Raw genomic sequence first — 103,826 nt, 5'->3', positions numbered from 1 at the left:
GTCATACCCATCTCTGTGCTCAGGGTCACTCCTGCCTCTGTGCTCAGGGCTCCCTCCTAATTCTGCGGTCAGGCTCACTCCTGTCTCTGTGCTCAAGATCACTCCTGCCTCTGTGCTCGGGGTCACTCCTGGCTCTGTGCTCAGGCTCTGGTGGGGCTTGGAGAACTCCAGCCAGGGACCCCAGGCTGGTGCATGCAAGGCAAGTGCCTTAGCTTCTGTGCTCTCTCTCTGGCCCAGGAGTGGCGTCTTTAAATAAAGTTCATGAGAAAGATGATGTGTGTGCCCCAGGCCATCATCCAAAATGTGTCCTTAGATTTGAAGTGAGTAAGCCAGATGGGGCACACATGTTCCCCAGGAACCAGAGGCAAGTCACGGGAGAACTGCTCCTCTTGGCCCCTAAACAGTGAAGTCATGTGTGGCAGCCCCCACATGCCCAGAGAGAGGCCCCACTGGAAAGGACCCTGGCATCCTGGAACACAGACACAGGGCGTGCTGGGGCTGGACTGTGCTCGGGTGCGGTCTGGCGCCGTGGCGGGCCTCCTCACACACGTGTGAGCAAATGCATCCGGTGGGGGTCAGCAGGAACAGGAACCTCCTGGGCCTCGCACCCCCCAACATCCGACTCTGGGCGGAGGGCTCTCACTCCTGCTTTCCGACACTAGCCTGGAGGAAGTCCTGACTTGAAGCCCTGACCTTGACAGGTTCAAGGCAGCCTTGCCCCACGTAGACACACCCAGACTCACACCTGCTCATTGGCGACTGTCTGTACTCTCTGGCTTCTCAGCGGCGGGTCTCAGGTGCGGGTGTTGGGGTTCTCTGGCGCCTCTCTGCCGGACTGGCAAACGGCCTCACAGGCTGCCTCTCCGAGCAGACTGGGCGACGGCACCTCTGCGAACACCCATCTCTCAGGGACCCTTCTGTGAGCCCAGGTAAACCGAATTCCTCCTGAAGGGTCTATCTCCCGTTTTGTCAGGTTCTGAGGGGTTGGGCTTAGTGTGTGGGCTCAGGGGGGCACCATCCACCCACTCAGCCTTGGGTGTGCACACCAAGCTGAGCCTGGCTGCCAGCGAGGGCAGGCGTGCCAGACTGGGTGCCAACTCCAGTCTGCCCCTGCCTGTCCCACAGTGCTCCCCTCTCTCACCGTCCGCCGACCCACAGCAAGGATGCTGGACACGGCTGTTGTCTTGGAGACCAAAGCATTTCGTTCTGTCTCTGGCACCGGGGAGTCTGTCTCTGGGCTTTCTGGGGGCCAGTTCAGTGGGGGGGCTCTGAGGCCCCCTTCCTTATCTCCCGTTCCTTTCAGAGTCCTTCCTTGGACCCTGGGGACTAAGTAGCTCCAGCCTGGAACCTTCACATAGGTCCCTTCTCGTTCTGTGGCCCTACCCCTCTCTGGGAGCCCCCTGCCTTGGACAGACAGGCCCACCCACACTTGCCTGCTGGACCTGGTGCTTCCGCAACATCAGAGCACAACAAGAAAGCAAGAACCTTGCTGAAGGTCTGACTGGCTTCCCGTCCCCTGTCCTGCCTCCTTAGAGTCGCAGCAAGCACAGCACAAACAGGAATGACGTCAAGAGTTTCAGCCTCGCAGGCACCCCGAGTGGTGGTGGGGAGCAGCCCCAGGGGTGGGTCTGACCCTGCTAGAGCAGGAGGGCAGGAGGGAGACGCAGGCTCTGCCGTGGGGTGGGGTGTCTCTGGATACTGGAAACACGAACCACAGCACTGTAGGTCTAACTGGGTCCATCTGGCCCACAGACACACAACAAATTAGGTTTTAACCAGGGAGGGGCTCCCTGGGGCTTGTTCCTAGTGGCAATTACACAAACATTCCACCTGCCCGCACCACCTTCGGCACAAGGCTCCAGCGAGCCATTTCCTCCCCGGGGGCTCCCGCCTCAGCCAGCCTGAGCACAGCTCCCCCGACCCAGATCACTCAAAGCAGGTGTAACCTTGAAGTTTCCTCCCTGCCCCGTCCCCCGCGACTCTCCATTGCGGGTCTTGTCAACTCTAACTTCAGAGAGGGCTGGGAAGGGCATGGACAGCCAGAATGTCCGCCCTAGTGCCTGGCAGCCACTCTCGCAGGAGAGCACCTACCCCTGCACCAAGGCTGGAGCACAGCTGCTCTGACCTGCTCCATGAGTCAAAAGCCACTTTTTTCTGAGCCCCTACCCACCCCCCCCCCCCCCGTGCAGCTCCCACCTTCATACCCAGTTCCCGAAGGCTCAGAGCTAGCCCCTGCATCAAAACTGAGTGAGAGGGGCCGAAGCGATAGCACAGCGGGTAGGGCATTTGCCTTGCATGCGGCCAACCTGGGTTCGATCCCCGGCATCCCATATGGTCCCCTGAGCACCACCAGGAGTAATTCCTGAGTGCAGAGCCAGGAATAACCCCTGAGCATTGCTGAGTGTGACCCAAAAAATTAAAAAAAAAACTGAGTGAGAAACTCTCCCCACCCAATATTGCATCTGAGTTCCTGCTTCCAGCAGACATTCCCTAGTCCATCTGCAAGGCCCACAGCAAGACGCTGGGTGGGCACGTCCGAGGGAGTGACGCATTAGGAAGGGCTGTCCGGAGCCCCCGCCCCCCGTGCCTTACTGAGTGCCGACTGGGGGGCGGCTTCAGCAAGAACACCATCTACGGAGTGAGACGAGGACACTGTCTACACAGCCACTGGAATAAGGGTGCTGTCTGCACAGCCAGGCAGGGATGGACAGGCAAGGCATGCATGGACTTTAGATGACGTTGCCTAACACGAGATCCTGTTCCGGCTGCTGAGGACCGCAATGATGTGGCCTTTCGTTGACCCATTTCAGCATCCTGTGCGCACACTCAGTACTTGGCAGGCACCAACACACGCAGCCTCAGAAAGGCTTTGCAGGGACCACACAGTCCCCACATTTCACAAACACAGAGAGCAAGCACTCTGCCCGGGGCGAGTGGCATGAGACACCAAAGGCCCAGACCTGGTTCTCCGGTGGGAAGGCTCTTCTCAGAGAAACAGATGAAGGCAGAACACAGGGAGAACAGCACAGGCAGATGCAGAGGGCAGTTGGCCTGTGAGACCCCTCCTTGCTCTGCCCTCACCTGTCCCACACTGGCCATCTTGGAGGAAAGAATTTGGTTTGCAGGGACCCCGGCGCCTGTCCCCACAGCAGCCTCAACAGATCATGCGGGCATAGAATTACTCTCTGAGGGCAGGGTCAGCACCTCATCTCCCAGCGCTGACCAACCCTGCAGCTGCCTCCTGACCTCCCCCTCATCCTGGGGTTAGTATCCGACCTGCTTCCAGGCCCAGAGCAGACAGGTGGCGGGTCGCCCCTCTCCTTCCCTGCAGCGCTGACAGTGGGAAGGTCACACAGTGGGAAGGTTCTCACACTCGAGGTCAGAACCCACCATCAGGGCTGGGACTCATGATGAGGGCAGGGCAAGGCTGACACGCTCACTGCTATAGGGCCCCTCCCTCCTTTGCCCTGTACATCTGCTCCCAGTCATTCGACTCCTCAGAGGTGGTGGGTTTTTGAAGGTTAGGGGACACTCAGTCTTGTCCTTCCCCAGGCTCAGTTCTGCCCCCAAGCCAGCCTACAGCTGCTAGCTCCTTCCGGCTCCCAGCAGCAAAGAGCAGAGGAGGTCAGGGAGAGGGCCCCTCTCACAGGGCGTAAGAGAGGGACCCCGTTTCGTTCCCCAGTTGGGGGGCTCAGAACGGCTTGTCCTCCCAGCAGGAAAGACTTGGCAAGGGGGCTGGCCGGAAAATGAGCCCCCACACAGTTCCAGGCACATGCATGCACACACTGCACACACGGACACACAAATGCACACCCACAACATGTGCAGGCCACGCGTGCACACCGCAAGCACACACGCAAACACATATACACAACACAAGCAGCACAAGTATTGGCTTCACATGCAGCGTACCTATGCCCATACCATGCATACCCCACATACATGTTCACCACAATTAGCATACATGTGAATATGCACACATACAACACATGTACGTATACACCGTATGTACACACAAACTACACACATGTACCAACACATACATATACACATATGCATGCATATACCACCGACCACACATAAGCCCACACGCACCCCACATAGGCACCCATGCTCACCCATACACGCATGAGAACACACACACGCCATGGCCCCTGCTAGCGACCCCCAAGGACATGGCGACCATGAGCCCCCGTGGGCAGGTGGCACAGCCTGCAGACGAAGAAGGCCAGCAGTGTCTCCCCGAGTGCTGAAATGTCCTCAAGAAACTTTACCAAACATTCTCAACCCTGGGCAGAGAGCTAAGACAGCAGGGAGTGCACTGGCCTTGCCCACAGCCAGCCCAGGTTCCGTCTTCAGCATCCCAAACGGTCCCCTGAGCCCCATCAAGAGTGATCCCTGAGTGCAGGGTCAGGCGTTAAGTCTGAACACCAGTAGGCGTGACCCCAGACTTGGAGCCACACCCGGAGATGCCCACGTGTTACTCCTGGCTTTGTTCAGAGAACCACATGGGATGCTGGGATCGAACATGGGTCCACCGGGTGCAAGGCCAGCACCCTTCCTGCTGTGCTATCGCCCTGGACCCACACTTTGCTCCACTTAAACTGTCTTCAAAGCATAAATGATTTGCAGTGAGCTGCTGGCAACCAGGCAGCCTTGAGAAGTCCCAGAGTAGGGTGGGAGGGAGCGACCCCTCCAGACAATTTCCTTCCTCTTGGCCCAGGTCCCTGTTCTGAGCGGGAGAGAAGACAGAAGATCCACTGTGGCCTCTGAAGTGTCCCTGAAGGAGGGCTCCTGCTCACAGGTCATATGTGCTGAGTTAGGGTGTGGTCAGGGAGCTCCCACAGACCTCTCGGACTAGAGAGCAAAGTCACCAGCATGAGAGCTGCTGGCCTGCTCCCACCTCTCCTCTGGCCCTTGGCCGAAACATGATTCAGTAAGTCACTGCAGCTAAACTTTGGACTTTAATGCCACGTACAAACTGGTCACTAATGCAGCATGTCTCCGAAAATCCCCAAAGCTAGAGGTCGCCATCAGAGGCCCACCAGGGGGCTTTCGGGGTCTGTCAGAGCCACTGGCCAAACCAGGTGGACTCGGAAAACTCCGTTTCCCAGAAGGCACAGACAAGTGCAGTGGACGGGGCAATCCTGGAGGCTCAGTGTCAGCCATTCTCCCAAGGCCAGGACTGGGGCACCAGCGAGTCAGAAGAACAAGCCTTGGGTCGTATTTCCAGGAAACACCAATTTCCAGGTGTAAAGAACTGACTCAAGAATGGATGCAAAGGCTAATGGGGTGCCCAGAATGCAAAGAGGCCAGCACCAGTGCCTCGAGGGATCACGGCAGGAGAAGTTGCCTCTGCTTGAACCGTCTGAGCAAGCCTTAGCTTTAAGAGTCAACAGTTGGTGTCTGGACTCGGTCCCTGGCCTGCCTCCCACTGCCCCACACCCCTGCGGTGACCCCTAAACCATAATAAAGGTCTATAAGAAAACTGGTGCCTCCACCTCTCCTTAAATCACCTCAGATTCCCCAAACGCCTCCAGGGCCTCCACCCACCTCCAGTGGAAAGTTCCAGCGGTTACCAGAAGTGGCGTTCCTGGGTCATACTGGAAGAACAGCTCCCAACCGCATTTCCTAGTAACGTGGCTGTCCTCTTCAGCTGTCTCCGGACTGGAGCTGGCCAGCAAAGCCAGCTTGCACTCACACCCTCGGGTCACACCCTGTGCCCTCTGGGGCAGCCTCTCCGCAGCAGAAGCAGCAAACCCGGGAGAGAACTTGCTGCTTCCCCACTTTTGAAATACCGAGGAAGCGACTCCGTGGCCTTTATAAGTGGAAGTATGTGCAATGCTGTGTTAAGTGTTCATGTAGCGCAGGGGAAATGCCTCAAAAGAGCCAAAGAGCAAGCGAGGTTGCAGGAAGCCAGTCGGCCCCAGAACGACTTGGTCGCCCAAACACCATCAGGAACAACCCCTGAGCATTTAGCCACGAGAAGCACCTTTCCCAGTACCACCGATAGTGTGGCCCTAAAATCAAAAGCAAAACAAAACCCCTAGAGATAGCGGCTTGGTGGCCGGACGGCTGGAGTCTGAAGCTGGCCGTGTGCATTGTTCAGCTTTCAGCTTTGTCCTTCTCCACTTGTCTTTGCTCTGGTCTCCAACAAACCCGCTGGTACTTCTGAGCTTTTTTCTGGCTTTGTTTTTGTTTTGTAACCTGCAATATCCACAAACGCATTTTTTCTTTTCCAAGAACACTTGTTTGAACATTCTTGGATTTTATGCTACTGTTCCTAGTTCTATGATCCTCTGGCAATGTTTAGGCATCTTAACTGAAGTGAATCATTCTGAAAGCACTAAACATAGTGCTCACAAAATCATTTTAAACCCTGTGTGACCATGACCAGGAGTGAGTGGGGAGATCTGGTCATAGGCCTCTGGCAGGCTCATTTTTCTGCTCTCTATTTTATTTAAAATAATTAAAAAAAAAAAAAACTTTCCGGGGGCTGGAGCCATAGCACAGCGGGTAGGGCGTTTGCCTTGCACGCGGCCAACCCAGGTTCGATTCCCAGCATCACATATGGTCCCCTGAGCACCGCCAGGAGTAATTCCTGAGTGCAGAGCCAGGAGTAACCCCCTGTGCATCGCTGGGTGTGACCCAAAAAAGCAAAAAAAAAAAAAACTTTCCGGTGACACGCAGCAGTACTCAGGGGTCCTTTCTGGCTCAGGAACCACTCCTGGGAGCCTGAGCCTGAGGCCCATTGCGTGCAGAGCAGCCAGCCCTGTGCTGTCTCTCCAGCCCTTCTCTACATTTTAAGGCAGCAAAACACGGGGCCTCTATCTTCGTCGACAAGCGATTCAGCCACGAAAGCTGAAAGTATCCCAACATAGAGGAGCTCCGGGGAAGCAGGCACCAGCCACCACCCCCAGGGACGCCGGGGGCCTTCAGAAGGCTCCCATCAGGGGTCTGCCCTGGGTCCATCTCAAGTTCCCTTTCAAACACCACAGACTCCCAGGCCACTCCCATCACACCCCACAAACCTCCCCTCTGTCTACGGAGCCCGGGTCTCACTGAGGTGTCCTTCACCCCCAGACAGTCACTCAGATGTGCTTTGGCTCTGTAGAGAATGTTCATTCCTACTTCTGAGACCCGAAGGAGTCACAGGAGGCTTCTCCCAGGGGATGCAGGAAGAAAAGAGGGTGAGGGCAAGAGAGGAAGCGCAATGGGTCGAGCAGCTGGCCTGAGACGCAGCCGACCCAGGTTCGATCTCCGGCACCCCAGATGGTCCCGTGAACCCCACCAGGAGTCATTCCTGAGAGCAGGACCAGGAGTAAGTCCTGAGCATCACCAGGTGTGCCCCTGCCCCACTCCCAGAAGGGAAGGAAAAAGGGTTCGAGGAGGCCTCGGCCAGAGAAAGGCTGAGAACTGCTGGGGCGCCCACCAGAGCACAGATGCGGCACGCCAGCACCTGCTCCCGGCTGCCGTGGACAGGTCAGTGGCTCCCAGCACAGCAGCAAGAAACGCCAGTCCGTCCATCCACACCTTTCCCGCCTCTGCGAGCCCTCCTGCCCTCAGTCAGCCCTGGGACTGCCCCTGCTGACTTTTCACACCTTCGTGACTGGTCTTTGTGACTAAGTTTTCTCACTTCTGGGATTGGCCAGACTGACCCTCTGTGCAGGGCCATGGGGCTCCAGTGCTTGCGGCCAGCAGGTGAGCTGGGCAGAGGGCGTGGGAAAGAACGCTCGTCAGCTGAGAGGAGGCAGGGCTGCTTCTGCCTCGGGGTCACGGGAGACAAAGGCAGGTTTTGTGGGTGCCTCTGACTCTGATTCTCTTGCCCACATACCTGGGAATAGGGTTGCTGGGCCCAGAGGGTGCCTCTGTTTACCTTTTGGGACAAGTGCCAGGCCATCTTCCAACACGGGTTCCCACTCTGTCCCCCACTCCAGACGCATTCCACCCACGCCGCAGTTTCTGCGCCTCAAGAGGCTGCTGAGCTCATCTTCCCTCTTTCAGCCTGAGTGGGTGCATGTGTGTGTCGCTCTGGTCTGAAGCACCTTTTCCTGGTGGTTAATGGTACTAGCTTCTCATCTACTTATTGACTACCTGTGTGTTTCCTCTAGCGGGGGAGATGATGGAGTTACGCTCTCTTTAAGATTTTTTTTAATTTTTTTTTAGCGATAGCACAGCCGTAGGGCGTTTGCCTTGCGCGCAACCAGCTCTGCCGAGCCGGGTTCGATTCCTCCACCCTTCTTGGAGAGCCCGGCAAGCTACGAGAGTATCTCACCCACACGGCAAAGCCTGGCAAGCTCCCCGTGACGTATTCGATATGCCAAACACAGTAACAACAAGACTCATCATGGAGACGTTACTGGGCCCGCTCAAGCAAATCGATGAACAATGGGAGGACAGTGTTTGTTTTGTTTGTTTGAGCCACACCCAGTGGTGCTCAGGGTTTACTCCTGAGTCTGTGCTCAGGGAGCACTCCTGGGAGGCTTGGGGGAATCATATGGGGTGCCAGGGATTGAACCCAGGTTGGCTACATGCAAGGCAAGTGCCCTACCAACTGTACTATCTCTCTGGCTCCATGCACCTCTTTTATAATTGGAAAAAAGTGTAAAAATGGGGCTGGAGAGATAGCACAGTGGGTAGGGCGTTTGCCTTGCACGCGGCCGACCTGGGTTCGATTCCCAGCATCCCATATGGTCCCCTGAGCACTGCCAGGAATAACTCCTGAATACAGAGCCAGGAGTAACCCCTGTGCATCGCTGGGTGTGACTCAAAAAGAAAAAAATGTAAAAATAATTTTGTATGTATTTTCAGATATTTTTCATATCTAAACATAAATTCTTTTCCAGAAAGATGATTTGTAAAGAACCTCCACTTTCAGTGGGTTTTTTTCCCCTTGCTTGATGGTAAAGCCGAAGAACTTTCTCTTTGGGGCCAGAGAGACAGAAGAAAGGCTAAAGTGCTTACCTTGCACCTGACTGACCCCAGTACAGAGCCAGGAGTAGGTCCTGAGTACCACTGGGTGTGAACCCCAAACCAAAAGAAACAAAAGAATTTCTCATTTTGATGTTGTCCATTCATATCATTTTTGGGGGTTATTGCTTGTGCCTTGGCGGTCTGAGTTCAAAGTCATTGCTTCATCCAAGATCTCAAAGATTCCCACCCATGTTTTCTTTGACAACTCTAAGGTCTGAGCACCTTCATTGAGTTAATTTTTGTCTGTGGTGTGAGGCAAGAGTCCACTGTCATTCCACTTGTCCCAGAGCATTTCCTGGGAGCCTGGGATTGGCATTCTTGCCAGAACCAACAGACCTTAACGATCTCTATTTCTGGGCTCACAGTCCCTCCGGTGGATAGGCAGACTATGGAGGTTACCATCACACCGTCCTAATTTTGCAGCTTTGTGGTGGTCCTAAAATTGGGCCAATCTTCCCATTTTGCCTGTCTTTTTCAAGATTGTTTAGCTATTCTGATAGCTAATAAACCCTTGGATTTTCTTCCTGAATTTCAGGAGCAGCCTATTGGTTTCTGAAAAGAGGCCAGCTGGGACCTGTTTGTTCAGAGCCACACTGGACAGTGGTCAGGGGCCTCTTCTGGCAGCTCCTGTGAACCATGAAGTGCAGGGGATCAAGTCTGGGCCCCCCTTGTGCAAAACATTTGTTCACCAACTCCCCCAACCACCCCATCTGGGATTTTGATAAGGATTTGGGTCACATCCAAATGCCCTGGGGAACATTTCCAAGTTGACAAGATTTAGTCTCTTTTGTTTGGGGTTTTCATTTCTCTGAACAATGTTTTATTGTTTTCAGAGTTGGACTGAAATTTCATTCTTTTATTAAATTTATTTCTGATTATTACAAAATAATAGGAGTTAGGAAAATCTCCTGATTTCCAGTTTCAGAGTTTTCAGAGTGAGAATAAGGAAATGGTTTTTGTATTCTAATCTTATTCTCCGAGGCCCTGTTGTGTTCAATTTCTTGTGATAAAGTTTCTGGTTTTTTTTCTTTTTTGGTTTGGGTCACATCCAGCAGTGCTTCAGGCTTATTCCTGGCTCTGTGCTCAGGCGTTGCCAGGGATCAAATTAGGGTTGGCTGCATGTGAGTTCAGCGCTTTAACCTCTGTCTTATTTCTCTGGATCATGGTACATTTTGAAAGTGGCCCCCGGGCTGGAGAGAAAGCCCAAATGACTGTGTGCTCTGCACCACATGGGGCTGGGAGACATGGCCAGAAAACTAAAACCCAAAATGAATGAAGTGGGTTCCCCAGATTCCCTATCTGCATGACAGGGCACCTGCACTGGGCCGGAGCCCGCCACGCTGCCTGTGCTCGCTGGGGCCGCAGCCCTGGCAGGCCCCTCCGTCCCCTCAGAGCAGCGAGAGGGTGTGGGCTGAAAGCCAGCCCTGTCCTGGGGCTTGGAGACTGAGCCCACTGACTTGTCGCTCAGTGAGAGGCAGCCCAGACCAGCGTGGGTCTCACCTCCAGAGCGGCACATGCCAACCCATGGCCCTGAGAACACAGCAAGGCCAGGCCCGACACGCCCAGCAGCTGCGCTGTCTCATGGTGAGACCTGGCCGTGGGACGGGCCACCTGCCCATCTCTGTCCACATCAGTAGAGAGTCCTGCCTCACTCCAGCCTCTTCTCCATATCTGGGGACACTTCCTCCTCAGTGAAATTCCCACCGGGTATCTCGGGTCTTTCCCAACTGCAGACAATACTGGCACAGTGCCCGACAGGGCTGTAGATGCACCTCCTGAACTTTGGAGGGTTCAGACACAGCTGGCCTGGCTCAGTGGGAAGAACCCAGATGCTGTGGCCAGATCTGAAGTCACGGGGCCACGGGGTTAAGGCTGGGCCCCTGACAAGTGGAAGCCCACAGCCCCTCCCCACTTTGTGGCTTCAGATACCCAGCACTTCCTTCCCGGGGACCCTGGTGACTCAAGCCTAACATCCTCAACTGTGGTCCCCACCTAGGGTCCACGCTGAGTGGTGGCAGACTCAGTCCGGGGCAGCTCAGCCCCAGCTGTGTCTCCCGTGCCGCGAGGTCTCTGTGCCCCCACTCCCTCAGGTGGGAAAAGAGTACCTAGTACCTGACGGCGTTCCTGAGTCCCTCCCCCAGCTAGGAGGAGGAGGAGGAGGGGTGTTCAAGGCATTTCCTTGATTGAGAACATCCATCAGTCCCCCACCCCACCCCAGCGTTTCCAGGAAAAGTCCCAGGCCCTACCCCCAGAATTTCTGTCTCCCTAATCTGTGACTATGCATCTTTGTCAAGTGTCAACCCCGGTATTTGGGTTCTGGTGTCCACAGGCACTTTTCAGAATCAAGGCAGGGGAGCCCTGGTGGTGCTCTGTGGGGGGCAGCTGTGGTGATGGGTGTTGAACTGGGGTCTGCTGCATGCAAGCCGAGCACCTTCTCCCTGTGCTGTTTCTCTGGCCTTCAATTTCTATTTTGGGGTAATTTCAAATTTACAGAAGAATTGCAAAAAATAGGGCAAATAACTCATATTTACTTTAAGGGAGCTATTTTTAATCATTTGTTACTTTATTGGCCTCTTCTTTCTATTTGTCTCTAATTTTTTTCTAAATCATGTGACACTAGATCACATATTATCTTTTTCCTTAGCATCAGTGTGTGGCTGGAGAGAGCTCACCCATCTGGTAAACTTGCCCAGCGTGGGACAGCATGACTGGATCCGTGGCTGACTGTGGTCCCCTGAGCACCACCAGAGTGATCCTGAGCATTGAGTAAGGAGTGACCCCGAGCATCAGCAAGTATGGCCCACAAAACAACAATAAAAGTAAACAAGTAAAACTTTGCATATGCATTTTCTTTCTTTCTTTCTTTCTTTTTTTTTTTTGCTTTTGGGTCACACCCAGCGATGCACAGGGGTTACTCCTGGCTCTGCACTCAGGAGTTACTCCTGGCGGTGCTCAGGGGACCATATGGGATGCTGGGAATAGAACTCAGGTTGGCCACGTGCAATGCAAACACCCTACCCGCTGTGCTATCTCTCCAGCCCCTGCATATGCATTTTCTAAAAACAAGAATGTTCTCTCTTTTCTCTAATCAACTATTCTATTACTAGATAGGAAATTTCACATTGATAAAATATTTTATCTGATTTGCAATTTACATTCCAATGCTATCAATTGCCTCAATTATGTTGTGGTGTTCCCCAGTCCCGCAGACCCAGTCAGGGTCCGTGTGTCTGTCACCGTAATGTCCCCGATATCCCTTTGTCAGAAGCCGCCCAGACTCTCGTGGCTTCTCCTTTTTACAATATTGACATTTGTGGAATGTGTCAGCACCTTCGTGGACTCTCCCTTCCTTTGGGTCTGGCCCGTGTCTGCAGGAGATTCAGTGCTGAGCGTTATAAATTGTTGGTCAGAGTCACACACCTGCTGTGTCCTTTCAGAGACATGACGTCCCTCCAGAGACATGATGCCATTCAATTTCTGCTGGTGGGATACGCCACATGCTGAGAAATTTCCAACCTGCCATGTTCTTGGCCCTGAAAGGACTCAGTGTCACCCCTGGCTTTGCTAACTGATGTGGATGCATTAAGAGGCGGGTCTGTGGGCTTCTCTGTGCCCAGCAGAGCCCGTAGCCACAGCTGCTCCTGCCTGCAGACTCTCCAAGCCCGGCCTTGCCGCTGCCCCCCACCGCCCCAGGAGCTCCGCATCCCAGTCTGTTTGTGGTCCCTGTAGACGACCCAAGTGTCAAAGCCTCTGACCGAGCCAGATCCCTCCTGACATGTGACAGAATGTGGGGTCAGCAGAGACAACTCGATTCATTGAGTCACACATTTAACGTGATAGATCAACTTCCACTCCAATGTCACGATGTTGACAGCACCTGCTCACACGTCCCCGTGTCTGAACACACTTGCCATGAGGTAACGGCACTAACTCACACGTCCCCGTGTCTGTACACACTTAGTCTAGCCGGCGCTTCACATCACTATGTGCATGTGCATGGAAGATCCACCAGTTGGTGCGATGAGTGCACTTCATGGTTAACACAATTTATTGACACTTATTCATTCATTTGCTCATTTGCTCACTCATCTATCATTTCTTTCAGCCATCCTTACATCTGTTCATCTATCCAGCCATCATCTATGCATTTACCCACTATCCATCCACCCCCACCATCCATCCACCATCCATACATTCACTCACCATTCATGCATCCACCCACCATCCATCCATCCTCCCACTATCCATCCATCCACCCACTATCCATCCCTCCATCCACCATCCATTCATCCATCCATCCACCCACCCATCCACCATCTATCCACCTACCCATCCAACCATCCATCCATCCATCCATTCACCATCCATCCATCCAACCATCTATCCACCTACCCATCCAACCATCCATCCATCCATCCATTCACCATCCATCCATCCATCCATCCACCCACCCACCCATCCAACCATCCATCCACCTACCCATTCAACCATCCACCCACCATCCATCCTTCCTCCCACTATCCATCCATCCACCCACTATCCATCTATCCATCCACCATCCATCCATTCATCCATCCACCCACCCATCCAACCATCTATCCACCTACCCATCCAACCATCCATCCATCCATCCATTCACCATCCATCCATCCATCCATCCATCCTACACACAGCTCAGGCATGAGACAGAGTCTGGTAGAACTCTCACAGAAGCTAGGGTTTTCTGGACACCAAGGGTTTAGACCACCCCTCTTCCATATATACCCCGCAATGACCAGAGTGAATGTCATCACCATTTTTCAGATAAGGAAACAACTCAATAACCTATTTGACACCCAGTCTCTGATATGTGACAGAACTGGGATTTAATCTCAGATCTAATGAGCTCTAAATAGACATTATACAGTGTGTGTGTGTAATAAATTCATACATATCAGATTAAAAATCTTTTTAGAAGTAGGTGCACCTCTCAAAACAGAAACAACAGCTCAAAGGCCACTGAAAACCTTACAGATCGATCGCCAGGAAGCAGGAGGCATGTTGACCCCTCCCTTCCTTCTCTGGAGAAACAGCAGTTTCGTAAGATCCTTGAGGAAACTTCAAGGATGAAATGAAAACCATGTATTCTCCCTTTGGCCCACTCACCCTCCTTCCTTATTCCACGGTCTGGTTCTTTGCCAAAATAATGGGTTTTTCATATATATATATATATATATGCAAAAATACTCTCTGTTATTGTCTCTGTCCAATGGCCTGGACCTATAAATTGACCCTGAAGTATCTTCACAGCCCTCATGTCCATAACTTTTGTCTTAGGACCCAACGTCCACAGACACAATCCTAACACCGAGTGAGTGGCTTAGGCATGACTGGTGTCACATGAACTCTCACAAGCACATGTTAACTATTCAGAAAATGAATTTTTTGAGTATATTTAGACTCAGGGAAATCGGGCAGCTGCTCTGCTGCCCCACCCCACCCCATCCTGTCAGGGCACCTGCTTGCAGAGGGGTGAGCAATGTGGATGCCATCCCCACCCCTTGGCGTCCCCCATATATTGCATGGTGACATCCCCCAGAGTGTGCTAGTCCTTCACTCCTCTGCCCTCCCAGGCAACTACAAATCAGAGCTTCGTCTTGTCCAGACGGCCGTAGCGGGGCTGGTGGCACGTGGCCTTTCCTCATTGGCTCCTTGCATTTGCTTTCATGTTTTCTCATTCTTTGTCATGATGAGAGGCCTTTTCAGAGCTGAAGAAGATTCTACTGTCAAGGGAACCATAGTTCATTTGCCCCCTCACCAGAGGAAGGACACTGGTGACATCTGCTGCAGACTCAAACACCCACGTTGAACACCTCTGCGTGGTCCCTCAGGAGCATGCATGTTAGAGTGTGTGGTGGGAGCAGGCACAACCAATCATCTTCCGCGGTGCTTGCCCACACTATTTTCCACTCTCACAGGTGAGGAGTGAGCGAGCGAGCGAGTGAGCATCCCGTATCCCTGCCAGCCTGGTGCTGGCACTGCTCTGACCCGAGGCGTGTGCCCTGCTATCTCCTCGCTGTTTCCCTCTGTGAGTTCCTGCTGGAACAGGCTGTCAAACATCTCTCCCACACCTACTTGCACTCTCCGTGGTGATGTGTCTATTTGGGGTTTGTCCACCTTTAATGGGGCTGTTTATTTTGTTCCTATTGACTTCTGAGAGAGTCCTTTGTTCGTTTTGGACAACAGTCTTTTTATCAGCTGTGTCTTTTGCAAATACCTTCTCCCAGCTGTGTCTACGCCTCATTCTCTTGCCTTTGTCTTTCCCAGAGTGAATTCTCAACCCTAACATGACGAGCACGGCACAGCCAGCCTCAGCCATTTACTTCTAGGACTTTCATCGTTTTGTTACATTGAGGGCTATGAACAGTGGAAACGGCAGACTTGATTTTTCAGTCAGTGCATTCTAAAAAATTAACATTTCCTTTAGCTGCAGGACAACTATCTTTACCTACAAATATTAACCGCCAGGCTTAAGGCTCCTCCCTCCCCTTGATATCTTCCAAGGGAGGGTTGTTTTGTACACTCCCACTCTTTTTGATTGTTTTGTTTGGGGGCTACACTGGTGACACTCAGGGCTTACGCCTAGATCTGCACTCAGGGATTATTCTGGAAGGCTTGTGGAACCATTTGGGGTGCTTGGGATCAAACCTGGGTTGGCCGCATGCAAGGACCTTCCTTACCTGCTGGGCTCTCTCAGGCTGGGTACTCACCCAAGTACTATCTCTTTGGCCCTCTGATGCCCATTTAAAGTCTCTCTCTTCTAAGTCACATTCAGATATTCAGGAGGAAGAGTGTGTGTGTGTGTGTGTGTGTGTGTGTGTGTGTGTGTGTGTGTCCTGGTCAATTATCACCACAACCATGTTGACAACCAGGGGATGGGAAGAGACCAGATCCAGAGAGGAGGAGGAAGAAGGAAGCCAGTGGGACCCTTCTGGTCTTTCCAAGGGGCAGCAAGTGTGCCCTGGCAAGGAAGTGGCCGCATTGGCGTGCTCAGGGGCACACCCACAGGCCCAGAAACTGTGGGTTCCTTCACCCTCGCTGCATGGTGAGCTGGAACACGGGCTCCTGGTCCCCACGGGAACCCCATCCTATCCTGCTGTGACCTTCAATCTCATGCTCAAGGTCACAGCCTTCTGCTGACCTGGCCCAAAAACTGGGGCGTGTTTGTGCCGAACTCAGTCTCGGTGACAATGATTACTATTTACTCCATGTCCCCGATGTGTCGGGCACTTTAGGGCTCCTGTGCTGCCCTTTGAGGTAGATTTAAATAATATCTAGGGATTAATAAGGTGCCTTGGCTCCTGAAATATTAATGGTAGCCTTACAGCAGTCCTTGAGGTAGCTATTACGGCTATTTATAGGAGATCGCTTTTTTAATTATTCATAATCTCACGATGAAGAGTTACATTCAAAAGTATGAAAAGTTGATATTGAATTCCCTCAAAAGCAAAGCCCTTTCAGCCCATTGCTCCTGCCACCACCTCTCCTCTTCTTCCTCTTGCCCCCTCCTGTTGTCCCCTAGGGAAGATGTCAACTAAGACCTCCCAAGGACCCAGCTTCCCTGCCAAGTGCTGGGAGGAAGCGCAGGAGGGACACTTCGAGAATTCCTGTCTTCTAAGAAAGACGCCAAGCTTGTTCCCTTCAGAGAATAAACCCCGCAGAGGCCCATGGGAAACATGGGTAGGACAGGGAAGACGGTTGTCGGAGGAGAGAGTCACCCTGTAGAGGCTTCACATGCCTCTGCCCCGAGGTGGAAAAGCTCCAGAAGCCGCTTCCCTCTCTGCTGCCAGCAGGCCCAAGACAGAGAGAGAGAGAGAGAGAGGAATTAGAGTTCCAGGAGGTCATCTCCAGCCCTGGACGTGGGCTGAGTTCTGTGACTCACACCTGGTGGGCAGCAGCTCTCCTGGGACCACGGGCCTCATGAGCGGGGCTCGTCAGACCAGCAAATCCACACAATACCTCAGCCGCCTCTTCCCTAGGCTGTCTGCCTGAGAAAGGATGAGTCTGGCCACAGTGAAACGAGGGGAGTCATCCGACCCGTGATGCCAGTGGTCAGGGCTGGGCACCCCGCAGCACACTCGAAACCAGCTCCCACACCCCCCTGCTCTGCCCCCAGGGAGTTCTGAACCAAAATGAATCTGCACCTTAGGGACAGGCAACGGCTTCAGGCCTGAGCACCCCCGGGCCTGGCCCCCAAACCAAACAGAAACCGAAAATATCTGTGATGGTCTCAGTCCACTGACTGAGTCTGGTGAACCCAGGCCACTGCCCTGCGGCCACTCCAGGGTCACCATCTAACCTCAAGGCGCAGTCTGGCCAAGGGCCCTTGGCACCAGCGGATTTTGATGGGTCCGAACCCCATGGTCCTGGGCCAGCAGAGTGAGAGAACCAGGGCAAGTCGGGGGAGGTCTAGGAACTGAACTCAGGTCCCCGTACCTGCCAGGCAGGGTCTCACCCCACTTCTCACTAATGAGGCGTAGAGGTGGCATGAGATCAACTCTTGAGTCCAAGAGTCTGAAAAGCCAGATTCTGGTTCTCCTCCTTGTCCTGGCTGTGCCGTGCTGAAGACATCTTGGTGTGGCGATGAGTGGGGTGGGGACCCCGCGGCACTTCCCAGCTCCAGGTTCAAGTATGTCGGGAGCTGAAGAGGGGTCAGCCCATGGCCCTCCCCTCCACCTGGCAGGACCCAGCCCTGCTACGCTTCACCCCTGCAGGCGGTGCCCCCTCTGCCTGGGGGGCGGGGGGTTCAGGGAGCCCTGCTCCCCTACACTCTGAAGGGACAGGGCAGAGGTCAGTGTGCAGGTGGATGGGAGAAAGGAGGGAGCCAGCATGGCTCCCACCTTCGAAGCCTGTGCCAGCCACACAGCCTCCCCAGGGCACCCCGGACCAGCTCCGGACCAGCTCCCGGGAGCTCGTCAGCCTCCACTGCCCCCAAAGTGATGCTTCGCAGCGGGTAGGGCGTTTGCCTTGCATGCGGCCGACCCAGGTTTGATTCCCAGCATCCCATATGGTCCCCTGAGCACCGCCAAGAGTAATTCCTGAGTGCAGAGCCAGAAGTAACCCCTGGGCATCGCCAGGTGTGACCCAAAAAGCAAAAAAAAAAAATAAAAAGCGATGCTTCAGCAGAGTGGTCACCCACCCACTTCCTGTCTCCGAGTGGTTCAGCATTGACCAGCCCAGCTGCTCTCCCCAACACCCACTGGAGACTGGAGCCGCCTCCTGGCTGCACCCCGAGGGGTCTGCCTCACCACCTTTTTTGGGTTCTCAGAGCCCCAGGCCATGTTCCCAAGGCGCTTACCCCATCACTGTCCCGCCTCTGTCACCCCAGTTCTGAGTCTCAACCCACTCCTGTGGAGACAGCCTGAGCAGACGTGGGGGTCCTGCACCCCCAGCTTCTCCAGGATGCTCCCCTGCCCCCCCGCCATGCCCACGCCCAGCTCTGGCCCTGGCCACCCTTCCAGTCCCTCCTGCTCTGCTCCCCGCCGGCCCCAAAACTCGGCTGTGCCAAGTTCCCTGCAGCTGTGATGAAGGTAACAGAGCCCACAGGCCTGCTGCCAGCTCCGGCCAGCTGGGCGTCGTCCAGGGCTGTGTTCCAGCAAGGGTGGACCCAGAGGCCTCCCCTCGAGGCACAGGGTGCTGTGTCCAATGGGGAGAGAAGCCAGGCCAGAGTCAGGAAGAACCAGGGCCCCAGAGACCTGGAATCGAACGGACACTTCCAACCCCTGCGAGGGCCTGGTTTCTCCCCGTCCCCAGATCCAGACGGAAGTCCATTTCCACAGCTAATTTTGTCATGGGCACAGCTCTCCTCCAAGGGGAGAATGTTGCTATCCCCCATTTTGTAAGTGTCAGGTCCCACGGAGCCTGGCTCTGCCCGAAGGAGGTTCCCATGCTTGTTGTTTTGTGCACGGGGGGAACGTAGATCCTGCTCTGGGCTGGACAGCAATGTCCGAGGCACTGAGAGTGGAGGGAACGGTGGTTCCAGCTGGGAAGATGCGGCCCGGCTCCCCCCTCAGCACGGCCACCCCCAGCCCCACATCTGCGCGGCCCTCAGAGGAGGGCTGAGGTGCCCTAGAACCTGAAAGCATGGGGGCACTGTGTCTTGGGGCAGCACCACTGCCCGGGTCTGTCCAGAGTAACTCAGGGACTGGGAGGCACCCTGGGCGCTGTGCGGGGCAATTGTGCCTCCCAGAAGAGAAACTGGCGCTCACTGCATTTGGGGTTCAGTTCAACACTCGCGGCTCTGGGTCCGATGCTGCTGCACAACCCACCCCGCCCCCGAACCCCGAGTGCTGGGTCCTGTGGGTCTGAGCAGCACTGCAGTGCCAGGCCAAGCTCTCAGCAATGGGATCATCGCCCGCTGGGGACCCCTGGGTCTCTGAGCAAGGGGGCACTCAAGGCATAAATGAGCAAAACTGTTCTAAAAGGTTCCTTGCTGCTAAGGCACTAGCGTAGCACACAAGGCAGAGTGGGCGTCGTACACGGGTCCACCCCCCAGTACCGCACGGGGTCCCTCAAGCCCTGGCAGGAGCGATCCTTGAGACAGAGCCCAAAGCCAGCCCTGAGCACCACCGGCTGTGTGGCCCAGCAACTAAAGAGAAGTCTCTTGTGGAAGAGAAAGGCCCCTTGGCTGTGAGAGTGTCAGTGGGCAGCAGTGACTGTTACTGATGCCTGCTGACCTAGGGGGTGGCCTCCCCCTGGGAGGGGTGGGGCAGAGAGGAAGTGAGGACAGGTCCGCAGCTCTGGCCGTGAGATTGCGTGGACGGGGGAGCCCTCGCGGGGACGATTCCAGATACAGAATGAACTGCACCAGCCGCTGTGAGGGCGTGGTTCCTTCCAAGGCTCGAACCTCTCGGCCTCATGCAGGCTGGTCTGACATGCTGGGGTGTTGGCATGCGAGCCCAAGGCCAAAGGGTGACCAGGGAGGACTGCAGGGAGGACTGCAGGAGAAGGCGTGCAGGACCCCTGGACGAGGGAGCACTGGCTGGGAAGGCGGACTCTGGGCCAGTCTCTGGGTGAGTGCAGGCACCAGCCCCCAGGCAGCCTTTGGGAACCAGAGCAGTGCTGAGGCATAACACCGATGAGCAAGCCTGAGCCAGGAGAGGCTCCAGGCAGAACCTGAGCCAGGAGCCCCACAGCTGGGCCTGGCAGGGGGTGGAGAGGAGGCTGGCCCTGCCCTCAGTCGCCACCCTGAGGCAGAGAGAGCAGGTGAGAAGACTTGCCAGCCTGCACCTGTGCACGCTGGCTGCACTGGTCGGTGGGGGCGGGACGGAGCACAGATCCCCGCTCAGAGGAATCCGAGCAGTGGGCGGGGGTGGCGGGCTGGAGGGGTGGGGGTGTGGAGGGAGGGTTGGACAGAGCGGGAAGGAGCCTCAGCAGGCTGGATCTGCCCTCTCACTGAGGTCAGAGGGCAGCTTGGAGCCAGTTGGACTCCTTCGCCGGAGCTGGGACATACAAGCTTCCAGGCAGAGGCTGCTGGGGGCCACCCTGCCATGTGCCCGCATTGATTTTCTGAGTAGGGCACTCAGGTCATGGCAGAGACCTGAGAGCACTGCTGGGTCAGTGCATTGGTTTACTCCCCAGCCCTCAGCCTCATCCCTGTTTAGGGGGCCCAGATGTGCCCCGTAAGACAGAGCAGGGGTGCTGGGCTGGACCAACTGACCAACAAGGAGAGGAGAGAACAGCAGAGAGCTGGGGCCTAAGAGGGGCTTCCGGGGTATGTGAGCAGACCAGGTGTGCCCTGACTGCGGCTCACCCAACCGCAGCTGTGCCCTCCCTGCAGCTCATCCTCTCAGAATTGTGTCACCCTCTAGTTTCCCACCCCTGCCCACGTGTGCTGTACATGGTACGGGTTGTACATGCATGTGCTGCTCTATGGGTGTGCTCCGTATGTTGCAGACAGGCTGGGCCGGAGACTCTCCTCACTCTTGGCCCTCAGGATGCAGCGGGGTGGGATGTAGCCAAGCGTAGAGCACACTGGTGTCATCTGGGAACCGCTGTCCAAGTCACCTGGGAGTGCTTCCTGCTCACTCTGGGACCCCAGCTCTGGGATCCGCCTCTGCGGTTTCATCCCATCAAGGACCCCAGGAGACTGGAATCTCCGTGTGCGGTTTAGCTGACAGGGCCTTTAACCCTCCCTCTAACAGTTGGGGCGACCCCTAGCCTGACAAGCCAGCCAAGACCCCACCATGCCCAGTGTTCAGGTGAGAACTAAAGGAGCATCTCTGATGCCTCAAGCCTGTAGCACTCTGCTTGGCTTCTTCATTGCAGTCCATTTTTCGTTCTAGACCCCTGAGGCTGTCCTCACTGTGCCCTTAGCCCCCCAAAAGTGCAGTGGGCAGGCTTCCCTCTGCAGATTTAATATATCAAGTGCAGGGGGTACAGCCCAGGCTACCATATCTCCCCAGCTGTGCCTTTTGTGATTAACTTTTCTAGTTATATTGATGGGCTGGAGTGATAGCACAGCAGGTAGGGCATTTGCCTTGCATGCAGCCAACATGGCCAACCCGAGTTCGATTCCTCCGCCCCTCTCGGAGAGCCCGGCAAGCTACCAAGAGTATCTTGCCCGCACGGCAAAGCCTGGCAAGCTACCCGTGATGTATTCAATATGCCAAAAACAGTAACAACAAGTCTCACAATTTGTTGTAAGATGTTACTGGTGCCCGCTCGAGCAAATAGATGAACAACAGGAGGATAGTCCTACAGTGCTACAGTTATATTGAGATTTAGTTGTGATGTGAGTTTAAGGTGCAGAATGAATTAATTTGTCCCATTTATACAGGTGACCCTTGAGCAATTGGTCGAGGGGCTGATCGTGACTGTTGACTCCTCACAATGCAGAATTGATTACCACATAGTCTGTATTTTATTGTGTGTTGTTTGTTATATGTATTACATGATATATGAATCAGGTGGGCTGGAGCGATAGCACAGCGGGTAGGGCATTTGCCTTGCACGCAGCCAACATGGCCAACCCGAGTTCAATTCCTCCGCCCCCTCGGAGAGCCTGGCAAGCTACTGAGAGTATCTCGCCTGAACGGCAGAGCCTGGCAAGCTACCTGTGATGTATTCGATATGCCAAACAAAGTAACAAGTCTCACGATGGAGACGTTACTGGGCCCGCTCGAGAAAATCGATAAACAACGGGAGGACTGTGACGTGATGAATCAGGAAATTTGTGGTGTTTACTCTATGTGCTGTGGAATGTATTTTTACAATAAGGAAATGTTTTCAAGAAAATTATGAGGACTGGAAAGTTAGCTCAAGGGACCGAGCGCTGAGCACTGGCACCTCCTGGGCCCCCAGCACTGCTGGGAACAACCCCCACGATGCACCTAGTTAGGTGTGTCCCCTGAGCACGGCTGGGTGTGGCCCACAAAACAAATGAAAGAAAATTATTGCCAGCAGAAAATGTCAGTTGTCATCACTGGAAAGGAAATTGCACAGAAAGGGCCAGAGAGATAGCACAGTGGGTAGGGCACTTGCCTTGCCTGCAGTCAGCCAGGGTTCTTTGCTGGTACCCCAAAGTCTGGGGTACCACCAGGAGTGATGTCTGAACACAGAACCAGGAACTAGCCTGAAGCACCTCTGGGGGTTGCCCCAAACTCAACAATAAAAGCACACAGAAGTGTCCCAGTGTCCTCGGTGAGCTGTGTGTGGATCACGAGGATGGGTGTACGTGTGTGTGCAGGGGCAGGGCTGGTGCACTTAATAGCCAGGCTTGGTGGGGAGGACTGCGGGAGTGGTCAGGCTCCGGCTCGCTTCCTGGACACGGGAAGGGCATCCTGGGGCCCACAGCATGGAGAACCAGACAGGGAAGCAGAAAGTGGCCACCAGAGGTCCCTGCGGTGGGTCCAAAAGACTGAGGGACAATAGCCCGATGCCCGCAAGAGGGGCGGTATGGACAGCGCCCAGCTGCCCTGTCCACACCGAAGCCCATGTGCTAGTGTCACTTAACTCACGATGCACTTTTCCATCTAATAAAGCTCAGTTTGGTCCGGTTCTCAGGGCCACTCCTGAGGCTCTGCCCACTAGTCTGGGGGTCAACAGGGCCTCCTTGATACGGAGAAGAGCTGAACTCAGGCCCACACTGCAAGAACTGGCCCTCCGACCCCACGTGATTCCTCATTCTGTGAGGATGGAGAAAGCAGGTCCCCTGGGGAGGCCGCTGCTCCTGATTCCCGACCCACTTTATAAAGCCAGGGCCACCTGGGTTGGGACAGACACACAGGGACAAGGGGACATGGGGACACAGGACAGTAGACACAGGAGTGGCTCCCAGACTGAGGTTGGGGCAGCTCTGTCCCTGCTCTGCTCGAGGCTGGGAAGTGACTATCCTGTCTCGCCATGGCAGCTGCCTTCTCCGGGGTGGGGGCACCCCCGTGAGGAGCTCCCGGAAGGCAGGGCAGGCCTTGGGCCTAGGGTCTCACCCGCCACCTCTCAAGAGCCCCACATTTCCATTTCTCAACCCAACAGCAGGCACCACTTGAACCCCAAGGTACTCCCAAGGGTGCTGCAGGCTCCTTTCCAGGACAAACCAGAGCGTCGGGTAGGAAGGTGAGGCCCCAGGAGATCAGGGCATGGGGAAGAGTGAGACCAGGCTCTGGAGAGCAGAGTGAGGGGAGCGGCTGTTTGGGAGGAGGCCGCCCGGTCAGGGGGAAACGCCTGGGCCAGGCCCTGGATGGCCATGGCCCCACGCCCCACGCCAGCCTCCTTTGCTTCCTTCTCTCCAGCAACAAGGACAGATCCGAGGGCCAGAGGCATAGGACAGGGGTGAGGTGCTATGTCACACGCTGACCCGGGTTCATTTCCCAGCCCTCAGGCGTCCCCCCAACCCTGGCAGGAGTCAGGCCTGAGCGCCGCCAGGTGTGGCCTCCCCAGCACACCGACATGAAATGAAGCCAAGTTGCCCGACTGCTCAGTTCCTGTGTGAGTCACGGCACCCGCCCTCTGTCGCACTGTCGTCCCGTTGTTCATGGAGTCGCTCGAGCGGCCCAGGAACATCTCCATGGTGAGACTTGTTGTTACTGTGTTTGGCATATTGGAAAAGGTCACGGGAAGCTTGCCAGGCTTTGCCGTGCGGGCGAGATACTCCCGGTAGCTTGCCGGGCTCTCCGAGAGGGGCGGAGGAATTGAACCCGGCTCGGCCGAGCCAGCCGGGAGCAAAGCAAACGCCCTACGGCTGTGCTATCGAACAGTGCTACAGCAATGAGCAATGAAAACTCATTGCTCTGCAGCTCATACAAATAAACCAGAACTGAGGCCTTAGTACCTCACACCAGGACCCCTCGGGGGCAACTGCTCCTTCCAGAACCTTCCCATGGGGTCCTCAGGGCTGACCCCAGACCCACCCCACGGGGAACCCCCATGGGTCCTGCTGGGAGAATAACTCCGAATCCTGCCCATCCCTACACATCTGAGCTGCCTTCCTGACTGCAAGCACCAGGAGGGACCATGAACCTCAGCCCGTGGCTCTGGAATTTCAGGGGAGATGATTCAGGCGCCCGGAGGGACAGTTTGGGCCAGCCCGCCACCTCACCCAGAGTGGCATCAGACACTCCCCCGTCACCCAGGACTCAACAGTGAGATCGCGAACCGTCAAGCAAGCAAGTAAGCACCACAGGCACTGACCGGGCTCCGCGATCGTCCTACGGCCCAGGCTCAGGGCTCCACGCTGTGCGCATGGCATTGAAGGCCCGTTCCACCCAACACGGCCCCTCGTCCCTCAAGAAGCCCAAGGTGTATTTCTAGGCCCTTAGGAAGGATGGGGCGTAGCGAGGCCCAGGGCAATTTAGTAGAGATGAAGGGAAGATAAGCAGAAAACCAGAAAGGGCTGGAACCTGCTTGATCTCCAGAGTAAACAACCGGCCAGCCTCTGGCTCTGCAAAGGCCCTACAGAGGCCGGCAGATGGCGGGGAGGGTCAGGCACTCACCTGCTCCAGGCCTCTGCAGGCTCCAGCCCAGCATGAAGTAGTGGGGTCAGGAGCAGTGGCAGAGACTGCCTTAGAAAGGCAGGGCGGGGCTCTGGGGGCAAAGGTTTCCAGCCTCTGTGAGCGAAAGGGCACAAGCAGCCCAGCTGGCTGGCCGGGCTCTCTGGCAGTGGCCAGGGTGCGGTGCCCATCAGGGTTCAGTGCTGCCTGCAGAGCCCCAAGCCCCTAAGGGCTTTCCTGGGCTGTCCCGGTGCTCAGCGACACCCCCAGAGCTGGCCTGGGCCGCCGGGCTCCATGGAGCTCAGAGCCCCTGCCAGCATCTCTGCCTTGTTCTCTCAGCCTGGTGCTGCCATAAAGGCCCGTTTCTGCCCAGTGTTTGCTTCCTGGGGCAGGTCAAGGTTTACGACCTGGGGGGTAGGGCAGCCTGGCCCAGGGCCCGAAGCAGGGCTGCGTGTGGAAACGGAGCAGCTCTGAACAACCTTCCGACTGCTGAGCCCAGACAACCTCCTGCCACAGTCAGGAGGATGGAGAAGGCAGCTCAGACACTGTGCTCAGGACAGAAGTCCAGCTCAGACCTCCGCCCAGATTACAGGCACTGAGCACTGAGGGACGCGGGGTTTAGAATGCACGAGCACACCCAGAGCTGCCCTCTCCCCTCCTCTCTTCCTCCTTCCTTCTCTCTCTTTCTCTCTCTTTCCCTGTCTCTCCCTCAAAAAATGGGTAGGTGGATGGACAGAAGGAGGGAGGGAAGGAAGGAGGGAGGGAGGAAGAAAGGAAGGAAGGGAGGGAGGGAGGGAGGGAGGGAGGGAGGGAGGGAGGAAAGAAGGAAGGAAGGAAGGAAGGAAGGAAGGAAGGAAGGAGGAGGGAGGAGGAGGAAGGAGGGAGGGGGAGGAAGGAAGGACACACAGAGCTATCTCAATCTCTCCACACATGCACTCGCTTTGCTTTGTCCGCCCTCCTGCTCTCCTGCTGCAAACACACTTTTCCACAGGAGTGATGACAGTGCTGGAAATAGCTCCTGCTTCACTTCTGCTTAGCAACCTGAGGTCCTGGGCAAGCAAGGATCTCTGCACCTCTGCACCGTGGGCTCTAGTTTGCATATTGCCCTAGTGGGGGGAAGGGTTCCAGAGCAGCCGGGACCCTCTCCGATGGATGAAAGGGGGCGTGTCTGTGTGCCCAGCACGGACTAGGCAGACAAAACAGCAGGTGTGGTTTCGAGGAACCAGACACAGCCCCTCCCTCCCTGCCTGTGCCCACATCCTGCCCACCCCTGTGATGGTCCTGAGGGGTTGTGGAGCTGGAAGGGCCTCCAGGGGGTTCTTGCTCTGGGATGAGGGGGCTCACAAGGACAGAGACAGCCCAGAGTGGCCAGTTGGGGCACTGCTGAGGGTGCCCCTGGCCATGCAGATACATCACTTCTCTGCTGGTCGGCCCATGGCCCTTCCTGGCAGGGGCTCGGCACAGCTGTGCCGCCGTCTCCTCTGAGCTGTGGGAGGAGGAACAGGGAGGGACCCCAGGCTGGCAGGAGGGCCGGGGGGATGGAAGGACACAGCTCAGCGGCCACTGCTCTTTGGGGGGTCATTGCTGATGTCCCAACTACAGAGGGACCCTTCGCAGCCGAGGCAGCTGTGTGACTCCCTGCGCAGAGCCACTGGCCCTAGGATGCAACAGTCGGACCCCAGAAGGCCTGGTGCTGAGACCACACATGCCCGCCGGTTCCTGAGGATGGGGGGAGAGGAGGGAGGGAGCAGCCGTTGGCGGGCACCAGAGGCACTGGGGATGGTCATGGGGGCGGGTGGTGCCCGCTGTGTGGCCCTAGGCAAGCCCGCTGCCCGGTTTCCCTGTCTGAGAGGGTCCACCTGGATGCTCAGGGGTGGGCTTCGGGGGGTCCAGGCTGGAGAGAGAGGACAGTGGATACTCGGGCCCGCCCCGCCAGGAGTGATCCCTGAATGAGGGTCAGGAGGAAGCCTTGAGCACTGCCATGGTGACCCCCAAACGAAGAGAGGTGCAGTCTCACTGGAGCAGACCCCAAAGTGGACTCGGGCCTGGCCGTACTCTGTAGGCCTAGAGGCCAGATGTGGGTGTGGCCCGACAGCAGGTGGGCAGGGTGCGCTGGCCAGGGAGGCTCCTGGGACTCAGGACTGGGTGGAGCAGAACCGCCCACCGCCTCAACCTTCAGCTCGGGTACAAGGCGGCCACAGGCAGAGGTTCTCGTAGGCCCGCAGGACAGCACTGCGGGCGCGCGGCGTCCAGGGTTGCCAGGAGACCACTTGTTAAGTCTGAGTGCCTGGGCCTGCGCCGCTGCCCAGGGCCAGCAGGGCCCTCCCCGGCCACTTGGGGCCTCGTTAGCTGTATGAGCACTTGGGACAGTGCAGGCTGTTGAGGGGACCAGCCCCTCCCCTCCAGTCAGGACTAACCAATCCCGCCTACGCTCCAGCTGGGGCTCCCACCACAGATCATGCCCCGAGACCCCAGACTGTTGAATTGAGCCTGGCCTGGGGCTCACGGGCCTTGCTCAGCCAGAGGAACCGTGTTCCAGCTCAGCTGCTGAGACCCTCTGGTACGGGGTGGGTGGGTGCTGTTTTCTGGCGACCTGTGAGCCCTGGGCACTGGATATGCCTGGGGATGGCAGGACCATGGCTCAGCGGAGGCCTTAGGGGCCCCCCGCACATGCCAGGGAGGAGCCGGGAACAGGAGAGGCACCCCCAGACCTCTCCTGAAAGCACTCTCACTGTGCCACGCTGCTTGGCCCCCACCTGGGGCCGTCACTCTGGCCCCGGTTCCCTCAGCACCAGAGCCCCAGCTGAGGCCCAGGAAGTGGATTTGTGCGGCCACATCTCCACACATCTCACATGACCCCTCTGTCCCTGCACACAGGCTCCGGGCCATCTGCTTCTCCCTGTCTCTGGTTGGGGATCCCAGGTGGTGTCCAGGGGCCTGGACTCAACCCCACCACACTCAGCCTGACTCCTTAGGCCTGGTGGTCCAGTGGGGTCCAGCCTACAGGATGCAGGGCTACTAGCCACCTGATGGTGCTTGGGGTGGCGTGTGGTTCTGGGGGGCGGGCGTCAAACCCAGAACCGCAGCCTTGCTTCAACCCCGGTCCACCTCCACCCCCACTTCTCCAGTTCTGAGAGCCAAGACTGAGCCATTCTTGGCTTTGGGGTGAGGCTGGCACACTCTCTGCCCTGCAACAGCAGCGCGGGAGGGCTGGGAAGGCCGGCCGGGCACTTCTTAGCCTGACCCCCGGGTAGCCTTTGCCTGTCCCCTTCCGGGGCACAGAACGTCCTGCCTCAGACCCTCCTTCTAGCTCCTGAGCAAAGTGCTGGCCTGTCCCTCGGGCCCTGCAGCAGCCACGACACCATTAGAGCCTCCAGTGCACTTGCCAGTCGGTCTGGGCCTCTATTGGGGACCCCCCTTTCCACTTAAACAAAATAATAAAGTGGGTGGAGGAAACCAGCTTGCCTTTCTGGGCCCAGGCAACGTCAATGAGACAGCGAGAGCCGGGGAGGCTCGGGGGCAAGCATGAGGTCACGAGCTCGCGTGCCCAGCAGGCCCCTGCAGACGGGCAGTGCCTTCCCCACCAGCTGGGGGTTTTTTGGGGGGTCACGCCTGGCGGTGCTCGGGGACCGTGTGGTGTTGGGTGCTTCCAGCTCATTCCCCACAAGCCCAGGATCCTGCTCAACCCTGGGCCTCGGGGTCCTGACGGGTCCTTACTGGGCTGCCCGCTTTCCGCCCACACCCTGGGGCAGCTGGGCCAGACCCCCCACACGGGCACAGGATGGTGCAGCCAGGCCCTGCCGGGCGTCTGCTCCTCTGCTGACCTCTGCCTGATTCACTCTCCACGTTCCAGTCACAAGACCGTGTGTGGCAGGCAGCCCTGACAGCACCCCGCGGAGCCCGCCGCCTTGCCGGCCACTTAGGAAATGTCACTGGAGGGCAGAGACGGCCCTCCTGGTGGCCTGCAGTGGGGCTCGAGTGTGTTTGGAGATGAATGAACAGTGGAAGCAATCGGAGCTGAAAAGAGCTGCCAGCGGCCCTCTGCTGCAGCCTCCGGGGCCAGGGCCAGGGCCCTCCCAGCCAGGACGGCTCAAAGACCAGAGCAGAGCCTCGCCCGGGTGGCTTGGCCGCCTGCCTTGGGCGCTCCTCCCTGCCGGACCGGCCCGACTCCCTCCTCCTCCTGTGGGGCCCTGGGGGGGGCTGGGCACTGCCTGTGCAGGGCAGGGACCCCCCCAGGCCCCTCCGCCTTCTCCAGCAGCCGCATTAGGGCCTAGGCTCTTCGGAGCCCCGGTCCCGCGCGTTCATACCAAGACTGCCTCCCCCAGAGGCAGGTCACAGGAACCTGGACAAGTGTCCTCGCTCCTGCCCCACGCCTGAGCTGTTAACTCCCTGCCTCTTACTCTGGCTGCCCACGGCTGGCACGGGGCTCACCCTGTGTAGCCTCCACACCTGCTGTCCCCTGCCACCGCACTGTGGCTGCCGCAGCCCCTTCCAGAGGGGCGTCTCAGGTCCTGACCAGGAGCTGGGGCCACCACCAGGGGAGCTCAGGGCTGTGCTTGGGCCCTGGGGGCCGCCCCCGGAGGTGCTGGGGCAAGTGGGGTAAAGCCGAGGGGGGAGCTTGACTCAGTTGGCAGAAAGGGCAGGCCTGCTCGGGGAAAGAATGGCACTCAGAAAATGGAAAACTCCAGAGTGAGGACAGGCACATCGACATAGGCCACCGGGTACAGGAAGCAGCGCCATAGCTTTTACTGGAAGAATGAATCGTTTCCTCGACATACCAAGGAGTTTTGTTTTGGGCTTTGGGGTTACACCTGGTGGTGCACCTGGGGTCCAAGGTGGTGCCAGGGGTAAACCCTTGGCTACGTGCAAGGCGAGTGACCTCTGCACCTACCCCCCACCACCCTCGGGCTCCAGCCTGTCTGAGCTGCTGACTGTTGTCCCGCTGGTCCTGCCCCTGGGACCCTGTGGGAGCCCTGGGTCACGGCAGAGGGACTTTCCAGCAGCGGCCCGGCATGCCAACTTCCAGGCTGCGACAGCTCGCCAGCCCTGCTCCGACGCTCCGAGGCCCTTGTGGTTCGATCGATGTGTGTCTGGGAATAAGCCTCCCCAACCGTCGCCACACCGCCTGCAGCTCGTCCCCACGGCCGCCTCGTGGGCCTTCCAGGAACGGCCACTCCAACCTGCCGCCCTGGCCTGGGTCAGGGCCTGCCCAGCTGTCCCTCCCTGCGCTGCAGACTGCGGTGTGGGCAGGCCATGGGGCCAGTGACAGACACAAGGCACTGACATCTCCGGGCAGAGCTGTGGGCTGGCAAGGCAGGGGTCTCTGGGGAGTTGAAACTACAGCTGGACCCCGAGATAGTCTGTGCACTCAGCGAAGCAGCTGGGCCAAGCTGGGAGGCATAACGCCGGTCTCTGCCAGGAGCGTGGGCTCCATCCTAGTGCCCTCCGGATGCCCAGGGATGAGTGGGTGAGCTATAGGAGAGGCTGGTCAGGGTCAGGAGTCAGGCAAGCCAGTCGACGGTCACTCCTGGCCATGGGTGGCTCCTGGCCAGGACCTTTGATGTAATGTGTGAGGCCCTGGGGCCAGGAGAGGAGTGTTGGAACCGGGTTCAAGCTCCATTATGCCTGGGGCCCAAGCAGCACCTCAATCTTGGACCTGGCACTGACCTGGCAACCCAGCTACCAGGAAGTGCCCCGGGAACACGCCCTGGGCCCCCATGCTACTGGGGGCTCTGGCTATTCCCCTTGGCTTTGGTGCCTGTGGATGGTTGGGGCCCTGACCCCAGCCTCCCCCATGCCCGCCACTGGGGTGTGCCAGAGACATGGGGACCCCTGCCTACAGGCAATGAGCAGCACCAGGGGCTCAGACAGGCTGTGTCGAGGGTGGCAGGGGGAGGGCGGACAGCCGTCTCCTAGCCGAGACACAGGGCGCCAGCTGAGTGGACACCCCTCTGCCTGGCCTTTCTCACCCCACCTCCAGCCCCAGGGGTGCTCAGGCATGGGGGCACCTGCCTGCTTGAGGACCTGAAGTGGGCGCCAGCCAAACCTCCACAGCGGGGCCTGGACTCCGGCCAGCGGCCCCCATAGCTCAGGCAAGCCCGTCCATGGTCACCCCTGGTCATGGGCTGTGACCCACTAGCAGAGTCCCGGGCTCTCGGGGCTCCAGGCCCACGCGCAGCAGGCAGGCAGGCGCAGAGCCGCACTCTCGGGAGGCAGCCAGGCCAGGGCTGAGGCCCCTGGGGACCAAGAGGTGCTTGTCCCCCCAGTAGATGCGTGACCTAAATGTCCCCATCTGCCAGGGGCCACCCCCACCTGGCACCCGAGCTGCCCACGTGCAGCGTGACTCAGGGAGGACCTGTCCCTGCGGGCCCCCACGGGGTCAGAGAAGGGACAGCAGGGGCTGAGACTGGGGGACCCAGGGTGGGCAGTGGAGGACCCCAGGAGCATCTGTGCCCCTCTGGACAGAACCAAGGCCTGCTAGAGACCCGCCAGTCAAGTGGCCGCCTCCAGTGCTCCGCTGGGACCCCCCACGCCTGCACCCCGTTCTTGGAAGCCCACCTCCCTGTCAACCTCCCGAGACTGCAGCAGCCCCATGAACAGACGTGGCCTCTGGGACCCGGTGGGGATACAGGGGCAGCCCCTTCCTCCAAATGTCCTCTCCAGTGGGGAGGCAAGGACGCGGTCCTGGCCCTCCTGGCCTCAGAAGGTCACGAGGGCTATTTATAGCCACAGCGGGCAGCGGCCTCCGGGATAGGGGTGGGGCGCGTGAGCTTCCCCCCAGCTCCTGCAGGGAGCAGTGCTGGGCGGGACCCAAAGGCAGGGTGCAGGGGCCTCACCTCTACGGCCCTGTCCATGAGGCATGCCTTGATGGTGGGCACTGGGACCCCCATGCCCTGCCCAAACCCAGACTGCGATGGAGGGGAGCCTGGCGGGTGGCAACAGCCCCCAGAAAACTGGATCCCGGCTCTTAGGATCCATCCGGGTCCGAACACCTGGCTGTCGTTCCCCAAGCCTCCGCTGTGGGCCGGATGCTGCCCCTAGCCTCTGTCCACTCCCAGAATGAAGCTGAGGCTGCAGGGGTGACCTGAGGACACTGCCACCATGGGGGCTGGGCGGGAACTGTGGAAGCCCCAAGTCCACGTGTCACAGACTATTACCTGCAATGTCACCACCAGGGAGGCAAAGTACCAGGGTCAGGGCCGGCCCAGGGAAGGGCTAGGATGGGGGGGTGGTGCAGCTGGGGGCAGAAGCCACTTACTCATGGACTGGGTTCGGGGCTTTTCCAGGAAACCACTGGGGCGGGACCTGGTGGGGGACACAGGGCCAGGGGACACTGGGTTGAGGGACACGGGGCCAGGGGACACTGGGTTGGGGGACACGGGGCCAGGGGACACTGGGTTGGGGGACACGGGGCCAGGGGACACTGGGTTGGGGGACACGGGGCCAGGGGACACTGGGTTGGGGGACATGGGGCCGGGGACACTGGGTTGGGGGGCCAGTGGGGGACCCTACGCCAGGGGACCTGTTGTGGCAGGTCGAGGGGTCCCTGGGGGCAGCAGTAATGCCGCTCCTGGCCATGTCACCCAGCATGCCCAGCACTGGGCAGGTCCTGCAGATATTGGGGTTCGGGGGGTGCTGGGGCCCGTGTCCTTCTGACCCCCACCCGGGGACCCTCTTGCTCTGTCCCATGTACTTGTCAGCAGGGGGCTCTGAGCAAGGCGCGAGGAGCTGCGGGCAGGGGGGACCTAGAGTCAGCTCTAGGCCTGGGGCCAGCGGCCAGCGGCCACCACACAGGCCCTGAGGGGCCCCACTCCCAAGGCGAGGGGGAGCAGGCGCAGGGCGTGTGTGTGACTGCGCCCCAAGCCCATCCGAGCTGCTCTCTGCCCCGCTGGCCTCCTGCCTTCGCCCAGCGGGCCCCACTGACTCATACCTTCTGGTGGCTCATGGGCTGTGACTCAGGTCAACCTCGTCTGCTGGCCCCTCCCACCCCTGATCATCTGCGACCACCCAGGGGTGTCTGGGAGAGAGGCAGCCGTTCAGTAGTGGACAGCAGCTGCCACCCAGGGCGCGGGCCGGCTCCACGGAGCAGGAGGGCAGAGCTCCCGGTGACCTGTGGGACCCAAAGGTTCCTGAGGACAGGTGGGTGCTCGGCCATCTTTGGGCCCTGCAGACCCACCACCACCCAAACCCTCCTCCGCCAGCCCTGTGTCCGGGTAAGTGCTGCCCGAGGTACCCACTGCGGTGCCATTCAGGGGAACAGCATGATCTCACAGGTGTGGTCCCCGAGGGCCGGGACCCTGCTCACCGGCTGTCCTGCCCACCCTGTTTCACGCTAGAGTGCCTGGGGCTGGGTCACAAGGGCCCGACCCGCGGGGACACGGCTCACTTTCGTTCCTTCTGAGGGGCCAAGTGCAGTTTCACCATGGGCGGTGCCTATGTTGTTCTGTGGGCCCGCCTGGCCAGCAGCCACTGGTCACTGCGTCAATGCACTTCGCCCTCACTGGGAAAGACTGTCAGGAAATGGACAGCCCCATGATGGCCTCCACACCTCTGCTCTCTTATCTGGAGGACGCGGGAGAGCTGCACACAGCTTGCAACGCTCTCTCGGGCTGGATGCAGGGCAGCCTTATCTGGGGAGGCCCAGGTCCACTCCCCAGCACAGCAAACAGCACCAGCACCACCGGGGGTGACACCAAGCATGATACCAGCACCAGCACAACCTATCCTGAACAGGAAACCGGCACAAGGGCTACGTGTCTTCCACGATCTGCCCCCTTCTGGAGAATTCTGCCCTGATGAGGAGCAGAAACCTGCTGTCACACCTAGAAAGTTGAGTCAGGAAACGGCGGCTGGGTTCCAGGGCCCGAGAAGCCATGGCCAGTGTGGCTGCGGCAGGAAAAGCCCTGGAACCTGTTTCGAACAAGGGCGCAGGCCCCCGAGAGGCAGGAGGCAGCTGCGGGTCCAGGCTGATGCTCTGGAGCTGGTGGAGGAGAGGGGCGCAGAGGGGTCCCCGGGGCTGGCTGCGAGTTCGGGGCCGATGGCGTGCAGCTGAGCCAACGCACACACCGCAAGGCGGCAGTCCAGCCCTGGAGACCACCCACCAGGACAGGACAGACCCGGCCTACCCTGGGCTGGGCCCAGCACCACGAGAGCCAGGGCCGAAGCACGGGCACAGCGAGCAGAGGTTTATTCTGGAGGCGTGTGCGGGCGGCATGTCCCCACGCCTGCTCCCAGAGGCCCGGGCAGTGCCGGCAACGAGGCCAGTGCTGGGCACACACGGCTGCTCCAGCCCGGGCGGAGCGGAGACGGAGGTGGCCATGCCCAAGACTCCCCTCTCCCAGCCGTGGGCCCTGGAGCCCCTGCTCTGCAGAGGGAAGCGCGGCGTCCCTTGGGGTCACCATCCCAGGCAGCGCTGGCCAGGGAGCCCGCGTCGGGGAGCCCGGCCCGGGGCGGGCGTGACGGCGGCTCCTGCCCTGTCAGAAGCGCGTGTAGGCAGCGCGCTGGGGCTGCTGCGGGGGCTGGTTCTGCTGCTGCAGGCGCAGCTGCTGTGAGTAGGGGTCCTCCAGGGCCTTGACGAAGATGGTGGTCCGGGGGCCCGTCTTCCACACGATGCCGTCGGCATCCTTCACCGACGACTCCACGGTGATGTGGTGGGTGCCGAGGATGGAGAAGTTGAGCAGAAACTGGGTGCTGAAGTAGTCGTTGTGGGGCTCCACCTGCTGCTCCATCTCGTTGGTCACGTGGTCGAGGGGGACCTGCAGGGGCAGCAGTCAGGCCACCGGGGACCCAGCCGGCCCCCCTTCCCTGGCGCTGCCTCACTTCCTCACAGACACAGCATCCTCTAAAAGGTTCACCCCCGAGGTGCCAGGGGTCGCCAGTGCTTGGCCCAAGGCCACGAGACCCGCTCATGGAGCCCGCAGCACCCGGGCTGGAGGGCTGGCACCCACAGGCTCAGTGGCGCCACCAAACACTGACACCCTTGTCCCTCTCTAGGAACAGGATGCTGCGTGTGGCGATGGCAGGAAGCTGTTCAGAGGGAAAGCAGAGACAGGCGGAGGCAGGACTGGCCTCAGATGCGTGGAGCTCAGCCCAAGGGGCTGCTGCAGGCACAGGGTCACACCCAGGCCCTCCATGGGTCTCGTGGGGGTGTCAGGGCTCAACTCCACGATGTGCCCCTCTAGGCCCCAGGGGGACGGTCAGCTCAGCCAGCACTGAGCCAGTCCCTGCAATATCAACCCGCGGTGCCCAGCAGCAGGTGTCTGAGGCGGGAGAGTCCCCAGCACCAAAGGGCCGGACTGTTCCCTGAAGACCCGTCTGGTCCCCACAGGGCCACACGCTTCACGACACAGGCACAGCAGCTGGGCCCACGTGCTGGCCACAGGGAAACCCCATGGGCAGGAGAGGTGACGGCAGCTGTGGGCGTGGCCTCAGTGCCAGGCTGTGTGCGAGTGGGCGTGGCCTCAGTGCTGTGGGGAAGAGCCGGCCTCCCCGAGTGGACCACAGCGCCTGGAAAGGCCGCCAGACCAAAGGCAGGAAGGACAACTTCAGCCTGCCCCTGGACACACCCACGGCGCCCTTCATCTACCCCAACACCTGCTCATCCCACCCCAAATGTGCCACTGGCCCTGGGGGTGCGGACTTGGGCATTGGCCAATGGGGCGAGCATGGATGGTCCAACCCTCGCCATGGCCGAGCAGCACCCTGGTGACTCCCGTCGATGGCACATCACTGAGGGGCCTGGGCTGCCCTTCCCCCTGCCCCGTCCCACGGCCCAGGGCTGGAGCCACCCAAGTGTCAGGGCCTGGATGCCACATGGGCCCCCAATCGTGACCTCTCGTCTGTGGGTGGGACCTGCAGCCACTGGAGCCACCACCACTGGGTTGGACCACACCCCCGCAGTCACCTTGTAATCCTGTCCCGACTTGCTCTGCAGCGTGGAGGAGACATTGAGGCAGACGGACTGAATCTTCCGGAAGAGCCCGGGCTTGGCGCCATGCTGGACCACCCCCTCCACCTTCAGGGCCAGCTGCTGGTTACTCTGCACAGCGATGGGCTCGGCGGGGTTCCGGGGTGACGGCGACAGGGCAAGCTGGAACAGGTGCCAGGGCTGAGAAGGGGCGTTCCCCCAACCAACATGGCTGGGCAGAGCACTGCACACAGAGCACACGTGCACACACACACACAACATCATATACCACACAGAAGCTCCCACGCCATGTGCAGACACACAGACATCACACACACCACACACAGAAACACAGAGAAAAACAAAGACACCTCCCTGCCCGTGCCCCACAACAACCTGGCCTGGTGGGGTCCTTCTCGGGCAGCCACTCAGCTGCACCAGGGAAATATACTAGGGAACTTCTCATGTCCACCTGCTAGCTCAGGTCTCATGTCATTTAAACAGCCTCAATTCAAGTGGAAATGAACTTTAAACTCCAAGCAGACACCCACAACCAGGTCTCAAGGTAATAGAGTCTACGCAAATAAACCAAATGAGCTTGGTTTTGTTTTGGTGGTCTCAGAGGCGTACAGGACTGTGCACGGCCTCCTGCACAGAGCCTGCACCCCAATATCCCTCCTGTACAGAGCCCAACCCCAACATCCCTCCTGCAGAGCCCGCACCCCAATATTCCAGAACCCCGCACCCCAAAACCCCCTGCAGAGAGCACACCCAATATCCTGCCTGCACCCCAATATCCCTCCTGCAGAGCCTGCACCCCAATATTCCACTGCAGAGCCTGCAACCCAATATCCCCTGCACAGAGCCTGTACCCCAATATCCCTCCTGCAGAGCCTGCGCCCTAATATCCCTTCCCCTTCCCCTCCCTCCGCCTCCCCCTCCATCTCTCTCTTCCCTCCCTCCCCATCTCCTCTCCTCTCCCTTCCTCCCTTCCTCTCTCCCGTCTCTCTCTCCCTCTCCAGCCCCCAAACGACACTATAGCAGGAAGTGTCGTTGCACCTGTGCTCATGGGCCCGTCGGTTGCCCCAGAACCTCCTACGTGGTATGTGCCCTATGGTGTTTGTCAAAGTGACAAACGTCACTTCTAACTTCTCATTGGGATTCTCGAAAACATACACCAAGGCTGAAATGACAGTACGGGGGGTAGGGAGCTCCTCTGCTATGTGGCTGCCCTAGGTTCGATCTCGGGCACCCCACATGGTCCCCCAAGGCCACCGGGAGTGATCCCTGAGCACAGAGTCTGGAGTGAGCCTGAGCATCAAGTGAACCCCTAAACAAAAGAACGAAAAAACCAAGAATGGAAGAACTTGTCCTGGCTCTGACAAAGGCAGGACGGCAGCCCACAGCAGGGCGGACCCCAGCCAGGCCAGACCCCCCAACCGGGCCAGGCCCCCAACCCCAGCAGGGCAGGCCAGAGCTGCCTCTGCCCTGGCAGTACGCTGGCCCCATTACCTTGATGCTGGTGGACTGAAGTTTCTGGAAAAAGTATCTCTGGAACGAAAGGGGAACTTTCAGCAAAGCAATGATGCCATCACAGAGGCAGGCCGTGTGCTGGAGGAGAGAGAGAGTCGGTGAAACCCAAGACCCCAGACAGATCAACAACGTCCTTGCAGGAGAGTCAAAGCCATGAACGACTCTGGCACAGGTCAGGAAACTGGCCAAACACCCGGTGCCAGTACCTGGCAGATGGTCCCACCACGGAGTCCAGTGACAGAGCTTTATCTTGAAGACTACTCAATAAAAAAGTAGACAGGGGGCAACCCATATTCCTGCAGGGCGTGCTCTTGGGGAATTCCGCCTCTCCAAGAAGCTGCTGGAGTCAGGAGAGACCAGCCCCCAGGCTATGCCTGGAGTCTAGCACCAGGGGCAGCAAACAGACTCCTGGCCATCCCCTTGCTGCCCGCTAGGGATGTGGCCTGTGGGCATGAAGGGGGACTGACTAGCTGACCGCTGGCCAGCTCGGGGGCTCAGCTGCCTCACTTGCAAGGGCTCACAGCCTCCTGCTCCTTTAGTGTTTCCTGGGAAGCCGCTGTCCTGAGCATACACCGGGGACTGGGTTTGGGGGAAGCCCCAGAGAGACCCCCCGACTCAGACTCAGCCCACCGGCCGGGGCTAAGGCTTCCTTCCCATTTCCTTGACCATTTGCAAACGTGACAGAAAAAGCCCAGACACGGCTGCAGAACTGTGGCCCTGGGTAGGTGGAAACTTCCCTTCCTGGTGGTCAGAGCTAAAGGCCACTGCCCACCCTCGCCCTTCGCTGCCTGTCCTTCGGGCCCGCTCCTTGTTGGGTGTCCCCCAATGTCCAAGCCAGACCCAGCTGCAGCCAGATCCAGCTGCAGAAGAGTCCACCTCAGGAGAAACACCATGGGAGCGTGGCATCCTCAGGTGAGGCAAGGCCCTGTGGCCAGCCACCAGGCACCTCAGGGCCAGCCGGCAGAGGGCCTGGGAGCCCGCACGCAGACAGAGAAACAGTTCCTGAGGGTGCCACGAGGCCACAAGCCTGCAGGCAGGGCCGGAGAAGGCCCAGGAGGCGCAGGTGTGTGTGGAGTCCCCACGTTCCCCCAGACGCCCCGGGCCCAGAGTGCTCCCGGAGAGGTCATGCTGCCAGGGCAAGAGACTGCAAGGCCAAGGCACGTGGACACCGGAGGCCAGAGGGAGGCGGCAGGACACCGATGGGGCCCTCAGCTTCCGTGCGGGATCCGGGGTGCAGAGGAGCCATCGCTGGGAACCCTGGGACTCAGGAGGTCCGCGGCACGGGGCCACACAGAGAGGAGGGCAGACCCGCCCGCGCCGACCCGCCCCGCCCGCGCCACTTGCCATGTAGGACACAGGGGTGTACTTGCGAGTGAGCGCCTCCACCTCCTCCAGGACGCGGCTGTACACGGACATCACTCTCCTCTCGTACTCGCTGTCGGCAGGCGCGGTCCCCATAGCCCCGTACTCCTGGAAGCTGCAGGGGGTACCAGCACCATCAGCAGGCGTGTCTCCCCCTGCCCGCACGCTCCCTACAGCCAAGAGGCGCAGCCACCCCCAGGCCCGTGCCTGGATGTGAGGCACTGGGCAGTCCCCACCACCGTCCGCCGAAGAACAGAGCCGGCACCTGCTCTTCTAACTGTGACAACTGTGCCGGGCGGGCAGAGGCCAGGATGGAGGGCAGGAGCTGCCACATGTGAGCTAAGTCCACCTCACCCCCTGCCGACATGAGGCCTCACCGCCCAGGTCTGGTTCCCAGGAGGCTGGCCCCCATCGGCGGGCATGCAGGTGCGCATGCAGAAGCTGGGAGTGTGCGGGCACCAACCCACTGGTACCTCGAGAACAGGGAGGAAAGCAGACGCCTGGCGCGGCAGTAAAGGTCAGGGTGTCGTGGAGCCCAGAGAGGGGTGGGAGCGGGACGAGCTCTCGGTGGGTGAGAACATCACATGCCTACAGGGCCCAAGGAGCAGGATGCCCTCACCCGGCCACAGCTCTGGGAGGGAAAAGGTCAGGGCCTCGTGGTTGGCGCCTGCAGCTACTGGCCTCACTGCAGCGGGAACTACAGTTAAAGTCGGGTACTGCCAGAGAGACTAATGGGAAAAATGAGAATTGTGCTTTAATGAAAGCACTTTTAATAATTAAGTATCTAGTGGGGAAGAGAGGAGAATTTCAATAAAGCGAATCAGGCATTTCTATTTTGTTTGGGAGCCAGAGAATGACAAAGTTACATTTGACCCTTATTATCGACAGGGGCACAGCAGGGAGTACTCAGGGCTGACTCCTCCCTCTGGACCATGGAGGTCCATATTTGGTGTCAGGGACAGAGTCCAGGCTAGCTGTGTGCACGGCCAGTGCCTTCCCTGCCGTACTCCCTCTCCTGCCCCTAAATCATCGATCTTTATACCAAAGTTCGATCGTCACACGGAAGAAGAATATGATCGAGATTTCTCCCAGTCGGTGCCTCGAAACCAGGAGGCAGGTGGGACACAAGCGCGTCCAGGCGGGCGCCCTGGGGACAGTGCTGGGGCTGGAGTCGGGCAGTACCTAGCCGCCTCTGGGTCCAGAATCAGGGCCTCGATGGTGTGCGAGATGAGTAGACAGCTCTGCTGCTGGCTGAGGGGTTAAGGAGGGGTTGAGGAGAGCAGACAGACCGCCCCTCCCCCGCTGCCCCCATCACTGCAGCCTGTAGCCACCAGCAGATGGCGCTGCTGCTCCAGCGCCTCTTGGCTCCTCATAATCGAGGGTCCCTGCTGGCGAGGCCCGGCTGTGGCCAGCTGGGCAGTGAGAGGGGCCACGGGCAGTCGCCAGCAGCTCCTCTCCGTCTCAGATCTTGGGGTATCTCTGGTATGAGACCGGGTTCCCCGAGGCGGGTGTGACCCCCCTGAACCACAGCACCCGCCTCAGGGCCCACTGAGGGTCCTGTGCTAGAAGCCACTTACTGCCTCCCTCCCACCTGTGGTCTGGGCCACCGGGAAACATGGAGAAGGCAGAGATCACACAGGAAGCCAGGGGTGGACAGAGAAGGGTATGTCCCTCTCCTCTCGGGCAAGGCGCTGCAGCTGGATGCAAGGGCCAGCAGCATGGCTGCACCACCCCAGGCTTCCAAACCCCGGGGTGGAGTTAGGAAGGAGAGTCCGACTGGACTGCCGGCTGACAGGGAGGGTCTGGAGCCTGGTCAGACGTGGATGTCTGCACGAAGGAGAGGGAACTCTGCATGGAAAGGAAAACGTCCCCAGGGCTGGGGCACAGCACAGCAGGGAGGAAGCAGGAGACACCATATAGCCAGCCCAGATCTAATCCCTGGCATCCCATAGGGTCTGTCAGGACAAACCCCTGAGCAAAGGATCAGTGCCTGAGCACTGCCGGGTGTGGCCCTCAAGCAAAACAAAAAACAAAGAAAACTTCCTAGAAGAGGGAAAGGTTGGACCAGGCTTGGATACAGCTCCAGGTTCCTGAGACTGGCAGCGTCAGCATCGAAAGATGCCTGGTAGAGGTCCCCGTAGCGAGCAGCGAGGCTCCGGAACTCCTCCATGGACTGCCTCATCTGCAGAGAAGGGGAGCCGGGAGACACAGGCATGAGCGCCAAGGACCGCCCCCCACAGACCCAAACCCAGACCCAGAGACTGAAAGCTCTGATCCTCATGCTGCTAAACTGGACAAAATGATCCCAAACAGCAAATGAACAGAACTACTGCGACAGGAACAAGAGCCATCACATTTACAGCTCCTCCCTGCTCCACGGGGCCCCCCTCCAAGCCCTCAGCAGTCTGGGGACACTGCTTTCTGCTGTGTGACACAGGGCATCCTCGGGGCCTCATCCAGCACTGACAAGGCACCGGAGTCAAGCCACTGACTTAGAAATTCCATGACTCTTCAGCTCATGGCCACAAAACCCTCAGAGCGTAGACACAAACCACCCTGGAAATCGGGAAGACTTGCCTGGTTGGAGATGCGACCACACCTCTGAAGGTCGTTCCCCAAGGTCATGGCGATGGTGGTGGCGATGGCAGGTGGAGGGCTGGTCTTCAGGCTGTTGCAGGTGCAGATCAGCTGAGAGAAGGCTTGCAGAAGGTCAATTCTGAGCTTCACAAACTCACACTGGAAGCTTAGTGGGTTCAGGGGTGTACTGGCAGCCTGGGGAGAGAAGGACTTTGACTGAGGCGGAGGAGAGACGACAGTGAGTACGGCAGCACGAGGCAGCAGGTGAGTGCTGGCGGGCAAACATGACCTGAGGGGGACCCGCAGCGAGAAGTCGCTTCTCACCCTGCGGGCATCAGCTCAGGAAACATGGCTCCAAACACCAGAACTGTCTGCTGATGGCAGAACCACACAGAAGCAAGAGCTCCGTGAAAGGCTGGCCGAGGGAAAGGCTTTCCCCGGGAAGAGCACTTTGCAGAAACACGAAAAGGGGCAGGGGCGCCCGGGCCTCGGAAAGTGGTGGGTGGCCCAGGAGGGGCCAAGCACAGGTCCTCACCCGTCCTCTGGGTGGCAGCCAGGTACGGGACCCCTTAGCAGTGCCCGGGAGGGCCAGCACTACTCCTGGCAACACTTGGCCGGCTGGGCCGGAAGGTTCATGTTCAGGCCTGGGGGCCACAGCCAAGTGCCTCCCTACCCTGAAAGGGACCTCAGTGCTTCTGGCCGGACTCCCCAAGACCCCATGCCGAGGAGAGGCGCGAGCCCCCCCCCCGCCGTCCTACTTCTGCCTGAACTCAAAGGGCGTGTCAGCACGTCTCTGGCGGAAACAGGGAGGGCGGGCGCTAGCAGGGTACAGAGACTCACCGTCAAGGAAGCGATTCCCTTGTGGTAGAATCTCAGGGACTCAGCAATGCACGAGAGCGCGGAGCTGTAGTCCTCCTCCTGCAGCCCTGCCAGGCAGTGCTCCGCGCGCGAGAACTCCTCCAAGCTGTGCAGCCAGAAGTAGAAATGCTCCGAGGCCACCTGAGTCAACAGGCTCCCGTAGAGCTCCTGGGCCATGTCGTGGCTCCCCTGCAGCCGAGAACAGCCGCGCCTCAGGGTTCAGACCAGGCCGACTCTGCCCGAGGACACCGCACGTCTGTGCGACACAACACCAGCTGGCCTCAGCCCCGACAGCGGGCAGGCGGGACGAGTGACCAAGCCTAGGGTCTGAATCCAGAACAGGCGACCTGAACCTCAGGCCAGCGGGGCAGGGACTGGTAGGGAGAGCCTGCAAGGGACTGTAATGGAGTGTGTGAGCACATGTGTGTGCATGAGTGCAACCATGTGTGGGTTTTTCTTTTAATTTTTTTTTTTTTTTTGCTTTTTGGGTCACACCCGGCGATGCACAGGGGTCACTCCTGGTTCATACACTCAGGTATCACTCCTGGCGGTGCTCAGGGGACAATATGGGATTATGGGATGCTGGGAATCGAGCCCGGGTTGGCCGCCTGCAAGGCAAATGCCCCACCCACTGTGCTATCAATACAGCCCCTAATTTTTTTTTATTTTATAAGCTAGTTCACAATATTTGATTACATTTAATATTCAAACACCAATCCTACCACCATCACAATTTCCCACCACCAAATTCGGGATGTTTCCACCCCAAACCCCAATCCCTGTCCCAAAACACAACCAAAAGAATATATTTTGTATAGTCTGTTATGAAGAACTGCTGAACATGGTTGCAAAAAAGTGTCCATATAGGAAACAGTGTGAAGACTGTTCTACTTTGGCAGGAGCCGTTTAGACATTCTATAGGATACACTAACGTGTTGTTGTGGTTTGGGTGATGTGAGCTTTGGTATATAGGTCAGAAAGTATGAATATATGCACATATTTATATATGTATATATTTCTCTCTGATTTGTTGCCTACGGTCTGAACCCCATCAAATATGGTGTGGCAATTATGGAGACTGGGTAGGAAGTGTCTCATGATGTTTTGCGGCTGTGCGGTCCAGGAATATGTCCACTCATATGTGAGGTGTGAGGCTTGGTCTGAGTGAGGGGGGAGCGGTCTGAAGCGTGGTGGCGGTTGGGTTGAGGTCAGCTGCCAGGGCTGGGAGGACTCTCACCTGCCCCCTCTGGGGTGCCCAGGCATGTGGGGGGGGGAGGGAGGGAGATAGGGAGGGAGGGAGGGAGGGAAAGAGAGAGAGAGATATAGAGATAGAGAGAGATAGAGAGAGAGAGAGAGAGAGAGAGAGAGAGAGAGATCCTGGCCCTGGCTCTGGCAACGTAGACGGGGAGAGGAAGTGGTGGTTTTGGGGAGACAGGGAACAGGGGAGGCTCTGCCCGGGTGAGTGGAGCGTCGTTCTGGGTGGAGTTCAGGCTAGGCCTGCTGGAGGCTTCTGTCTCTCCAGCATGGGCTCCCCCGGGCACCATGGGGTGTGGCCCTGAACCAAAACCAGAAGAACAGTGAGCAGGAACAGGAAGTGGTCCCTTGGAACTGGCCTGGGAAGCTGGGCTCAGGAGGGGTCTTCCCCCACCCACCTCGGTTCACCCAGCAAGGCTCTGGATAGGGCCAACGGATTCCCACGCTTCCTTGCAAACAAACTGAACAAAAAAGGATCAAGAGGCCCGGCCACAACCGGAGGAGATACATCGCACAGCTGGGCGGGGAGGGAGACCGGGGCACGGAGGCCTCCACAGACTCCCCTCAGCTGTAACACGGCCGTAAACGGCAGCTTTGAGGAGCTCACAGGCTCATGCCCTAACAGAGGCCATGGTACCCGGGCAGCACCAAGGACAGGCCTGTCCCCGCTGGCCTCGCTCCAGCTGCATTTCCCCGCCCAGCCACGCTCCCAGGACCCCGAGTGCTCTGCCCATACCATCCGGGATGCTTGCCGGGCAATTCTGTAGACAGTCCAGCCGTTGGAGACACTCTCCAGCTGCTGCTTGATGACCTTCTTGACCTCGGCCGACAGTGCTTTCTGACTGGCCACGAAGACCACTGTGGCCAGGCTCACCTGACAGGAAGCGAGAGTGTGAGAGACACACATTCTGCCCCCCAGCACCCCACCGCGAGATGCACAGTCTGTCCAGAAAGGAGGGTGGGTCACTCCCACTCTGAAGCCATCGGCCACGTCACTCCATGGCTCGCCTCACAGCGAGGGATGAATGGTGACAGCAGTGAAGTGGGTCACCAAGATGCCTCTCGACAGAGGAAGGTCCCTCGAGCAGCGAGGGCACAGCCGGCCTGAGCCTTTGCCATGGGCAGAGCGGCCACACATGACACGCAGGGACACCCCACCCGGGAGGACAAAGAGACCCCAAGGGCACACCCAGGGGGACCATGGGCTACACCAGGGCTTCCAACTGTACCGCAAAGGTTCTTCCTTCACCGATGGGCTGGAAGCAGAGTTTTTGCTCTAACACCCTTACACTCTGGGAATCATACTTCGTAAGTTAGAACGACTAAATACATGACTAAGGCTGTACTAACAAAAAAAGGATAAAAACCACATTAGCTTCTGGCCAGAAAGATGGTACAGAAGGTAAGGCGCTTGCTTTGCATGCAGTCAACCTGAGTTTGGTCCCTGGCGCCCCATACAGTGGAGTGATGCTTGAGCACAGAGCCAGGAGTAAGCTCTGAGCACTGCAGGGTGTGGCCCCCAAACAAACAAAAAGCACATTAGGTGAAAATGAAGTCTGCTAAGATAAAAAGCTGGGCCAACTGCCCCCTAGTGTCCAGACAGGCACACCCCACCCCAGGCGCTGCCCAGCTGCCCCTCAGGCTGCAGGCAGGACACGGTCTCACTCTGCTCCTCAAGTTCAGAACTGAACTGTTTCGTGCGAGAGAGAGAGATCTCGGTGTCTCTGGCATGAGGCAGCACAGATGAGCGCGAGAGCACGAGAGAACACGGAGCACTCGCCAGGCCACTGCTCGGGGAAGCAGCGTGGGCAGGACAGACGGAGCTAGCTGCCCCCGAGGGAGCTCCTGCTGCCACCGACCCGCACTGGGCTTGCAGTGGCACTGCAACCGGGGCAGCGGCTGGCCCCAGCCCCCCGCGCCTGTTACCAGCAGTTCCTGCTGCTTGTCGCTGGTCGAGCGCCCGATGGCCTTGTAGAGCTCCAGGAGGTCCCCCAGCAGGCCCTCGCCCAGCACGGGCAGCTTCATGGCGATGGCCGCCAGGCAGTGGCACATGAGGATGCAGGCGGCCGGCCGGGCCGCAGGCAGCTGCATCAGCAGCGCCTCCACCACGGACTGGCCGAGGTGGGGCCGGCCGGTGGCCAGCTTCACCATGCAGTTCAGGGCGATCTGCGGGGGCAAAGGCAGGCGGTCACGCGGGGAAGGCACAGCTGCAAGGTCAGCCGGGGAGGGGCTTGGTGAACAGGAGACTGAACCCCACGCTGCACACTGCCCCTCCATCCGACTTCCACCTGACGGTCCTCAGGAAAAAGACACGACATACCCTAAGGAGCAACACGGACGAGGCCCGAGAGCTCTCCAGCCTTCGTGTTTGAAAACCACTTTTTTCCCGAGGATTTTGGGGCCGTGCCTGGTGGTGCTCGGGGCTCACTCCTGGCAGGGGACCTACGGGACCCTAAGTGGCGCTGGAGGCCGGACTGGGGGCAGTCACGTACAGGGTCACTGCCCGGCCTGCTGCACTGTCCCCCAGACCACATTCTGAAACCCTGAACATGCCCATGTGAATTCTGTGAGGAGTGAAAGCCGGGCTGGAGCAGGAGGGCACACAGGGTGCTCGCCTCCCCCGCACTGGCCGGGTTCGATCCCCAGCACCCATTCTGGTCCCCAGAACTCTGCTAGGAGTGATCCCCGAGAGCCAAGCCAGGAGAAAGCCCTGAGCACCACCAGGCATGGCCCCAAAACAAAAGTGGAAGCCAACATTTTCTATTCGTTCATCTGGCTTACAACTCCAACTCCAAAGGCCAGGACGTCTGGGTCTGGCTCATCTCATCTCTCTGGGGTCACTTCTGTGTCTCCTGGGACGACAGGCTCCCAAGGGGACAGGGGCTCTGCTCACATGGACCAGTCCACCCTGGGGCTCGGCCACAGGCAAGTGACCCGCCCAACAGCAGCACCAGCTGTGGTGCGCATGTTCTTTGCACTGAAGAACCAGAGCAGGGAATGGGTGAATGGGAGGGCCGCCGCTCCGTCCCTGAGACCCAGTGATGGTGACCACTGGGGCAGTGAGTGGAGGCCGCACGTGCAGAGAGCCTGTGGTGGAGAGAAGGCCACACCCGGCATCCCCGTGACATGGACTTTCCTCTAGGAGGAGGGTGGCCTCACCTTCAGAGTCGCCTGAGCACCGGGACTGTCGTCTTGACCACAAAGCACCAGGAGGGATTCCAGACCAAACACGGCATCTTGTTCCAGGGCCAGCAGGTCTAGAGGAGAGACTCGGTTGGAGAGTGGACAGCACAGTGGGTGAGACGCACCCACAGCCGTCCAGGTGAGCACGCGGCCAGCGAGTGAGTCTGACACCGGCCTTCCTAGAAAGCGGCGGGCAGAGCAGAGCGAGAGGCTCCGGACAGTGGGTCGCGCCGCGAGCCCACTCAGGATCACAAGCACCCTAGTCACAGGGCTCTCATGCGGCAGAGCTGGGGTGGCTCAGAACACCAAGTTGTGGTCTGTGGCCTCTTCCCAAGCCAAAGCCACGCAGGGTACCAGGACCCTGGCACAATGAGAGCGGAAGCACTTTCAGGAAGTGACAAAGACCCCACACAGTCGTCTGAGTCCTCTCGGGGGACCACAGAGACCCCCACAGCTGTTACGTTACAGCTGCCAGTATCTTTTCTTACCACTATAGGGCTCGATTTTCTCCAACGGTTCTAGGAAACTCTGAATGCATTAGCTGACCAAACGGTTAGTCTGCTATACGATGCTTCTGATAACCCAGAATGATTCTCTATGCTATGTGACAGGAAATACTCAATCCTCTGTCAGAAATTTTGAAAAGGCTTAATTGTTCAGCTCACAGAAGCAACAGACAATGTATAGAAACCCCTTGTTAGTCAGGGGAAGCTGCTACTCGAGGTCGGGTGCAGAGGGCTGTGGGGAGCGGGCTGGCTGTGCAGGGACCCGGGACAGAGGCCCGCCATCAGGAAGGCAGAAGACACGAACACGCATGGCCTTTTCTGAAACCAGAAGAACTTCCTCAAGCCTTCGGGCCAAAAGGTGTCAGGGGTACAACCAGCCTGTTCCCGTTGCTCTCTGCACACACCTCAGTGAGCACGAGCCTGTGTGTGAGGCCTGGCAGGAGATCCAGTAAAATCAATTCCCATGACGGTCCCAGGCGAGATGGTCTTTGATTTAAGATCTTTGAGAAGAACTTAAGGATTTTCCCTTCATTTTTCCACCGACGAACCCGGGCCATCCCCACGGAGTGCTGGGCGTGAGGAGCAAACAGCTGCCAGGGACTGGCAGTGCCTCGCAGTGTCAGCCAGCACCAGGCCAATGCCAAGGGCTCGCTGACTGAAAAGCTTCCCCCAAAGAACAAGGTCTGGAGGAAAGTGGCCCCAGGAGCTCGACGATTTGGGCTCCAGGCAAGCCCGGGAGGAGCCAGGCGGGGCCGTCTCCCAGGGCCCGCGCCGCTGACCCACCTTTCTCCTGGCACGAGACGGCGATGTTGGTGAGCACCCTCGCTCCGTGGGCCGCTACGCCCCGGTTGCTGTGGTAGCAGCACTCCTGGGCGAGCCTGACCAAGTCCGAGGCTCTGGGGGAAGATCCCACGTTCCCTAAACAAGCAGAAGAAAGGAGCAATGGTCACTCGGATCCACAAGCCCCGCGTGTTCCTGCTCTTACCTGCTCTCAACAAAGTACCATTTCCTGAGCAGGCACCAGCCAAGAGATCCTGGAGGACTAGGATCTGTGACCCTCGTCAGGACTGTCCACAAAAACAACATCAGAACTAAGCCCGGGCAACGGAGGCGGCGTCTCCGACATCCCAGACTCTGCTTCCAGCAGACGCTGCTGGGCCAGAGTGACCGCACACGGCTGGGACCCTGGCCTTACAGCCCGCCCACCAGGGGCCAGTCAGCAGAGCCCTGACCATAGCCAAGTGGCCTCAAAACCCCTAAATCAAAAATTGAAAAAGGGAGAATATTGTCACAGGCCTCCTGCCAGATGAGACCGTTCTCAAAAGGAAGGCGGAACACCAACCATCCCGCTAGATCCTCCCCAGGTCGCGCCGTGGCACTGGGCCACACCTCCAGCCACTCATGCAGGAATCCACGGGGGGCTGCTGAGAAGTTCCTGGCGGCTGAAATCCCCCTTTCATGGCAGGAACAGAAGCTGAGACTCATACCTTCCCTGCCCTTCCTGCCCACAACACCTGCATTTCCCGTGGGTCTCACCGGGGAGGCACCTGGGTTCCCCGTGGGAATGCTCCCGTGACCACAGGGGGTGTCCTGCACTGCCAGGCTCGTGCCTACCCCAAGGATGCCGCCCAGCCCCGAGAGCACATTTCCCTACAGAGAAATATTCCGACGATGCACCTATATTTTCGACCAGTGTACTCAAATTACACTGAATTACAGGAAAAATAACCACACAGACACTGAACCTTCAAATGTGTGACCATACTGCAGGATAAGCGCCCTTTTCTGGGTAACTGGTGTGCTCTGGGGGAGTACTCCTCAGCTGCCCGTCAGAGTCTGATGGTGCATCTTCTGGGGTCCAGGAGCTGGGCTGGGATACTGCAAGCTGAATCCTGGATTCAGTTTCCAGCATCGCAAGGTTTTCCAAACACCAATGGGAGGGACCCCGAGCACCGAGTCGGGAGCCCCCACTCCCCAGAACAGCAACAGCTTCACTCCCATGGCACTGAAGGAGAGAGTCGCTGTCTCCTGCCATTCTCCAGGAGCTGCCGTTCCCAGGCACACCAGCTACCAGGCCTCTGGTGACTGAGGAGTCACTGCTGGCAGAGAATCAGACACACCAAACTGCATTTTGTCTCAGAAAAGGTTTCTCATGACTACACAGAAATAAAAATCTAATCAAGAGACATTCAAACATACGCTGTTACCCATGGCAACGATCCGACCTTAGCAAATCCTCAGCTTTCATTTCTCGGGAACACCACTCATCTGCAGAGCCGAACCCTTTGCCCAATCCCACATTTTGTAGTTTGTACACTACGAAATTCAATAACAGGACAAACAAAATACCTAGTTTAAGAAGGACTTGATTAATTATAACCCGAAACAACGCTTACAAATGCCTTTGGAATGCAGAACTAAAGGAAAGGAAAACCACCGCGCATCTGGATCAGCGGGTGACAAGCTGACCCACGGGGGGAGCCCTGGCTCAGGCCTCGCTCCTCACTGACCTCAGGAACATCCTAGAAACTGGGCCGACCCTGGCTGCCGTGGAGGCTCCCCCCCTGATATTGTCTGTTGGGGTCACACCTAGCAGTGCTCAGGGATCACTCCTGGCAGTGCTTAGGGGACCATAGGGGGTGCTGGGGATCAAACCTGGGTCGGCCACTGCGAGGCCAGCACCTTACTCACTGTCCTATGTCCCCAGCCACGGGAAGCAGCCTCAGGAGACGGTGCTCCCAATCGACAGATGCTACTAATACTCGGCGCTGCAGCTCTTTCAATGTGGACAGCGCTCAGGGCAGCAAACTGTGAGCAGAAGAACTGGGACAGCTGGGGGGGCGGGGGGCGGGGGGCTGCAGGTCTTCAAGAATATCCACCCTTCCCAGGGTGACCTGTCATGCAGCATCGGCACAGGTGCAACTCTAACGCCATGAGCAGGGAAAGCTGTGCCCTCGTGCCCGGCCCCCACAGAAGGACAGCAGTAGTTTGGGGTTCCCTCTGGCTCCTGGGCGGCTCAAGGGCTTCTGTGGTGCTGGGGACCGGCCCAGGGCCCAGCCTGAGTCACCTTCCCAGCCCCTAGGACGGATTTCAGAGAAGCCCTGCCCTGAAAGCACAACACCTACAGAGCTGTGGACATGCCTGGCCCCGACAGGGCGCCCTGCCCACCCGGCCCCTCCTCACCTGCGGCGAGGCTGAAGTAGTGCTTCACAGCGATGGTGCCCGACAGCGTGGCCAGCACTGACAGTGTCCCCAGCTTCAGGCTGTCGTAAGGCGTCTGCAGGGCACACTCACAGAGAGCCTGGGGGCAAGGGGCAGGGACAGAGGCCTCGGTCAGACAGCTGCTCAGAGCGCCAGCTACAGTCAGTGCTCCAGCTTTTGGGGAAACAAACGACTGATGTCGATTTTATTGCTGAAGTTCTGGTTTAAACGACTCAGAAACTGCCTGATAAATCCTTATCAAAGAATCCCCAGAGACAAAGGGCAACGTCCTGCTGCAAAGAGGACTCAGTCCTCGGCCGGAGCGGAGAAGACACTGAGATTTTATAGACGATGATAATATTAATCATCTTATTTCTAAATTGTAATTGATATGCTCAGCTTTGGGGGTACTCGAGGCCTACTGCCGGTTCTGTGCTCAAGGATCACTCCTGGTAGGGTTAGGGGCCGTGCACAGTCCTGTAAGCCCTATCTCTGGCCCTGATGGCATCATTTTATAGGCGAATTCCATCCTCTGAAAAAATCAAACAAATATATCGGTAACTGTGGAATGACTCACATTGCTCTCCCACTCCTCACGGGGCACATGCTGGGACCCTGGAGGTTCCTGTCACCCAGCTGGTGCTGCCGCACTCACTCAAACTGGCGAGCTGGAGAGACGATCCCAAAGTCCCCAAAGAGGTTGCTCCAACCTCCCTAGCGGGTCACAAGGCTGTGATGCCACCAACCCTGTCTGCTGCTGTAGTACCGATCGCCAGTGCCAGAAGACTGCCCGCCACAGTCACTCCTACAACACCCTGTCTGCTGTCACTACTCCAGTCACCCTGTCTGCCATCACTCCCTACAGGCAACCTTTCTGCTGTCACTCCTACAGGCATCCTGTCCGCAATCACACCCTACTGGCCCCTTGTCTGCCATCACTCCTATAGGCACCCTGTTTGCCATCACTCCCCACAGGCATACCATCTGCCTGTCACTCCCTACTGGCACCATGTCTCCCATCACTGCCAACAGGCACCCTGTCTGCCATCACTCCTACAGGCTCCCTGTCCGTCGTCACTTACAGGCACCCTGTCTACCATTACAACTCTAAGTACCCTGTCTGCCGTCACTCCTACAGGCACCCGGTCTGTCGTCACTCCTTGCCCTGTCTCAATCCCTTTCTTCTCGGCCATTCCCTAGCTGGCTCCTCCTGGGCGTGTTGTGGGCAGAGCATGGATTCCAGGACAGGGCGCCCAGTACCGCTGGCCTATCGTAAGCCCTGCCCACGGCTCAGCGTGCTATGGCTGGAGGTTACAAGGTGGAGCTAGCCTGCAGCTCTGAGGAGCTGGCCATTAGGCTCCCGGGAACCTGTCCAAGCCCTTTCAAGTGCAACGAAGACACAGCACAGGAGTAACCTCACACTCCGGGTTCCTGGACAATCATCCGCAGCCTCGGCACAGGGTTAGGAATAGGCCGAACCCTAAATGCTCCAGGCCCAGCCTCCCGTCTCGCACAGATGTCCCAGAAGGGCAGGTCACATCGTGAGGCGTGCGCTGCGGGAAGGCCCTAAGCCTCAGAGCAGGCAACAGGCCCATGTCCCCACAGACCAGGGAACAGCCACTGCAAGGATGTGGGGCAGAGACAGGATCAGGGTGGACTCCTGAAAGACTCCCACCAGCACAGCCCTATGCAAGGACAGGGGCGCACAGAGGGGCGGGCTGGACCCCCGAGAGGGGCCAGGGGAGCCCCCGTAGGGAGGCACCATGAGGTCTGTTTGCAGAGAGAACTGCTCAGACCCTCTGAGGGCATTCTTAGGAAATTACTAAATAAATTACCCCACAATGAATCTGAATTATAAAAAAATGCTTCAAATTAATGTAAATGAGGACGCTACAACATACAATTTAGGGATGTGGTCAATTGCATTAAGTGGAAAATTAACAGCCTTCAGTGTTTCATTATCTGACGACACAAGCAGCAGCAGCAGGTCACACAGAGACGCACTCAGGTCAGGCCCGCAGTGACAACGCCGGAGACCAAGACTCTGAGGGCAACACTGCTGCTCTCTGTGAGGAAAAACAGCAAACCACCCAGTCCTCACTGAGTTTGTTCCCCTTAAGTCAGCCAGAACAGATGTACTGTCCTGAATTCAGCAAAGACGTGACACCCAACTTAAGCTGAAAACCAACCAAAAACTGAGACAAGACCCAGAAGCAAATTGAGATTTAACAGTAAGTTTTGGGGTGTCTGTTCATTTTTGGTTTCTAGGCCACACCCAGTGGTCTCAGGGCTAACTCCTGGCTCAGTGCTCAGGGAACCATAGTGGATGCCGGGATGAAATGTGGGTGGACCGCCTGCAGGGCCAGCGCCCTCCCTGCTCTGCTCCCTCTCTGGCTTCTTGAGGTATTAAGTTTTCTCACTGCCGCGAGACTCGCGCGCACTCTCCGGTTTTGTATTCGATCACAGTGACACAAGAACATGAAGCAAAGCCATCTGCCAGGATCTGTTCCTTTCGGTGTCAAGCATGGGCACCTGGATGTTTTCTCTGCTCCACGTGTGCGGCGTCTTACGGGCGAGCAGCTTCAGGTCCTGGACAGCAAGCCTCTTCACGGCCTTCCTGGGGTCCGTCTCCAGGCACTGCAGCAACAGCTGGATCTGTGGAGTGAACCCACAGAGGTGCCAGGGCGCGGGAGGAATCCGGGGAGCAGGGCACACGCCGCACTTCTCCTCGGGTCTGACAGACGAGGCAACTGCAGCGTCTGTTCTGAAGAAAAAGCTGCGCTCACCTGCTTGGGCGTGTCCACCAGAGACGAAGCTGCGAGCAGTGTGAAGGTGTGCAGAGACACGATTACCATCTTGGTGGAGGGGTAGGAGGTGACCAGTTGCTGCAGGAGCTGCCGGGCCCCGGACGCCAAGAGCGCGTCGTGGTGCATGTGCTGCAGGATGGGGATCAGCTTCAGTTTCAGGTCCACGGGCGTGGCCAGGCCTGCGGCAGAGAGACGCATGGAGGGCGCGGCCTGCACATGCCGACCTGGACCCAATCCCGGGCACCCCAGATGGTGCCCCGTGCCCACCGGGAGTGACCCTGAGCCCACAGACACAGGTAAGCGCTGAGCAACCCTGGGGGCGCCCACCAGGCCGGAAGAACATACAGCTTCCATCTGGCTCAAGAGACTTTTGCTTCTGAGGCCAAAACACTAAACTTCAACACTGAAGCAAGAGGGAGACAAGAGAGATGGTTCTCTGCACGAGACTCAGGTGGAAAGGGCGCGTCCTGAGCCCCACCACCACCCTCCAGCTCCGCACTGGGCCAGGCAGCCTGTCCCTGGCGCCAGGGGCCTGCCCACTGCTCTGCCCCGGGGCACACCCACTCGCAGAAAAGTGCCTCCTCCATTCCAGGCCAGATCCTGAACACAAAGAACCGTCAGGCATCTGTGGGACGCCCAGAAACACCTGGAGGACCTGGTGCAGGAACGGAATGGACGGTGACCAGCCCACCAGACACAGGGGCCCTTGTTAGGGGACATCGTTACCATAGGGCCCGTGTCACTTCCTAGGACTAAGTGTAGCATGCACATACCTTGAATCATTTCACTGATTTTATTACAGATTCCGACAGCAAAATCCCTTTGGAAAGAGAGAAGAGCAAGAACTTTAAAACCAAAAAGTGAATTTGTCTAAATTTCCTAAGAATTAAAAGAAATGATACAATCAGAAGAAATGAAATGTAATGCTCCAAATTTTAAGCAATATTCCAGAGGTCAGTTAGGTGAAAGGAAGTAAAGGTCTAAGTAAAGGCCCTCCCGTTGATCATCGATTTGCTCGAGCGGGCCCAGTAACGTCTCCATTGGAGACTTTGTTGTTACTGTGTCTGGCATATCAAATCAGTATTTGATATGCCAGGTGAAAGGAAAATCCATAAAAACAGAAAGTGCCACCTTCCTCCCAGAGGTGCTGGGGGCGGGTGTGCTGGCAGAGGGGTGTGGGGGACGAGGCCACGCTCCTGGCGGCGGGCCTGCACCCCACACCAGCAAACCACAAGCCAGCACTCCGCCCCGAGTCACGAGAGTGGGGCTGCAACCCAGCTTCCACGCCACAGGCTGTCAGAGAAGGGAGGCTGGGCAGTTGCCCCACAGGCAAGACAGGGTCAGTGTGGACGGGGTTAGTCTGAACCGTCAGCTCTGCAGGCAGGACGGGGTAAGGCTGGACAGTCGTCCCTGCGGGCAGGATGAAGCCAGTCCGGGTGATCGCCCTGCAGGCAGGACAGGCCAACTCGACGACCATCCCTCCAGGCAGCTCCAGAAGCTCCTGCCTTTCCCGACCACTCCCATCAGGGTCCCCGTCTCCCGGGAAACCCCCAGTCAGTCCCCGTCAATGCTACCTCCAGGTCGCCTCAACCAGACACAAGCCTTCTCAGGGACATGCCACTGCCCACCCTATTCTACAGCCCCTGGAATCTGACCCCAGGGCCACGGGAGAGGGTCCTGCTCCCTGGGGCCAGACAAAGCGGTGGGGCGGGGTGTCCTGCTCACTTGGACTGGGCAGAGAAGTTGGCAGCGGCAAAGACGGCGGCCTCGACCTCCACGTTGTCATGCGAGTCCAGGCTCTGCCGGATACTGTGGTGGGCATTCTTCCTCTCGGGGATGATGGACGCCAGACTGCCCAGCATCCTGCAGGGACGGGCCCGAGACAGGCAGCTCAAGACCAGCGACAGGCGGAAGCCACTGAGTCACTGACAGCAGTTTGTTAAGGCTTTACATTAAGCACCAGAGAGTGACTTAGATTCTGAATGATTCTGTATATGTCAGAAAAATCAACATGGTTTGTACACAAGGGCAACATCTAAAAATCAATCACCACGAGGTACGTCCCTAGGACTAAATGAACCCAGAAAACGTTTTGACCGTTAAAGCATCCAAATATCTTTTCTTTACGCAGTGACAATACAGTAAATGGGATGTCCACCTGCACAGTGTCATCCTGGGCTTGACCCCAGGCCCCACAAACAGTCTCCCGAACCCATGAGAAACGATACCTGAGCACAGCGTGAGGAGGACACCCCGAGCATCTCGAGGTATGCTCCTGCCTCCCCTAAACATCTACTTTTTCAAGACTAAGTAATGTCACTTCTAACCAAGCAGTGGGACTCCAATATGGAGTCCGGGACCTGGCCCGGTGGGAAAGTCCAGTGGGAACTGCCTTGCATGGGGAGACCTGGGGTTTAATTCCTGGCACCACAACATCCCCTGAGCACCATCAGGAACAATCTTGGGCACTGAGTGTGTCCTGCCCACCAGGTGTGGCTCAACAAAAAAGCGCTGGTCTTTTCAGTCTTCTCCACATCAGCAAACAACTGTCGTTCTATGATTCTCAAACCTCAACATCAAGAACAAAGGACGCCCCCTGGCGCTCATATCAGAAACTGCAATAGTGAGGAATAACTTGAAAAATCAGTCCACTCGGTGTTAAAATTCGTGAATCTGATAAAAAAAAAACCTCTACTGTCTGTGGTATAAGCCACAAAAAGTGATTCTCAAAATCTCTTTCAGCAAAAGACGGCAAAACCCTGCAGTAAACAAGCCCTCCCAACAAGCGTTTTGCTCTGTAAGTGATTTTCAACTTGACTTGTCTTATTGATAACGTAGTGACATAACTGATTGGGCAGTAAAAATTATAAATAAGATACTAAAACGGTCTAAATACGTGACATATTTCAAGACAGGTTAGATGATTTTTTTTTTTCAAAAGAAACGGCTTTTAATATCTTCCTTTTTTGTTTTTGTGCAATCCTGGCTGTGCTCAGGACTTACTCCTGGTTCTGTGCTCAGGGTCACTCCTGGCAGGGTTCAGGGGAGCATATGGGATGCTGGAGATTGAAGCGAGGTCAGCCATGTGCAAGGCGAGTGCACCCCAAAACACGAGGCACACAGCTAAATACAGAAAATGGACAAGAAACAGAAATAAATAGTACAGCAGTGGGGATCCCCAGCGTCCCAAAATAGTCCCCCTGAGCCCCAACAGGAGTGATCCCTGAGCACAAGAGTGAAAAAGAAACCTGTCAAGTTCAACGTGAGCACAGGCTCCTTATATCTGGAGCAAGTCAAGAGACCATCCCAATGCAAGACAGGCAATAAATTCGAACCAGAACAGGTCAAAGCCTGAACGGCATGGAGGGACCCTGCATCTAGCTGAAAAGCAAACTAAACCCGTAAGATTCGAAGTCTCAAGCGCAGAAGCCATCTCTGGGCAGCGTCACCTGAGCGTGATGGCCCGCGCCACAGGGTCGTTACTGTGAATCACAGAGAAGATTCTCTTCACAAACTCGTCCACATTGAGAATCTTCTCCAGGTGCTTCTCACTCTGCTGGGTGACTTTGAGGACGCAGAGCCGCAGGAAGTTGTTTCTAGAGAGAGCAGAGCACCCGGGGGAGGTCGCACCTGGAGTCCCAGCTCCAGGCGCCAGCACCCAGCCCACATCTGCAAGCACCCACTTCCTGTCTGTCCCGAGGGGGCGGGGGGGCGCCTGCCCGCACCCGAGCAGCAGCGGGCCAGAGCCCCCCGTGTGACCCGCAGTGACTGTGAGCGCAGGAGAGCAGAGGGGACGGTGCGGTGACGGGGACAGTGGGATGCGCCCGGCCTGGGCTCTCCACAGGGCTCGTGGCCTCGCACTGTGGGACGCTCCCCGGGGAGAGCAGCGTCGGCTCCCTGCCGCACGCTGAGGCAGAACAAGGCGTCGGCGTCTGCCGCTCTCACACGAGGAACGAAGTGCTCCTCGTGCTTACTTCAAACATCGTAAAGCCTCACACCAACCAACAGTGCTGCTCTCTGCCCTGGTCCTGCCTCCCGCTGAAGGGCAGCGTGCCAGTCCTGACCCCGAGTGCGACTCGAGAGCACAGACGCAGGGGGATCCTGAGCACCCCTGGAAGCGACCTCCCAAGCCTCAAGAACAGGCAGCACCAGGGCTGTGAGACTCACCCCACTCGGAACACATCCGCCAGCTTCAGGAAGGCAGAGTTGATGAGAATGGGGAACGGGTACTTCTGGAAGAGCCTGGGGAAGCGGACGACGGCCTCACACTGCTCGCCCAGTTTGCCAGACCGCAGCCCTGTGGACAGAGGCGGGAGAGAGCCCGCTCAGTGGTCAGGCACAGACCCCTGGAGCTGGGATACAGCCCAGTGGGGACAGCGCCGGCTTTGCACGCAGCTGAGCCAGGATCCATCCCTGAGACCGCTTATGGTAGCCCAAGCCCCTCCAGAAGTGATCCCGGAATAGTTAGGAGTAAGCCCTGAACGCCGATGGGTGTGGCCCAAAAAGCCAAAAAAAGGAAAATCAGCAATCCCAATTGTGAAAGACTCTTGATGATTAAGAGTAATTCTAGTGCAACACCTTTAAAAAAAATAGAAACTTGATCAACTGCAATTTTTTTTCTTTTTTGGGTCACACCCAGCAATGCACAGGGGTTACTCCTGGCTCTGCACTCAGGAATCACCCCTGGCGGTGCTCAGGGGACCATATGGGATGCTAGGAATCGAACCCAGGTTGGCCGCGTGCAAGGCAAACGCCCTACCCGCTGTGCTATATTGCTCCAGCCCCGAACTGCAACTTTTAAACACAAAGAAAAATCTGTTTTGTCTTGATGTTTCAGGGGGGGCACACTCGGCAGTGTTCAGGGCTTACTCCTGCACTCAGTGCTCAGTTTACTGCTCAGCTGTCATTCCTCAAGGTGCTCCGGGGACCATGCCATGCCAATAAGCATCCTGCAGGCACAGCACACACTCCAGCTGACTGGGCTCTCTTTGGTTCCCCAAAAGTCCACTGAAAAATTATTTTTATTTATTTTTTCTTTCGGGGTCTTATGGCTGGCTGTACTCAGGACTTATTCCTGGCAGTGCCAGGAATCGAACCTGGGCGGGCCGTGTGCAGGACACGGAGGTGCTTGAGCCCACTACGCTACCCCTCAGGTCCCCAAACCCATTTTCCCTGGCTGAGCTGACAGGGGTACCCGTGGCCCTGCCACACACCTGCTTCTCACAGCTCACCCCTCCCCTCAGCCTGCGCCCTGTCCCCAGTGCCCAGGGATGTCCTCTCGCACTTTTTGTTGACATGAAGCCAGGGTTACCGTGGACAGGTGAAGAGCAACACCAGGCCCATGCACGGGGGCACACCCCACAGGCTGTCAAAGGCATTCCAGCCAGCCCCCAGATGTGGCTGAACAAAGTTATCTCAGTTTTAGGGGGTACAGACGCCCCCACCCCACACCAAACCGCACTGCAGCTGCCTGGGCTGTGGCCAACTCTGGCCCTTCCCATTCTCCCTGACTTTCCTGCCGTCTGACAATAAGCCCCAGTCTGGCCTTCAGAGCGTTTCGGGGCAAGTTCTCCACCCTCAGGCTGCCAGCCCGAGCACACCTGCTCTTCTTGCATGTCCCCAGAACTGGCTTTCGTGAACCCAAACTTAGATTCAGTAACAAGAAGACAACCCATTTTTAAAATGGGCCAAATCTGAAAAGAGATTTTATTAAAAGGGAAATACAGGAGGCAAATATGAGCACGGGAATCATTACTAATATTGCTAGCCAACAGGGAAATGGAAATTAACAAGACAACACAAGCACTAGAAAGGCAAGATATTTTTAAGACTGACAATAACATCAGCTACTACCAGAGACACCGGGACAGCTGCGACTCAGACACTGCAGGCAGGATGCTTGGCAGTGTGTCTGCACACACCCACCGCACTGGGTTTATCCAGGTGAAAGGAGACTCATCCATGAACACCAGTAAGCAGATGCTCGCGGCAGGCTACTCAGCAACAGCCCAGACTGTACACGACCATCCTCCAACAGGCCGTGGGCTGCTCCCAAGCCGTGGAAAGGGACTGGTGAGGGACTGATGGGCTGGCAGGTCCATTCCTGAGAGAACGAAGCAGCCCCAGAGACGGCACGGATGGCAAGGTCAGCAGAGTAAGCCCATGCAGCCCGGGAGACAGTGAGCTCGCAGGCTCGCACCCCAAAAGAATAAAGAGCCGGCTCATGTCTGTAGCATCTGGAAAAGGCGAAGCACCCGCAGACGTGCCAGGAAGCTCAAGGGAATTAGTTCTGCAGGCTAAGGATAGGGTTAGGCTGCGGGATAGGAATCAAAATGGAACTACAGGGTGGGAAAGAGCCACATGGCTCTGCGGGTCAGAGAAGCCGGGACAGTCTCTAGCACCATAAGGGCCCCTGAGCACCTCTGGAGGTAGGCCCCCAAACAAGGAAAACAAAAACCACCGAATGGAAATGGAATACATCTTCAAGTCTATCTCATTAAAAAGAGAGAGAGAGAAGGGCTGAGAGAGAGCACAGCAAGTAAGGTGCTGGTCCTGCACGCAGCCAACCTGGATTCCACTGCCAGCATCCCATATGGTCCCTGTGTACTGCCAGAAGTAATTCGTGAGTGAGTGCAGAACCAGGATTAGCCCTGAGCATCTGCTGTGTGGTCCAAAAGCAAAAAAAAAAAAAAAGAGTAAGAGAACTTAAGGTGTGTGCCTGATCCACAGCAAACTCTGGCTGATCCCAGGCATCTGGGGATTGGGGGTACAGTCCCAGAGGCTGTGTCAGATCTGCTGGGAGTGGCCCGAGGCCCAGAGCAGGGGGTTTTGGATCACACTGGGCATGCCCAGAGACCACAGGTACCAGGGGTGGAACCAGGTCGGCAGAGAGCGAGGCAAGCTCCTTACCCCTGTCCTGTTTCTCAGCTCTTAGAGTCCATCTTTTCAGCAGCTCCTGCCCTCTGGGAACTGGCCATGGCTATCTTTCCATCTCCACTGCCTTATCACCAGGCCAACCGGCAGGCGCTGGACTGTGTATGATGGAGCCCATCCCATCTCCTCACTATTCTCTGGAAGTGCACCCCTACCACCACAGCACACATTCTCCATCCCGAGTTTGCTCATGAGCTGCACTGCCCGCCTGAATGAAGAAAAGTTTTCCTAGGGCAGACCTGGGGCAGTTTTGCTTCACTTCTATGATGGAGTAGAGAGTCTGACCCAGGGGATATGGGGAAAGAAACCCTATGAAAATATCTGAGCTGGGCTTATAGTACAGTGGGTAGGGCCTTTGCCTTGCATAGGGCCAACCCGGATTCCATCTCTGGCATCCCATATGGTGCCCATAGCACCACCAGCAGTAATCCTGGAGTACAGAGCCAGGAGTAACCCCTGAGTATCCGCAGTGTGATACCAAAATCAAATAAAGAAAAGGTTCGTGGGGCTGGAGACAGCACAGCCGGTAGGGCGTTTGCTTTGCATGCTGCCGACCAGGGTTCGATTCCCAGCAACCCATATGGTCCCCTGAGCACCGCAGGAGTAATTTCTGAGTGCAGAGCCAGGAGTAACCCCTGTGTATCGCCGGGTGTGACCCAAAAAGAAAAAAAAAAAAGAAAAGGTTTGTGCAACGACTCCCTTCTGGGCACCTGGCAGACTCTGGTGTGGAGTCTGGGAACTGGAGGACACCTGGAGCCTGTAGCCTTCCGATCCTAGCAGCTCTCATCAGGTAAAGGCTAACGGACTCCAGGCCTAAAGTCCTGAACCCGGGCAGGAGCCACAGGACGGCAATCGGGTGCCACACGGGGCTGCCCAGCACCGCCAGGGTCACCCCTAAGCACAAAGCCAGAACTCAGCCCTGAGTATCACCCGTCTTGCCTCCAAAACCAAAAACTAAACTACATACCATGTTTTAATGAAATATGCTATTACTATGATCTGCTACTGGGGGCTGAGATCTGCTCGCTACAACCAAAAGCCTCGAAAGGCTGAAACCAGGTTCTGCTGAGACTCCGAGCTCACGGCCACGCGCAGACCACGCCGCGCCCCGTGTCGGGCCCCGCGTGTCGGGCCGCCCGCCCCGGAGCACACGCCCCAGAGGAACACGCCGATGGGCCGAGACCCTCCACCGCGTGGAACGAACCACGAGGCCCCGCCCCGCTCGTTCAGCGCTCGAAGGAATCGTTTGGAGAACGGGCAACCCTCCTCCAAACCCGAGGCCCAGCAGGTCCCCGCGAGGCGCAGACGTGTCGACTCCGCCTCCTTTCCCGACGAAGCCCCGCCCCGCCCCGCCCCTCGCGCAGGCGCCCCGCCCTGGCTCCGCCCCGGACATCCGCCCGCCCCGGGCCCGCCCCTCGCGCAGGCGCCCCGCCGCGCCCGGGCGCCCGCCCCGCCACGCGCCACGCCCACTACCTTTGTCCAGCTCCATCAGGGCCGAGTTGGCGTCCAGCTCCTGCTCGCCGTAGCCGGCATCTGCCAGGAAAGACTTGGTGGAGCTCGCCGCCATGATCCCGGGGGGGCGGCCACGGAACAAGCCCCCTCAGGCCGCGAACTCGGCCCCCCAGCCACCCTCTTCTCGCCCTCCTTCTCGCGGGGTTTCCCTCCGCCTGGGCTGCGCATGCGCCGGGCCGCCCCGGCCGTTCGCCGGCGCCACGGCGGCCGTGCCTGCGCACGCGCAGTCGGGGCCGGGACGGCGCGGGCTCCCGCTGCTGGGCGGGGGGCGGGGCCTGGGCGCGCGCGGCGCGGCGGGAGCCAATCGGCGGCCGTGACGTCACTTTGGCGGGGAGTTTGGCGGCCGGGGCTCGCGGCGGCGGGAGTCGGGGCGGCGGCGGCGGGGGGCGAGCGCGACGAGCGGCGCGGCCCGCAGGACCCGCGGCCTTCGCGCGCCTTCTCCTCCCGCGGCCTCGACCGGGGCGCAGATGCTCTTCAGCTCGGTGCTCCGCCAGCCCCGGCTGGGCGGCCCGAGGGGCGGTGAGTAACGGCCGCAACCGCCGCCGACCGGGCGCCCCCGCGCGGGCCCCGGGAGCGAGGCGCGGCGGGGCCGCCGCACGTGGCGGGGCGGGGGCCGCGCGCGGGCCGGGTGGGGGCCGCGGCCCGGCGGGGGCGGGGTGCCCGGGAACAAAGCGCGGGGCGGCGGCGGCGAGGGGTCGCCTCGCGCGGGTCGGCCCTGGCGAGCCCCGGCCTGTCGGCGCCGCGGCCTGCGCGGGGAGTGGCCGCGCGCCCCGCATTCCTGCGCGTGCCTCGGGGGGCGGGAGGCCGGTCGCGTCCGGCCCGGCCCGCTGCCCGCTGCCCGCCGCCCGCGCCGCGGCGCTCCCTGCAGCCCTGGTCGCCTCCCGGCCCGGACGCCCCCGCGACGGACGCGAGCAAGCCTTAGCGGCGCCGCGGAGCGTGCGGAGGGGCCCCGTGGCCTGCCCCGAGGGGGAGCGCTGCAGGATCCCCGGCCTGCCCCGGGCCTTGGAGCGCGCCCGAGTGCGCAGGCCGGCGGTCGCAGCCGGTCTCCTGAAGCTCCCACGGGTGCAGCAGCTCGCGGTCTGGCGGCTCATCCTAGAGGAAGCCCCTCTGCTGAGAATCTAGCGTGCCCCTCCTTGCCAAGAATAGATGTTTTCTTGTGGCCCAAGGGCTCTGTTTGCATTCCTTCTTTCTGATGGAATCATTGCAGTTGATCGGAGCGATGTCGAGTACTAGTTTTGATCGCTGAGCAAGAATTAAAACTTTTGTTGGTAGCACGGCTCACAGAACCGGGTGCCCTTATGGGAACTGTCTGTGTCTTCTCTTAGGCGTCTTTTGGGTCAAAATGACAGGAACCAGGCTGGAGCACAGGCGGCTAAGGCAGGGCGTTTTCCTTCCACGCCGCTGACCTGGGTTCGATTCCCAGCATCCCATATGGTCCCCCGAGCACCGCCAGGAGTGATTCCTGCATGCAGAGCCAGGAGTAACCCCTGAGCCTCGCCGCGTGTGACCCAAAGAGCTAAAAAAGAAAAAGACAGGAAAGCCCTGCTGCAGGCTAAGATGGGCACCAGGACCTTCTCAGGAAGCAGCTAATAAAGCTTGCTGACAGAGGCTCGGGAATTCTGGTCCAGCTTGGAGAACAAGGGGGCTCCTTAAATACCCTCAGCAAGCCTGGTTCCAGTAGCGGGAAGTGGGATTCCATCAGATAAGGGCATTCCTCTCCCACTGCCCCTGGGTGGCAGCTCCCTTCTCTCCCCACCCCACCCCCAACTTCCCCCACTGTGTCCCACACTCCGGGGCTCCTGAGGCACAGATGCCAGGGGAGAGATCGAAGTGGGGGAGTAAATGCCTCCTGAGTGAAGAAAGCACTGGAGGGAAGGACGATGGGGGCCGGACTGCTCTGACCTGTTAGAGGACAGAAATGGCTACCCTACGTACCTGGGTCCTGGTTCTCAGGACACTTACCCGAGGTGCTGGGAAATCTCAGCGGGAAGCTGCAGGGCTCCCCTTTGTGTTGCAGACAAGGCTTGGCGAGGGCCGGGCCAAGGGGGGACCTGGAGCAGACTCTAATGCCAAGGTGTGTTGCTGAGGCCCCGCAGGCAGAGGGCAGGGTTAAGGGTCATGAACTTGTCTTACCAAAGAATGAGTTTCTCAAGTAGACCTTCTAATTCACCCAGTTCTAGCTTTGACCTTTTGGGTTTCAAATGTTGCTTTCACACTTTGCTGGGTTTTGTTTGTTTGTTTGTTTGTTTTAGGGGGTCACACCCATGGTGCTCAGGCTTGGCTGGGGGGAATCGAACCCTGGCCAACTCCCTTTCCATTGTACTGTCACTCCAGCCTTGGTTTCATGCTTTAAAATCACAGATGTGTGGTTTGAACAAAGGCTTTGGTTTCTTTACCCTGGCTATTGTGATCTCTGCCATGCTATCACTGGGCTCTCCACACACTTTAATGGCGTCTTCGCCTCAATACCCACGTTTGGATGTTCTCCGTGACTCCTTCCCCAACTTCGTGCTGATTCCTTCAGGTCGTCTCTGAACTACTGAAACCTGTTTTCCGGGTTATGTCAGGCTAAGCCACCTTCTCCAAATCATGTTTCTGATGAGAAGCACAAATCAAAAGTATACTTGGGGTGAGGGGAGATAGTACATCAGGTAGGGCATTTGCCTTGAACACTGTTGACCCAGTTTTGATCAACACTCCATATGGTCCCCTGAGTGATACCAGGAGCAATTTCTGAGCACAGAGCCAAGAGTAGCCTTGAGCATCACCAGATGTGGTCCAAAATAAAAGAGAGCAAGAGAAAGAAAGTATAATGGGGGGCAGATGCGTCTTGAGTGCATACCCCATTCTGGGAGCTGTTATTCCTTCCATTCTTTGATTTTTGTAGTTATCCCTAGCATTTTCTATTCTGGAGAAGCCCTTGTTTTCATAAATGTGCACCCTCCACCCCCATAATTTCCCAAATCAAAGAGGTTTACTTCAAAAAGATAAAATGTGAGTCTTCAGTAGAAAGCTTGGGGGGAGGTTGATGGGGAGGGACATTGGCTCAGTGGTGGCAGAAAACCGACCTGGTAGAGGGCATGGCATTGGAGGGGTTTCTGGTGAAGGACGGTTGTGTGATAGTCACGCTTTATTCAGGTAGCATCTAAATGTATGGTTTTCTCTTTTTTTAAAATAATTTATTTATTTATTGAATCACTGGGAAAAGTTACAAAGCTTTCAGGTTTAGGTCTCAGTCATGCAAATATCAAACACCTTTCCCTTTACCATTACTTATTTTTTACCACGAAGAACCCCAGTAAAACCCCACCCCCACCCCTCCCAATGCCTGCGAGGCAGATGAATTCTAGTTGACACTCAATCTGCTTTGATTAGATTCATTGTTGCAATAAAAGATGCACCACTATTATTTACAGTTTACCCCCTCCCCCCAAATCAGACATGCTGAGAAAGCATTGTGAAGTGATTCGCTTTTTACAGCTGGGTTCAAGAATTAAATGTTGGTTTTGGATTTCCGCTATTTTGATAATTAACCCTGAAAGTATTTCTACTGAGAGTCAGATAATTAAGAGATTGGTTTCTGTGCTCTGGAGTCGTGGCCGTGCTGGAGAGCCGCTTGTGGGGGGCAACTGGTGGCCTTGGTAGGGCGTGAAGCATAGTCCGTTCACTTTTCTGCTCCAAGCTGCTGGGTTCTGCATTAAGTCCTTTTGCTTCTGGGGCCGTGGCCGTGCCGGAGAGCCGCTCGTGGGGGGCAGCTGGTGACCTCGGTAGGGCGTGAAGGACAGACCGGAACGCCCCCCTTCCCATGAGGTTTTAGTCGCCCCCGCACCCCCGGCTCATACCTGCTGTCCACAAGGCTCCCATGTGGCCGCCATCTTTCTTTCCAGAGGGAGGAGGGGAGCAACACCCTTTTCCCTCTGGGCAGACATGATGGCCTGGATTAACGCATAGTCATAGTCCGTTCACTTTTCTGCTCCAAGCTTCTGGGTTCTGCATTAAGTCCTTGTGCTTCTGGGGCTGTGACCATGCTCCAAACTTAACTCTGATTTTCAGGGAGAAACGTTGGGTGATTTACTTCCCATTGATCACTTTATATATACAGAGATGTTTGTTTGGAGGAAAATTCCTAATTCCTGCATACTTGAGCTATGCTTGTGGAGGCTTCTGGTCACCGGGGTTCCATCTGGGGGAGGCGGGATGCGGCACCTACCCCATCTGGGACTTCCCGGTGATCTCGGCTCTTTTTGGAAGCTGGTGCCTTCTCCGGGAGCTGTGGAGCCAGCCCTCCATGTGGCCCTTCTCTCTAAATGTATGGTTTTCATCTATACTAAATGAGCATTCGGGTCTCAGGAACTGTTATGAAGTGACGTTTCCTCTTACGTGCATGTTGTGCATGTCTCTGCATAGGATGTGGTTGCCAAGTGTAACAGATGGGATTGCACTTTTGGCCCCCAGGGCAGATCACATATGTGTGTGCCCTGAGCATGCTTGGACGTCCTGGGACACTCACTTGGGTTTGGTTTTCTTGCCTGCAGAGGCCGCCCTGTGTAAGGGCCCCTGGGCTTGTGACCCTCTGGAAGGTCACCGGCCTTCCACCCTGGATTCTGGGCTTCCCTTGGCCATGGGCTTCATGTGATTTGGGTAGTAAGAGTTCACAGTCACTTTTGATTGGGTGCTCTGGAAACAAAATTGCAATGGAAAAGTATCCATGTCCATTTTAATACTAATGCTTTTATGGTGTCTCTTGGGAGAGGGAGTGGGACCAGGCTTGACTGGGGAACTGCTTTGGCTGGTGCCAGGCATAGAGCCAGGTTCACTCTCTCGGCCACCTGAGAAAGCTCTAAGGCACAGCAGTGATCTTAAATGAACTAGGGGCAGCTCGTCTAAGAGATAAGCCCAGCACTGTCCCCTCAGATATTGGGGTGTCTTGCATTTCTTGCTGCAGTATTCCAGAGTAAAGTTACTGAAATGTGATCTAGGACATTTTTATGTGACCTGGGGTATCTGGAATAAATACACAAACCAGAAATTCGCTGATGATTAAAAAAAAATCAACTTACTGTGAATCAGATTTTCTGCCCCCTCACCTTAGCACATGCACTGATGGTTGAGACCACAGTTCAGGAGGGGATGGGCCTGGTATCGTTGCAGGCTGGCCTTCCCGGTACCCGCTGCAGTCCCTGCTGGTTGGCTACCAGTGCAGCTGCCATGACGAGCACACCTCGTATGGTGAGACGGGCGTCCCCGTGCCCCCTTTCGGATGCACCTTCTCTTCAGGTAAGAGTCGGTTTGGAGGGGCTGGGGCGATAGCACAGCGGGTAGGGCATCTGCCTTGCTTGCGGCCGACGTGGGTTCGATTCCCAGCATCCCATATGGTCCCCTGAGCACTGCCAGGAGTGATTCCTGAGTGCAGAGGCAGGAGTAACCCCTGAGGATCGCCGGGTGTGACCCCAAAAAAGAAAAGGAAAAAAAGAGTCGGTCTGGAGGCTGCTCTGAAAACTATGTCCCCCACCACAGAAGGATGCTGGGCCGCTTCTTTCCAGGATGCCTCAGCTAGACAGAGGCCCGGGGCTTTTCTAAGACTGCTTTCTCCTGTTTTACAAAATAGACTTTACTTCATCTCTTGGCAAAATTTTTGTGTATTTCCTCTCAAGATGATTATAACTCATTATTAATGATCTGTTACGTGGGCTGGAGCGATAGCACAGCGGTAGGGCGTTCGCCTTACACGCGGCCAACATGGCCGACCCGAGTTCGATTCCTCCGCCCCTCTCGGAGAGCCCGGCAAGCTACCGAGAGTATTCGATATGCCAGACACAGTAACAACAAAGTCTCCAATGGAGACGTTACTGGGCCCGCTCGAGCAAATCGACGATCAACGGGAGGGCCTTTACCTTTACCTTTTACATATATGTAGTCCCTTGAACAACTTCTGAGGGGAGATTGTAAAGATGCAGCCCTGTTGAAAGCCTTCCTGTGCAGAAGTTTCCCCTTGTGAGCTAATTACTCTCAGCCCCTTGGGGAACATTTGAATAGCAGCAGTGGAGGGTGCTTGTCCCTCATTACTGTTTCAGAGGGGGCAGATAAAAAGCTACAAACTGAATTTAAGACTTATAGACCTTAAATTGATCTTTATAAGCCTTTAGTTGATCTCTATCAAAATAGTCCTAATCAGGGGCTGGAGCAATAGCACAGCGGGTAGGATGTTTATCTTGCACACGGCCAACCCGGGTTCGATTCCCAGCATCCCATATGGTCCCCTGAGCACCACCAGGAGTAATTCCTGAGTGCAGAGCCAGGAGTAACCCCTGTGCATCGCCAGCTGTGACCCAAAAAGCAAAAAAAAAAAAAAAAAATAGTCCTAATCACTGACCGGTGCGACTCTCACCCTAACTATAGCCCTGGGTTCGGTCCTCCTCTAAATAAGATATTGTTCAAAAATGATTGTATTAGTGGTTTAAAGCCGTTTGTTGATCTAGCTGTCGTGGCCCTCTTTACGCAGTCTGAAAAAGTCTTCACTTCCTCATCAGGTGCTCTTTATGTAGAAGCATCTTCGTTTCAGATAACGGTTTTCAGGGAATTTCAATTGTATTACTTATATCATCCTTTAAATCAGTTTTAAATTTGTTTCCTCTGCACTTTTATTTAGCCCCTAACATGGAGCATATACTAGCAGTTGCCAATGAAGAAGGTTTCGTTCGATTATATAACACAGAATCACAATCCAGTAGAAAGAAGTGCATCAAAGGTAAGCCTAGGTGGGCATATTTCACTTTAAATGCATTTTACTTCATAAAACCTCAAGGAAATTATGTGAAGACATTCTCAACTCCAAGTCCATTTTGGAATCAGGATAAAAACTTGCTATCAGTTACATGTTCATGCCTTTGCCTGCAGGTCAAGAAGGAGAGAGTCTTTGAAGCTTTGAAATGTCTCATTCTATTCAGTGTTAAGTCTCAAGCTTAATTATAGTTGGAGATGCTGACCGGCCATCTCCCATGCAGGGACCAAAGTGCCACTGACCTGAAAAGCCCTTGGTTGGCAACTAGAAATAGTTGGAATACGGCATATTGGGGGGGGGGGGGGGACGACACATCAAAGATGATAAATCATGTAGAAAAACAATGCCCCAGGTATCCATGTGTTGAAAGAGAAAATTCTCATGGAGTAAGATGACAGGAGTCTGTGCGGGCTGGGTTTAGTTTCTTATCCTGCCCCTTCTCCTCAGCTGTTTGGCGCTCACTGGGTCTTGGGTCTGTTTCATTTGTGGGTGGTTGCAGACCTCAGCCTGCCATTCACACATGACAACAGCGAGCCTGCAGTCAATCACACAGGTGCTTGGGCCGTGCCCAGGCAGACTGACTCAGGCCTATCAGGCAGGAGCACTTGGTGGAGGGCCAGACAGACACTAACAGAGCAGAGAGCAGGAGAATGTAGACTAGAATCAGGAGATCAGGACTGGAATAGGCTTGTGGGGAACAGGAGGCCACACGTGCAAGGTCTAGGCTCAAACCGCCCGAAACTCCATCTGACGATACCACGAATCAGAGAGTGGTGGTGCGGACCACACCCAGTGGGGCTCTGGACTCCATGCCGGGGGCCAGCCACGGGCAAGGCCAGCCGTACCGTCTCTTTAGTCACTGCAGTCTTTGATCTGGAGAATGTTTAAGGAAGCTTCCATTTCCAGAGAAGCTACTCATCAACAGTGAACAGGTGGGGCTGCTCCACCATAGCGCCCCTCTGGTGGCAGCAAAGGGAGTGTCTGGAGTCGGAGCCTGGACCGTCTCCTGCTGGCCTCTCTGATCTGCTCGCTGCATTTCTTGGCACATTTAAACTCTGTTAACGGGCTTCCACGGTTCAAGGCTGGGCTTCTCACGCACTGTTTTCTTTGTTTAGAATGGATGGCACACTGGAATGCTGTCTTTGATCTTGCCTGGGTTCCCGGAGAATTTAAACTTGTAGGTGACTTTTCTTTTCCTGTTCCCGGGGTGTATGCTGGTGTTGAGTCTCCCTCTGACAGCCGACTTCTTGCTTTCAAAGGTCACGGCAGCAGGTGATCAGACAGCAAAGTTCTGGGATGTACAAGCTGGCGAGCTGATGGGCACGTGCAAAGGCCACCAGTGCAGCCTCAAGTCGGTTGCCTTTTCGAAGTCCGAGAAAGGTAGGTCTGTCCGGTCCTGCCTTCCCCCCGCTCTGGGCACCAGAGGCCGCAGCATACTCTGCCCGTGCCCCGCTGGCTTCTGGGAGGTCCTGCAAATGCCAGGCTCAGACCCAGGACCCCATGCGAGCCTGTGGGGGAATAGGTCTGAGCACAAAACCTCCGTGATGTTAAGTTGGATTTTAGTCCCATCATAGGAACATTAGCTGCAGTTTGTCCCTTAAAGTTAAGCATCTCCAATAAATATTCTGTACTTGCACAGATGTAGGCAGAATAGGTCTGTTCTTGTACTTTAAAGTCTGAAGCCTCTATTGAGTACTCAGTAGCTACTTGTGAAACGTGATTTCAGCTCCATGTTCTGCTCGTGACATGGACTTGGCCTGATAAGCTAAGCGGGTTCTCCACCTACAAATGTACAATGTAATCGCTTTTGGTGGCCTAGTTCCCCCGTGTGCTCGCAGTGTTTTTTGCTCACAATTGACTGTTGTTCAAATCGCTGTTGTAGAGGGGAGGATTTGCAGAGTGATCGTATACAAATGTGGGGGCTTCATGGGCTTGTCTGAGCGCTTTGTTTCGCTTGTGTTCTTACTGATTTTTTTTACTAATAGATAAGCATTTTATCTCAAAGAAATGTCTGGCTTTAGTTCCAGAATCAGGTAACCGTGGCCTCCGTTCCATTACAAGTGCTTGGCAGGGAGAAGGGGTCACTCGGGCCCCTGCCCTCCACAGTGGCTCTCAGGGTTCACTCCTGCCTCTGTGTTCAGGGTCCCTCTTGGTGGGGCTTGGGAAACTATGTAGTGCAAGCAGGGGCAGCTCCCTACACTGGACTGTCGCTCAGCCCCAGTGTTTCAGTTTCTTTGTGGGAGGTGCTGGTCCACACTTGGTGGTGCTCGGGTTTTACGGGCTTCTGGCAGAATGCAAGGGGTCGAACCTGGGTCTCACTCAGTCTAAGATGGTTTGATCTCAGTTTAAAATCTACTGTACCAGGGGCTGGAGTGATAGCACAGCGAGTAGGGCGTTTGCCTTGCACATGGCCGATCTGGGTTTGATTCCCAGCATCCCATATGGTCCCCTGAGCACCGCCAGGAGTAATTCCTGTGTGCAGAGCCAGGAGTAACCCCTGTGCATCGCCAGGTGTGACCCAAAAAGGAAAAAAAAAAAATCTACTGCACCGGTGTTGAAGCTGGGCCCTTGAAGAATCACTGGCATCGTTTCTCAGCTCTGCATGTTTCTGGGTCATTCCCCTCTTTTGTTGTTTCTTTTTGTTGTTTCTCTTGGGATTGGGATGGGGCTGGTACATACCTGGCCGTGACACCCTGTGGGTCATCCAGGCTACTGCGCTTAGTGGGGGAGGGTTGGGTGCTCTCGGCCAAGGCCCAGACTATGGTTGTTTGCTGGGCTACACTTCCTGGCCCTGGCTCCCATTTTTGTGGTGCCCCAGGTGGCAGAGAAGCCCTGCTTCCTGCCTCAACCGCGTCTTCTCTCTGCTTTGGAGTGCTGCGCCCCTGGGCTTTCACTTTCAAGACCACCGAGATTGGCCTGGAGCCAAATGTTCCAGCAGGGAGGGTGTTCGCCTTGCACACAGCCGACCTGGGTTTGATCCCTGGCACCCCATAAGGTCCTCCAAGCCCCACCGGGCCAGTGTGGCCCCAAAACGATCCCTCCCCCCTATGGCCTAATCTAAGGTAATAAATTAAAGGGATATTAGCTAAGGGGAAACACCAGATCATTTGGCCTTTAATTAAAATTCTGCATGTTGAGCCTATAACACTATAGTCAGAGAAGCACCAAAATCAAAATTGGGCTGGTGTGTTTTTCCAGCCCCCAGGAGTCCGTGGTACTCTGATTTAGATTGGCCTCTGAGTGCCCCCAGACCACAGGGTCCAGCCGGCAAGCTACAGAGGAGGTTTCCTCCTGCGCGTGGGGCACTCCTGTGGCTGTGCTGAGAGGCCCAGCCCCTTCTGGGGCTTCTGCTTCTGCTTCTGCTTCTGCTTCTGCTTCTGCTTCTGAGCGGCCGTCTGTACCTTCCTGGGCTCCTCCGGGGAAAAGCACCAACAATGAGACATCGCAAATGTTTGCGTCCCTCTGTCCTCCCAGCTCCTTCCCGGTCCCATTCTCCAGTCTAGGGCTCCGGGCAGTGGGTGACCCAGTGTCCCTCTCCTGCTCCTCCCGCCCCCCCCAGCCTTGCAGGGCTGCGCCTCTCCACCGCATCCTGCCCTCTTCCTCTCCGTGAATTTTTTTGGGGGGGAGCAAAAGCTGTCGACATCTTCGATCTCAGTTATCTTCCTTAAAGTCACTCCTTGTGGTCATTGGGAAACAGAAGGGTGGGACTTGGCTGACACAGCATTTTACAAAATTTAATATCATTTTTTCCCCTTGGAGTCTGTCGCTCCAGTCCCGGCGGTTCATGGCTGCTTCTGTAAATTCTCAGTTCTTACCCAAGCTTGAGGATCTGTCTGCAGCAAGAACCAGGGTTTGTGTCGGCTCCCTTTCCCCAGACACTTACTCCAGGCCACTTTCCTTTGGTTTTTTGCTGTTCTTGAGTTAGAGTCGGGTCCAGGTAGCCAACAATGTGCTGTCAGACTCGGCGCTTCTCTCCCTGCTGCAGCCAGTCACACCTGCCCGTATCCGTCACCCGGGTCGCCCCTAGCCCTTGGGGAATAGAACCAGGCATCCTTGAGGCCTTTCTGGTTTTTCTCTTACATCGGGAGTAGGTTCAGCAAGAGAATGTTCCAGTGACTGGCACCCTCCTTGCTCTGTTGAGTGCTCATGCCTGCGTCTAGAACATTCTATCAAGGACCCGGAGACTCGAGCAGTAGTACTTGTCTGCCCCATGTTGATGCTCATCGCTTTTTGTCTCCAGCTGCGCTCTCCCTGCAGGGCTGACTGATAGGAGGCTAACTAGGAAGCGCTTGCTATATCTGACAGTCTGGCTTGGTACGCACTGGGTAGACTTTGAATGTCATCGGTCACTGTTCTTCCCTAACTGTGCTGGATTTCTTACTGGCACTTTGTGTGGTTTTAAGATGACTTAGCCAGGCATGACTCTGCCGGATTTTTGTTTAACATGAGCATCTTGAGCCCTGATACCCCTTCTGCGCATCTTCACTGTTCTCTTGTCATTGAACCAAGTATTTCTTCAGCTCCAGCATCGGTGATAGTACTAGCATGTCACAGATAATTGGGAGGCTTGAACTGCGCTCTTGGCTGGGTTTGCTGATCACTTGTTGGTCACCGTTTCCTCCCCACAGCCGTGTTCTGTACCGGTGGACGAGATGGCAACATCATGGTCTGGGACACAAGATGCAATAAAAAAGGTGATGTTCTGTGTGGGTGAACCGGGTGGGGGGATTGCTCCCCAGTTCTGCAGGGTGATCAGTTGCTGGTTGCTTCTGAGACCACTAGAGGGCACAGTGAGATGCTCTATTCCAGGGCCTGGTTCTGGGGGGCTGTGTTGGCCTGGTTCTGCCCTGGTGCTGTGATGCCACGCGCCACATTCTTTACTGGGTCTGAAGTGCTCAATGTGTGTAGTTAATAACCAATAAATGCATTTCCCTTTTAATTCAGAGGGTTTTTTTTAATTCAAAGTTTTGTAATTCAAAATATTTAGATAAAATTGAATGTTTGAGGGTTCACTTTGCCCCCAATAAAGCCATTATGCAAAATCGTGGTCATGTATAAATATCTGTGTTTGCTCTCCGTGCACTGCAGAAGAGTGCGGTGTGACTTCACTGAGTTCACTGACCTAGGGAATGTCTATTTTGAAGGCTGTGCATGGAAGTCATATTTACCATGACTCAATCCCCGGAATATCTTTCAGATGGATTTTATAGGCAAGTAAATCAAATCAGCGGTGCTCATAATACCGGAGACAAGCAAACTCCATCCAAACCTAAGAAGAAACAGAATTCTAAAGGACTTGCTCCCTCTGTGGTAAATACTTAAAGAAGTATGTGCGTGCAGATTTTAACATTAGGGGAGCTGTGGGTGAAGAGCAGAGAATCCTCATTTCATTTTGATGTCAGTGAGTCTGTCTCAACACCTGGCGTCTGCAGCGGTGAGCATTGGTTTCCGGGACCCAGGAAACATGCAGAATCCTTGCCTGCCTACTGCCTGGAGACTGCACACCGTAGGGCTGCGTGAACTCCTTTCCCAGGAGACCCTTTGCCCACAAATCATGTGCCCCAGGCATATAGGTCACACCTTTACGATAATAAATCATACACTGATTTTAAAAGAAAAATTTCCGCAGCTCCATATGGGCTCTGGGACTTGATGAGAAAGTCTGTGGGGCCAGTGAGGAAGGAGGCGTTGGAGGGACCAGCACATGGTCCATTTGGTGAAGTGTCACTGAGCACAGAGTTCCTCCACATTTCAGAGCATGGGATTCAGCCCCAGCCCTTGACTTTCTCCTGTGGTGGACAGAGACATTGGGACATGCCGTCAGTGCTGGGGGCACCGGACAGGCAGATGAGGAAGCTGGGGGTGAACAAGTTATTCTTAGTAGGGCTGTCGCAAAGCAGTGCTGGAGGCTGAGCTAAGCAAAATCTGGCGGTGGCCGTTTCAGTGCTAGGATTGCCTTTGGCCCCCAATTTTAATTAAGTTTAAGGGAGCGTGAAGGCCTGGTTGAACTCGCAGTTTGGATAACAGCCAGTGCACATTGTTACCTTGGTAAAGAATGAGAAACCCGAGCCAGACGTCCCTGGGGCTGGAGAGGAGAGCAGGGACGCTTGCCTTGCCTGTGGCCAACCCAGGTTCAATCCTGGCGTCCCATATGGTCCTGGAGCACAGCTGAGTGATTCCTGAGTGCAGAGCCAGGAGTGACCCCTGAGCATCCCCAGGTGTGACCCGAAAACAAGCCAAAAAAGATCGTCCTGTTTTGTTTTCCCTGTCTCCTGTTAGGATTTCCAGCAGAGTGTGACTGTGGTTCTCTTTCAAGATGAAAACACGTTAGTGTCGGCAGGTGCCGTGGATGGGTGAGTGTCCCTTTGGATGGCGTCTTTCCTGAAGTGAGAGGAGGCCTGAGACAGCGAAGGTGTGTGCTGGACACTCCCCTCCAGGCGGGAGCAGCTGCAGCTCTCCCTGGGCAATCAGGGTCCTGCTTGGTGCCTGGTCCACCCAAGGGGGAGCCTGTCAGCTGTGTGTGTGAGACCCTTTCCCTTTCGAGTATTCCCCCTTCTTAAATACTGGTCTAGCTCTCCTGAACCAAGTTCCTGGGCACAAACACAGCTTCTCTGGAGGCTGTCGGCTGTGCTGCTGTGAGTGCCTGGGAAGAGGCTGGAGATGGCATCCTGATAAAGGGAGAAAAGCTTCTTTCTTTCCAGCAAAGTCTGTTTGGACTTGGTTAAGGAGCTGGGGTAGAGGCTGAGCGCCCAGGCCATAGCAACGGGCGTGTGATGCCTGGTGTACATGAATAGCAGCACGGGCATGGGAAGCGTTTTCCCTGAGAACAATAACCCTGTGACTGTCAGCACCCGCCTTCACCTTCCTTTTTCCTCTTGCTGGGATCAGGCAAGGTGACCCGTCACTGGGTCAGCTCCCATCTGCTTCCGCTCTGAGGCCCACAGGCCTGAGCACAGACGGCAGGAGGTGGGTTGGGCCCCGGGGGCTGCCCCGCCGCCTGGCGGGTGGGCTGAAGGAGTTGGAGATTTGTTTCCCAGTCACGTGGCTGGTGAAGTAAGATGCCAAACAGCCCCTCGCCTTTGTTTCTAGGGTGATCAAAGTATGGGACCTGCGAAAGAATTACACAGCTTACCGTCAGGAACCCATCGCGGCCAAGTGCTTCTTGTACCCGGGCAGCAGCACGCGGAAGCTGGGTGAGTGGGCCAGGGTGTCCATCAGTCAGAGTAGCCACCGCTGCGTCGGGGTGAGCTCAGCAGACACACAGCGCTGCGTGAGGACTGATGGGAGGTTGGCATCTTCGAGGAGGTGAAGGCTGGGAAACCGAGTTGACTCTGCTGCTGCTGTATCCTGCTCGCTCGTTTCAGGGTACTCAAGCTTGGTTCTGGACTCCACGGGCTCCACTCTGTTTGCCAACTGCACCGATGACAACATCTACGTGTTTAATATGACGGGGCTGAAGGCTTCTCCAGGTGAGCACCGTGTCACGCGCTCCTTGATGAGGGCTGGTGGCAGTGCTTGAGTTAGGGTTGTGTAGCCTTGCTTTGTTTCAGGGTTCCTCCTGACTCTGGGCTCAGGAATTTCTCCTGGCAGTGCACGGAGGATTGTATGGGATGCTGGGGACTGAACCTGGCCAACCTGCTGTCCTGTGTACAGTCTCCAGCCCCCTGTTGTATATTTTCTTTGAACTTACTGAGACATAGCATTTGGGGGGTCATTGGCCGACACTCATCCCCTTGGCTGTGTTTGTGATCACTCCCTGTCTCTAGGGCTGCTCTGCTCAGTTTGTCCTGTGTTGTCAGAGTCTGAATTTTAAAGTGATCACTCGGTGTCTCAGCCCTGAACGTGTCTCAACACCGCACAGGGGGCCCCTGGATTCTAGGAGTTGTTGTTTTTTTAATTTACAAGAAAACAGCATCTGGCATTAAAAGATAAAGAGTCAAATTTTAGGAAGGTAACCAGAGTTTCTCAAGTGTGCTCTAGTAGCTCTTTGGTTGCGTTACCCTGTTCCCCCACTTCGTGCTAGGGGTTGAACCCAGGGCCTCCCGCCTCCAGGCAGACTCTGAGGTTCCTCCCGGGGACTGGGGGTCCTTTCCTCTCGCTCTTGGCTAGTGGGGTCAGCGGTGATTTCCCTGGGCCCCAGGTCTAAGAACACAAACCTGTACTTTGAAAAGCTGAGGAGAGTGACCAGCTTCTTCGGGTACAGCTGCATCAGAAACAGATTTAGGGTTCTGTAGCCAATTCCCGGGACTGCCAAGCTCCCAGAAAGTAAGACTTCTGCTCAACAAGAACTCTCAGAGTAGCACCGAGCCTGGCTGGGCCGCTAATGGCTCCCACGCCGGCCTGTGGCCAGGCCAGACTGTGGCCCCTTGAAGAGATGCTGGTGCCCTGCTTGGGCCTGGCCGCGTCTGCCCTGTGTGGAGGGGCAGGAAAGTCTGTTTTAAATGTGTCTTATTATTCATAAATGTTTTTCCTGTGTGCAACTATTTTATATACCTGGGGTTGGACAAAAAAGAATTGCAAGTGGAAGAGGTTTAAGAAGCTCTGGTCTCAGTAAGACTATCTGGAAAAGGGAAGAGAGTCTAACATTCTTTTTGCTATTTAGAACGGATTAGAACTTGGACACTTCTCCCTTAGTCATGTAAAATAGACATATCAAATCCTTGACTCAAAGATAAACTCCTAATCCTGATTATCAGATATATAGAGGCAACGTGGAGGGCATGATTGTTATTTGCTTGCCTTTTTTCAAAACCCTGACAAAGTAACCTCAGTTCATCCTTGATCCACCCCTACCCCTCACTTTCTATCCTTTCCAGTATTTCATTATCCTGTCAGATCACCCTGGCGCACTTGAACCTGTAGCATCCAAGACTATCCGCAGACCCTCCCCCCTCCAGCCAGCAGGGGGCAGGAGAGACTTCAGGCTCAGGGCCCGCGGGTGGAACTGTGGGGAGACCTGGCTGTGCTTGTGGGTAACCCTTGTTGGGGCCAGCGGCCCACTGGTTCCCCGGCCTTCAGGAGCAAGCCCTGAGCTCTCGGGGCAGCTGTCTCAACCCCGCCTCCAAAAGGTCTTCCTTGTCTGTCTGAGAGGGGCCACGGCCAGCATTCCACAGGGGTCACTCCTGGCAGTGCGTGCATGTCTACCCAGGCCAGTACCGTGCCCCATGGGCCATCTCTCCAGCCGAGTGGGAGCTCTGCCGGTCGTTTCTGTTCGTGGTTGGAGTTGAGAAAGATGAGCCCTAGAGCTCGAGCGCCTGACCCGGTCAGGGGGAGTGTGGGGGGGGGACCAGTGGGTCGTTGGTATTTCACAGGCTTTTTCTTGAAAGGTTTTATTCTTAAATGCCAAGTTTCTTGCTTTGAGTCTGGTAGTCGAAAGGGGATTTCTGTAAGAACTTGTGGAAAGCCATTGGAACTCCTAATGACCCTTCTTTCCCTCTGTCAGAGAGTGGATGCGGTACTTACCGGACTCAATTTTGCCATGACGGGGAGTTTGCCTTGGTGTTTCCTAGCAGTGCTCTGGTTTCTGAGGTTTGTGCTCCGGCTGTCTGAGCCCCTGGGGACCCTGCGTGGTCTCTTCTCCAGAACGAGCAGCTGGGCCTGCAGGCCCGGCCTGGTCTCGAGGCCTTTGAGGAGCAGGTGCTCTCCCGCTGCTTGTCAAGCTGAGCGACAGGTTCCCACCATACAGTCTGGCTCTGAGTTCTTGGCTGATTGGTCTGTTAGAGAACTGTGATTCCCAGAGTCAGTTTTCGGCATACGCTGGTTCAGCACCAATCCCAGCGTCAGCTTCCCTCCAGTGTCCCCCATGTTCTCTCGCCACCCAGCCTGCCTGTCGCCTGCACAGGCACATTGCAAGAGTCCCAGTAGTTGCCGCTTGGATCTCACGTTTCCTGTGTTTGGGGCATGTTACTCCCCCACTCGCCCGTATCAGCGGTGCAGCTGGACCCCTGCGCCTGTTGGCCCGCTCTTTCCCGTTCTCTTCCTCTTCCCCCACCCCGATTTCTTTCCTTCTGTCCTTCTCTGAACACTGGGGCAGGGGTGATCTAGGCCTCCCCCTTATACCGTACCTTTCCTCATCCACTCTTCTGTATCCCACAGAGAAGTGAGCCCCTCCTGTGTTTGTCCTTCTTCTGGCTTTCTTCACTCAACATGAGATCTTCTAGTTGGCTCTTTGATTGAAGAAGCAAATACTTGAAGATGTGTGTTTGGGTGTTGGTTCCATTCTGATCTGCTTTTCCTGCTTTCGTCGCTGTCTTTCTAGTCTGTGGACCACCTCGCCTGGGGGCTCCTCGCCGTGCTTGGCTCTGCAGCCTCTGTGGGGCTCACACTGGTGCCGTCACCCTGAGCTCTCCCGGGCCACCCCATTTCTGCAGAGCCATCTCCTCACGAGGGTTGAGGTGATGGGGGTGGGTCTGAGAGAAACGTGTTTCCCTTCTGTGTTGTGAATGCAGCTTGTCTTCGACCTCATTGGTGAATCGGCTAAAACCTTGTCAGGGCTCAGCACACATTTGAACCTGGAAATGACATGGACTAAGTTGTGCTGTCTTCTCTCTGGCAGTGGCTGTCTATAGTGGACACCAGAACTCGACCTTTTACATTAAATCCAGCCTCAGTCCAGATGACCAGTTTTTAATCAGTGGCTCGAGTGATGAATCTGCCTACATCTGGAAGGTACGTCGACCTTTGTTCTGTTGGTCTTTGGATGTGGACTTGGATTCCCCGCGGCCCGCGCCCTTCTGCCGGATCCCAGGCGGGGAGGGCGCAGTGGGAGAGCGGGCTGCTGCCTGTCGCCTGCCGTGCCCCGGGGGCCACCCTCTGCTCACGCGGAGCCTTATGGAGTACCTTGTTGTGCTCTTGACCGGGAGATATTCCAGCAAGGTAGGGCATTTTTCTTGCCCGTGGCCAACCTGGTTCGGTCCCCGGCATCACACATGGCCTCTGAGCACAGAGCCAAGGTTCAGCTCTGGTCCTTGCCAGCCATGATGGTGATTTGCTTTGTACTCAGGAGCGGGCGTGCTCAAGCACTGAGAGAGTTGTAGCTGCCTTACCTTTGTGTGCCAATGGCATTGTAATATCTTAACTTTGTCCATTTTAAAACGATGATTCTAGGGCCAGAGAAATAGAGCAGGTAGGGTGTTCACACCCACCCAAATTAATCCCAGTCGCCTTGTACGGACCTCTGACTGGGTGATCCCCAAAACCCCCAAGTTAAAAATAGTGTTTCTAAAGTGACTCCTGCGTGCTGAGAAATCTGGGCTCTCATTTGAGGCCTGGTGGCAAATGCTCAAATGTCCCATGGGCGGGACCTGCTGACACAGCACAGGTAGCCCAGCGGGTCCCTGCCGGGGACAGCTCCCAGGGCTGCGTGCAGCTGTGCTCGGGGTCTGGCCTGACTGCCACCAGGTAGGACACAAAACTAACCATTTCCACAGGGCCGAGCGTCTCCTCCTTGCCCGCCTTCGCTCTGTAGTGCCCTGGGCACTGGTGCTGGATGCGCAGCGTTCACTCTTTTGTTTCCTGCTAGTCCGGCGGTCAGGCACCGCCCTGCATGCGGCCAACCGGGGCTTGATTCCCAGCACCCCTAAACTCTCCCGAGCACTGCCAGGTGTGGCCCATAAAACAGAAGATCTGTTTTGTGAATGTTTTAGACCTAGTTTTGTGCAATTTTTTACCTGGCTTCTTTTTGTTTGTTTTAGGGACACGCCCGGCAATGCTCTGGCTATTCCTGAGTCCATACTTAGAAATTACTCCTGGCAGTGCCCAGGGGACCATATGGGATGCCAGGGTTCAAACCCGAGTTGGCCATGTGCCAAGCAAGTGCACTCCCCCTGTACTATCACTCTGGCCCCCTGGCTTCGTACTTATAAAATCCTCTGACTTTAGCATAAAAATTTTAGCAGCGTCTCTCACTAGCACTGGTAATTAAGGTTCTCAAGAAAATAGATTTCAGGCTTGCCAGAAAACCTCGTAGGAAATAGGTTATGCAAAAGCACCACTGCACTACCAACATTCTTCAATCATTCTGAGCCCATTTCACAGCAAAGCAGTAACGGACGGGTCACAGCAGGCGAGATTGGTCACTGGGGCACGTGGCCTGTGCGTGTCGGCTCTTCCCTGGCCTCCCATGTCTGTGGACATCTGCTCAGCGGCTTTCACGGACATTTACAGCCCTGTCGCACTCCTGGCCACGTGTCCGTGCTGAGTGACGCGCTTCAGAGCAGACATGCTGTCCCCTGCCCATCTGCACAGAAGTCCTTGAGCAGCTCTGATACCTGAGATCCTGGCGGGCGGCTGTGCCCAAAGTGGGACTGGCCTGCTGGGCGCCTGCTTCCTCGTTCCCGTGGTGGGAACCGGGCCGGGCTGTGGCGTCGGGAAGCGAGCCCTGTGCGAGGGCTGCAGGCTGCTGCCTCTCAGCTCGCTGCGTTTCCCAGGGTCGTGATTCTTTGCGTATTGGGGTTTTTCCTACACTAAGGGAGGAAACATGACCACAAGCAATGAGCAAGGGAGCAAAGGGAGTTTGGGAGAGGGGAGATGTGGTTAGACTCTGATATGGCGTAGGGCATTTGCCTTGCACGTGACCAACCTGGGTTCGATTCCGAGCATCTGGCATCTCATGTGGTCCCCGGGCTCTGCCAGGGCCTGGACTAACCTCAGACAGTGGAGATGTTCTTTCCTCTCCTACCCTGCCCCAGCGCCTGCCTCCCCCACTCCCCGTGCCTCAGCAGGGCTTTGGCTGTGACCAGTCCTTTCTAGGGGCACCTTCCTAATTTCACACATTTGACCAGTGCACGGTGTGACTGGCCTCAGTGTGGGGAGCAGGGGGTGTCCATTATAGTGGGTTTTCATGATAATGGATAAAAGCCGTTGAGTAAGAAGGACTCAAACACCACAGCGGCTATCCCCTGGATAGGGTGGACCCTGCCCTGCTCATCAGCCAGTGGCCTAGTACCAGAGTAAGGCATTTTTCTTTTTGTTTTTAACTTTATGAAAAAGTTATGTGAACATTTTGTACAGATTGAATTTTTTTCCCATTGTCTTGGCAAGACAGACCTGAGTGAGGGATTGTTGGTTCATGCCGTCATTCTCGGTCTTTCAGGAGCCCAGCCCCCTGCTTCTGACGCTGCAGACAGCCTTTGGCAGACGCCAGCTTGGCTGTCGTTAATTGTTTCTACCTGTTGTCGTTGGTTGGGGTTTTCCCTGGGGATTGAGTTTCTTACAGAAATATACTTCTGATCCCCACCAAGACCCGGCTTTCCCAGCAGGCTAGAGAGGGGTGCTATGGGCAGCCGGGGATCCCGGAGAGAGGGCTTCCTTTCCCTCTGAACTGGCATTCGGGGTGCTACTTGGGTTTGGGGTGAAAAGAAACTTAGACTCCCAGGGACCCTCCCAACAGAGGGCAGGAAAGACACCTCTGCCTCACTGGCGTGGACGCCATGCTCGGGACATCAAGACACGCCCTAGAGGATGTGGCCTCTCTCTCACCTTAACCCAGGTCTCCACCTCGGTGCGCTCGGTGCAGGAGGGTGGCCGTGGAGAGGATACTGGGGAGGACTCAGCAAGTTCTCTTGGTCCCCAGTGTTGCCTCCTCTGCAGTCTTGTACGAAGGCTCCTGTGGGAATGTAAATAACTTCCGTCGTCCTGTCCTGTGTGATTGCCGGCTTTGGGAGGCAGGACAGTTGAGCCTGGTGTCCATGCTGGTCACTGGCACCTTCTCGCCACAGATCGCTCCAGGGAGCCATGCCTCCTTGAAAGAGCACACATTCTTTAAGCATGAATGGGGTAAGATTTCTGGGGGCCTGTGCGATAGCACAGCTTGCAGGGCATTTGCCTTGCATGCGGCCACCCCGGGTTTGATCCCCAGCATCCCATATTGTCTTCAAGCACCACCAGCAGTAATTCCTTATGGAATAACCCCTGAGCAATGCCAAGTATGGTCTAAAAAACAACAACGGATAAGGGAGGGCGGGGGGAGGAAGCTGTTACGGGCTGCAGCGATAGTGCCGTGGGTAGGATGTTTGCCTTGCATGCAGCCAACCCAGGTTTTGATCCCTGGCACCATGTATACTTCCCAGAAGTGATCCCCAAGCACTTTCAGGTGTGGCCCAAAACCAAAAAAACAGGCTGCGAGCTTGTCCTGTGAAGCTCTTGAGCTGCTTCAGAGCACAGCATGCAGAGCCTCCAGGAGCTTGCAGGATCTGGCCGGTTTCCAGAAGGGGCTCTGTGGCCAGTGTTCTGGAGGGGCCGGCTCGAGAAGATGGGGTGTGTTGGGCCTGGCAGCATGGGCCCGCCTGAAGCACCCTCCCTGGGGTGAGCCCCGTCTTAGGGAGCTCTCCGCACCTGACGGCCTCTCCCCTGCAGCCGGTCTACTGACACTGGCGCTTGTTTCCCACCCCCAGGTCTCTGCTCCCTCGCTTCCGCCCACTGTGCTCCAAGGTCACTCTCAAGAGGTCACTTCTGTGTGCTGGTGCCCCTCAGACTTCACAAAGGTTTGTGCAAATGTGGACGTGTGCGTGAGAAGCCAAGGATTGAAAGACTGATGACAGAACCTCCGTCCAGAATGGGGGCGGGGAGCCCAGAGCCGTAGCGTGGCGGGGACACATTTGCCAGGACTCTATTCCTGGCACCCCGTTTGGTCCCCTTAGCCCTGCCGGGAGTAACCCCTGAGCATCACCCCATGTGGCCCAAAGACTGAAAATAATAAATAGCAAATAAAAATAAATAATAATAAAACATTGGGCTGGAGTGATAGCACAGCGATAGGGTGTTTGCTTTGCACGCGGCCAGCCCGGCCAACTGGGGATCAATTCCTCCGCCCCTCTCGGAGAGCCCGACAAGCTACCCGAGAGTATCTCGCCCGCCCATCAGAGCCTGGCAAGCTACCCGTGGCGTATTTGATATGCCAATCACAGTAACAACAAGTCTCACAATGGAGATGTTACTGGGCCCGCTCGAGCAAATCGATGAACAACGGGAGGACAGTGCTACAGTGCTGCTAATAAAACATTTAAGCCAGTCATCTTTTTCCATCTGCCATGTGTCGCCGCTGTGTCCCACAGGCTGTCCCTGTGCTAAAGGCATGGCCACCCTTTCTGAGGGGTCTTCAGTGGCCTACTAGGCCCTTGCCTTTTTTTTTTTTTATAACTGACCTTTGAAGCCAAAAGACTTGATTTAAATTCTCACTCTGCCTCCTCGTCGTGCTGGCCTTGATTAATCGAAGGTGAGGCTTTCTGGACTGTGAGGATGGAATGCGGGGCAGACCCGTCCAAGGTGCTTTGAGAATGACGGTTCCAGAAGTGGACTGGAATGGTTTGAGTGTATGTTTTCTCCTGGTCTCCGTGAGAGAAGGGAAAACTGCCGGCCCTGTGGGGTGCAGAGTGCAGAGAGCCTATGTGTTTCTCTCTCTGACTAGAACAGAGAAGTGAGCGCCGGGAGCAGCTCAGTGCTGGCCACTCAGCCCCTCGGCCGCTGCCACGGCTCCTGAGCTAGGCTTCTCTCCATAAAAGGCATGGGACCCAGATCGGGAGTGGGCAGATATTTTTAAAGGGGCAAAGGTTATTTTTAACTTCTTGCTACCTAGTGAACTCAATGTTTTCCCAGATTGCATTTGAACCTGTCTGAGGGGGAACCCCAAGGAACAGCTTCAGTCTGCAGAGGCGTGGCCAGGCCACCCTGGAAGGCACCACATAGCCAGGCAGAGCCACAGAACCCCCGGCAGGCGGTAGAGGTCTAGTCGGTGTCTGGCAGTAATTTGATCTTTAAAGAGAGTGGGGGCCAAAAGGACCTCTTCATTGATGGGCGGGGAAGATGCCCTCCCACATCGTGGGGGCAGCCTGGGGTGAGTGGGTCCAGTGCGAGGACTGGCTGGGCACTGAGTGAGCAGACAGGTCCCCGGCTTGAGAAGCCGGGGCTGACCCTGAGGGCCAGAGCCCGTGCTCTTGGCTTCTGGCTTGCCATTGAATTTCCTTCTCTCATGGTGACACTCCCCACCCCCTCCCTGCCTCCCTAGATCGCCACCTGCTCCGATGACAATACACTGAAGATCTGGCGTCTGAACCGGGGCTTGGAGGAGAGATCTGTGGATAAGCTCACCCTGGTGGGTTGGGCCTCTCAGAGGAAGAAGGAGGCGCGCCCAGAGCCGGGTAAGAATCCCTGCCGTCTGATTGGTTCACTCCTGTTTCACCGGCTTTCACCTCAGTTTGAGTGTCTCAAACCAGTGCACCATCTTCCTGGCATTCTTTTCTGTAAACATTTTCTAAATGCTGCTGCTTTTCTGTGTAAGTGCTGGGATTCCCTGGTAGTTGTTTTTGTTTGGTTGGCTTTGGGTTTTGGGTTTCGGGTTCTTTTGAGTTGCTAGGGATTTAGTCATGGTCACAGTCACAGTCCTCCCGTTGTTCATCGATTTGCTCAAGTGGGCCCAGTAACGTCTCCATCGTGAGTCTTGTTGTTACTGTGTTTGGCATATCGAATACGTCATGGGGAGCTTGCCAGGCTCTGCCGTGCGGGCGAGATACTCTCGGTAGCTTGCCGGGCTCTCCGAGAGGGGCGGAGGAATCGAACTCGGGTCGGCCATGTTGGCCTCTTGTAAGGCAAATGCCCTACCGCTGTGCTATCGCTCCAGCCCTAGGGATTTAGTAATAATGACATTTAAAGAGGAAAAGCCTGGGAGATGTGAATGAAGTGTCTGACTGCATAGGAGCACTGAACCCTCTGCGTGCTGAGCAGATCGGTGTTGCATGGGGGACCGAAGGCAGAGGGGGAGTGAAGGTAGGAAGACCGGGAACTGCTGCAGCTTGGGCAGGGCCAAGAGCTGGGGGTGGGGGCACTGAGCCCTGTGACGGGAACAGACCTGTCTGGGGGTGTGCTCCTCCAAGCGACTGTCCGGCTGACCGGGAGAGCTCAGTGCAGGAAGCCAGCCTCGAACGGGGGTGGGGTGGTTCCGACAGAAGCTCCTGGGGGCTCGTTTCCTGTCTCCTCCGTGCCCGGAGTCTCGGCCTGACCTGGTGCCTCTGAGCCCTGCGCCGAAGCGAGGGGGTCTGAGCGAGCATCAGCTCATCTGAGGCTGGGGCTTCAGCTGAGTGGCAGTGCACTGCCCCGGCAAGGTGGCCCTCGGTGACTCGGTGGGCCAGAGAGGGCCTGGAGGGAAATAAGGGGTCACCACCAAAATCCTCTATGAAGGGGGCTGGGGATGAGAGCATGCAGGTGTGAAGGGCAGCGGTGGGGGTTCATGGGGATGGTTTGTTTGCTGTGGTTGTCAGACCAGTATGATTGGGGAGGGGAGGGTCTGTGGGGAAAGTACAAGGGTGGAGGCGCTTGCCTGGCGTGTGACCCATCCCGCTGTGGCCCAGAAACTGAGAGAGAGAATGTGAGAGAGTGGGAATCAGAAAAGGGGGCCTATCGGGTGCCAAGACCAGGTAGTACTACCTCGCTGCGGTGTGTCCCGGAGCGGCCCCTGAGGTATGCACTGATTTGGCCTGGGGGCGTAAAGGGAGCTGCTGGTCCTTGCCCCCTAACCCTTGACCCTTGTGTCCCCAGCACCAGCGGCCAGCAGCCAGTGTACGCCTGCCAAGGCCCCCCGCGCGAGGAGCAGCCTGGCCCTCGGCTCCCCGTCCTCGGCCACGTGTGCACCAAGCTGCTCCGGGGCCCTGCCCCTCCCCTCCAGCACCCCCACCTCTCTGAGGACGCCACCTGCCAAGGCCCGCTCGCCCGGCACCAGGAGGGGCTCCGCCTCCCCCAAGCCCCCCTCCTCCTTCAAGATGTCTATTCGCCACTGGATGACCCAGACCCCGTCCTCGTCGCCGCCCGGCGAGCCCCAACTCCTGTCCCCACGGAAGGCCCTCATCCCCGTGAGCCTCAGGTCGGCCCAGGCAGCCGCCGTCTGCCCCGGCTCCCGCAGCCGCGTGAAGCGCCGGCTGGACGCGGGGGGCACGGAGAGCACCAAGCAGAAGTGTGCGAGGGGCTGCACTTGCGTGACCGAGCTCGGCGTCCCGGCCGAGAAGCTGCAGCTGGACGTGTGCTGCCTGGCCGGGGGCCCTGAGGATGCAGGCCAGGACACCCTGGGGCCAGCCAAGGGTGGCAAGACGGAGGGTGCCACTGGGAGCATCTCGGAGCCGCCGTCCCCCGCCAGCCCCTGCACCGCAGAAGCCTGTGCCACGCTGCCACTCGCCCTGGGCACTTGCGGGGAAGGGTCCGGGGTGGTGGGCAAAGAGAACAGCTCCCCCGAGAACAAAAACTGGCTCCTGGCCATGGCTGCAAAGCGGAAAGCTGAGACGTCTCCACACAGCCCCTCGGCACAGACCCCCGGGGCCAGAAGACAAAGCGGAAAGACTCCCCCAGGCCCGGTGAGTCGGGGCGGGTGGGCACCCCTCCCTCCACTCCCTGGCACGGGGCTGTGTGTGGCCCTGGGGTGACTGGGCAGAACCGTCCCCAGGGTTTCCTGCCCCCTCACCATGCTGAGCCCACCCCCTCATTCTTCCCAGCCCCTTTGCAGGAAAGGCTGCGACATTCAAAACCAGACTGGGTTGTGATTAGTTGACAAGTATTTAAAAGTGAAGCTTAAGTGCTTGCACAGCACCTTAGGTCCAGGGTTTCCTGGAATTCCATGATCTTTCCCAGCTTTCAGCCTTCGACACCAGTGCTCATCAGCCTCACTGCCTTTGGGAATTCTTTCTGTGAGGAGTGGGATCCTAAGAGACCATTCTGTCTCTGCCCAGTGGGAGCTGACATGCCCAGGCACCATGGTCACGCCTGCCAGGAACATCCTGGAGCGTGTGGAGGGGCACAGGCTGGGCTGTGGTCAGCAGGAGGGCGTGGAGGGCTGCGACCAACATCTGAGACCTCAGAAGTGGGCGCAGCTGGTTGGAATTAAGGAAATTCCCTGGTTCTGTTTTGAGGCCCATTAGTGGTGCTTGGAGGATTAGTCCCAGCTGAGGCACCAGGGATTGGACCAGGCAAGTGCCTTTTCTAGCCCCGAAAACTGGAGTCTCTTGAAAAGGATCTTCCCGCCATTGGAAAGGGCGTGGGGACAGTCCCCGCTCTCACGGTAGGAGGGTCCTTGCCCACTTCTCACCGACTGAGTAATGCCCAAGCACTCTGCCCCAGTGGTGATGGTGGCCAGCCCACACTGCATGGCTGCCGGTTGGGAAGTGTCTGAACCCACGTCTTGGTTCTAGGGCACCATCACCCCTGGCTCCATGAGGAAAATCTGCACTTACTTCCACCGCAAGCCCCAGGAAGACTTTTGCAGCCCCGAGCGGTCCACAGAGCTGTGATGGTGACGCGCCGATCTGGAGGCAGCCCTGAGCGGTCCATGGAGCTGTGACGGCGGTGCCAGCCTGGAGGGAAGGTGCAGCCTTGGTCACTGGGAAAGGGCGGCCCCGCTGTGGGGCCAGGCCCTCTCAGAAGGCACTGTGCCACTCTGTCCGCCCAGCTCGGACAAGGTGGGGTCTGGCCAGCCGCCGGGACCCCCGGCTGCTCCTGCAAGTGGCCTTTTACTGCACTCAAGAGGGGAGTCTGTACGAACGTGTTCAGATGAGTACATTTTTATTCAGTATTAAAATAAGTCTCCAGTTAAATCTCTATTTTAAAGTCAGTGAGAAATGTCATATCTCGGCGGGAATTTTATCATTTCCCTGAGACCCAGCTCCCATCTTCCTGTGAGGCCACATCCTGACCTCATTTCTGCACGAGGTGGCAGTTTTATTCACCCTTGCAAGAAAGATGTCAGGGCTTGGCCTAGGTGCTTGAGGGACTGTGATTAAGTCATGAGACTTTTAGTAATGATTTTTTAATAGATATTTTTGTAAAGAAGATACCTCTGGACCTAAAATCCAGAACCTGAAAATCAGGGCTTTTTTAACCTGGTTTGGGGGGAAGCATGGCAGAACCAGCACCCCGATGTTCTTGCCTTGCGTACAGAGCGGGCCGCCGCTTCTGGCAGCACTCAGCCCACGTGTCTTCGCCACCGTCTCGGCGGGAAGCCCTCCTCGTCCTGCCGCGGACTCGCCTGGCCTGTTCTGGAGTGCAGGCCTTGTCATGGCGTTGTCGTCGTTTTCAGTCCGTCCTTCACAGCGGGTCTGTACCGCCTGTGCTTCTCACTGGCCTGGAGGAGGACAAGGCCTGGCCAGCCTTCGCCCGTTGCCAGCTGTTGCCATCCTTGTACTTGGTGGCAGCTTGGGGTCGACTGCGGGCGGTCACCGAGAACTGGCTGCTCACGAGGTGCAGTTTGAATGTCCAGCCCTGTCGGGAACAAGGGCTCGGGGTGGTGCCAAAGGCCAGCTGTATAGCAACAGTGATTGCCCTGCTTGTGTCGTGTCCGTGAGACTCAGCTGCTCCTGCCAATAAAGCCTTCTACCTTCCTGGCGTCCTGAGCACACTGCGCCGACCTGCGGTCCCTCCAGAGGCTGTGGGAACCGAGCCTGCCTGGCCATTCCTGAGGATGTGCCCTGGATAGCCCAGGGAGCTCCAGTGTTCCCAGCCCGGCCTTTCCCGCTGCCCCCATGCAGCTGACCCAGGTTTAATCCCCAGCACCATACAGGGTCCTGTGAGCACAGAGCTAGGAGTGAGCCCTGAGCACCACAGGTAAGACCAAAAAGAAATCAAAGCCAGTAAATTGAGGAGTTTTTCTGGTAACACACAGTGACGGCAGCAAAGGGGCCAGGCCGGTGCAGAAGCCCGTGTGTAAGGAGGCCTAGTCCTCAGCCCGCAGGAAGCGTCCCGAGTGCACCTCCACCCTCGGGGTGTATGTTGCAGCCGTGGCAAGGGGCTGAAGGCGGGGCTCGAACCAGGGCCGAGACAGACATGACAGTGGCTGGGCCATGCCATGGTTGTCGGCTCTTGCTCAGGCTGGGTGGCATCTTCTACCTCACCTTTTAAGTTGCATGATTCACAGGGTTCCTAAAGGCTTTTTATCTTGGTGTGTCTGTTTTTGCTACAGTGGTGGCGTGGGGACTGTTTTGACACCTGGGGTGGTGCTGGGGATGGAACTTCTGCAAGACAGCTGCTTTGCCGCTGGGCGACATCCCCAGGGAAAGTGCAGAGGGTTCCTGAGAGACGGATGAAGGGCCCAGGGTCTCCGGAGTGGCAGCTCCAGGAGCATGCGGTGGCAGAGGGGCCTGCCGCAGGTGACAGCAGGGGGTTGGGGGGGCTGGGCCACCCCCTCCCATCTCCGTCTCCAAGGGCATGGGAAGATGAGAAGTGGGTTTGACACCTTTTCCTGGGTACTGTCCTTAGGCTCAGCCCTGCACTGTGGCTGGCCTTCGCAGAACTCCCTGTCCCTGCTGAGTATCATACAAGCACCCTGGAGTCTCTAATATGCAGCGTCCCCAAGTATCGTGGGAGCAGTCCCTGGAGATGGCATAGGTCAGCTGCTGTGGCTGGGAGAAGGGACCAGGTTCCAGATGGTCCTCAGGTCTCCGTGTCTCCCTGGGCCCCAGGCCTGTCCCAGGCTTGGCCCTGTTCCTACCTTGCAGACAGGACTGAATGGGGACCAGCCGTCTCGAGCACGGGGATGCTGGGGTGCGCAGACAGCTGGGAGGGCCCTTTCCTTGCATGCGGCTGGCCCAGGTCTCTGGCACCACACGTGGTCCTGAGTACTGCCAGGTGTGGCCCAAAGATAGAGCGGACAGCTGGAAAACCCAGGCCATGGACACCGAGGCTCTGTGTGCGGGGGGGGGGGGAGGGGGGGGCATGCTGAGTTGGTGGTGTGTGTAGGCGTGACGGAGTGAGGTCAGTGACTCGGGAAACAGCAGTCACTCCCTGGAGGCTCCAAGTTTATTTCCGGTGCGCTCGCCAAATGCCTGGTCACACCAACAGCGAACATCGTGTACAGGGGATCCGGCCCAGAACAAGACCTCGGCCCCACGGGTCATGTCCGGCAGAAGTGCCGAGAAACCGGCATTCTCCAAACTGGGAAGGCAGGTGTTTCCCCTCTGGTCGGGGGGGGGGGGGGGGGGGGGCGGGGGCCTGGTGGGTGGAGCCCAGGCAGGCCTTTCCCACCAGGTGGGCTCTGCAAGAGACCCTGCCTCCCCTGCCCGCCCTGACCCCTCGGAGGGCTGAGCTCTGCCCTGACTGTGCAGCTGGCGAGCGGTGGACACGGCCCGGGCCAGCCACGTGGCCGTGAGGGCCACACTGGAGCCCAGCCTGAGCCAGCCCCTCCCCCTCTCCTATGTGCCCTCAGAGGCAACACCCCCATGTCAGCACTGCACCCACTGGTCCCCGCACTTCCCTACTTTTGGTTTGGAGGCCACACCCAGCTGCGTTCAGGGCTTTCTCCTGGCCAGCTTGGGACACCATGAGATGAACCCCTGTTGGCTGCATGCAAGGCAAGAGTCCTGCCCGAGGTCCTCTCGGTTCAGCCCCAAGGTTCAGCTCGGTGTGGGTCTTACCATGCGGGTCCTCGCGACTCCACCTCAGGCCTTTCCCTTCCTTGCCAGGGGTTTTCTCCATATCCCGTGCCAACTTTGAGTTATTTTAGGGGACGAAAATGGTTTTGGTTCATTTTGTTTTGTTTTGTTTAGGGGCCCCATCCAGCAATGTTCAGGGCTTACCTGTGGATCTGTACTCAGAGATCCCTCCTGGTGCTCGGCGGACCCAGGTTAGCTGCATGTAAGGCGTTTGCACCCTCCGTGCTGCACTATTGCTCAGGTCCCAAAATGTTTTGGTTCTTTAACAAAAGAAAACCTGGGGGGCGGAGAAGTTCCTGGCAGGCCGAGCTGTGGGTTGTGTGCCCTGGTCCGCCCCGGGCCAGGGGCTACTGCCCCGTGGGGGGCCCTGGGCAGAGGCACAGGGGGCAGAACAAAGACCCAGAGCAACCCCCCTGTTCTCTGAGAAGTGAGCAGCCTGGGCCCAGCACCCTCCCCTGGGTTCTGGAATCTTCTGTCCTCTCGAAGGAGCGCAGAAGGGGCTGAGCTCCATTGCGCCCCCCAGTGTCACTGCTACAGGGCTCAGGCTGTCCCCGCCCAGCCTGAGAGTGGGGTGCAGAGGACAGCTTGGACGGGCTGAACGCCGGGCGGGGTCGGCAGTCAGCCAGGATCCTGTCAGCTCAGGCTACGCCAAGTGCAGGCCGTGCCCCGACGCGCTTGGCCGCCCCCACCTGCCCCCCGGCCCGCTTCGTTAAGGGCTTCACTGGGCCATTTTATTGGGCCCCGAGGAAGCCATCCTGAGAGGCACTACTGTCTCCGACACACAGGCAGGTCCACACAGTGCCGCCACACGTAGGGACATGCCCGAGGCCCAGGGAGTGGACACTCCAAAGCCCCCAGTTCTTGGGGCGCAGGTGCTACAGGGGGAAAGGTGGTTTACCCACAACCCCCACTAGCACAAACAGCCTGCAGCTCTGTGGGGTCTGGGCGCTTCCCCAGGGACCCCTGACCTGAGTCAGAGCTGAGGCGCCCCCATGTGTCCTGCTTGTCCCAGAGACTTTGGGATGAGGCCTCCCGGCCCAGGGCACCCCTCCATGGGGCATCACAGACGAGTGGGTGCCTGGACAGGAGAGGTCAGAGGTCAGCACCTTCTATAGTGAAGGGCACACCAGACCCCCTCAGCCCCGGGGCCCTGGGAGGACTCCTACCCTCCTCTGGTGAGGACCTGGTACACAGCACCGGCACGGGGGCCTGAGCAGATCCTCCCAGAGAAAGCCGCCCCCACTGCAGTGTTGTAAGCAGCTGGTGCCACCCATTCATGCCCCCAAACCCCTCTCAGCCTTCCGTGCCCCCCGAGTCTGCTGAGAGCAGCAAACCCTGCCTGCCTGGCACACTTCAGGGTGCTGGGGTTGGGTGCACAGTATCTTCACAGCAGCACGCGGCAGGGCCCCTGGGCTGCCTACCCCAGCCCGGAATCCTGCAGCCCACCCCCCCAAATCTCCCAGGGCACCAGTGGCAGAATCTCCCTCAGAGGAGAAGCCCGCATTCCGAGGAGGGGTGCAGAGTGCAGGGACTCAGACATGCCCTGAGCATGCGGGCCCGGTTTGACCCGTGAGCCCAGAGGCAAACAAGCAAGCAGCTGTGAGTCCCGGAGCTGTGGCGAGATCACGGCCAGGCACAGTCAGGGGGCTCCAAGGACACCTGCCGGGGCAGCGTCTGTTTCCTCCCGGAATCCCGGGAGGCCACGGCAGAGGGGCACCCCACGTGTTGCTCCCCATACCCTGCCTCGGGTATCTGACCCAGAAGGTGACAGTGTCCACCCCCTCTGCCTGCCTAGTCTGTCCTGACGGATGGAGGTGCCCAGCTGGACCCGCCCTGGGCAGAGCCTGACCTCCCTCCCACTGCCGCTTCTGCCCCGCATGCTGAGGCTTCTCTGCAGACCACGCCAGGCGGACAGCTCTGTCTAGGCACAAACGCGAGAAGAGGCTCCCGGGCACGCCCACAACTGCAGCCCAGCGCTTCAGGCACCTGCAGGCTGACCCGATAGGACAAACTGGTCTGGACAGGGTCTTCCTGCTGCTCCTCCCTCACACGTCAGGCCCTTGACCGGCAGCCGGGCCGGGACTCTTGCTCCCCACACCCTGGGCACCAGACATACCTGCAGTGTCCTGCTCAGTCAGCCTGGCTGTCCTCTGTGCCCGCAGTGGCGGCTCTCGTGCGCATGCCCAGTTCTGTCCTTCACCTCCCGCAGACATGATCGACACAAGAAGCCCCAGAGCCCCAAGGAACAGGCAGAGGCCAGAATGTAAGTCGGCAGGCTGTGCCCTGGCCTCTGGGGTCCTGGACCTTTGTCACCTGCTGCTCCAGGCATCCCTGCCAGCCCTCCTCTTCCCGTCTCTCCTCTCCTCGGGGGCCTGAGGCCTCCCCCGGGAGCACCTTCCTTCCTCATCACCAAGCCTCGCACTAGGGATGGCTGCAGGCTCGAAAAGTCCCGGGGCTGTGCCTCTGTCCCTGACTCAGTACAGGTCATCAAGCCCCTGGTTGACATCATGGGCCTCTCGGGCAGCTCAGGTTCTGTGGGCAGAGCCATGAGTGCTGGAGTGGACCAGGAACTTCCAATGAGCTGCCTCTACGTGAGGGACATCCCTGCGTGGGCCTGTGCCCATCTGAACCATGTGCTGTGTTCGTGTACTGTGTGCCCATACACATGCACGGTGCATGTGTGTGTGCGCGTGTCCATGTGTGGATGTAGCACGTGTGTGTGCATGTGTGTTCCATATGTGTGTCTGTGCTCACCCACGCGTGCTTGTGCAAGCATGTCAGCTGGCACTGCCCTGCATTGGCCTGAGTAGCAGTTCAGGGGTCTGCCGTGTTCGTTGCTGTTGTCCCATTCCCCCAAGGTCACAAGGCTGGGTGGGGAAGTGGGCACCGTGGCCACTGGCCAGAGGACATGGTGTGTGTGTGCGGGGGGTGGCAGAGAGTAGGAACAAGCTGAGGTCACTCTCACACAGCCTCCCAGGCACCAGAATGCAAGATGCTCATTTCTACACTGGGACTCCTCGTAGAGGGACCGAACAGCTGCCCTAGACTCGGCCTGCAGTGCTCCCGCCCCCCCCCCCCCATCAGGTATGCCCTTCCCAAAGGCCTCGCCAGCTGGAGAGGGCAGGACTGTCCCTTCACCCCAGGAAGCACCACGTGGGGACCGGTCTGGGCACTGGGGGACGGGTGGAAGGCCCTGCAGGCCGGCACTGTGGGTCCCAAGTGGGCTTGGCAGAAACCGAGTGAGCACTAGCACAAGTGCCAGGGAGGAGAGTGCGGCCTGGCTCTGCCAGTCAGGACAGCTCACAGGTGGGGGGGGGACAGCGCTGCCCATGGCCATGGCGCCATCTCACGGGGGCCACGCAAGGCGGGGGCAGGGACGACCAGGTGAAGGTCACCCTGACAGCCCCATCTCCTCACGGGGGGCAGAGAAGAGGCAGGGGACAGTGGCCAGGGCCTGGCGCCCATCCCGGAGGTGCCATTCCAGAGGGCCCAGAATGGTCAATGTGGTCTGCCCCATGAAGCCAGCAGCAAGGACATGACTGAGGGAGTGCGGGTTGGAAACGGGGCTGCACCCCTGCCCCCCTCCCCGCCGTCACGGCAGTGCTGACACAGGCAGCAGTGGGGCAGCCGACAGGACGGGACACCCTGTGTCCACACCCGGGCCCTCGGGCCTGCCGGACAGCACCCATGCTGCGGCCCTCGGGGCTGGTGCAGCCCCGGCCTCCGGAGGCCCCATGGCCCCTGGGGGCAACCCCCCAGCGCGGAGCTAGGACTAGTCACTGAGCAGTACCAGTGTCCCCGACATCCCCGTGAAATAAATGAGCCAAAAGCCAAAGAAAGAGCCGATGAGTTGGCGAGGCGAGCCAGGAAGCCGGCGCGATCAGCAGACGGCCCCTCTCTGCTATGGCCGTAGGCGAGAGTGATGAGAGCAAACAAGCCGCTTTAGGACCTTGGCAGTGCTGTGCAGGGTGGGCCCTCGAACTGGGGTCAGGGATGCCTCTATATCAGTGAGCAGCGCCCCCAGAGCTGTGCCACCGTTATCCTGTTCTGCGTTTCTTTTCTCGTGGGTATGGGCCATATACAGCTGTGCTCAGGGCTGACTCCTGACTCTGTGCTCAGGGGTCACTCCTGATGGGGCGCAGGTAACCATATGAACTGCTGGGGACCTACTCCAGGTTGGCTGCATGCAAGGCCAGCGTCCTGCCCACTGTTCTATCTCTCGTTTCTTTTTTTCTTTTTTTTTTTTCTTTTTGGGTCACACCTGGCGATGCGCAGGGGTTATACTCCTGGCTCTGCGCTCAGGAATTACCCCTGGCAGTGCTCGGAGGACCATATGGGATGCTGGGAATCGAACCCGGGTCAGCCACGTCCAAGGCAAACGCCCTACCCACTGTGCTATTGCTCCAGCCCTCTCGTTTCTTTTTTAAACAGTGTAGTCATGCATTTACTTATTTTGGTTTTTTTTTTTCCTCCAGCGACTCTTCCAGCTCTGTGCTCAGGGGTTGCTCCCAGTGGTGCTCAGGGGACCGTAATCAGTACTGGGGTCCACCTGAGGTCTGTGGTAGGCAAGGCCAGTGTCTGCAGCCCTGCAGTTGCTGACCAGGGACAGCTCAGTCGGAAGCACAGAGGGAAGGGGGGGCACGAAGCTGATGGCACTGTCCCTGTATGCTGCCCAAATCCCAAGCCCTAATCACTGCAGGCACAGCCCTGAGAGAGACAAGGGCATTTCCCGGGCAAGGCTACGCCCAGCGCAGCCGCCCGCCCTCAGCGCCCACTTATCTCGCTCCCATGCTGCACAGGACTGTGTCTGAACCTTCTCAGCCGAGGGCCTCTGGCATCTTTCCCAACCCAGACAGGGAAGTTCTCTTCTGTCCCAGCCCCAGCTGCCAGCTGAGACCAGGTGAGGAGGGTACAGTCTTTACACCTTCCTCTGATTAACTGGGGAGCTCAGAGCAGAGTGAGAGGCCCCTAAGAGCTAGAGTTTCTATGAGGGTTCCCCCAGCCCCCGGAATGACAGAGCTGGCTGCCATGGCTGAGTCTGACGCTGTCACTGGGAGCACCGGGGATTGGACTTGGGACCTTATGCATGCAACACTGGAGAGCCGCACCCAGGGCCCTCGGTTCACTCGGGGCCAGCAGGAATGCCGTTGGCAGTGGGGGTGCTGGCATGAAAGGCCTAGAACTCAGGCTGCAGAGGCAGGATGAGGGTGAAGCACTGGCCTGGCAGGCGACGAAGCTGCATCCACGCGCTGGCATTGCACAGGGCTCAGCCCTGCCAGGAGCGATCCCTGAGCACCGAGCCAGGAGCAGCCTCTGAGCACCACCAGTGTGCCCCCCACCCCCAATAAAGCCTTTGAAAAGACCAGAGGCCACCTATTAAAGGGCCAGGGGCAGAAAACTGATTCTGAGGGTTCTATGCAGAACAAGTGGGGAAGGGGGGGAGAGAAGGGGGGGAGAGGTGGAGGGAGAGGAGAAAGAGGTGAGGGAAGGGGAGAGGGTGGGGAGGAAGAAGGGTGGCGGGGCAGGGGGCTGGGTGGAGGGCTTGCTTTCCAGGCGCAACCCCACCCCAGTCGAGTGGGCGGGGCAAGGGTGGGCGCTCCATACCGAGAACCGCCCCCAAGGCCCCTGGCCAAGAGGGCACCTCTCAGGCCAAATCTGGACTTGTGTCCAACTTGGAGGGAACCGGGTCTGTGTGGCCTGAACGTGGAAAGGGACCTGCTCGTCCCGAGGTCCAGGGCAGCCTACCATGTGGCTCCAGCCAGGGCGCCGAGTGAGCTATCCAGGGCGGACATGGAACGGGCTGGCACCTCGGCGCCGGCTAGCTGGCCTCTGCCCAGAGTCCTTGGGGCGGTCAGTAATTCACCGAAGCCACCTGGGAGAGCAGCCACTGTGCGTGTGAGCCTGTGAGTGGCCCCGGTTTCTGCAGACCCTCCTCCCAGGGGCTGGGGCGCTGAGCGTCTGCACCAGTCTCCAGGGGCCTTCCGAGGCTCCCTGCGCACTGACGGGTGTGGGCTCCCCGGGCTGACCTGGCCTCAGCTGGGGAGCAGGAAGCACCGCATGAGGGTGGTTTACTGCCAGGTGCTAACAGGCATCCAGGGTCCAGCTCACGACTGACCCACAAACACACTCTGCCCTGAGAAGAAGAGCAGGGAGGGGATTGGGCAGTCGGGATACAGGAGCAGGCTTTGTCACTGCTGCGCCCCTGGGACTTCTCCAGAATTGGATCTGGCCCACCTCACCGCTTCCTCCTTCCGCCTCTGCCTCCTTTCTCCAGGGCCCAGGACCTGCCTCCCAGCCACTCCAGGCTCAGCGCTAGGGACGCGGGAGAGGCTGAGGAACGCACAGGCCAGCACCTGGAAGGGGCGACAGGCGGATGATGGGATATGGGGACGGTGGGACAGGGGAACAGGGGGATGGTGGGACAGGGGGACGGTGGGCAGGGGCCAGGGGGGCACAGGACAGTAGGACTTGGCTGGCTCCATCGTCTGGCCCTGAGGCTGGCCTGCACTGTCCAGGGGCACAGCGATCCCTGAAGCCACACAGACCCGCAGGCCTGGCCCAGGGAAAGACACGCCCTGCCCCGTCCTCAGCAGGCGCCCTCGTGACCCCTGTAGTGTTCTGAGGTTCCTGGAGGAGGGCGGGTGTGATCCAGACCCAGCTCTCTGCCCTTTGACCTCAGGAACTCTGTGTCAGAGCACCTTGCACCGGATGGGGAGCCAGAAACCCCCTCAGTTGGGACACACCTCCCCAGCCCCAGGGGCCCCTTCCTGGAGAGTCAGTGCACAGACTCCTCATCCAGTGCTCTTCAACCTGAGCTCAGTTCAGGCCCCGATGGCATGTGCTCCTCTGGTGGACCCTTCCCAGGCCTGGACTCCTGGGCACAGGTGTCGGGCACAGCATCAGATGCCAGGAGGTGGGGGAGGGACGAGCTTGCCCTGTCTTGTCACCTGGGAGGGAGCTTGTGTGCAGGCGCTAGTGGGTCACTGCCATCCGCAGAGCTCGTCTAACAGGTGAACCCACAGGAAGGGGTGCGGCCGCCCCACATGCTTATCACGCCCAGTTACCTCTGGGGACCACATAGACCTGCCGAAGTCTGAAAAACACCCACGTATCCCCGGTATTCCGAGAAAAGTTGCTTCTCAGGGGGAAGAATGAGGCTCCTCCGGGAGCAGCAGGCGCTGTGTGCACCGATGCCATAGGGGGTCTGGGTCTGCCAGCAGGGAAGTGTGAGAGACACGGGACGAACTTGGAGGGGTGCTCGGCATCGTGGGGATGTGGGTGCGGCCCCCAGAGGATGTCACTGGGTCCGGTTCTCACTGTGGCATTGCCACGAGAACACCTGGAGCGACTGGAGCAGCCTGTGGGCACAGCCCAGGGCAGACTTGGGGTTACAGCAGCATGAAAACTGACGGGCTAATTTAGGGGGATGGGCAGGGCAGAGATCTCGGGGGTGGGAGGGGTCCCACACAGTCAGGGGAGCTGGTGCGGGCCGAGCTTGGAGCAGTGGGATTTGGCCACCAAAACAGAGCCACACTTCATAGCCCCTCTGGTGCCCCAGGACTGCTCCAGTCCCAGGGCCACACCCCATCTCCATCCAGCAGGTGGACCTCCTGGGGTTCTGTCCAGCCAGGCCAGCCAGGGTGCATGCAGACATGGCAGTTCCACAGGGACACAGCACTCACCAGGGGAAGCAGGTCCCAGAAGGACAGGAAGGGGCAAGAGACAGTAACAGCATCGCACACAGGGGCAGCACCCCAGCAGAGACTGTGAGTGTGCCCGGGGGGGCTATGGCACCCGAGGAAAGTGCGGCCCCCTGTGGGAGGTAGGACCTGAGACAATTCCGGACCCTTTCCTGGACCACTCCCGAGAGCACCGAGCCGCCGGGGCACAGTCCTGTCACTCCCTTGTTTTTATAACTCCTCCTGGCCGCTTTTTTCCCCCTCCTCTGGCTTGCTTGCGTGGAGAGTTGCTATTTTCGCCTGGAAAGCTGAGGAAGGAAGCTGTAATTACAGGTCAAACGGCCCGCCTGCTCACTCCTCGGGAATCCGCCCAGGCAGCCTGGTCTGGGCGCCGCCCCTCCTGCAGGGATTCAGGGGGTTCCTGCAAGGCTCCCGTCCTTGTCCTTCCCCGACACTTTCCCCGTGCTCAGGGGACTTGGTGGTGCCTAGAATGGAACCTGAATCCAGTGCGGGTCAGATTTGCACCCAGCCCAGCACCTCTGTTTGGACCTTCTTGAACAGACTGTGCAAACTTATTCCTGAGAGAGCATCTCGGAGGCTCCGTGGCGCCCAGGATAGCTGCAAAACCTCCCAACGCAGAGCATGTTTCCAAGGGGCCTCCACTCACGCTGCCCACAGGACCTGCAGGGGGCCAATGAAAGGGGGACCCCTCTGGGGATACCCACACACACTCCACCCCACCTCCCTGGGGACTGGAGGAAACTTCTGGAAGCTTCTGGCCACTCCGCCCATTCCCGGAAGCCCTTTACAAGCTGACATCTTCCCATGGACTGGTGTTTCCCCCAGCCTGGTGCTCTATCAGGGAACTCCTGACGATGGCCCTGGGAGAGGGCAGAGCAGCTGAAGAACCAGGTCTCGGAGCGGGAGGAGGTCTGGCACACTGAGCCAGGAGCTGCCCCCAGCCCCCTCGGGCGGGGCCCAAAGGCAGCAAGGAAATCCACCACAGACTGGAGTTACGGGGCTCAGGAGGGGAGAGGGGATCGAATGAAGCTGCTTCAAGGATCAGTGAGCCAGAGGTGCTGCAGCAGAGCAGCAGACCCTGCCTCCCTCTGGTCTCGGTCCCTGGCCCTTCTGCAGACAGCACAGCTTAACATGGGCAGCTCTGCCAGTGGTTACTGAGACTTTGGCTATGAAAAGAATATTTTCTTGTTTTGGGGCTACTCCCGGCTCAATGCTTGGGTTCGCTCATGGCAGTGCTCGTGGGAACATGCTGTGCTGGAGGTCAAACCCAGATTTGATCCTCCTGCATGCAAAGCCTGTGTTCAGCCTGTGAAAAATACTTCAGCTAACCTGAGAAAAATATTTTTTTTTCTAGCAGTAAAGCCACATTCCCAGATCTGAAGAGCTGGCCACAAAGGCTGCAAGTGCCCAGAAGCTACAGAGGCCTGTTGCTTTGAGAGCACCAACACCGGGACCCTGGCCAAGGGCAGGAAGGGCCACTGCGAGTTGGTGCCCCAGGGTGGGCGTTGATGTGCGCAGGGCAGGGCTCTAAGGCTGGGCGCTTAGTAGGGCACTCACAGCCACTCCACCTGTGGCTCTCAGCCCTTAGGCTCACCACACCCCAACTACAAAGTCTCCGGGATCAAAGGGCGTCCCCTGGGTCTCCAGATCTGTCTGTGCCTGCCCCAGAGCTGTTGGCCTTGTGGCTCCCAACTCTTGCCACCAGCCAGCCCGAACAGCCCTGGGTCTCCCTGCGGGGCTTCAACCCACCCTCTCCCCCAGGTGAAAGATGATGCCTGCACCCCGAAAGCCCGCCTTCCAGTCTTGCTTGGGGTCCCCCTCAGTCCCCTTAAGACAAGGGTCACCCTGGCCTGGCCTATACTCGGACAGCTTCCGACACAGCCCGACACTTGTTTTTCCAGTGGGAAAAAGGGAACCCTGGGCTCAGTTGCCCACTTCCTCCTGTCCCACAGACCCTCAGCAATGAGGGAATCACCTCTGATAGTGTTTGGGGAGACCCCTCTGCTCCCCACACTCCTGCGGTCACACAGGGCTGCCTTCCAGGTCTGTTCCTGGCACCAGGTTGGTGTTGACAGAGCCCTGGGTCACTCACAATGTCACTTCCCTGTTCGGAGCTGGCCTGGCGCCCTGAATGCCAACAGCCTCAGGCTCATTCTTGGAGGTCCCCAAGGCCCCTGACCATCTGGATCAGAGCTGCTGCCTCTGGGGAACTGTGTGGGACCAGGGCTGGTTCACTTGTGCTGATTATAGGGCTGGAGAGTTTCTCTCATTTACAAGCCTCTGTGTTTGGGAAGGGAAGTGACTAGGTGTGTGTATATATATATATATACATATATATATATATATCAGTATTTATTCCAGTTCAACAACAAATTCTTCCTCAACTGTGTGTGTCTCTCTCACAGACAGGCAGATGAAACTTGCCTGAAGTCGTCCCAAACCAAGCGCCTAAAGACAATGGGCAGTTACAGAGCACTCAGGGCAGGCCAGACACATGGGTTAACCTCACTCCCACAGTCGCTCTGAGGGTGGGTACAGGTAGGATCCCCACTTCACAGGGGAGGAAGGAGTAGAGCCAATGAGCCAGGCTGCAGTGCTGGCCACCCAGCTTAAGAGGGGCAGAACCTGGACTTGAATACAAATAGACATCCATGGGGGCCAGGGCGATAGCACAGCGGGTAGGGCGTTTGCCTTGCATGTGGCCGACCCGGGTTCGATCCCGGCATCCCATATAGTCCCCCAAGCACCGCCAGGAGTAATTCCTGAGTGCAGAGTCAGGGTAAGCCCAGAGCATCGCTGGGTGTGACCCAAAAAGCAAAAAGAAAAAAAAAAGAGACATCCATGTCTGGACCACAGAAGCCGGGGTCTTCAAGGGCTCCCAGCCAGCTGATATCTAGCAACGTTCATTCATTTCTTCGGTGTTTACAAGTGCCTGACACAGGCGGCATTGGGAGGTTAAAACTATGAAATAGGGTCTGGAGTGATAGCACAGTGGGTAGGGCATTTGCCTTGCACATGGACAACCCAGGTTCAACTCCCAGGATCCCATAGGGTCCCCTGAGCACCGGCAGGAGTAATTCCTGAGTGTAGAGCCAGGAGTAACCCCTGTGCATAGCCGGGTGTGACCCAAAAAGCAAAATAAATAAATAAATAAAAATAAAAACTCTGAACGAGATCCTGGTCTTCCTGTCTTTCGAGGGAGACTGACATAGAAATAAACCCTTGCAACTCAGACTAATGAGGCATAATAGAGAGAGAGAAGGAGCGGAGGTCATAGTGCAGTAGGCACAGCACGGGCCTTGCACACAGCAGACCTGAATTCAATCCCCAGCACCACATACGGTCCCCTGAGCACTGCCAATGAATGATCCCTGAGCACAAAGCCAGGAGTCAACCCTGAGCATTGCCAGGGATGATTTTTAAAAAGTTCACAGGTATGCCTATTCTTTTTCTGGAATCTGAGAACCCAGAGCTTTATGCTTGCACATCCTCCTCAGGCGAGGCTCGTCTGCTACCAAGGCTGGGGCTGCATCGGTACTTGGTAGCCGCTGGGCCAGCTTTGGGGCTCTGCTATTCCCCACAAGGAGAAAGCCCCGTGTGAGTCACTCGACATCAGTGGCAGGAGTTCCACACCCGGACCCAGACCCTGCCTCCCTCTGGTCTCGGTCCCTGGGCCCTTCTGCAGACAGCACAGCTTAACATGGGCAGCTCTGCCAGTGGTTACTGAGACTTTGGCTATGAAAAGAATATTTTCTTGTTTTGGGGCCACTCCCGACTCAATGCTTGGGTTCGCTCATGGCAGTGCTCATGGGACCATGCTGTGCTGGAGGTCAAACCCAGATTTGATCCTCCTGCATGCAAAACCTGTGTTCAGCCTGTGAAAAATACTTCAGCTAACCTGAGAAAAATATTTTTTTTTTCTAGCAGTAAAGCCACATTCCCAGATCTGAACATGCATGCCCACATGTGTGAGAGCATGAGGAATGGGCTCCTGTCTGGGTCCATGGGAAACAACAGACTCAGGGCAATTTTCTTCCAGAGAAGCTGGAAAGTTCATGCAAGGGGATGCAAGGACAGGAAGAAGGGCCTGCTTGGCTGACCAAGGTGTGGCCGACATGGCACTGCAGACCACGGGGGCTGCTGAAGTGCTTGGGGACAAATGCCATGTCTAGCATTTGCCAGAATGGTTAAAATAGCCCCCCAAAAAGTGGAAGAAGAAGATGAACCAAATGTGGCCAACCTGCACGCCCTCCACAGAGGCTGTGACAGGTTTGGGGTGGGGGAGGAGGGAGGCAGCACCCGAGTGGAGGCTCAGTGGGCAGGAGGAGGCCTGAGGAAGGACGGGGCAGCCAGCTGCTCCTTCCTCCCAGCGCCCCCCCGCCCCCCGTGAGTCAGCAAGTGCCCCTCAGGCTGCAGTGAGGGATTCAGGTGCCAGGGGAGGGTGAGGGGTCTGCCAGGGAGTTGCCCAACTCAGCCTCCAGGCCTGCAGCATGGGGCAGGAAGTAAGGCCCAGCAGCCCGGTTGGGGGGGAGGGGCAAGGTCCACACACTGGGATGGAGCAGTTGGGGAGTCAGGTGAGGACTCGGCAGATAGGCGGGTGTCGTCTCAGAAGGTTCCAGAATGGAAAAACCAGCAGGGGTGGGGTCAAAGATGAAGACAGCAGGACGGAGAGGTGGAACAAAGGCTTGCTTGGCTTGTGGCTGACCCCCCAAAGGGTCACGGCACAGGCCCTGAAAAGCACCACGGGTCACTCCTGAGTACCGAGCTGGGCCCAGACTCTGAACACTCCTGGGAATGGCCCCAACGTCCCCAGAAGATGAGGAAAACAGAATTGTTGAGGGGCTGGAGTGATAGCACAGCGGGCAAGACGTTTTGCCTTGCACACAGCCGACCCGGGTTCGATTCCCATCATCCCATATGGTCCCCCGAGCACCGCCGGGAGTAATTCCTGAGTGCATGAGGACTAACCCCTGAGCATCGCCGGGTGTGACCCAAAAGAAAAAAATAAACAGAACCAGAATTGTTGCGTGGAGATGAGGGACAGAGTGGGGGGCTGAGGACAGAGGACAGAGGGTCACTGCAAGGTGTCCAGCTGGACCTGCAAACAACAGCCACATGGTGAGGCAGGAGGCTGAGTCCCGCTCATGGACCCCGTTTCTTTTCCGACTCCCACAGGACTCAAGATGACAGTTGGAGCAGACGTAGGCGAAACGTATGGGCTAGGGGGCCTCACCTCTGAAACCTGCCTCCAGGGGGTTTCCTGTTTTCTGAGGAAGCCTGCAGGGCTTAGCCTGATTGTCCACACTGGGCGCGGGGCGCAGGGGACCAGGCTGGACCATACGAAAAGGGGGACTATTTTTTATCAGTTTCCTCATGGA

The 103,826-nt window shown here is 57.4% G+C and overlaps 2 protein-coding genes across 3 annotated transcripts; one reads left to right on the top strand and one right to left on the bottom strand.

The window, feature by feature from the left end:
* Window positions 1–34,394: 34,394 nt before the first annotated feature.
* Window positions 34,395–61,715, bottom strand: INTS7 (integrator complex subunit 7). 2 transcript variants are annotated; one of them, XM_056110803.1, is made up of 20 exons: window positions 61,532–61,715; window positions 57,293–57,422; window positions 56,575–56,721; window positions 54,851–54,988; window positions 53,899–53,945; window positions 53,105–53,304; window positions 52,851–52,973; window positions 50,301–50,418; window positions 47,901–48,035; window positions 46,588–46,685; window positions 45,355–45,594; window positions 44,165–44,302; window positions 42,157–42,363; window positions 41,317–41,511; window positions 40,818–40,921; window positions 39,922–39,990; window positions 38,722–38,854; window positions 37,357–37,455; window positions 35,842–36,027; window positions 34,395–34,693 (listed from the first exon to the last, which is right to left on the bottom strand). In XM_056110803.1, the coding sequence occupies exons 1-20, from the start codon at window positions 61,623–61,625 to the stop codon at window positions 34,415–34,417; spliced, it is 2,880 nt and encodes a 959-aa protein (XP_055966778.1). In that variant the 5' UTR covers window positions 61,626–61,715; the 3' UTR covers window positions 34,395–34,414. The 2 variants fall into 2 exon arrangements, with proteins under 2 accessions (XP_055966778.1, XP_055966779.1); XM_056110804.1 differs by having other exon boundaries at window positions 38,764–38,854.
* A 6-nt stretch (window positions 61,716–61,721) lies between these two features.
* On the top strand, window positions 61,722–88,286 carry DTL (denticleless E3 ubiquitin protein ligase homolog). Its single transcript, XM_056110775.1, has 15 exons — window positions 61,722–62,089; window positions 66,722–66,847; window positions 68,220–68,318; window positions 69,467–69,528; window positions 69,611–69,731; window positions 72,980–73,045; window positions 73,549–73,661; window positions 74,631–74,704; window positions 75,441–75,544; window positions 75,716–75,820; window positions 78,907–79,019; window positions 82,745–82,834; window positions 84,355–84,487; window positions 85,881–86,686; window positions 87,518–88,286. Exons 1-15 carry the CDS (start codon window positions 62,038–62,040, stop codon window positions 87,614–87,616), a joined length of 2,163 nt encoding a protein of 720 aa, XP_055966750.1. The 5' UTR covers window positions 61,722–62,037; the 3' UTR covers window positions 87,617–88,286.
* Window positions 88,287–103,826: the final 15,540 nt, after the last annotated feature.

Source organism: Sorex fumeus, unplaced genomic scaffold (genome assembly GCF_029834395.1).
Source record: "Sorex fumeus unplaced genomic scaffold, SorFum_2.1 ptg000010l, whole genome shotgun sequence".
Taxonomy (NCBI): Eukaryota; Metazoa; Chordata; class Mammalia; order Eulipotyphla; family Soricidae; genus Sorex; species Sorex fumeus.
Note: the sequence above shows the minus strand (reverse complement) of the source record. Positions and strands in the feature narration are given on the sequence as shown.

Bases quoted from the DNA above. Each gene is read 5' to 3' on its own strand.
- INTS7 (XM_056110803.1), bottom strand. From the start codon at position 61,625: ATGGCGGCGAGCTCCACCAAGTCTTTCCTGGCAGATGCCGGCTACGGC. The intron at 41,512-42,156 runs GTGAGTCTCTGT...TTCTCTCCCCAG, and splicing joins AGGGAATCGCTTCCTTGACG to GCTGCCAGTACACCCCTGAA. The intron at 38,855-39,921 runs GTACTGCCCGAC...TACCCCCTGCAG, and splicing joins CTGGACCCAGAGGCGGCTAG to CTTCCAGGAGTACGGGGCTA.
- DTL (XM_056110775.1), top strand. From the start codon at position 62,038: ATGCTCTTCAGCTCGGTGCTCCGCCAGCCCCGGCTGGGCGGCCCGAGG. The intron at 68,319-69,466 runs GTAAGCCTAGGT...TTCTTTGTTTAG, and splicing joins TAGAAAGAAGTGCATCAAAG to AATGGATGGCACACTGGAAT. The intron at 73,662-74,630 runs GTAAATACTTAA...GTCTCCTGTTAG, and splicing joins AAGGACTTGCTCCCTCTGTG to GATTTCCAGCAGAGTGTGAC.